The sequence below is a fragment of the Eublepharis macularius genome, chromosome 2 (assembly GCF_028583425.1).
Source record: "Eublepharis macularius isolate TG4126 chromosome 2, MPM_Emac_v1.0, whole genome shotgun sequence".
Taxonomy (NCBI): domain Eukaryota; kingdom Metazoa; phylum Chordata; class Lepidosauria; order Squamata; family Eublepharidae; genus Eublepharis; species Eublepharis macularius.
This window is the reverse complement of record NC_072791.1, coordinates 198,821,470-198,965,648: the sequence shown is the minus strand read 5'-3', so window position 1 is coordinate 198,965,648 and position 144,179 is coordinate 198,821,470. Positions and strand designations below refer to the sequence as shown.

The 144,179-nt window shown below is 41.7% G+C and overlaps 1 protein-coding gene across 1 annotated transcript; it reads left to right on the top strand.

Annotated features, from left to right (window-relative positions):
• The first annotated feature begins 59,117 nt into the window (after positions 1–59,117).
• TLK1 (tousled like kinase 1) lies at positions 59,118–138,165 on the top strand. The gene is made up of 21 exons (XM_054970836.1): positions 59,118–59,808; positions 100,942–101,060; positions 101,369–101,440; positions 105,269–105,344; positions 109,057–109,103; positions 111,210–111,296; positions 113,678–113,767; positions 115,051–115,143; positions 115,459–115,569; positions 116,432–116,568; positions 117,294–117,482; positions 119,627–119,693; positions 123,979–124,076; positions 128,108–128,189; positions 128,701–128,792; positions 128,877–128,966; positions 129,275–129,444; positions 130,695–130,830; positions 131,455–131,566; positions 131,815–131,922; positions 136,333–138,165. Exons 1-21 carry the CDS (start codon positions 59,631–59,633, stop codon positions 136,507–136,509), a joined length of 2,331 nt encoding a protein of 776 aa, XP_054826811.1. The 5' UTR covers positions 59,118–59,630; the 3' UTR covers positions 136,510–138,165.
• The last annotated feature ends 6,014 nt before the right edge of the window (positions 138,166–144,179 follow it).

The window sequence follows — 144,179 nt, the reverse complement described above, 5'->3', positions numbered from 1 at the left end:
ATTTAAATATGTAATTTAGAAGATAAGAATATGTAATTAATCCTGGTGTATATATTGTGAATAGAAGAGAAGTATGTATAGTCTGTTACCAGTGGGTTTTGAAGATGTCACTAGATCAATAAATAAAGCCTAAGAGCCATTAATTGATCTTAGCAGCTTAGTAACTGTATTGTTAATTTTAATTGCTTTGACACAATAGGAAGTAAAATTTAAAAGTTCATTCAGAGAGGAGTGATACAAATGGTTACTGCTGCTGACACATTGATTTACCCGTGCTGAACGAAAGCAGAATTGAAAGCCAAGAGAATCGTGCACTCTGCATGAAGACAGCTCGCCAGGTTGTTTTGATCTACAAGCAGCTCTCCACACTGAAAGCAGTGAAAGCAGCTTTCTCAGTAATCATGCTTTGCGGTATTATCCAATAAAATTTTTAAAGTTTGTATATGTACACTCACACATTATGCAATGCATTTATATTTTGTATCACTTTCATATTTATCAAAATACTTAATTTCACAGGTCAAGGGATGGCGTCATGGAAATATAAATAATAATAATTGTGCTTATATACCGCTCTTCTACACATATTAGTGCCTCACCCAGAGCAGTGAACAAGTTAGTGTTATTCTTATCCCCACAATGGAGCTGGGGCTGAGAGCAGTGGCTGACCCAAGGCCACCTACTGAGCTCATGTCAGTAGTGGGATTGAAACCAGTAGACTGTTGATTATGGTTTAGAACACATACTTAGTGAAACATATGCATTCTAAATAACGCTGTATGAACTTCACTGTAGTTCTTTTTCTAGTACGGTGTATAACTGGTGCTTCTTTATCTTTGACAGCCAATTAAAAATAGTGAACAGTATCAGATAAATGTTCTGTAATTGTTAGTAGAGACCAAGGATGACCTGGTCATGTAACTTTTCCTGTCATTTTTACTATCCATATCTCTTACCTTGCAGCTGGGCATAGTGGTACTTTTGGCTAGGTAGAATGTCACATGATTGGAAATAGTAAAAAAAGAATTAAATTATGATTGGTTTTATATTTATCTATGTTGTCATATGAAAAGATCTTAGATTTCCGCATAAGATAATATATAAAAATGGTAATCCAAATAGCAGATCAGGGTTTTGGCCAAAAGAAATCTCATGAAGATCTAGGCAGGAAACTTATCCTTGTAATATGTGCTACGGTAACTTGAACGCATTTCATCGTTAATCTGACTGAGTTAGATTTCATTAAAAAATGTTAGGAAACTTAATTCTTGTGTTCATCTGTTCTATTTTTCTATGTTTTATTTAAATAATCATTTGTATTTTGATACCTCACTTAATGAAAAAGAATAGCGTTTGTTAATGAAAGAAGCCATTAAACTCTTAGGAGAAGTCTGTCTCCGGGTTGGGAGAGTGCAAAAAAACATCCATCCTGTTTATTTTGTACTGACAAATAGTTTCTCTAAAACAGAGAAATGTATTTTCAGTAATCACTTGAAGGTTTCAAGCTGCTCAAGATTTAAGATAAAACTACCAAGTATATAATACTCTTTATTTAATGATTAAAAGTTATGCTTAATATTTATGCCTAATATGATCATAGAAGCAATACTGTTTGAATGATATATATACTTATTTGAGTTGGATTGTTAGTAAAATTACAATTTTATGAAATTTTTACCTTTTTATAATGGCGGGTGGCGGGCGGTGGGCTGACGAAGACCAAGACCAAGACCAAGACCAAGACCAAGACAGCCAGGCCCCCGGGGGTCGCGGCTGCGCCGCTCCCCCCGAGGCCCCCCGCCCCGCCCCCAATTCCTACTCCCCACCTTCACCCAGCTGGGATTAGGATGGGCAATGCCCATCCCCCACCTTCACTCAGCTGGGGTCAGGGAGCAGGTGGCAATGCCCATCCCCTACCTTCACTCAGCTGGAATCATGAGTAGAGCAGGTGGCAATTCCAGCCCCCCTTCACTGGGCCAGGATCAGTTGCAGAGGAAATGGTTATGCCCTCTCCCCACCTTCATCTGGCCAGAATCAGTGACAGAGAAGGGAATGCCCTCCCGCCCTCCCGCCCTCCCCTTTCTAGAGCCCATTGTATTTTTCTCCACAACAGGCTTTCTTGCTAGTAATATAATGAAAAGTAAATGGCCTGATTCAGGGGTTGTGGCACTAAGCATAATACTGAGGAGGGCAAGAAACTGTTTCCCACATTGAAACCTAATGCTACTGACACTCTGCTGCACTGGTTTTCATATGCAGTGCTGCTGAGACAGAAAGATAATATGATCATAAACTCCAGCTCTTTCAGAAACAAGTTTCATAATTTGTGTTCAGATTGTATATGCAAGATAATTTTGATTCAAAATTTGCAATCTTCAGTGTTCAGTTTTGGCAGCTTTGTCTTAGCCTGACTCGTTCCATGAGAGGTTTATGACTGCAGAGATAATGTTGTGAAGCAACAACAACAAAAACAAAGGGTAATGTGCAATATGGGCAATCTGTGGATGATCATACCTGACGTTACGGCAGGAAATGTGGTAGATGCAGAGACATGACATGGCACGTCCTGTGGTGGATATGGTTTTTCTATACGCTTTCATTTAAGTGTCAACAGATGAAATCCTAACAAGACTTACCAGCCTTTCCTTTCTCTGAAACTTGTAACTTGTGCTGGTGGGTGGACATGTTATGTTCTACTGAAATGAGACTCCAACAAATGTTTAGAGTAATATACAAACTTGGGAAGTGAGCACAGTTTCACTCCCCAAAGCCAGTGTGGTATATTGCTTAGACCAGGGCTTTTTTTCTGGGAAAAGAGGTGGTGGAATTCAGTGGGTTGCCCTCAGAGAAAACGGAGGGGAAGGCTGAAGCCCCCTCTCCTCCTCCCACCACATAATGCTCCCAATCTCAATAGGGGCCTCACATCCTGGAGAAACAAGTTCCCACTTACCTCACATGCAGGGCTGGCGCGCCCATAGAGGCCAGGTAGGCATTGGCCCCAGGCGCGAGGGCACTTCAGAGGCGCCGGAGGGGGTGTCAGGGGTGGAGGCATGCACCGCAGAGCTGGCATGGCTGGCCCGCAGCTGCTGCAGCCAGCCAGCCCTGTGCCACTGCCGCTGCCACTGCCACACGCCCCCAGCCAGGCGCAGGGGGGCGCCTGCCCTCCTGACTCAGCCCCGTCGGTTGCTCGGTTCAACTGGCACTTCTTTGCAGAACTGTCTCATCCTCGAGGGAATCGGAGCGTCCTGCCACTGCCCACAATTCAATGGAGCTGTACGGAAATGTAAGGGCCTTTTGGCTTCCTTTTGTGCGGCTTCTTGGTGCCTGTCTGCAAGCAGGCGATAATGCCCAAAGCGCCTCATCAGCTCCCGATCTGCCTTTGACAAGCCAGCCTGGAAATTGAACTGAAAGCCATCTGTGAAGCCAGCAAAAACGACCATCCCTTCCCGGCAGCAAAAGGAGGAAGTTAAACCTTGCAAGTGCTGCCAGGGCGGCATGCGGAGCGTGGAGCAGCCTTTGCCCGCCACCCCAGCCATCCGCCAGCGAATGCCCCTGGCTTGCACTGCACGATGACGTCATTGTGCGATGATGTCATTGCACAGTCCGTGGCACGCGCGCGAGGAGGGGTTGCCACAGGCGCTAGAAATCCTGGCGCCGGCAGTGCTCACATGTGACTGTCTTAGTCAGTGTGGGACTGGAGAAACTTAAGGCACTACTCGTTCAACATTGTAACGTTTGGCCGTCAGATATGAATCTCACTAGGTGACCTTGGGTTGCTCACACACTCTGCCTAAGAAGGTAACCTGGACGGAGCAGAAAACGATGTTTTCTGCCCTGAGTTCCTTGAACGTGGAGCTCCTAGGGCAGGGGTCCACAACATAGTGCCTGTGGACACAATTGTGCCTGCTGACACCTTTCCTTGTGCCTGTCAAGTGTTTTTAGAAAGTGAATGGGGCCGGGTGGGGCTTTTGCCCAGTAGGGCTTCTGATTGGCCATTGGAGATTTTGATCAACTGTGCAGATTTTTTAAAATATTACTTTTGCAGAAGCTGCTTCCACAGCACATTGTCTGACTGAAGGTAAGCTATAGCAGCCATTTTATGGCTGGCTCCATCGCCTGCAGCAGCCATTTTGTGACAGCCATTTTGTTGCTGCACCCTCCACACTGTATCAGAATTCCAAATGTGCCTGCAGGCTCAAAAAGGTTGGGGACCCATGTTCTAGGAGATGGGCAATGGCTCTGTAGAAAAGCCTCTGCTTTGCATGTAGAAAGTCCCAGGTTTAATCTCTGGCATCTCCAGTTAAAAAAGACCAGGCAGTAGGTGAACTAAAACCTTTCTGTGACCTTGGATGACTTATGCTCTGCAGGCTGGCCTGGACTCCTCTGGAATAGGGCCACTGGCTTGGTTGGCTAGGCTCAGGAATGGAGAGTGGCGACAGGACTATGCTTGCAACTGGGAACTGAGAGCTTGGCTAGCACCTAGTGGGCAGACTGAGCCAGTAAGGCAGCCTACTTAAGCCTCAGTCTAAATAGGCTGGGTGTTGATCAGGCTCAGTTGCCCTTTCTGGCAGGTATTGAAGCTCTTGAGGCTGCTCTGTACTTTGACCAGGATCCTGTGAGGAAATAACACTCTCGGCACTCAGCTCTGCAGGGAACTTGCACGCAACTATCTGGCACTTCACCTCCTTTGTGCCACCCCAGTCTGGGCCTTTCGCCACTGCTGTTCCTGCAGAGTGAGAGATGGTCCGAGGGCTATGGGCCTGGGTTCGTGTCCTGTCCCTGAGTTCTCTAAGTCAGAGTAGCTGGGCTGGTCAGAGGGTTGGTTAGAGAGGGTCATGACACTGGACAGCCACTGCCAGTTTGATTAGGCAGTACTGTCCTTGATGGGCCAATGGTCTGATTCAGTATAAGGCAGCTTCATATATGTTCATGTATAAGATGAATGTAATTAATGTAGCTCATATGCTTCAGCTTTCAGGCAAACAAATTGCCTTATTGTTCTTAACTAGAGGTGGACATGGACTGGAAAACCCCCACGGACCACTAGCCCATGGTCCGTCAATTTTCATGGAGCATGAACTTTCTATGGACCAGCCCTGTTCACAGACCAGTTCGTCGGTCCATGGTCCATCACTTTTGGCAGCCCTGGCTCTGCCCCCTTCACACCCAGAGAGCCCAAACTTTTTTTTTTTATTTTTTATTTTATTAACTACATTAACTAACAATACAAAGGAAAAGAAGGGAAACAAGGGAAGGAAAGAGAAAAAAATCCAAACAACATATAACATCTACACTACACAGAATGCTTTCCCTTCATACTGCCATTATTAAAAACTAAAGCTTTGTATAATATTGATGGAGTGGTCGACCTTACAAAATGCAAATTACAATTCAAATTCAAATTAAGTTTTCCTCCCCCTCCTGGGTCCCGGACGCAGTTCTCTCTGAGCAATTGCAGCCGCAATGCTCATTTCCTCCCCCCGCCCCTCAGACTTCTCGTTTTCTTCTTGCTTGGTGTCTCGCTGAAATTCCGGATTTTTATCCTCAAAATCCCTTAGTTGATCTTCTGATAATATCTTGTAAGCTTGATCTTTGTAACTAAACCAGATGCCTTCAGGAAATAACCATTTGTACTTTATTCCACGTTCCCTCAGAAGAGCTGCAAGCTTTTTATACTTAAAACGTCTTTTCCGGACTAAAAATGGGACGTCTTTCAATATCTTGACCTTGTTACCCAAAAAGTCCAGATCCGCATTGTATGAGTTGTATAGGATGATGTCTCGGATCCTTTTAGATGAGAAATCGATGATGATCTCGCGAAGCAGCTGACGCTTCATTGCATATTTTGAAGAAGCCCTACGGACCTCCAAAATGGCGCTTTTAACCTCTTCTTTAGTTGCCTTCGCGGGTGTCGCCAATAGTTCCGAGACCAAACCCCATAAATCCTCATTTTCCTCCTCTTTCACATTCTGGAGGCGCAAAATTGTTTGTGTTCGTTCCACTTGTAGCCCGATCAGCTGGTTCTCCACCAGCTTTAACTCTTTATTCGTAGCCTTCACGAGTGACGCACTTTCCTGAGCAGACTTCTCTGCCCCCCCGCTGCTTCCTTAATGGTTTTCACTTCGCTCTCAATTAAGCCCACCCTTTGATCTGTTTCGTTCAGCTTGTCAACAAAGGGTTTTATGGTTCAGTAACCGACCTCCGCACCAGTTCTTCGAGCGACTCTCCCTTCCCCTGCAGGGCAGCCGTAATTGACTTGCCCAGGGCGGGACTCTGTTTTTCACTGCCATTTTAGGGGGGGGGACCGTCAGCCAAATTCTGAGACTCAGCGAGGGGGAAGAACTAGCCTTCTTAGCTTCAGATCCCACCACTCCTTCGCGTGCGCTTGTAATAACAGAAGGGATTCGCTTACTTGCAGGCTTCCGCCTAGTTCTGCTCTTTGCCATTTTCCATGGCCTGGCAGCACACGAGACGCCGCGCACGTCTGCCGGCCTCCATAGGGACAAACGGGCAATTTACCCCCCCGCATAGGTTTCGGGGGGCTCTTCCCGCAGCGTCCCGGACCCTGCCTCCCTCCCTGGGAGTCCTGGGGGCTAATCTTTGCAGATCAGCCACCCGGTCAGGGTGCTCGGGCGCTTCCTCTCGGACCTGCCAAGAGGAGCATCCGACATGGCCAGGAAAACGAAACCGAAATCCCAGAGAGCCCAAACTCGCAGAGAACCTTCAGCAACCTCTCCTCCAGCCACCCTCCATATTTGGTCAAGATTACATTTCGCACATCCAAGTAACAGACCCCCAAAGTGGCTGTCTCCGGGAAACTTCCAGTCGATACTGCAGTCGCAAATGCCAACTGACTTGCATTGGCTAGCAGCACCAAAAAGTTGCAATGAGGCAAAATTAAACAGAAAGGGGTGGGGGAAGAGCCCCCTCACTCACTACACAGACACCTTCCCAGCCGTTGCCTAGGGAATTCATTCTTGCTCCTTGCTCACATAGAGAAGAATGGGACCTCTCTGGTTGTCAAGCAGAGCTGCCTATCTACATTTTGAGGACTAAGATTGGCGTTGCTATAGCTGCAGAATGTCCACCCCTCTGTTGCCTAGGGAATTCATTCTTGCTCCTTGCTCCATAAAGCAGAATGGGAGCTGTCTGTTTGGCAGGCAGAGTTGCCTATCAAGGTTTCGAGGGCTAAGATTGGCTGCAGAACATCCACCCTTCCCTTGCAGAATGAGAGTTCTCTGGTTGGCAGGCAGAGCTGCCTATCAAGGTTTTGAGGGCTGCAAAAAGTCCTTTCCATTGCCTAGGGAATTGATAGATTGGCGCCAGGATGTCTGGACTCATGAACCAACGTGAAAAAGGTGAGTCCCACAAACTGTGTGTTTGCGGACCATGAACTGGGCCAGACCGTGCAAAATTTTGATCCGTTTTCCAGACTGTGCCCACCTCTATTCTTAACCAAATATTTAGGCAGAGTTAGGGCCCCGCATTCAATTAAAAGATTGGATTTTTCACATAAGTACATTGTGTGAGCAGTCCATCTAGCCTCCACTGTTTTAATACCTACTTATGATATAAAATCATAAGCTACTGAATCTAATGTGCCTCATATCGCATTAGCAAGCCACCCAGCTGAGTAAAGTGTTGCTGGCTCCCGCCCGGGAAAGTAAAACATGAATGGAATGCAAGTACATGCCGAGTGACTGGGCGTGATTAGTTCATGCCCTGCCAAGCATGAACAATAAAGGTGCTTGTGAGTCATCTGCCAGAGAACATTCCAATCTCCCTTCTTCCCATTGATTAGATCCTACCTGGCAATCGAGGGTCATCAATCAGCTCTGATAAGTTTAGGACTCTTCCTGAATACATTCAATCAAAACTCTAAATTCATCAGCCAGCTCCGAGAACATTTAATTAACTACAGTTTCTTTGTAAGACACCAGGAGCAACCAATCTAATTTTTTGTCATACCCCAGCAGCACCAGTCAAAGTGCTCAAGCTTTTTGTCAGTCCCAGGAGACAACCGTTAAGGTTTTTGTCTTACTGGCTGAAATCACTCTCCATCCTCAGGGCCCATTCTGCCTTATAAGAATCCTGGCTCTGCCCCAATCAGATCGAACAGTGTGGTGGGTACCTACTTGAATCTTAGCACTGCTCCTTCAGAGTCTCTCTCTCTGAACCTTCCTCCCTGGATGAAAATGCTGGACATTCAAAGCCCTCTTCCTCTGCAGACTACTCTACTCCTCTGAAGGTAACTATCTTCCAAATCCCATATTCTATTCCAACCTCTGGCTAATTTCCTAGGACTCTGGTATGCTTGTACAAACTGTTTATTTGTCTCTTCTGTGTGAGTTTTCCCCTTTAAATAAAAACTGCTCTTTATTTGGAAAATACCTGTCTCATCAGTTTCCTTGGGGAGGGGACCCTGTAAAAATTGGTATAGGATCTTGCTTATTACCCCTCTTACATAGCTTTCTCCTTGCTGCTAATTCCCCCAACTTGCAAGGAGATCAATTCTGGTAACAATTGGGGAGGATCTTACTTGAATGCATAATATTTTTCTCAACACTGAGTCTCTTGTAGTTTCAAATAATAAAGACAAGAGAACCGAAAATATTTGATACTGTGTAAAGTCTAATTTTTCCAAATGTCTTAGGAAATATCTGAAATAGTCACATAATTAGAAGTCCCACTAAAAGGGTGTGGTCTTCAGGTAGCATTTCCAGAGCATTGGGATGCTAAGGGAGCAAGCCTAAGCAGGTCTACTTGGAAGTAAGTCTAATTATTCAGTAGGGTTACTCCCAGGAAAGTGTTCATAGGCTTGTAACTTTAACATGCATAACAAGGGAAATTGAGATTTCTATTTTGTAATAGAAAAAAATTCCATTATTATACAAAAAACATAGTTGTGCCTTGTATAATCATAGGTAAGTTTAGTTCACAGCACTGGAAAATTAATCCATTTACATCATGGTTGTTGTTGGCTTAAAGTGGAGAACAATTGAAAGATTTCTTCTTTCTTTGTTTATTTAACTTTCCTTTTCTGTATCTCGTGACCTTTAAGAAGCCAAGGGGACCAAGTCCACTGAAAATGAAGAATTGAAACAAATGACTGATCATAAAGTGTATCACTGTGACTCAGTTCTGTATGAAAATGCAAGGATACCATTGATTCCTGGTAAATAAACAATACTTGTGACTGTGAACAAATAAATTGGTGGACACTAAGCTACAGCCTTCCAAGTATAAAATGGTGTTTATTTTTAAAGTGGAGTGTTCTCTTTCTCGTCTCAGGATGGTAACACAATCACATTGGCAATAAAGTCTGAACTTGGTTTTATAAGAGTTCATTAGAAATCAATATACATTTTCAACAGGAAGCCATTTCTTAAATTTTGCTTTTTTAATTGCCTCAGCTGGTTTTAAAAGGAGATGAGAAAAGAAAAATGAGATGTCCCAATGAAGAAAAGAATTAAAATGCTACACCTTTCAAAATGTTCAACAAACCTAGCTCATTTGCCTCTTGCTAGTCACCTTCCTTCAGAGGAATAGAGTCTTCGATGCTGTAGGTATTTGCTTTGCTTTGGAACAACTAAGACCCCCTAAATTTAAATGACCGTCAAGCTCATGCAAAACTTGGCACAATGGAATAGGACTTGAGAGATCTGAGTTCAAAACCCCAGTTAGCTAAAAGGCTCACTGGATTCTTTAAACCAATCACTCTTGTCTCAGCCTAACCTACCCCAGCAGCCCTATTATGAGGAAAAAATGGGGAGGAGATGGAGATTTGGGGATGGAGCCTGGGAAGGGTGGGGTTTGGAGAGGGGCAGGGCCAACGCGCCCATTGAGGCCAGGTAGGCGGTGGCCTCAGGGTGCGAGGGCTTCGGAGGGGCACTGGAGGGGGTGTCGGGGGCGAAGGCACGCGCCGTGGAGCTGGCGTGGCTAGGCCGCAGCTGCTGCAGCCAGCCAGCCCCATGCTGCCACCGCTACATGCCCCCAGCAAGGCACAGCACCCACAAGCTGCTGCTGGGGTGGCGTGTGGAGTGTGGAGCAGCCTCCGCCCACCACCCCAGCCATCCGCCAGCCAATGCCCATGGCTTGTGCTGTGTGATGACATCATCGTGTGATGATGTCATCACACAGTCCGTGGTGTGTGTGCATGTGGGGGGGTGGCCGCAGGCACCAGAAACCCTGGCGCCGACAGTAGAGAGGGGAGGGATCTCAGCAGAGTATAATGCCTCCAAAGCCGCCATTTTCTCTAGAGGAGTTGATTTCTATTTTCTAGAGATCCATTGTAATTCCAGGAGAGCTCCAGTTCCCACCTGGAGGTTAGTAACCCTCTATTTGGACATAGTTCAAGTCAAGGACACACCCTGCAGCTTGAAATGAGGCCACCAGAGTGAGGGAAAGCTGCAACCAGGAAACCTTCCTTCATCCCTAACCTCCATTAACGAAGAGTGCTCTTTTGTAGTGTTTTGGTTTGCCTTCTTAATGTAAACTGCTCTGAGAAAATCTTGTGTTGAACCAACAGTATATAAAAATCACCTCACTTGTAGAATACCCTCCCACTTGAGGCTTGCTTGGCGCTTACCTTACTTTCTTTTAGGGGCCAAGCCAAAACATTTCTCTTCAGTCCAGCCTTTAACTAAGGCACGTGGTGTTTTAAAAAGCTGTTTTGATGCATGTTTCTAGCCTGAGGGCTGTTTTATGAATATCATTTATGTATGATGAGTGGGTTTTGTGGCCTGTTTTTGATATGGTTTATTTTATTTTGTTGTCTTGTTTTTATTTCACCTTGAGACAATCTCTGGAGAGATGGCAAATATATAAACGAACAGTATATCAATAAATAAAAAGTATGGGATTCAGAATCAACTCTTTCCTGCCTTCCTCTTCCAAAAAATTATGTACAAAATGCCAAGCAGTGCAGAGTGTTTTGATAAGGAAAGGCAAAGTGGCATAATTGTCTCTACCTACTTCTTCTATCAGTGGAGAAAGCTCAGGGAAGACAGCTTCCTGCTAGTCCAAGAGGGTTGAGGGTTGCTCCCAGTACAGGGAGGGTTGATTTTGTACCTTCCTAACTGCAGCTGCCCACCCCATGCTGCATAACATTTATTTATTTTAGATGTTTTAGCCTGCCTTTATTAAAAAATAACTATTGGAAGGAGAGCCAGTTTTGTGTAGTGGTTAAGAGCGCGGGATTCTAATCTGGAGAGCCGGGTTTGATTCCCCACTCCTTCACTTGAAGCCAGCTGGGTGACCTTGGGCTAGTCACAGCTCTCTGGAGCTCTCTCAGCCCCACCCACCTCACAGGGTGTTTTGTTGTGGGGATAATAATGACATACTTTGTAAACCGCTCTGAGTGGGCATTAAGTTGTCCTGAAGGGCGGTATATAAATCGAATGTTGTTGTTGTTATTAACAGGGCTCATTTCGAGGGGGAATGCACAGGAACACAGTTCCGGCAGTTCCCCAAAGAGGTCACATGTCAGGTGGCCCCGCCCACCTGACTCTTGGCCATTTTGGGCCCCTTTCGTCCTGGACTGGGGCCAAAACTGCCTGGATCGGGCCTGTGACGGGTGGTGGATCACTCTCCTGCTCAGCAGCAGCCTGATCCTGGCCATTTTCGCCCCCTTTTTGGCCATTTTCAGCCCCTTTTTGCCATTTTGGGCCCAATTTTGGCCCTGAAAGACCAGGATTGGGTCCAAAACAGCCAGGATAGGTGATGTCAGGGGGTGTGGCATATGCAAATTTGTTGTGCTAATGACACATTTCTGGTGATGTCAAGGGGTGCGGCATATGCTAATAAGATATACTAATGAGATATGCTACTGAGTTCCTCCAGCTCGTTTTCTGCGAAATGACCCCTGGTTATTAATGATTTTTTAAATCTGCAGCAACAAAATAGGCCATTGCAACCTGTGTATGACACAGTTTAAAACAACTTTGGATCACCAGAAAACCTTTATTAATCAGAAAAGTCTGTCTAAATAATTTGGCCTTGCACTGCTGTTGAAATGCTAATTGGCTATTCCACAACATAGGAGATGTTATGGATGGATTCCTATGATTTTATGACAAAGCAGGTTTGTCCTGTTTCAAGTTGGCAATAAAACACCAAGTTGCATTTCCTGGGAGGAAGATGACATTTACATTATCTGCTTGCAGGGGAGGAGAATGAAATCAACCTATCACTACTTCTGATCCTCATTGTGGGATGGAAGGGGACACCTCAGATGCATTTCTAGTCTAACACCTCTCTTGTCCATCATTGTGCACACACACTGCTAGTTTGCACACATATCTAATGTTGGTGTTGGATGCAGCAAGCCTTTCAGCTTTATTTTGGCACTGATTGCTCAAAAGTCCTCTTAGAGGGATTTTTGAATTTGTATCCCAAGTTCCGATTGGCCCAAGAAGGAAACTTTCCAACTAGAGGGAAACATGTAAATTGGGATAGGTGGAGGGGCACGACTTTACCTCATCTTTGTCCTGCATTTACCTTGCCTAGATGCTGGGTGGTGGAAGGAAAAGCCTAGATTCATCTCTCAAAGGGTTTAGATGCTTATATACTATAAATATATCTAGTGAACATCTGTGTTTCCTTTTATTTGTTTACTATTTCTGTGTCATTCCAGCTGTCTATAGAACCTTTTCAAATATCTATGTTTTTAGTATGTAAATAAAACTTATAAAATCTGATATCTTGTCTGAGAGGCAATGCCTGGAGAATCTTTACTCACACAACCACTGCTCAGTCATTCTCCTGAAGCAAAGAGGAAATAAGACAGACAGACATGGCCAAAATTGTGGATTGAGGCCACATAGAGATTACATACATATTCCTACCAACTTGGGGAACTATTCACATTTTCAGAAAAAATCAGAAACCCTGGGGGGAAATAGAGAAGGGTGGTGAAATCATGCAAAACAGAGAAGCATTTGCATGTATGCAAACAAAACATCTCTGTTGGAGCCACTAACACGGTTGCCTCTCTCTCTCTCCTCTTTTCTCTCAGAAGTGGAAAAAAGATGCTAACTTGCAAGACCAAGAGCTAACCATTGGCTGGGTCATGAACAGAAGAGGAAATGTTGCTGCTTCTGAAATTTAATATTGAATGTTGCTGCTTCTGAATATTAATATTGAAATTAATATTCTCCAACAAGTGGTGGCAAAAATGTCTACCAAAGTTCATAGGCTTTAGGATTGCATTCCTAACACAAGCATGCAACACTGGATTCCTGGATGTCTGAGCCCAGTGCTGGGACATTCATTATGGGGGCCACTGCTGAGAAATCTCTGAAGCGCTCAGGTGGTACTGGCATTTGTCTATAGTGATGGCAATCTGAGGAGGCCTTGTTCTGATGCGCAAAGCTGTCACCAGAAGTATATTGGGAGAGGACATCCTGAAGTTATGTAAAAGTTAGACCATGAAGGACTTTATACGTTATATAACCAGTGTCTTGAATTGGTCCTGTATACAAGCAGGAAGCCAGTGCAAGAACTAACAGTAATGTAACATGTGAATTGCAGCTAGCTCCAGATACCAAATAAACTGCAATATATTTGCACTAATTAAAGTTTCTGGATCTTCCTCAATGGCAGCCCCATGAAGCGCACATTAGTCCAGTCTTGAGGTTACTGTAGCACGGATCAGTATGATCCATGCTGATTGGTCAAGTCTAGATAGGTGGACAATTTCCAAGACAACTACAGATAGTAAAATGAAATTTTAGCCACCCTATTAATCCATCACTCCATCAGAAGAATAGGATCTAACAACACACCAGAATTCCTAACACAGTCAGCCAAAGACAACTGAACCCCATCAAATGTAGGGAGAAGTGTAACATCCAGAACATCTGCCTCACCGACCAGCATCACCTCTGTCTTGTCTGGATCTGGCTTTAGCTTGTTCTCTCTCATCCACATGGTTGATAGGCACTGGACTAGAACATAGGCAGTGGACTTTGGTGCCTTAGACAAAGAGAAGTATAGCTGGGTGTCATCACTCCAAAGTATGGATGATATTCTGCACTGGGAGCAATTTATTTAGTTCTTTGAAAAGAACATAAGGGTGTGACGAATACGAATAATTCCAACTCTCCGAGAATCAGGCAATGAGAGCTGGCAGAATACTGGGCCAGTGACAGTTGAGAATCCATTAGAAGTTCGGTTAAGGCAGTTACTGCGGGGCGCAGGAGGAAGGCTTGGAAGCTGCTGAGGAGAAGCAGCAGAGATATAGCTAGCTGTTAACACCTGTTCTGATTCATGGAAACATTCCCTGTTTAGCCACAATATACATGTGTTTTGAAATTATTCACTCCAATGTTCTATTGTAAATAAAAGTTATTCTTGTTTCTGTTTTAACCCTGGCATGGAAACTCCAAAATATCTAGGTTGCCAGCATTGCCTCTGCATGTGCCATAGAAACATGGAGGCTATTTCCCAGCATTTTTTTCTTCCATTCTTGTTTCTTGGGGACAGGGGGTTGAGGCCGAGAGCAGACATTTACCCACTGCAGGTGGGCAACTGGTAAGCTAATTAATTGTATTTAGCTTCTAATAGTTTTATTAGCTATTGTATGTTTTATGGTAAGATATATATTACCGTTATCCATAATGAAGGAGTTTCTCCTCCAAATGCATTAGATATTTGAGAAAGGAAGAAGCATTATCCTAGAGTTCACTATTCATAATAAATTGGCTTTCACACGCCTTTCTATATGTTTCAGACTTTCATGGCAGTTGCATCCAAGGAACAGCTTTACCATGTGCACAAGATCTGGAGCAGTGATGCTCAACATGGCTTCCATGGATGCTGTGGTGCCCGTTGATGGGTTTTCTGGTGCCCGTTTGGTTCTTCTCTGAAACATTTTTTTCTCAAAGCAAATAACCACTCCTTGCTTTCCTCCATCTTGATGAAGTCTGAGGTATGTCCAAGGAAGACCAGGGTTACTTTGCAGAAGCAGCCAATGGCAAACCACCTCTGTTAATCTCTTGCCTTGAAAACCCCAGCAGGGATCATTATAAGTCAGCTATGACTTAATAGCACTTTCTACCACCACCACCAACTCCTCCGCCACCAGATTCTGTCATAAACTGAGTATGTGTATGGTGGAACTCTCTGTCTAAGAACTTGGGCCCAGTGGGATTTACCATCATTCCATCAGGCCTGTAAGACGGAGATGTTCCACTAGGCTTTTGGTGGTTAAGACAAGCCTCTTTTTCAGCCTCCTACTCGAGGGAGGGAGTTCCCCCTTCCGGCCTCTGATCTAATTGCTGTTTGCCATCGGCCATTGTGGGCCCAACGATTATGCAGGATTGTGGAATGCACTGCTGGGGGTGGGTTGCTACCAGTTTTTAACTGCTTTAACTATTTTAATTTTACATTATTTAATTGTTATAGTGTATACCATATGGTATTTTAATCTAGTTATGATCTGCTCTGAGCCTGTGTGCAAGTAGAGCGGACAATAAGTTGTAGTAGTAGTAGTAGTAGTAGTAGTAGTATAGTGTCTTCTGTTTTTGTTTCTTTTCACATTGTAAGTTTTTGCAATTTTTTGTAATTTTTATTTTTTTGTCAGTAAACAGAAGCATCTATTGTTCTGGTGTACCCACAATGCAATTTTTGTGGGGCTAAGAGATGGCTTGCTACTGAAGCACTTCTGGAATTGTAAGAACAATTTTCTGTGACTGGACTCTTGGTTTTTCACTGAAAGGAATCCCCCCCTTTCCTGTTATGTGTCTAAAATGGGTTTATTGGGTTGCATAGAGAAATATGATGTGAGTCAGCCAGCATCTTGGGATTCTTGTGCTGACAGGCTGCTATATTACAACAAAGTAGAAAGTTCACAGAGGACAGGTGCTGTCTCCACTTTGTCACCCACTATTCTGTGCTCATTTGTACCACAGAATCCAGTATTTGCCAAAAGTTAATAGAATTGAAACAGCAAACATGCAATGGTATGAGTCATATGCTTAGTGGGAATGAAATAGTCTCATACATAGTCCAGACTATTGATAGACATGTCTGGAACCATCATATTGACCAGCTGAGGGAACATTCACCCGCAAGTAACCCTTTGATCGAAAAGTCTCCATATGACTGTTCTCCAATACTAGATATTCTGTCTGAGGAGTGCCAACTATTTCCTGCCAGTTCAAGGCATGACTTCTCCATCTCCAGAGAAGTTTGCACCAATGATTTATTAGATAGACACCATAGGGTTGCTGCTTGAAGATCCCCCAAAATATGGAACATGTTTATTTTATTTTACATTATTTATAGTCCACCTTTCTCACTGAGACTCAAGGTGTAAGTCAATGCAGTCAATTGGATGGGACATCCTATAATGACATGCAACACTAAACAGGTCTAATCAGAAGTAAGCCCATTTTTATTCCATAGATGCCAAAGGAAGTCTTCTTAGGACTGTAGCCGTGTACACAATGCTGTTCCATCCTAATCATTTATACTTGAACGATTCAAGAGAGATTCACACCTATGTCTCTGTCTCATCCACTTCCCCCTACATCTTGTAATCTTCCCTTTAAATAGAATCGTTACCAATTTCCCTCCACATTGTGCAATTGTAGTAAAATGGCATATTGCAAGTGTCAGAACAGCAACAGTACTTAATTAAAATATGTCAGCTTTGTAATGCGGTGTTGTAAGCTTGGATTTCGATCACCTTAGATCAGCCTATAGAATGGGCATGGCCTAAACTGGTGTGCTATGGAGTGGGGGTGGGGGCTGGAGTTCATGACTAAAGAAAAGGTAATGTTTCTTAAAAATTGTAAGTATTACCTCAACAGGGTTTTGCTGTTGGGAAATAGTTCTGTTCAGCCATCAGGCCTTGATAGAAGTGAACAGCAGAGACAAGCCCCAAATCCTAACTAAAAGCCCCAAATAAAAGTCTAACTCAGCTCATACTGTTATCTGCAGCTACAGAATGCCCTGTCTGAGAGAAAGTGTATCATTTCTCCCCATTTTAAACTGCGGTAGCTCCACCCGCTATTCCAGCAAAGTTCCAGGGCTCTGATTGGCTGGCCAGTCTTCAGGCTTGCTTGAGGGCAGATTCCCCAGGACTGGTTCTCAGCCCTAGAGACAAGTGGAACATTGGGGATAATTACCACAGTGGACCCTATGGCATTATATCCTACTGAGGTCGCTTTCCTCCCCAAACCCTGCCTTCTCCAGGTTCCATCCTCAAATCTCTAGGAGTTTCCCAACCCAGAGCTGGCAACCCTAATTCTGCCAGACCCATGTTCAAATTTCCACCACCGTGAAGCTCAGTGAACGACCTTGAGTTAGTCACTCTCTCTCAGCCTAACCCACTTCACAGCGTTTTCGTGACGATAAAATTAGGGAAAGGAGACCCATGTTTGCTGCCCTATTTAGTCCCTCTGTATGAGACGCCTTGGTGTGTGTATGTCATGTGCAGGGAAACATAATGTTAGCGGAAAGGCAGAGATTGCTCCTCAGAGGGTTTGTTAATTTCGTCTTTGCCTCTGGGAAGTCTCTGTCAATTTCACCTCTCCAGTCTAAAACTCTGTGGGATTGCAATCAGAGGGTGGCAAGGAATGGAAATGGGCTGAAACTGCCTTTCAGAGCCGGGCTTGGACCTGGAGAGGTTATAATGGGCTGAAGTATCCCTTCTGGCATTTCACAGCCCCTTCACACAGCTCCAGTGTATAGTAAAATTGTTGCCCTGCCACTGGCATGGTCTACCCTTCCCGGCTACCATTGCATCTCCTGACATGTGTTCTTCATGTGTCAGATGTCTCGTGTAGAGAGACTCTTACTTGGAGGAAAAATGGGGTCAAAATCTTTCATGACCGTATGAAATTAAAGGGGTTTTGCAGTTATGCGTCTCTTCTTTCCTATGAGTATTTCTATTAATGTTGAATAAGGAACAGTTCCTAGAAGTAAGAAACAGGTGATAAGCCTAAGACAACTGGAGTCATCGGCACCTGAAACACTTATTGAGACCACAGTGGAAGCTAAGACAACCAACAAGATGGCAGATTATTCCATTTATGAAAAAGAAATGTTGTTGACTCTTGCCACAATTCTAGTCCTTGCTCTGTGGGTAGTTTTGCAGCAATTGCAAAAACTCTGACTCATTGCTTTGGTTTCAGCAGGTTTGCCTCAAGGATCTGAAGGAACTCTGAAGTAAGCTAGGTGCCAAATCAAGCGGGGCATGTAGATCAGTGCTTGTTTTCTTTACACCTTCTAAGTCCTTGCCAAGATCTTGGAGATTGTCAGGAAACAGTTGAAGTACTGAAAAGTCTCGTGTTGCACTGACCCATAACACAGTACTATGTGCCGGGCCTGTAGATGCTAAGGAACAGGCCATAGCTTGTATGGCTCAGGCATCTCTACTTCTTCAAGTGTGATGTGTGCATGGTAGGGTCAATCTCCAGGTGGTGGCTGGAGCTCTCCTGGAATCACAACTGATATCAAGGCCTCAGAGAACAACCCCCCTGGAAAAAATGGCTGTCTTGGAAGGTAGACTCTATGGAATTATACCTTAATGAAGTCCCTCCCCTCCCCAAACCCTGCCCTCTCCAGGCTTCGCCTCCTAAAATATCCAGGAATTTCCCATCCTGGAGCTGGCGACCATAGTGAATGCAGAAGGCGCTGCCTGCTCTCAGCATCACTGGAGACCAAAAATGGTAATTGAAGAATTCACATTTTATTTCAAGCTGCCTTTCTCCACTCCTCCCCTCACCCCTTCACTGATGTCTCATCACAAAGAGAGGGGGGGGAACAGTCACAGCTTGTAAAACTGCAGCTGATGGAAGTCTGGAATAATATAGCAACAGCAGAATGATATAAAAACCCTCCCCAAACAGATCTCTTTCCATGTTCCTCTTGATCAGACAGTGAAAAGAAGCCTAGGAGCCATTTTCAAGGCACTCCAATAGCACCTGAATAATTAGCATATAGAGAGACTGGTTCTTTCTGTTTAATTGGGTTTACTGAATCCATTTCAGATTCCTGTGACTACTGCATGGATTGAGCATCCGCAGCGCTTTCTCCAAATGAAAGAGTAACCCTTGGAAACTGGCTGGCATAGAATACATTTACGTTTAGTATAATAGGGTTGTCGTGCAGGACTTTGAAACCGAATGGTACACATTCCCTTAGTCATTCTCTCATGGCAGTAATAACATCCTGGTTGGGCTGCAATTCTGGGCATGTTCGAAATTGCATAAAGATATTAATATATTCCCATAAAAGATAACACAAGTTCTGGTTTCATTGCCTCAGCATTAAAAACAATACCAATAATTTTTACTTTTGCAGCTAAATGAAAAAGCCCACCCTGTGCATATAAGATATCAGCGGCATGGAGGGCAATCTAAACTCCCCTCTGTCTGGAGATCAGGGGGCGGGGCCACCAGCCATGTGACTATTTTTGCCGAGTGCAATTTAAACTTTAAAAAACTCCCCCTCCTTGTTACAGCTGATCCAAAGTGACGTCATTGTGTGGTCCTGGGAGTGTGTGTGCACTTTGTGCACATGCATGTGGTACCAGGGGCTCTACCTCCTGCCAAGAGTTGCCCCCTGTGCTGGCAACCCACTGAGTTCCACCACCTCTTTTCCCAGGAAAAAAGCCCTGGATGTCATAAAGTCCTCACTAAGGTAAAAAAGCAGGCTTCAAATATCTCAGTAAATAAACCCAAAGGGCCAGCAATATAATAGAATTAAATAGTATAAGAGATGATACAGAATCAAGTAATCAATTAAAATATATCTGTCCCCCTTTTCTTCATTCATTGGGGCTCAGGTTGGCTTATGCCACCAAAATGGACATAATACAATCAAAGCGATTTAAAAAAAATAAATACAAAACAGCTCAAAGCTCAATCCCTCCCCAACATCCATCAAATGATCAGTTTCCTTACAAATGGCTTTGCGGTGCCCACAAAAGGAGGCCCAAGAGTAGGCTTGCCAGTTCCCCAGTGGGGGTGGGGGATTCCCTATCCCCAGCCTTCGCCCCCCCCACCTCTCACGTGGCTAGTGGGAGGGAATAAAGGTATGGGGACGTGGTGGTTGAGGCGAAGCACACTCTCACATGCTCTGGAGTGCCCCCGTGCTTACCCACATTATGCCAGGAATGACATAATTCCTGGCACAATGTGGAAGTAATGGGTCATGCCGGAGGCCAAACACTACATTGGCCCCCAATGTGGTGTTTGGGGCTGATTTTCACTCAATTTGTCCCCAGTGCTACCCATTATTTCCACATTGTGCCAGGAATTATGTCATTCCTGATGTGATGCGAGGTGCTCCACAGTGTGTGTGCAAGAGCAACCCCCCAATTCCCCCTTGCACCCCCAACATTTGGTTTGGCCCCCCCCAGGGACCCTACCAAAGAGGGTGCCCTCCTGATCTCGCCTGGGAAGCCATTCCATTAAGATGGTGCTACTTCTGACTGTGGGACTCGGCCTAGGGTTGCCTACCTTCAGGTGGGGCCTGCAGATCACCTAGAATTATAACTGGCCTCCAGACTACAGAGATCAGTTCCCCTAGGGGAAAAAATGGCTGCTTTGGAGGGTGGACTCTATGGCTCTATACCATGCTGAGGTCCCTCCCCTCCCCAAACCCTGGTCTCTCCAGGCTTCACCCCCAAATCTCAAAGTATTTCTCAACCCAAAGTTGGCAACCCTAATTTAGCCTGAGAAGACTTCTGCTGAGAGGGCCATAAAACTCCACATATGATCTTGGGTCAGTAGTTTCCCTGTCCTACTAGTTTCAGCTCTCTGGGTGTCTCATGAAGATGAGAGGCAGGTGATGACCAGAAACAGGGCTTCTTCAGCGATGGTGCCTACCCCTTGACCATCTGTAATTTATTGTCATCTCTTTTAGTTTCGGGGACAAAATGTTTCTTTTTTTAACCAGGCTTTTAATTAAGGGGTTGCTCTTTTAATCCTCATTTTTATACTCCACTTCTAGCCTGAGAACTGCTTTATGAAATTCATTTTAAACTGTTCAGTAAATTTTATGCTGTTTTTATGCTTTGGGATTTAACGCAGTGTTTAGTTTAGTAATTGGTAACAATTTTATAGCATTTTATGCTTATATTTTTTTCAGGTGGGTAGCTGTGTGGGTCCACAGTAGAACAGCAGGATTCCAATCCAGTGAAATCTTCAAGATCAACTAGATTTTCAGGGTATCAACTTTTGAAACTTAAAGCTCCTGTCTGAAGAACGTATCTGAAGATGGGTGCTTTGTCTGTCAAAAGTTTATACTCTGAAAATCTTGTTGGTCTTTATGGTGTTATTGGACTCAAATCTTGCTGTTCTTATGTTTACATTATGTTTTTACTTTGTAAGCCCTGTCAAGCAGGCTCTCTTTTCTTAACAAATAAAATTGAAAAGAAAATTATCATTGCAACCTGATCTTCTCAGAAAACTGCATATGTATGTGCCGTCAAGTTGCAACTGACTTATGGCCGCCCCAGCAAATGAGAAGTGGAGGTGGTTTCCCAGTGCCTTCCTCTGCGTCCCCCATCCCAGTATTGACCCTGGTTAGTTTCCAAAATCTGACAAGATTGGGCGATACCATACCATTCCACATCCCCCTCAGAGAAATTAGTAAGATACAAATGTGATTAGAAATTTTTTTTAAGTGTCTGTCTTAGTTGTAAAGCCAATTTTTGATCAAGGAGTTGTAAAATGCAAGACTGGGGTAATCACTTGGATGCAATGCTCTGAGAGATCCCTGATCCAGACTTTTTAAAATTGCCAGTATAGGCCATAGGTAGTTCCTAATAAAGATTAAAACTGTGGCACAAGGAGGAGGCTTTTAAAATTTCTTAGATATATATATCCCCTTTTCCAGCCAGATCCTCAGAGCAGTTTACAGCATTTTGAAAACACAGTATTAATGCCTTCCTCCCATGCCATTTTTCCAACCTCAAACATACTCCTCCCCCAGGACCTGCAGTATTCCCCATTGGAGGAAATATACATGCAAGGCTGCAGTTCTATGCACAGATACGTAATAGTGAGTCCCAAAGAATGCAGCTGGCCTTCATTCCAAGTAAATGTGCGTAGAACTGGATTCCGCGATGTCTCTTCCAAATCATGCGAAGTGAAACCTATTCTTTTCTTTTTGATCAAGCTATTCTAATTCTGTATTCGTATCTTGGAAGTGTAGGCCAGCTGCCAAAAATACAAGTCCCAGTTGCCAAACAAAGATGGAACCTACAGATTAAATTTTGCTTTAATGGGAGATTACCAAAGGCAATCTAGTAGGGTTGCCAACTCCAGGTGGGGCCTAGAGTTCTCCCAGAATCTCCTGACAATAGAGACCAGTTCCTCTGAAAGAAAAGAAAAAAGCTGATGTGGAGGGTGGACTTTATGGCCTTATTGTTACCCAAATAATTGGTTGGGGAAATTAGCATTAAGGAGGCAAGCAAGGGGGGGGGTTACAGGGATTATTCCCTTAGAGAACTCTCAAATAAATCAGGCAGACATTCAACTTGAATGTTTTTTTTAAATTAAAGAGAAATAAAAAGGGCAACAAGACAAATACACACAGCACACATAAAAGGCTAATTAAAGAAATCGGGGAGGAAAAAGGGAGAAAGCAGTTTCAGGGAGGGTGATAGTTACTAGTCTCAAAGAGCAGAGGTCCACTGAGGCAGCAAAATGACCAGTGTTTCATAGAATGAAGAAAAGGGAAGGCCCAAATGAATTTGGGGGTGCATGAATGGGTCCCAGAACACCCCCCCCCCACACACAGAACACATGGCTGGGGAGCCCAATTATAGGGCAAAACATTTCTTAGGGCCTCTTTGCCCCAAAACAATGGTTTAATGGCTGTCTCTGAAGGAGAACAAAAAAGTTGGGAGAGGTTTGGTGTTTCCTATCTGTGATAAACTTGATGACTTGGTAAGCACCAGACAGGAAAGCTACCAGGTTTGCTGAATAACTTTGATTAGGGTAAATGTATCAGGAGAGGTATAAGAAGACACTGACAAGCATAGACTGATTTTCTCAGGAAGCCTCATTATCTCTGCATCTCTCCGGGTTCCTAGGGGTGGTCAGTCAGTCAACCACCTCTGACTCATCTTCTGGTAATTTTCTAAGCTCCTGCTCAGTTGGTATTCACTCTGCCTTGGGCCAGACAGTGCCTTGGACTTATGCCACATGAGGAAGGCATTTATGATATTCCATGAATAAACTGCCCTCTCAGCATGAGGAGGGGGTCTGACTGCTGACATTATACCCAGCTGAGGTCTCTCCCATCCCCCAAACCCGGCTTTCCCCAGGCTTCATCCCCAAATTTCCAGGAGTTTCCCAACCCACTGATCATGGGGCCACTAATGAGGAGTTGATTAGGGGGTTACCCATTTGGGGGACATTGTGGTTTGTCATTGAAGGGTAGAGAGTAGAGGCAGGCATGAACTGAAGTTCATCACAAACCAGGCCGGTTCATGGTTCATGAACCAGCAGTTTGAGGACGCTAATTTCTCACGAACCGTGACGAATTTTAGGCCGGTTCATTTGGTTTATATTTCAGTTCATCACTGCAGACAGCCTGGTGCCAGTCAATCAGTTTCCCAGGCAATGGGGGGGGGGATGGGCTCTCTGCAGACCTTCTGCAGACCTGAAAGTGACGTTTTCACAAACTGAATGGACCAGTTCGTGAACCAGAGCAAGTTTATGAAAGTTCGTGGTTTGTGAAATGTGACAAACCACAAACTGCTTGATTCAGAATTTTCCCAGTTCATGCCCATCTCTAGTAGGGAGTATTCATTATATTCATTATATCCAAGCCAGATTTCTCTCTGTATGTGAAAGAGCCAATAGATGGCTTTGCAACATCTGGTAAAGTAACTGCCCAAGAACTGGATCTTATTCATTCTGCCTATAAAATTGAAAGCTAGGACTGTGATTAATGTATGTGTCTCTTTTTCTGTTTATTCTTTCATCTGCTTTCCTTTCTGCTTCCTTTTACTCTCACTCCAGTACTTTTATAGACAGTAGGCTTTTGGTCTGCACTATGCCAAGTAACAAGGAGATGCATTTAATAAGGGATTTCATGTGTGCAACATGATTTTCAATAATGAGTCATTCTTTTTAGGTAATTATAGAATGAAGGTGCACATATATTTTGACCTATTTCAATTAAGAACAAGGTAGGTAAAGGATGGTGTATATTAAAAATGATACCTATTGTTATTTTATCTATTTTGCTATGATAAAGTTGTGCAATTACCCTTTTTCCTCCCTCCTTGCTTCTGAGGAACAATAACTACCTTTGAAATGTGTTGAATCAACATGTATGCGCTTCTTTCAAATAAATGATTTCACAGCACTTTTTTAAAAAGATCCTGGTTCACTTCCTGCCTTTCTGGTGCATACACTGCAGCGAGAGAGTGGCTTGCTTTCAGCCCTCTGCTGAGTTCAGCTGAGGTGAGATGGGAGACTTCCTAGCTTTTCCACGACAGTGATCCCCAATATGGTGCCTGCTAGTGCATTTCTCGATACCTGTGTTTCTTATTACCCAGTCCCCCCTCTTCCCCAAAGCATCTGTTCATCAAAAGAGACAATCCTGCCTTCATCTCAGTGGAATGGGCTATCCATCATAGGAAGATGTGTGGCTTAGAACCTCCCAACATTTTGCAATTGTCCTCTGCTCCCATGGCAGCCATTTTGTGGTTGACAATGCTCCCTGAAGTGGTGCCCACTTCCTGTTCTCTGAATTTTAACTGTGCCTACGGACCCACCAAGTCTCAGAACCTTTGCTCTACATTTGTTTATATGGTGTTCCTTACCTCACTCTTATCTGTATTTTTGCTTGTTTACTAGTCCAGTGGTATGGTTGTATTAGTTTGGTGCATTATTTATAACAACAACAACATTTGATTTATATACCGCCCTTCAGGATGACTTAACACCCACTCAGAGTAGTTTACAAAGTACGTTATTATTATTCCCACAACAACAATCACCCTGTGAGGTGGGTGGGACTGACAGAGCTCCTAGAAACTGTGACTGACCCAAGGTCACCCAGCTGGTTTCAAGTGGAGGAGTGGGGAATCAAACCCAGTTCTCCAGATTAGAGTCCCGCACTCTTAACCACTACACCAAACTGGCTTTCCAGTTTGTAATAATAATAGTGATGAAGAAAGTTTTCACACAGCGAATCCCAGAAGGCACTCTAAAGATTCTGCCTTAAGCTGCTTTTCTTATATATGGTACCCAAGTCATGCTAGGCTTTAAATGTCAGAGTCAGCACTTTAAAATGAACCTGGCAGCAAATAGGTATCCGGTGGCAATGTTCAAGGACAAGTTCTATATGTTCAAAGCAGTTTATTTCATCTGAAATGTTCTGCTTCATTTTTACAAGCTGATGTTTTTGGGTTTTCTTTAATTGCAGTCTTTTGGCATCTTAAAGATTAACAGAGATACTGTAGCATACATATTTGTGAAGCTGATTTCATCAGATGCATGAAGTGAATCCTCAGTATATACATGAACATAGAGATTTTAAAAAATGAGGAAAGGCCATGAAATAGGTATGAAGTCTGTGACATTTCTACGCAAAACTCAAAAACGTGTAAGATAAAGCACATCGGCCATTCTCAGCACCTTGAATTGATGTCTACCTAGTTACGTTAATGGTAGCTTTGAAAGCATTGTCCCTGTTTAAGTCCTAGTTAATACAATTATACCTATTGATAAATTCTAATCCAGCCATTTCACGCTGAAGGTTTCTTTGCAAAACATGTTGACTTTAGAACCAAAACTTGTCAAGTATATACTTCATAAAAAACATACATATTTAAAGGATATATTTTTAACCTTGTGCATACATTTTAAAGTATGCTCCACCCACTGGCCACTGACATTCATACGTTGGGCTTTATGCTTGCAATATGCTTAGAATGGAATCACATGAACTATACACATAACGTTGCAGTGTACAGATTGCACAACTGGTGTATATGCATGTTAAGTTCTGGGCAGGGCTTTTTTTCTGGGAAAAGAGGTGGCAGAACTCAGTGGGTTGGGGGCGGGGCCACCTGCCATGTGATCATTTTCAAGAGGTTCCGGAACTCCGTTCCACTGCGTTCCTGCTGAAAAAAAGCCCTGGTTCTGAGCATATAGGCTTCTGTCATGCGGAGCAACAGGTTCCCCTTTGTCCCATTCCATATTTAAATTAGAATATCTGTGTTGGGCTGTTGCCTGTATAAATTGCCTGGTTCTGTATTATTAAGAGATGTGAAGTATAAAGGATTTCGGCAAATTCATCTTCTGAAATTCTTGTTTTCACACAGCTATAAGAACCCTGTCCTCTGCATATGGACACTCAACCAGGAAGGCTCCAGACTTAGTATCTCTCCCATCAGAAATTAATCACATTTGCAATATAAGCACAGCACATCAAGTTTACTAGGACAAATTCCAGGCTTCATTAGATTACTATGTCGTGAATATTTACAATTGAATTACAATTTATAAAAATACATCTAAGGTGTCAATGTATTCCTGAGAACACTTTCCTGAGAGTGAGTAGACTGAGAGCGAAGCTACAAGTGATGCCTGACACAGGTTGGACACTTGTCAGCTTCCCTCAAGTTTTGATGGGAAATGTAGGCATCCTGGTCTTCCAGCTGTAATGGAGACCCAAGCTGTAAAACCAGGATGCCTACATTTCCCATCAAACCTTGAGGGAAGCTGACAAGTGTCCAACCTGTGTCAGGCGTCACTTGTAGTTTGGCTCTTAAATAGGATTCTAAGGAGGCCTGTTTAGAATTGCCCTGAGACAATATCTTCTGTAGGCAATAAAAGATGTTCCATGGTCAGGAACTGTTTGCTACAAGTTTCATAGGTTTGTCAAGTACTTAGCAACCTACTTCAGAGAAAAGTTAAGAATATTTCCCTGAAGGTGCTCCCCACATTACTACCTCTAATGTTCATGCATGATTTTTAGCATGCCTAATGCTGTGAATGTCACAAACAGATGTTTGGAAATGTGCATATACTATACAGGTATATTTGTCAGGGAGCTGGGATTGACAGTAGTCTCCTATGGAAAATACATAGATGAGAGAATCTTGTGTGTCATGTGTGAGATGTTCAAAACAGCCCTGGAAATAGTTGAAGTCTGGTTTTATTTTTGAAGTCTTTGCAACATTTTTATGTGCAAGGCACTCCCCCTCTGCCTCTTCTTGGGCTTTTGTGACTCTTTCATTGTGGCACTGTTATTATACCTCAGGTGTTATTAATTCTTGACAGGAGTGTTTATGTGAGCAAGGGCCAGAGCACTTATTATCAATCCAGTTATTAGCTATTCCCTTGTGCAAGCATCTTAGCTCTCTCACGCACACAGCAATAGCTGAAGTATTAATCGCTACTCACAGATGCAGAAAATAACTACAATCGTGTATGATCAACAAGAAACAGGGAAAAGGCCAATAGTATTCTTTTGCCTATGGACTATTTGATGCATGCACCATCCACTGATGCAAGGTTAATAATCTGCAATCATTTGCATTGCCTTCCATTTAAAATAAAGTTTCATTATAACTCAGTTTTTGGAATCATTCATCTATAATCATGTTTATCCTCTTTCTTTCTTTTGTACAGCCATTGCTGTGTCTCTGTCACTACCTAGAATTTTAGGCAGTGACAGAGACACAGCAAAAAGTCCTGTAATATGTTAGTGAAATAATTTCTGTGCCAGTGATGGAGCTAGGAGTTAGTGCTTCAGCCTAGCAGCAGGAGGCTACTACTTGTGCCACCACAGGGAACACAGTTCCAAAACGTATTAGCTATTGTTCAAGCTCTGTATGCTGTCAGGTGGTCATTTTAGCTGCACAACGACCCCCTGCCCCAAATTAACAGGCAGACGTGTTATTATATGGTGTTGGTGCAAAAAAATGAGTGCTCCTATTCACCGCCAGTGCCAGGGTTTCTGGTGCCTGCGGCCACCCTTTCATACGTGCACGCCCCCAGACTGCGTGATGACTTCATCACGTGATGACGTCATCACGTAGTAATGCTGGGGCCATTGGCCAGTGGGTGGCTGGGGTGGTGCGAGGAGGCTGCCTGTGCTCCGCATGCTGCCCCGGCTGCCTGCTGTCCCTGGCCCACGGCTGCTGTGCCTGCCCAGGGGCGTGTGGCAGTGGTGGTGGGGGCAGCACGGGGCTGGGCAGCGGCACGGGCCAGGCACGCCAGCTCCGTGACGTGCGCCTCTGCCCCCGGCACCCCCTCCGGCGCCCCCTCCAGCCCCGCGGGGCCGCGGACCCCGCCTCATGGCCTCAATGGTGGCACCGGGCCTGCTCCTATTCCCACAGCATCTTCCTGGGAAACAGAGACCTCGTTGTGTGAGGTTAGCAATAGATAGTGTTCAAGATCAAAACTATAAAACTCTAGGGTGCTCCCACCTTCCCCCTGCTCAGACTCAGTTTCAGAATCTTAGAAATAAACACTGGATTTTCTGGGTGACTGACAGTATGTACCTCAGAATATTTTCCTGTGAGTAAGTCCCATTAAATAGACCCACATAGGGTTCTGAGCAGACCTACTTAGTGTCGGTCTATAAGACTGTAAACACTTGATAGTTCAGAATTCACTGTCTCTTAATTTGCATGTGTGCTAGTAATGATTTTACTAATTCAATTCTACAGATAGATTGATAGTCTTTTTGAGGGTCTCTTGTTCATATTATTAATCTATTAACTAATATTTCATATTTTATTAAATTTGTGCTTAAAAAGAATGTTTCTGCAGTGATAACATTAAATAATTCATTTCTATAGGTGTTGTGTCACTAGAACGTTACTAGTATTGTTTTATCTCTATATATTGTAGGAATTATGAATAACTGCTAGATATTAGTTTCTAGCTTGGATTTAATATAACTTCATAGTTAAGAAAAAGTGGGTTGGGTTCTGTTTTGTATGACATAGTATCTTTATATGATTTCTTGTTTGGAATACTTGTTTAATACTTGTAAGGATTTGTAAAAATGTCATACATTTACATTTAAACTCCCCTTTTCTTCCTCTTTTCCATGATGTTTCCTGCATACTATTTCAGTACACCAGGGCTGAATCCACACACCCACGGAGCATTCTGGCGTTGTGCTAAATGTTCGCTAAACACCCGGAAGTGTAGCGTCTTTCTAGCGTGATTCAGAAATCGCATTAGAAAGACGCTATACTTCTGGATGTTTAGCGAACATTTAGCGCAATGCCAGGACGCTCCGCAGGTGTGTGGATTCAGCCCAGAGGTATACAAAATTCCCTACATCCTATGCTATTGAGTCAGTTGAAGAACCATCCTTAGGAGGTCTACTTGGAAGTAAGTCCCATTTTATTCAAGTGTTTTTAAGGTTGCACTGGTAGGAATTACAATAATATTTAGCAGGCTTATCTTTTCCTTCTGATACCAATCTCTGATGATTTTCCTTCTGATACCAATCTCTGATGATTTTTCCTTCTGATACCAATCTCTCATGATTTTTAAAAAAACCTCTTGTGTTAGTGCAGTACCACTTCGGCTTGCAACCGAAGGCCAAATAAAGCCCCAAAGATTGAGAAAGCTGAAGCTGCTAAGCTAAAACATCTTCATTTTCTGCTGAGCTTGGACTCATGAGGTTGCCTTATATTGAGCCAGACACTTGGGTCATCAAGGTCAGTATTGTTTTGTCTGGAGCTACTAGGGATTGAACCTGAGACCTTCTATATGCCAAGCAGATGCTCTACCTCTGAACCACAGGCCCTTGCCAGATAATTCTAGGGTTGGCCAGGGAGGTGATTCTTCCCTTATGTGAGGGGTTGGGCCCTTTCCTAGGGCTGTATGTCCCCCCAAGTCCATCCCCGAACATCATAGCTCAGTGATCCCTCCTTCCTGCCCAGTGCTTTAATTGTTTTTATGTCTTTGTATTAGAGTTACCAGCCTCCAGGTGATAGCTGGAGATCTACTGGAATTACAACTGATTTCCAGGCCAAAGAGATCGGTTCCCATGGAGAAAATGACTGGAGGGTAGACTCTGTGGCATTATACCCCACTGATGTCCCTTCCTTCCCCAAAACCCACCCCCTCTAGGCTCCCCCCCCCTCAAAGCTCCATGAATTTCCCAACCTAGAGTTGGCAACTCTGCTTTGTATATATTTTAGCTTTGGCTTAAATTGTGTTAATGATGGGGGGGAGCAATTAATGGCTTTCAAAATATTCTTTTATAATGTATGTTTTAATTGGTTACCGTCCTTGGTGGCCCTTGTGAGGGCAGAAAAGCGGGATATAAATTTTGTAAAATAAATAAATATCTTCATCATTCTGAGATAGGCATAATTCAGCAATAACAAGCTTCAGAACACAGCTTGAGCTGCCATAAAGCTTGTGATTTAGTATCCAAAGTCTTGGCGTCATAAGGTAGCTACATACATAGCTTTCAAAACCTTGCTGCTAGAGATAGCAAGCAGTCCTAAGCAAACATCCAGGGTTTTTTTTCTGGGAAAAGAGGTGGTGGAACTCAGTGGGCTGCCCTCAGAGAAATTGGTCACATGGCTGGTGGCCCCGCCCCCTGATCTCCAGACAGAGGGGAGTTTAGATTGCCCTCCGCGCCGCTGAGTGCTGAGCAGCGCGGAGGGCAGTCTAAACTCCCCTCTGTCTGGAGATCAGGGGCGGGGCCACCAGCCATGTGACCATTTTTAAGAGGTTCCGGAACTCCGTTCCACCGCGTTCCTGATGAAAAAAAGCCCTGCATAAGGCCCATTTTATTACACAATGACTTACTCTCAGGAAAATGTTCTTAGGATTGCTGCCAAAAATGGTAGTAGATCTTTTGGAGACCAAGTGCATTTCCTGTAAGGAGGACACCTTCAGCAAGAGCTATTGGGCAAACTTGTTGGCAAGCAGACCAATCACAGAGGAGGATTCTAGCCCCTCTTCTCTCTAAACTTTCTATCTGTTATAATGGTTTGGGGTATGTAGGGAGAACATTCAGTGGTCATTTCCACACCTGTTGAATAATGTACTTTCAATGCACTTTAGTAATCCTTTGGAAGTGGTTCTTTTGTTTCACACACAAAACCCCAGTTCCAAATTATCACTAAAGAGCATTGAAAGTGCATTATCCAGCATGTGTGGAAGCAGCCAGTGCTGTGAGCCAGCAGTACCTGAAAAGATACAGCCCAGAAACAGGCTGACTACTTTCCTTGTTTTGAAACTACACAGGAGTACTACTGGATGCTCATAAACCAGAGATCAGAAAGGTGAAACTTGAACAAGTCTCTCTTAGCACTCAAATGCTGGTAAAATTCAATAATTTCTAATTAATGTAGGTCCTTGTTGACTGGGTGGATTTGCCATTTTGAGTTCTTAACTGATTAATTTTTCTTCTTCTTACTGTTACCTGATAATCATCCCATAGTAGTCCTAATTTCAAATGCTAGCTAGAGTTTTATTGTCTGAGCTCCAAAATGACTCTTTCCAAGTGTGAGGAAGGTGGAATGCTCAGCGCAGGGTATCCCCGCCCTCCGCCGCCCTCACAGGAAAAAGGTATTTTGTAGAAACAATAACCAGAAAAGAATTTTGAAGATGGTAAATGTCACCTTGATTCTGTGGTTTATGGCCCTTTTTGGCACCTGGCTTTATATGTTCTGGACATTAGAAAGCTATCACGTCATAATTTCATGGCTGCTGTCTGTAAACACTTATTTAATGTATTGATCTGCCAGTTTATATCCACTCCTCGACTTTACATGCTTGTCCATCATAGCCTGTTCTTTCCTGCCCTTTTCCTTATCTTTCATTGTATTTGGTAACCTTGCCTTCTCCTTTTTGTAGCTCTCATCCCTTTACTTCCTTATTTCTATCTGTCAGGAAGAGAATCTTGACACATTTGAGTGTTTTTTAGGTTCTACTGTTTATGGAAGATTTCCAATGAGCCTTTGCAAGATGTATACATAAGAACATAGGTAGAGCCCTGCTGGATCAGATGAGTGGTCCATCTAGTCCAGCATCCTTTCTCACATGTTGGCCAACCACCTGCCAACATGCAAGGTACAGAAGCAAAAGCTTTCCCTTGAAGTTTCCTCCCAGAACTGGTATTCAGAACAGAAGTACACGGCCTCTGAATGTGGAGGCTCCCTTAGTCACCATGACTAGTAGCCATCAATGGACCTAACCTCTGAATTTGTCTAAACCTCTTTAAAGCCAAAATACACTAGCCAAGTACGTACCTGCTATGAGCTTGCTTTGCTGCAGTTCAATAAAGTCTCTCGACCGACATGGGGACTGATGTGGCCTTTATTTTCCATTCAAATGGTCCCACAGATTCATAGCCAGGAAAAGGAAACACCCTGTTTCCTTACATTTAGTAGAAAACATTGCTAGATTGTTCTAGAACCTGATTTTGAAAGGGAAATAAGCCTAAGAAATCACGGAATGAACCACATTCAGTTCAAAGTGAGCATAGAGATGTAAGTGACGAAAATAAAAATAGAACTTCCCTTCTTGAATTTCAGGATGTTTTTAGATAAGTCATGTTGGCAAAAAGGAATCAGCTTGGGTGAGAGCCACTGGTAAAATTGTAGTGTGCCAATTTCCAAAGCTGACCAGAATTCTTACTCATATAAGCCTCTATTACACAAATAATTAAAAACAGATTCCCCCCCCCGCCCCCCGCTCTGGAAAACTTTACTGTTTGCGGCCACAAATCTTATGTTTTGAATTAGAATTCCTCTTTTACTGTCGTCTTCTCTCCAGGAATCCCAGAAAGCACAAATCTTGGATTAAAGGCCAGATTGTGTGTGCAGGCCCATGCACAATTACCCCCTTTCATATGCTTCCCATTTTCAGAAGCAGGCAGAATTAGGATTTCATTGTGAGTTGGAATCAAACTTTTTGCACTGCATTATTTTATAGACATTCCAAAGCATGGCTCTTTGGAGTTATAAGAAGGTTCTGAAATATTAGAGGATGGGTTGCATGAAAGAAAACATGGATAAATTAACAGATAAAGTAAGAAATAATAAATCCAAAATTTGAGATCTGGGAAGGAAAGGTTGAAAAATAGATGGAATGCCAAACTTCCTCTGTGTTAGTTTTTCTTTCTTTATGAAAGCGTATTGTTGTGTATGAAAGGGTATGAAAATGTATTATTTGAATGAGTGATTCTGGGCCTGCTACAGCACATAGCATGTCCTGAGAAGTCCTGTTTTTTATGTCAGGTTCTGACTGTGTTCAAACCAAAGAAACTCCATTTTGATCCTGTCTGTATATTAAGTGTTTTCTTTGCAGGTGGCAAGCCTTCCACTGGAAGCTCACAGAGAGAAGAGGAATGTTATGTCTACAGATATCTGCCTTTCTGATGCCCTTGGGAAACTTTTGCTTTCTCACCCTCGGGCCGATTGTTTTGAGAACTAAGGGGGAGGATGGGGCCCACAGGGAACTGCTATTCTGTACCTTTGCTTTTGCCTGTCATTCGTAACAATTTCTAAGCTCAGCCCTGATCCTTGGATCTGGGAATGTGGACTTATATTAGTTGTCTATTTTCAGTAAAAGCCTTTTGGAATCAATGAACTCTTGTCTCATTGCAAGGGGTAGTCTGGATTGCAACTTTTATTCAAGCCTTAGTCTGACATTTTGTTACGAATCACACCTGTTCCAATGCCTAGGCCGGAGGAGACGGATACCAAGGCCATGCCCAACAGGGACCCTTTGTTTGATCCTTATGTTTCTAATACGGAAGGACTGGAACCTACTAATACAAGGCAACCCATTCGGGGGGAAACGGAGTCAAGGCTTGCAACAGTGTATACCCTCGTACCCGACAGAGCTGGCACCCAGGATGTCCGGACGGACTGGGGAGCTCGACCAAAGGGGTGGCGGAACCTCTGATATCCTTGCCTACACCTAGGCAGTGGGGTTCGAGGCCAAGAAAAACTAGGGAGAGGAGAGCAAGCACGGTGTTTACCAGATCGCAGATGGATGGGAAAAGGACTGCTGGTTCTTCAATGGAGCGGACCAGTAGCCAACCGTGGTATTACTGGAATAGAGAATCCGACCAATTGGAGTGGGACCCAAGAGGTACCGCGACGGGTAGTCGCGATCTGATGAGTTGGGACTATGCTGAAGTCACCCCGTGGACGGGGCAACGCGAGTCCAGCGATCATAGTTGGCAGCAATTACAAAGCCGCACGTTAGCTGCGGATGCTGGAATCTCGGCGATAACGGGACTAGCGAAAGGTATCCTGGCTGGCATATCAGAGGAAGAGGAGGGTACCAGGGCCACTGGAATGGGAGAGATTCGGCCTTGGCCCCAAACAACCATCTCCTCTGAAGAATATATAGACAATACACAATTCCCAGTGGACATGCCCCAGGAACCGCCATATGAGGAGGTCGATATTTCCGTACCGCAACATGTACAAAGATTGGAAGATAGACTTGGCAGTATGGAGGAGAGCCTGGCACACGCAGTGCACTTGCTATCCATACTGGTTGTGGAAGGACCGGGAGAAGATCCCCCGCGAGAAGTTGGGGGACGTCCAAGGATCTCAATCGGTCGTGGGGTGGCAGCTCTCCAGAGGGGCCCGCCCAGATCACGGCCAGCACAAGGCCAGGTGCCCCCTCAGGGCGAGCAACTGCAGCCCTTGCCCGGGGATGATCAGCAAGAACTGCTGATACCACCGCCTGACCAACCTCAAGATCCACCGGACGGGATACCAGATGAGCGCCCTCAGGAGCTCCCACTAGATGATGGTCTTGCCCCACCAGTGCTCCCGGGAGACGATGGAGAGGAACGACCGGCAGAGCAACCTCCTCTCCAGCCGCAGGAGCTGCCGCCTCCCCCTGGAGAGCAACCACTCCAGCCCCAGGAACTTCCCCCGGGACTCCCACCGCCGCAAGAGCAACCGCCTCGTCAACTGCTTCCACGGGGCTGAGTACCAAGGCAAGTACCGCAGGGTCCTCCGCCTCCACGATGCCAGGGTCTCCCACCACCTCCGCAGGGTCCTCCGGCTCCAAGACCGCAGGGCCCCCTGCTACCGAGACCACAGGGCCCTCCACCTACAAGACAGCAGGGGTACCCGCAACCACGACCTCAACAACCCCCAATACAACAGGGTCTGAGACCTCCAGATGCAAGGCCTAGGCAGAGGCCAGCGCCTATACAATACTACCAGTTGCCGTCTCCAGTTGCTAGACCCCAAGAATTACCGATGGGATGGGTGAAACTGGAAGCCACGTTTGACGGAGATCCCGTGAAGCTGGGGTTTTTCCTAGTGCAAGCGCTTCAGTTTCTCAGTCGTTGGGGACATTTGTTCGAAGACGAAGCCATTCAAATCAAACATTTAGGATCCTGATTGCAAGGGAAAGCAGCAGAATGGTATGTAACTTTATATGAATTGGGGCCCCCGGAGCTAGACACCTTACAAGGCTTGGTAGCAGCTCTCCATGCCCAATACGAAGACCCGTTAGAAGAAGATAGAGCCCAAACGGAATTACAAACCATTAGGCAAAGCAATCTGTCGGCCAGGGACTATGTAACTAAATTCCGACAACTAGCTGCCAAATGCCCGAGATGTGAGGAGTCTACAAAAATAATTTTGTTCAAACAAGGCATGAATCCTAGATTATTGGATCGGGCTCTTATGCAAGACAACCCCCCAACACTACTGGGTTGGATCCAATTGGCGTGTGAAGTAGAAAACCGGATGCAGAAGGTACAGCTCGTAGAGCAACAACAAACAACAGGACATAGAAGAACTTCAATAATTGTCAGAGGGGGAAGAGGAGCTGGATACGCGGCTAGAGGAGCGCGAGAAGCTAGATGGCGTCAAGGACTATGCTTACATTGTGGCCAAAGCGGTCATTATGCAGCACAATGTCCACTCAGGCCTGTGCAATGAGCTCCGTTCCAGCCAGCATGTCCAACCTCGACCACCCTTCCCCCGCCGTACCACCCAACGCCAGCCCCTCGGACTACTAGAGGGCGCGGAGCCACCCGGAGAAACCCTCCAGAAAAGGGATTAGAGCTGGAGGAAATTATGGAATTTGATTCCACCGCTCTAATTGGAGAAGAAGTACCCGAGAGCCCAAGTTCGGGAAATGAGATGGATCTGTCATAATAGGACCCAAACGACAGATCACCAAACAGTCCGTTCCCATAGTGGAAAGACCACGAGGGTCCATATTATTCATGCCTGTTACACTAGTTAATCCTGAAAGAAAGACTCACATCCGTGTTCAAGCTCTCATCGATTCTGGATGCTCCCGAGATATTATTGCACGCGCTCTAGTTAATGGATTAGTCCTCCCAATGAAAGAACTGGAAACCCCAGTTATTTTTGGACAAATGGACGGCTCCAATATGAACCCAGTCACCACTGAAACCATACCGGTGATCACAGGAATGGGACAGCATTGGGAGATGAGATCCTTTGTGATTAGCTCTACAGCCAAATACCCGTTGATTTTGGGTAGCAGGTGGTTGTGGGATCACAACCCGGACATTAATTGGCCCGCCGGAAGCGTTACTTTTCGGCAAGACGGCTGCAGAGATCACCGTTGGAATCAAAATTGGGGTACCAATCCTACCCTAATGGAACAGGCTCTCTTAACCCAGGAGGAAATCAACCAAATACCTAAAGAATACCGAGCCTATCTACAAGCGTTCACAGAAGAAGAAGCTAACACCTTACCTCCCCATAGGAGGACCAACTGTGCAGTAGAAATTCTTCCAGGAGCCACTTTGCCCAAGGGTAGATTGTACCCGATGAGCCCTATCGAAAGAGAAGAACTATGCAAATTTATTGATACCAATTTGGAAAGAGGATTTATTCGGCCAGCTAATAATCCTCATGCTGCCCCAGTACTATTTGTGAAAAAGAAGGATGGAGGATTAAGATTATGTACTGATTTCAGAGGTCTCAATGCAATTTCCTCCACAAATGCTTATCCAATACCCCTCATCAGAGATCTACTCAACGTCGTGGCTCAAGGTAAGATCTTTACAAAATTGGACTTAAAAGATGCTTACTTCCACGTTCGTATAAGAGAGGGGGATGAATGGAAAACCGCGTTCCATACGCCCTTAGGACAGTATGAATATTTAGTCATGCCATTTGGCCTGGCTGGAGCCCCTTCAGTTTTCATGTCCATGATCAATGAAGTACTACATGAATTTTTATATAAAGGGGTGGTCGTTTATCTGGACGATGTTTTAATTTACTCTGAGACAGAAGAAGAACATATTCAGTTAGTACAACGAGTACTAACCACCCTCATGTGCCATAAATTGCCCATCAAATTATCTAAATGTGGACTTCCGGTTTGGGATTCATGGAGGTCTAACGCAGCTCCATTTGTGGAGCTGACCGGATTGCCGTTTTAACCGGCCGGAGGGGTGAAAATAACCCGCGGCCGACTGCTCTCAGGCGGGGAGCAGGCAAAGAACGCTCAAGACCCTAGGGTGAGTTAGATCTCGGACGAGGGGGGGCTCTACACAAGGAGTCTCCCCCCCGATCCTTGAGGTCCCACCTTGCGACGGGTCGGCTATAATCTCTGCGGCAATTTTGGGGCCAATTCGGCTGGCATAAGACCTACATACCCAAGCTTCGATCGGGGAGGGAAGTCGAGAGGAGAATTTAAGATCGAAACAGCGATTACAACCCGAGAAAGCTGGAGAGAAGGTAAAGATCGCTATCTCTTGAAACGGGACAGATTGATAAAAACAGAGAGGAAAGAAAGTAGACTTTTAAACTGCAACAGACTAGCGAAAAGGAGGTGAAGACTCGGCAGGAGTTGTATTTTAAAAGAGACTAAGTTTAAAGAAGTTATTACAAAAATCGGACTATTGTTTTGAATACCTGTGGTTTTGGAGCTGTGGGAAAAAGACACCATCGCGAGACCTGCTGTGGGAAGACGGGAGACAGGAAGTGCGTAACAACAATAGAGTGGCTGGAGGGAAGCGGCCCTTGCCAAAGGACAGGAAGTGGGGAATCGCCATCTTTGAAAGTGGAAGGGTCGCGGCTTCAGCGGAAGAGGAAGTAGGCCATCTTGGATTATAATAACATAGAGAAACCATAGAGAAAAGACGCCCGACATTTTGGATATAAAAAATTAATTTTGGCAAAGATTGGGACATTTAAAAAAAAAAGGAAAACGTTTAATTATACGCCACGGAGCTGAGGAAGAGAGCAGATTCGTGGGAGCGAGCTAAAGCAAGCCCCACGATGTCGAAAAAAGAGTGGCAATCGGCAATAGAAAACTTGGACAAAAAACTTATAGACATGATGAAAGAACTTAAGGACACGAAATTGGAGCTTATTAAAGAGGTCAAGGAAGTTACACAGACAGTAAAGTCGGAGCTGTCAGAAGTGAAAAAAGGTGTGGAAACGATTAGCAGTGAATTACAAGGAACGCAGCAGAGAGTTAAAACAGTAGAAGACGCGATGGAGAATTTAATAGACACGCAACAAACAGAGATGAGGCTGGTGAAGGGGAGGATGTCAGTTGCAGAAACTAAACACATGGAGAAGCAGCTTCGTTTTCGTGGTCTGCCAGAAGTGGAAGGGAAGTCAGCGCAAGAACAGATGACTGAGGTGTTGGCTGATTACCTGGGGAAGGAGGAGGAGGAAATTGTGGCTATCCTAGATGTGGCGTATCGTGTGAACTCGAGAATTGCAACCCAGAGGAAATTACCAAGGGATGTGATTGTGCAGTTTACAACTAGAAATATGAAAGAGAGGATTGTGACCAAACAATTTCAAGATCCATTGGAGATTGATGGCAAGACGATTATTATAATGAAGGAACTGCCCAGATCAGTGTTATTGGACAGGAAAAAATATAGAGTGCTAATTCAGACTTTGAAGGACATGAATATTAGATACAGATGGGAGTTACCGGAAGGAGTGTCCTTTGAGTTTGGAGGGGCAAAAAAACGCATCAGATCTGAGCGGGAGATGGAGAGATTTATCAAGGACAATGAAAAAGACTTACCAACAAAACCATGAATATGGAGTGTAAAGTATTATCTTGGAATGTAAATGGACTAAACTCACCGAATAAGAGAAAAAATATTTTTCATTGGCTACTAAAACAAAAATGTGATATTGTTTGCTTGCAGGAGACCCACATTAGAAAACAGGATGTAAAATATTTAAAATCTGGAAAATTGGGCAAAGAATTTGTAGCGGCTTCCAACAAGAAAAAAAGAGGAGTGGTGTTGTATATAAAAGAGGAGCTGCAGCCAAAATTTGTTATGAGAGATGTGGAAGCTAGATTTGTAGCAGTGGAATGTAATTGGAACTTAAAGAGAGTGTTGGTAGTCGGACTTTATGCACCTAACGGTGCAAAGGAAAGCTTCTTTGAGGACTTAAGGAAGCACCTAGACGATCTTGTATATGACCAGATAATTCTTGCTGGAGATTTCAATGGAGTGACAGATTTGGAATTAGACAAAAAGACTACAAAAGCACAAAAGAAAAGAGGACTATTGCCAAAGCTTTTTTTTGAGTTGATTCAACAAGAGACTCTCGAAGACGTATGGAGGAGAGAATATCCTAAAACTAAACAGTTTACTTTTTATTCTGCAAGGCATCTTACATTATCAAGAATTGATATGATCTGGGCCTCAAAGGACTTAGCGCTATGGACTAAGGAGGTAGAAATAATGCCGATGGTAGGCTCAGATCACAACCCAATTATGTGGAAATTTGGAAAAAGGAGAAAAAGGAAAGCCTGGAGAATAAATGAGGACCTGTTACAGGAAAGTGAGAATATGGAAACACTGAGAAGAGAGACTAAGTTTTTTATACAATACAACGTGAATAAAGAAGTACCAACCAGTAAAGTTTGGGACGCGTACAAGGCGGTTGTAAGGGGCATACTAATGGACTTAAATGGTAGAGCAAGGAAAAAGAAAGAGGAGAAAAGACAAGAGATTGAGGAGAAAATAAAGGCCAAAGAAGTACAGTTAAAAAAGAGACCAGGGAAAAAGAAAATACATCAGGAAATCAAAATTCTTCAAGAACAGTTAACAGCAATGAGTAACAAAGAATTGGAGTGGAACCTTAAAAGACTGAATCAAAAAGCTTTTGAGGGTGCTAATAAACCTGGGAAATATTTGGCATGGCAATTAAAGAAGAAAAGGGAAAAGAAAATAATAAATAAAATTTGTGAAGAAAACAAAACGTATTTGGAGCAGACTACCATTAGCAGAGCCTTTTATAAATTTTACGCTAAGCTGTATAATAAAAAAGAAGTAAACAAAGAATCAATAGCATCATATTTGGAGAAAACCAAACTTCCAGAGATCTCGGAAGCTTGGAGAAATAAGCTGAACAGTGAAGTAACTGATGAGGAAATAAATATGGCAATACAATCCGCAAATCTAGGAAAGGCGCCAGGGCCAGATGGACTTACGGCTAAATTTTATAAGACAATGGCCAATGAACTGGCACCATTCCTAAAAGAGGTGATGAACGGAGTTTTTAGGGATCAAAGAATTCCAGACACTTGGAGCGAAGCGAATATATCATTGATCCCAAAAGAGGGCCAAGATCTGACTAGCGTGAAAAATTATAGGCCTATATCACTACTCAATAATGACTATAAAATTTTTGCGAAGATATTGGCGGAGAGATTGAAGGGGTGGCTCTCGGAAGTCATAGAGGAGGAACAAGCAGGCTTTTTGCCAGACAGACAAATAAGAGACAACTTAAGGACAGTGATCAATGCTATTGAATACTACGACAAGCGTTGTGACAAAGAGGTTGGTTTCTTCTTTGTAGACGCTGAAAAAGCGTTTGACAATTTAAACTGGGACTTTATGTTTGCCACTATGGAAAAGCTACAACTGGGAGAAAGATTCGTCAGAGCAATCAAGGAAATCTATAGAGACCAGACTGCAGCAATTGTAGTGAATGATGAATTGACCAAAAAATTGACGATTAGTAAAGGAACAAGACAAGGTTGCCCGTTATCTCCATTGTTGTTCATTTTAGTATTGGAGATTCTGATGATACAAATTCGACAAGATGAGGAAATACGAGGAATAAAAATAAAGGACTATTCATATAAGGTCAGAGCATTTGCAGACGACATAATGTTAATTGTAGAAGACCCACTGGAGAACATGCCAAAAGTGATAGACAAGATCAAGGAGTTTGGAGATTTGGCAGGTTTCTTCATTAACAAAAAGAAGTCAAAGATATTATGCAAAAACATGACTAAGCAGAAACAACAATTGTTAATGGAAACAACGGATTGTGAAGTAACTAGTAAGGTGAAATATTTGGGAGTTGAGCTGACTGCAAAAAATATAGATTTGTTCAAGAATAATTATGAAAAATTATGGACTCAGATAGAGAGAGACTTGATCAAATGGAATAGATTGAACCTGTCATGGTTGGGCAGGATTGCAGCAGTTAAGATGAATGTGTTACCAAGAGTAATGTTTTTGTTACAGACAATACCAATCATCAGAGACTCTAAACAATTTGAAAAATGGCAGAGGAAAATATCAGATTTTGTTTGGGCAGGCAAGAAGCCTCGAGTGAAAGTAAAAGTTTTACAAGATGCAAAGGAGAGAGGCGGAATGCAACTGCCCAATCTGAGACTTTACCATGATGCAATCTGCCTAGTTTGGCTAAAAGAGTGGATGACATTAAAGAATAAGAAATTATTAGCCCTAGAGGGATATAAAAAAATTTTTGGATGGCACGCATACCTATGGCATGATAAAGTAAAGGTCAACTCGATGTTCCTGCATCATTTTGTAAGGAGAAGTCTATTTACAATCTGGAAGAAGTATAGAACTTACCTACAAGAAGGAACCCCCTTGTGGGTGGTTCCATATGAGGTGATAGATCCGAGAGCTGTGGATAATGAACAACAATGTTTAACGTACAAAGAAATAACTAAGATTGAAGTATCTAAACTTAGAATAAAGACGCAAGAGGAACTATCACCTAACTATGATTGGTTTCAGTATAGACAGATTAGAGACTTATACAACTCAGACTTTGCAAAAGGGGGCATACGAACAGAGAACTCGGAACTAGAGCAGACCCTTCTTAAAGAAGACAAGAAAAGAATATCCAAGGTATACCAAGTATTGCTGAAATGGTATACTGAGGATGAGATAGTTAAAACACAGATGGTGAAATGGGCTATAAATTTCAATAAAGAAATAACAATGGAGGCATGGGAATACTTGTGGAAAACTACAATGAAAACAACGACATGTATCAATATTAAAGAGAACATTTTCAAAATGATCTATCGTTGGTACATGACACCAAAGAAGATTGCGCTAGGGAATTTGAATACTTCTAATAAATGCTGGAAATGTAAGAAACATGAGGGCTCCCTCTATCATATGTGGTGGTCGTGTGAGGTAGCTAGGCAGTTCTGGGGGGAAATAATAAGAGAAATGAGTGAAATTTTACAGTTTCAAATAAATAAGAACCCAGAACTCCTGCTGCTAAACTTGGGAATGGAGGGAATTCCAGCCCATCATAGGACGTTGACTTTTTATATGACTGCAGCAGCTAGACTTTTGTATGCGCAGAAATGGAAAGTACAAGAAGTACCAACTATTGAAGATTGGATCTACAAATTGCTGTATATGGCTGAAATGGACAAGATGACAAGAAAACTGAGAGATCTGGACTCAGGGCAGTTCAACACAGACTGGGAGAAGCTGAAACAATACCTGGAGAAGAAATGGGAGGTGGGAGGAAAACTGTGGCAGTTTGAGAACTACTGAAATATAATAAAAGTATAAAAGAGAGGGGTGACTTTACCGGGGGAGGAAGAGAAATGTGAATTTATAAGCAGTTAGATTAATTGATTGAGATATATATAGATATAGATATGTATAGGTCAACTGATAGAGAATAATTAATGATAAGGTTTAAACATGAGGATTGACTAACTAACAATATTTTCTTTCTTTGACAAGATTTATATGCACCAAACTGAATGTATAGAAGAGTTAAATTGATTGAGTATCTGAGGAGTTATATAGAATTACCATAAAAAGTTGAAATGAGTAATATATAGAGAACAAATCAAATTGTTTGAGTTAAATGTGGGAAATTTTTATGGTTTATGATATATAGGTTTATATAGAATTATTCAAAACTGGAAAATGGGATAAATTGTTTATCTAAAGACGTATAGTTTGGGTGTATAATAATTAAAGGAGTTAATGATGCACTGCTTAATATAATGGAGAATGTATATCTGTTTTAGACAGAGGAATTTAATAGAAGTAAGGGAAAAGGGACAGAGGGTGGGAAAGCTGTTGGAAGTCAACAAAAGGGGGGGAAAGGGAGGGGGTTAGAAACGAAAAATTAGGGGAAAATTGATTGTAATGTAAAAATAAAAATGTTCTAACCCAATAAAAAAAATTTTCAAAAAAAAAAAATTATCTAAATGTGAATTTCACAAGTCAGAACTCAGTTATTTGGGATACTGCATTTCAAAAAATGGACTAAAAATGGATCCAGGCAAAGTTAAAGCAGTGCAAGAATGGCAAACCCCCACAACTCGTAAAGAACTACAATCCTTCCTGGGGTTTGCCAACTTCTATCGTGAATTCATACAGAATTTTGCCCAAATCACTCTTCCCCTCACTGAACTACTTAAAACAAAAGACAAAGGGGAGCAAGCCAAAAAGCCATCCTCCAAGCTTTTATGGACACCACAATGCCAATTGGCTTTTAATCTTTTAAAACAGCAATTTATATCCGAGCCAGTATTACAACACCCCGATGAAAATCGCCCCTTCATTGTACAGGTAGACGCCAGCGATACGGCGATTGGGGGTGTGCTCCTGCAAAAAGGGGAAGATAATAGCCTTAAACCGTGTGCCTATTTATCTCGCAAGTTCTCGGAATCAGAGAGAAATTGGAATGTCTGGGAAAAGGAAGCGTTTGCAGTAAAGGCAGTGCTCTCCTCTTGGAGGCATTGGCTTGAAGGGGCCCGTCATCCTTTTGAAGTTTGGACGGATCACAAAAACCTGGAGGCCTTACGCAGCCCTAGGAGGTTGAATGCAAAACAGTTACGGTGGGCAGAATACTTTTCCAAATTTAATTTCACTCTCAAATTTTTGCCTGGCAAAACAAATTTCCTAGTGGACGCTCTATCACGCATGCCCCAACTCAAAAGCAAGAGGGAGGAGACAGTAGACACAGTATTTTCGCCTACGCAATTAGGAGGTGTGGTCACAATGCGCAGCCGTGCAGCCCAACATCCTCACCCAGATCAGGGGTGGAGACAAACACTGAAAGACAAAGTGGAAAAGGAGGGGGAAAAGGTGCCCAAAGAGAAATTAACGCAATCTGCACAAGGGGAATGGCTTTGGGGCGATCGTTTTTATGTACCTGCTAGTTTAAGGAAAGAAGTTTTGCACCGTTGTCACGACGCCCCAACTGCTGGCCATTATGGATATTTGAAAACTCTTCACCTTTTACAGAGACAATTCTGGTGGCCAGGCTTATGCAAAGATGTTTCCCAGTATGTGGCCTCCTGCCCAATTTGTCTCAGCGCCAAAACGCGAAAAGGGAAACCTCCAGGACTTTTACAACCCCTTGAAACCCCAAACAGACCTTGGGAGATTATTTCGATGGACTTTATCACTGATCTTCCCCCCTCCAAGAACCACACATGTATACTGGTCGTGGTGGATTTATTTTCAAAACAAGCCCATTTCATTCCTTGTACCACTATACCTTCAGCTAAGAAATTAGCGGATATTTTTATAAAACATATTGTAAAACTACATTCTTTTCCATCAAAGGTAATATCCGACCGCGGCGGACAGTTCGTTGCCAACTTCTGGCGGGAGCTCCTTCAACTTATGGGCGTGGAACAAGGTTTGGGCTCCGCCCACCACCCACAAACCGACGGGCAATCAGAAAAAACTAATCAAATCTTAGAACAATTCCTCAGATGCTATATTAATTTTCAACAAGATAATTGGACTGATCTTTTACCTTTGGCAGAATTTTCCTATAACAACAGTGTACATGCCTCTACTGGGGAAACACCCTTCAAAGTAGTTTATGGCTATGACTTTAAACCCTATCCTTTTGAAGCTCTTCCCCCTCCGACAGCTCCCAAAGATGTTTCAGAATGGTGGGGGGAAGCTGCGCATCAATGGACTCAAATTCAGGCACATCTTGACAAAGCCAAACAGGATTACAAAAAATACGCCGATCGCCATCGTGTGGCCGAATGGGAATTACATCCAGGAGATCTTGTTTACCTTTCAACAAAGAACTTACGAGTAGCTCAAACGAGCCGTAAATTGGCTCTAAAATTTCTAGGACCTTTTCCTGTTCGCAAGGTGATCAATGAAGTTACTGTAGCACTTGGCTTACCAAAGAATTTACGTCAAGTCCATCCTACATTTCACATCAGTTTGCTGAAAAAGGTCCCCCCTGCAAACCAATGGCGTACCACCTCTCCACCAATATCTACTTTAATTGATGATCAAATTCACTATGAAGTACAAGAAATTTTGGACTCTAAAATTAGACACAATAAATTGTTTTACCTCAGTAGCTGGAAGGACTTTGACTCTGGGCATGATGAGTGGGTGGAGTCTATTCATATTCAAGCCCCTAGATTGTTAAAAGCATTTCACACTCTGTACCCTCTTAAACCTGGGGGAGGAACATTTTAGAGGGAGCAGAATGTCAGGTTCTGACTGTGTTCAAACCAAAGAAACTCCATTTTGATCCTGTCTGTATATTGTTTTCTTTGCAGGTGGCAAGCCTTCCACTGGAAGCTCACAGAGAGAAGAGGAATGTTATGTCTACAGATATCTGCCTTTCTGATGCCCTTGGGAAACTTTCGATTTCTCACCCTCGGGCCGATTGTTTTGAGAACTAAGGGGAAGGATGGGGCCCACAGGGAACTGCTATTCTGTACCTTTGCTTTTGCCTGTCATTCGTAACAATTTCTAAGCTCAGCCCTGATCCTTGGATCTGGGAATGTGGACTTATATTAGTTGTCTATTTTCAGTAAAAGCCTTTTGGAATCAATGAACTCTTGTCTCATTGCAAGGGGTAGTCTGGATTGCAACTTTTATTCAAGCCTCAGTCTGACATTTTAAAGGAAATGACAATTAGTGAAACTTGAGCCACAATCTTTCCAGGGCTGCTTTCATGCAGGGATGTTTCCCCTGCAAGGGTTATGATTTACTCTCATTGTTTTGACAAGTATCCACGCAGTGTCATTCCAAGCATAACTCCTGGATAGGGTGGCCAACCCTCAGCAGGCAATCCCTGAGAGCATTGGTGAGTGTATGTAGTCAGTCTGAGACATCGTTTCCTGTCATAACACTCTAGGAATGTCACAAATTACTCTAGAAATTTTCTAATCTCTATGGTAAAAAACAGAGATTTTTGAAATTCCTAGAGTATCCTGACATCACTTTCTGTTCCAAAACAGGAAGTAATGTCCAGGACTCAATTGATGCCATTTCCCCCCATTGCTCCATGGAGTGAGGATGGGGGAACCACTGTTGGGAGGTTTCCCAACAGAATAGGGTAAGGGGCAACCCTATTCCTAGGAATCCTGTCCTAGTACTTTGAGCAGGAGCAAAGAAAACCCATATTTTATCCGGCTTAAAGGAAGTGCTGCAAGTGTACATGTGGATGGCTGCCTGTAGTCAATAGGGATGGGGTGGAGCTGGACTACAACCACCCCTGCCCCCTTTAGTCCTTTAAAGGGCTTATTTTATTTATGGCTGAGCTATAATGCCTCTTTGCATCACTACTCAGCTGCAAATTGAGAAGGAGGTTGTGGTAGGACAGCACAGTTTTCAGGTTGGCACTTCAGCACTGATGTGACAGAGGGAAAACAGGAAGGGAGGGGTGGGGACTGTCTATCAGCAGCAAGCGGCATAGAGATGGGGTGTGTAGATGCTGTCCCCACCCACTCCCATGTTGCACATTGCTGCTTTCACAGTGGGAACACCTTTTCCTGCCTCTGAGTGGAAGCAACTCAGCATTTATTTTATTTATAATTTGCAATATTTAAGTTCCACCTTTCTCCCCAATGAGAACCCAAGGTAGCTTGCAGAATTCTCCTCTCCTCCATTTTATCTCCTGTGAGGTAGTTAGGCGGAGAGGGTGTGATTGGCCCATGGTCACCAGCAAGCTTCTATAGTAAGTGCAGGGATTTGACCAGAACCTAGTCCAACACTCTAATTAGTACACCCTGCTGGCTCAGATTTTGCAGCTTTCCATTTTGCAGACTCATTTAAACACTCAAACAATTCAATATTTGCTCATCTTTTTTATTTTGACCAATTCCATCATATGTGTTTTTAGGTTACTATATTGTTGTGATGATGACCGCTATCCATGTGGGTGCCTGGAGGATCTGTTGTGGCCCGGGTGGCAGCTCCTGGTGGTCAGCGGGTCCCGGGTGGGGGGTCCCTCCAATGCCGTGCCTGTGGCCCGTGTGCAGGTGGGGGCTCCTGGCTTCCCTTGATTGGCCTCAGATGGCCAGAGGATGTTAGGGCGGTTGAAGGAGCCCAGTCTCACAGCACCCTGCCACGGGGAGCTGCTCTTACACCAGGGCCAGCCACCCTGGTCACCTTCCTCCCTGGCCAGGGAGCCTCGAGCCCCTTATATCCCCATCCCCTAAGGGAAGCTCCGCCCCGCTTCCCAGTTGCCAGCCCCTAAGGTGATACCAATCATCTGTACTAATGCCGGGCCCATCACCTGGCCCCACCCTGGTTGAGTCCCATGGGCCTCCCTCCCACTGCTGTCCCCTGTGGCACCCTCCCCCCATCCCCCAATTGGCCCTTTCCGGTGGTCGGCCTGGCCAGCAGGCCCATTGCCCTATCACAGGTCGGCGTCTCTGCCGACCTCCACCCCTCGCACAGCTGGGTGGGGTGCGCTCCGTTGGGCCCTGCGAGGTGGTGGGTCGAGGGCCTGTGGTTACAGCACCGTCTCCATCTCGCTCCGGCGGCCCTGCACATTCGCCACGGTGTGCCCTGCTGCTGCCCTGCCGGGCACCCTGTCCTCTGGGCCCCCCTCTCCTCTCCGCCCCGGCGGGGAAGCTTCGGTCATGGCTTAGCGGCGGTGGCAGTGGTGGCAGCGGCAGCGACCAGGGCTCTGGGCTGAATGTCGCAGGCCACACCCATCTCCCCCTCGCCGCTGCTTTGCCTCCAGCTCTCCCCAGCCTCTTGGTGAGTTGTGGGCCCTTCAGGATGGGGTGGGGTGCTTGCGTTGAGGGAGGGGATGCCCATCCCTGGACAATCGTCTCCTTAAATGTCAATCCTCCTCCTCCTCTTCATTTGTAGCCTACCTTTCTCATGAAGCCTTAATGTGGATTAGAAAGTGTGAAAACCAATTCAAGCAGACAGGAAAGATCTTCAGTTAATGATGCATTAGGACTAGGATGACAGAAACGGGAAAACAATATAAATAAAAGCTGCCTAAGGAAACAACAAAATGTCTAAAGTATGACATACCACAATGACAGGGTTGCCAGTTGCCTGCCAACAGTGGGCAACCTTCTGTCCTTGCCCACACTTGCCTGCTCTTGGGCAATTGTGTGGTGGGGGAAAAACAGCATGGGGGAAATGACATCATGGATTCAGTGACATAACTTCAAGTTGCTGTGTCTGCAATGGTCTAGGAATTTCCTTAATCTCTATGGTCTTTACCACAGAGATTGGGGAAATTTCTAGAGTATCATTAATATGGTCATACCACTTCGGGTTATCACCAGAAGGATTGTTGCCACATCAGCGACATTCCTCCTCCCTGGTCTCCACCAACCAAAATAATCCCAGGAGTTGCTGGCATAGGGCCGGCAACCCTACCTAATGAAGAAACGGGGTTTCAAAGGTAGAAGGCATTGCAGTAAGAGTGCTGACATGCACAGTAAATTTTGCAATAGACTACAATATTATCCCTTATAGAAGCAACTTGATTATTTTTTCTTTGTTGGTGTGACATGAAATTATGTATACCCCCTTCTTACTGAATGTTGTAATTAGAGATGGGCACGAACCGGGGGGAAAACGAACCATGCAGTTTGTCAAATTTCACAAACTTTCACGAACCTACCTCTGGTTTGCAAACCGGCTCGTTTGGTTTGTGAAAACATCACATCCAGGTCAGAAAATCATCACTTCTGGGTCAGCAGAAGGTTTGCAGGAAGTTCATCCCCTGTTGCCTAGGAAACTGATTGATTGGCACCAGGCTGTCTGCAGTGATGAACCAAAAAACGAACCAAACGAACCAAATGAACCAGCCTAAAAGTTCATGGCGCTTCGTCAGAAATGGGATCTGACGAACCGTGGCTTGCGAACCACGAACCAGCCTGGTTCTTGCTTAATTTTGGTTCATATTTCGGTTCATGCCCATCTCTAGTTGTAATAGTATACAGTGGTGTGCTAAATAATAGGTGTAGTGTGACAAAACTCTCCTGCCTTTCTGAACTAGGAAGTGTTGGGAATCAATCTCTTAGCAAGAGCAGTTTCACTTTCCAGTTCCAATTCAGTTTGGCTCTTACTAGCAAGTAACCAGTTCACTTCAAGGTTTCCTTCTGTGGTTAAAATAAAATGCCTATTGGTTATGTGTGGCCTCCTTTTCATGATATTTATCAGAAGCACAAAACTCTGGTATACAACTGGGAATGTGAGAAGTTAATGCCTGGATGCATTTATTAAATTTAGAAAGTTGAAAAAATATACTAATTTTAACAGGTTTAGATAGTAAACTTTAGAACTATTTGACAGTTTGCAGAGAGTCAGCCAACTTAGTCCTGTGCATAATCACTTAGAAATACGTCTTTCAGAGTACACTGGGACATGCTCTCAAGTAAGTTTGCATGGAATTACTGCCTTTGTCATATAAAATGATCAAACATCTAGTACCCCATCCTGAGAGTGCAAAGGTACTTGTGCATTAGTTTGTTTCTATGCTACACTTGAACAACACTATTCACATCATGGTAAAGAATATAGAAATGAAAAAAATTACAGAAGGGGGGCAAATGGAATTTTTCAGGAGGGCATTCTTATAAAGGAAACAGAGCTGTAGTAAAATTGTACATAAGAGTGCTTTTATAATAGGGTTGCTGGCCTCCAGGTGGTAGCTGGAGATCTCCCGGAACTACAACTGATCTCCAGGCAACAGAGACCAGTTCCCTGGAGAAAACAGCTGCTCTGAAGGGTGAACTCTATGGCAACATACCCCATTAAGACCCCTCCCAAACCCCACCCTCTCTAGGCTCCACCCCCAAAATCTCCAGGAATTTCCCAACCTGGACCTGGCAACCCTATTTTATAAAGAGAACAGGTCTGCAGTTTATGACACCGTTTATTGTATGCATTCTCTTCTTGCTACATTGTTTTCTTATTTCTGTAATCTGGTTTTTGCATTGTTTATGATATGTCATGTCTTACACTGTTTTTTATTATTGTTTTATACTTTTGTAATTCAATTATTGCCTTCGTTGTCTTATACTGTTTGTAGTTTATTATTTTAAAATGTTTTAATCTGCTCTGAGTCTCAACAAGCAAAGCAGACTACAAATAAAACAAATAAATTTATTGTGGAAATCTTGTTGGTCTTTAAGGTGCTACTAGATTCGAATCTTGCTCATTTGCAGAACAAGATGGCTACTTCCCTAAAATTTAACATAGTTGGCTTAATAGCTGATGTAATATAGTGGGTGAAGCTGTTTCTTCAGTTATATGCAATATGTCTTATACTGTTTGTATTGTATTATTTTAAAGTTTTATAATCTGCTTTGAGCCTCAGCAAGAAAAGTGGGCCGTCAATAAATTTAATATGGAAATCTTGTTGGTCTTTCAGGTACTACTAGACTTGAATCTGCAGGCCAACATGGCTACCCACACCTGAAATTTAACACAGTTTGCTTAGTAGCTGATGTAGTGAGCACATAACAAGTGAAACTGTTTCTTTAGTTATATGCAGTTTGAGAGATGGGCACAATAACACTAATGTATGAAGTAAGCTTTTTGCAGCAATTAAAGATCTATAGTCATGCTGTTAAAAGTCAGCTCAAGGGGTTCTATAAGTAACATGGCTGCTTAAATGTTGAGTAAATGTATATTTTTATTATCCTTTTAGCATGGTTCACTCGTCTTTTGGCATAACAGTATGTGGCCAAATCCACACTTCCCTACCTTCCGCTTTTCATACGCAATAATTGCGCTGGATACTATCCCGCAATGTACCAGTCTGTGTTCACATCCCCTCTCTTACTGTGGCAGCGTCGTGCTATACGTCCACATCCCTGGGAGAATCGCGCAATACAGGGCGGGTTTAGATCCGCCGTAGCCGATGACAACATCGCGTACTTTTAAAAAAAAATTAATACCAGATTTCCATTATAGCGATTTTTCGCTCAATTGCTATGGTGAGGCCACACCCCCTTTGATGCCTGCAATTGGTCAATGTTGTTCTTTGCCATTTTTCTAGATATCCATTGGACCATCTTTCTGGCAGGCAAATTTGAAATGATATTTAAGGTGGGGGCGATCCAAATTCTCTTGGTTGGGTGTTAGAGGCGGAAGTTGGTCACCATCATGGCTCCGAGGGAGATGATTTTGTTTCTCATTTCGGGACGTTGGTGGGACAGAGGTGTTCGCATGGCCAATTACCACAGACTACTGTGTTACCGCTCAACTATGATTATAGGATAGCGATTTTTCACTATACCGATAATTTCAATATTTATTTTTTTTTAAAAAAACTGGAAGGAGTCAACCTTTGCAGCCACAGAAATTACCTAGGCTCTCCTTCGGCAGTAAAACATAATTCACTGAAATAAAAATGACACCCCACCTCCCTTGATGCCTTCACGGACATTTTTCAACGCCCTAAACCACTTGTGGGTGATCTTCATGAACGGGATTTCGCAATAACACTAGGAATTCCCTCTTTTAAAATAAATAAATAAACAGGACGGGTGTGCAGGCATGCCTCGGACAGAGTTGGAACCATAAGAATTGCTTTGCAAAGAGGGACGGTGTTCCTGAACGGCAAGAAACAAGGAAGTGGGGGTGGTTAAGAGGGGGTGGTCTCTTTGTGAACTGCTTCTATTTGTTCACATCCATAGTGAGAACTGCGCAAGAGAAGCATTTGAAAGCGTGACAAACTCGACTGAGGCGCAGCACAACAGATGCGAAGGAATGGCGGGATTGAGGTAAGAATATGTGAACAGCCCTCTGAGAAGTGCATAAATGGCAGGAAAATTGTGGCAAACTTGAGGCGTGTGGATTCGGACTGTGTTTGTGAGTACTTCAAATCTTTCAAGGCTTCTACTATTCAAATCAGATGCCCTGAAAGCTTTATCAACTGCTTCCAAAGTTTCCAAATAAGCAATCAGTTAGAATATGATACATGAAGTGGCCTTGGGGTGCATCAGGCCATTGATCTACCAAGGTCAGGATTGCCTACTTTGATTGGTAGCAGCTCTCCAGGATCTCAGCTGGAGGGCTTTCACATCACCTGCTTCCTGATCCTTTGAAATGGAGATGTTGGGGATTGAATTTAGGACCTACTTCATGCAAAACAGATGCTCAACTCTATCATTCATTCGTTCGTTCCTTCGTTCGTTCATTGTCCACCTTTCTCACAGAAACTCGAGGCAGATTACACAGTGCAATTCAATACAATCAACAGCTGGGACATTCAATAAACCATACAATAGGGTATAGATTGCAGAAATGTGAAACAATGTTGAAACAAGACATAAGCAGTTGGACATGACCATAACAAACAACAGTAACAGCCTTTATCGAAGCATCTCATTAAACCATTTTCTTACAGTACAACCCTATTACCTGTGTATGAAAGCCCTCCTGAATAATTCAGGAAAGTGAGAACTTTCCTGACCTCTTCAGGGAAGCTGTTCCATAGGATGGGGCCATTACAGAGAATGCATATGTATGAGAAGCTGCAGATTTCGCCCAGTTGCAGAGTGGAACCTACAGAAGACTTTGTTCAGATGAGCAAAGCTGCCATGACGGTGCATAGGAAGAGAGGCACTCCTGTAGATAAGAGGGACCAAGGCCGTGAAGGACTTTGTGGTACCAAAACCTTGAATTTAGCCCAGTGACTGATCGATAGCCAATGGAGTGACTGCAAAATGGGAGTAATGTGCATGCTCCACCTAGCTCCTGAAAATAACCGAGCTACTGCATTCTACACTAACTGGGGACTCCAAGTTGAATTTGAGGGGAGACCTATACAGAGTGCATAACAGTGTCTAGTCTCGATGTTACCATGGCATGGATCCAGGTGGCCAGATCAGCTGTGTCGAGGTACTGCGCCATCTTTCAAAATAGACTGAGTTTGTGGAAGGCATTTTTGGCAACTGCATTAACTTGCTTCTCTAGCGGCAGTGCTGGATACAGTATAACCACCAGGCACTTAGCTGAGCTTGCAAGGGTCAGCTAAATGCCATTGAAAATGGGGAGCACAATGTCCATCAAGATCTCTGCCTTCCCAATGAGCATCACTTCCATCTTGTCTGGGTTCAGTTTCAATTTGTTAGCTTCCAGCCAATTGATCACAGCTTTCAGGCAGCAACCGAGGGCCTCTACTGCATCATGAGGGGATTTGGATAACGAGATACATAAACATTCAATTCCATAACTACAAATTATTTCTTTTAAAGGTTTTACATAAAGGTTGAATAACATGGGGGCTAAGATTGTGGAACCCTGTAAGATAACTCCCACCCTAAAGATAGCTGGTCTCCAACAGCGATCTTTTGAGTCCATTCCATGAGGAATGATTTAAACCAGTCCCAGGCACTGGTACCCAGTTCTGCCACCAAACACCTCAACAGCATGTGCTGTTGAGCCTCAACATCAGCTGAGATGAAGCTTCTGCTAAGAAGTGCTTCATAGTCATTGAAGCTTGGTTTATGTTACAGCATTTACTAGAGACTTGTATAAGAGAGAGTGGAAATAGTTGTTGGGGAGAAGAGAAAGTGGGGAAGTTCCATGATCTCTGAATAAACAAATAACTGGATCCAAGCCAATGATTCAGCTATCAATAATTTGTGGGGAAATTTCGGTAACCTTCCTTTGGGCCACATAGTCTATAAATATTGATAAGCAAATCAGCAGTTTATAAAGCAATATCCACACCCATACTGTGGCACAGAGTGGTAAGATGCAGTACTGCAGTCCAAGCTCTGCTCATGACCTGAGTTCGATCCTGGCAGAAGCAGTGTTCAAATAGCCGGCTCAGGGTTGACAGCCTTCCAGCCTTCCGAAGTCGGTAAAATGAGTGCCCAGTTTCCTGGGGATAAAGTGTAGATGACTGGGGAAGGCAATGGCAAACCACCCTATAAAAAGTCTGCCAGGAAAATGTTGTGATTCGACATCCCCCTATGGGTCATTAATGACTCAGTGCTTGCACCTTTACCACACCCACACATTGCATTAATATCACTGGGGCTTAAGTGCTGGTAAATGAGCATAGGATGCCAATCATGTCAATGCCAAGTTTCACAAAAACCTGCAATATATTGAGTTGTACCATTAGTCAATGAAGCTCAGTATTGTCTACTCTGATTGTCAACAGGTCTCCAGGGTCTCAAGAAGAGGTTTTCCACATCACTTGATTCTTAATCCTTTTAAAACAGGAGATGCCAGGGATCAAACCTGTGACCTTCTGCATGTAAAACAAATGTTCTGCCACTGAGCCATGGCACAGCCACAGGTATATAAAAACAGTTCTAAGCAGTGACTCCTGTGCTTGTTTCAACATCAGGAACAGTTCTATATGTCATGCATTCACAGAACAGCCCCATACACTGGAATAAATGGTGGTACTCCATCCAAAACCCTTGCAAGCATACTATAATTGCGGGATTAGAGCATTAGAGCATCTGACGGAGGTGGGCTCCCAGGTCAAAAAGCTGAGGCAGGATGCTCCAGGAGGTGGGCTGGAACCAATGACTGGGCAAAGTGGCAGGAACTGCAATGTTCATGCTCCCACATCTCTCTGTTCAATCACAACTTGCACAGAAGTGAAACAGAGACACATGCAGCGATGGCAAACAGCGCAGATGCCATGCCAGCCATAGCCATGTATGTGGTGCCCAGTAGGGTCTCCCTCCCCCATGGAGGGCTTTTGCCAGGGCCCCCCCTGATATGCATGATGTTGCCATCCAAATGACACTCATCAAACCCATGAGGAAGTGCTCTGCTACCACAACTGATCAATCCAGTAGTGCTAGTGTTAGTGCTGCTACTGCTGCTGCATAGGACTCCAATCCTGCAAGGCCAATGGTGGAAGCTTCCCCACCACTCTCTTGGGGGCCTGGCAAAACATTCCTCACTATGGGACAGGTTGTGGTTGTGACAGGGCTGAGCATGAGCCTAGTCCACCTGTGGCAATGGCATCACTAATAAGTCCATCTGCTCATTGTTGAGGCTATTACTGTGGGTGGAACAAAGCCAGTTCCTCCCAAGACAGCCCAACCCTGCCTTATCTGTGCTGGGATAAAAAAGCTAAGATGGTGAGTGGTAACAGGAGTCGGAGGATATAGCCGATGAAGTAGGGGCCAGGAGGCTGGTAGAAGGGCTAGACCCTTCTTCTGGAATACAGACACTCTGTGAAATTTAACCACCCATCAAGTAGTATGAACGATGTTGTCATGCTCACTGTGCATGCTGTATAAATGCAGAAGCTATGTGATGGGGAATGTCTTCTTGCTTGTGTGAGAGAGAGGCTGAAACAAGACATGATATGGAAAGGGTGGGTGGCTTCTCTCAAGGCTGTCTCTAGTATTTTGAAATTAATCAGAGCTTCTAGCATGGCATTATGGTATAGGGTTACCCCATGTCATTACTGGTTGAGATCAATGTAGCACAAAACACTGTTTTGAAGACTGGCTGAGGCCTGTTGGTCCACCAGGCAATTGGTGATAATTTGGAAATGGGGACATCAGTTGAGCAAGAATCCTTAGAATGGGTGGCTGGGATTGTACAGGAAAGTGTGTGTAGGTCTAGTGACTCATACAGTGATAATTTTGAAGAATGTATGTGAGATGGGGCTGTATGTTCAGTGTGTGGAAAGGACTAATGAGATGAAGCTAGGGAAGGTATAATTGGAGAGGGCTGGGTTGATGTGTGATGGGATCGGAGGGGAGGTTGTGGAGGATCATGCACAGGCATGTCTATATGTAGATACTCAAGATAATTCCCACAGATTTGTTTGTCCACAACTCATCTTAGCCCATACAATCACAGTGTCATTCATTAATTGTAAAATATTATTTTCCTTCCTTTGAGTGTACATTTGAATTGGGTGCAATTGCTGGAGGGGTATTAGTTATTCCAGATGACTTACTTCAAAGTAAGAGTGAAATAGATGGCTTACATAGTACAAAACTGTGTATTAAGCAGTTATTCATGGCTAGCAGACAAGGTTCCCGTGAAGAAGACAGAGTGTGCATACATCTTAGGGACTGCAATGATTTGTTTAATTTATGAGGTAGCCTGCTGTGTTGATAGAGCAAGGGGCAGGATCAGGCATGTGCTTGATAAGATTGTAGTGACTGTACAAGTTGCTTTGCTGGATCACCAAGGGGACCCTGAAGATGACAAGGCCTTCCGGTGTTTTGTCCTGTGGTACCCTGACAAATACTGCCTCTGGATATAGAGGTTCCATGTAGCTATCATGGCTGATATCTTATAGACACATCTTGATCTTTGCATAATTCTTTTTCACTCAGATGTTTGTTCAGTAGAATCCATCTTGTTCAAAGAAACTTTCTCCCTGGTATATGTATGATTGCTTGCTACCTCAAAATTGAGCGTATTGTAGTCATAACCACATCTTGTGGTAAGTGAATTGCATAAACTAAGGCTATTTTGGGTGAGTAGCTGTGTTGGTCTGCTGCGGAAAAGCAAGATTTCCAGGGTTTGAGATTTTAAAAGTCAAAACTCCCTTCCACTCCACGTATCTGACAAAGGGAGCTTTGACGCTTGAAAGCTCATTCCTTGGAAATCTAGTCGGTCTTTAAGATGCTACTGGACCCAGAACATAAAGTAAGAGAGTAATCCTATCAATCAAAGGTTCCCACAGGTGCAAATTTCCTTGTTGTGCTAACTCTTTTTTAAAAACAGAGCATGCACAAATCAATAAAATGGCAACTGTGTTACCAGACCTGCTATTTTAGGGGGAAATTAGCACGCAATCTGGCTTAAATTAGTGCGGATCTTTACCAATGTATACCAGAGTCCGTACTTCCGGATTACTCACACAATAAAGAGGCAAGGACTAATCAGCACAAAACGTGTTTACTAAGGTGTTGCATAAGCCTACAATAACACATACAAACAAGGAACATACGAGAGCTAGGAAATAAAGAGCAGATAAATAGAGCCGTTTGCATTAGCAGGAAGCCCACTTGAGATTGAAGGCGGGGGGAATACGTTACCTGATCACGGCAAGAAGCAGAGCAGCAGCAGCAAAGCGGGGCAATATCTAATGCCTGCACTAGATACGCAGAGTGACGGTCGGGGGTCGGGAGAGGAATGGCGAGCGCCTCATGGCAGGGAGAGCCTGCTTAAGTACCCCAAAACGTACCCTGAGGCGAGGGCCTTCCATGTGGTTCTCAGGAGCTTGATGGCTCTATAACTATAGCTAATGGGCCGCTTTAGGATCTGAATGTATGATTGTGACACCTTGGGAAGAGGGGACAAAGGAGGGGAGTGCTGGGTGGGTTGATTGAATCTGTCAGGAAGCTGGAGTTGTCTTGATGGCATCTGCTCTGGAATGCGGTGGTTGTATTGACATGTGTCCATTAGGTGTTCTGGACAGCCAGCAAGTAGCTTCTATCTCAGGGTGGCTTCCAGTGATATGCATATCAGGATGAGGCTGGGCTCTGTGAACATGACAGGAGCTTGGTCTCAAAATGGCAGCCTCAGAGCAAACTGTCCACGGTGGTTCTTTGCTGCCTAGGAACATGGCTTCTTCCTTGGCATGTCTCGTGGGCTGGCTAGCAGGCTGCCTAATAGCGAGGGCAGACCCAGTGACTGTCCTACAAGGAACTCCCCGTAGGAACCGACCAGGGGGTGCCTGGCCAGGCTCACGGAGGGTCCCTCCGGCTGGCACTGTGCTGCTAGCAGCATGGCTCTGGGCCCAGGTGAGGTAGGCGTCCAAGGAGGCAGGAAACAGGCATAGGTAACACAGTCCATAACAGCAGAGGCAGAAGGCAGGCATGGGCACTGCTGCCCTTAAGAGAGTCTTTGGTAGAGCCTCGGCAAAGCAGGAAACTGGCAGTTTGGAGTGGGCTCCATAACCGGGGTGGGGTGGTGGTCCCCCGGCCACAATTGCAAAGTCTTGAGCTCACTTTTGGGTCAGGATTCACAGGTTGGGAAATACTGTTCTAGGTCACTTGCCACAGTAAGGCTTACTTCTGAGTAAACACGCATAGGGCTTGCAGTGTAAGAGAGTATACCTTAATATTTATGAGTGATGGACAGAAATTGGGTGAGAGGGTTTTTTTGGAAGCCAATTTGGGTCCCGAGGGAGGGGGGAAGCAGGATGGAAACACATAATATAAACAAATTATTCAGGCATTTATGGCAGGAGGGAGACTTAGGTGTTGCAGGTGGTGTGTCAAACTAGTCGAGGCACTCCTGAATGGAACTCCCTGGCATATATTTATTTTTGAATAGCAGCCACGGCTTGGAGAGAGACAATTCGGATCCGGGCTAAGGGAGAAAGGAGAGCGTTCAACCCTTCAGCCCCACGCCATGCTCTTTTCGCGATCCTTCCCTCCCTCATCACGGCTGCCATTTGACCTGCTAAGCAAACGTAAAGACGCCGCTATACAGTTCCACACAAGCGGGGCAACTGGAAGGCGGGAAAGAATTCCCCACCCGGCCTCGACCCGAATCCATTTCGAGAGGCGGGGGAGAGAGAGGAAGCTCGCCTTCCCCAATCTCCCAGCGTCTCGTCTCGTTTGACGGGCGAAGAGACCAAAGAGGGCGCGTCGCTGCGGCCTGCTGTGAAGCGAAGAGGCGGGAGGGGAAGGAGGAGGAGCAGGTGCCCATGCCGGCTGCGTGCGCCTTCCCCTTCTCCCAGGCGGGCTGTGGGCGCCGGCGCTGCCGCCGAGATGCGCAGCAGAAGCGGCCGCCGCGTCGTCGTCAGCGCTCTCTCTCCATTCGCCAGCGCGGCCGTGTCTCTTTCTCCCTGTGTGCACGCCGCGGCTCCTCCTCCTCCTCCTCGTCCCCGCCGCCCTCTTCCCTCACGGGGGGGAAGGTTAGGCGGGCGAGAGGCTCCCCTCGGTCTTTAGCTGGCTCTGAGGCGACGCAGTGCAGAGGCGCGGGCAGGTTGCTCCGGCCTGAGCCGCCGCGGCTTGTCCCCCCGCACTGAAGGAGGGCCGGAGGGAGCCGCCTCCCGCTCGCCTTCCCGCGCGTGTGGGGGGTCGCCGCTCCCGCCTCCCCTCCCGCGCCCCACCCCCGGCCATGAGCACGGCGGCGGCGGCGGCGGCAGCGGCAGCGGCGGTGTTGCTGGTTGTCCCTCCGCCGCCGCGCCGCCTCTTCCTCTCCCCCCAGCGCTGCTGCCCCCGGCGGCTGCCGCCGGGCTCCAGGAAAGTAGCTTGATGAGTGTCCAAAGTAGCAGTGGAAGTTTGGAGGGGCCGCCATCTTGGTCCCGGCTCTCCACGTCCCCACCGAGCCTGCAGGGCTGCTGCTTCGCGGCGGCGGCGGTGGCCGTGGCGGCCTCAGCGGCGGCCTCCCTACTCCAGAACAGCGCGCCGCCCGGGAAGCCGCTCAAGGAAGGTAAATGGCAGGGAGGCCGACATGGAGGGGGGAGAGGAGAGCCGCTCTCCTTCCCCTCTTCCTCGGGGAGGTGAGGGAAGCGGAGGGCTGGCTGGTGGAGGGGGGAACGGGCCCTGGGGAGGAAGGGAGGGAGGGGCACGGCGGTGTCAAGAGCCGCAGCAGCTGCAGCCGCCGCCGCCGCCGCCTGAGGCCAGTCCCAGGCTTGCGGGGCCGAGGGCAAAGGAGAGGAGGCGAAACATGTCTTCCCTTCTTCAGTGCATCCGACGGAGGAAGGTCTAGACGCCCCCCCCCCCGCCCAACACACGGGCATTAAAAAAAATCTCAAGCAGCCTCCCCAGCCACTGCCCCCTATTTATTTGACTCCCCACTAAAATGTCCTTGCAGTCCTATCCCAATATTGGGGGGGGGGGTGTATTGATAAGTGTTTCCTTACCTCCCTCACAAATCTCTCGTTTTAAAAAATATTTTTTTAAAAACTGTTTCCAGTCGATATTTTTGCTTTTACAAGGAGTTTTTTTGGAGGGGAGGTATTAATTTTTTTTTGCACTCTTGTCTGTCCTCCCCCCGTATTGATTAATCCTTCCTTTCATATTATAAAGTGTGTTGGGTGGGGGGGGGAAGTGGGGTGCTTTTTCTTTTTTGGGGTGGTTAGGATGATAATGATGAACGTGGCTGTTGCTTAAATGGGGGGAAAAGGGTCTAGTCGTTTTGGCATCATGGAGGTGTAGGATGGTGGAAAAAGAGACAAAGATCGAGGCACTTATTGCTACAAGAAAGACACTTTCTTCAGCCATTGGTTTAAGACAAAAGTGACGGAGACACGTTAAAAGCCATCATAGAATGACTGCAACTTTCTCCTTTTCCTCCATCGCGTCTTGGATGATATTTTTTCTCTTCCCTCCCCCTTCTCCTTCCCCCCACCCCTCCTGTCTTAAAACGACAGTGAGAGAGCAGGGTGTTGTGGGTGTTTGCAGGGAATATCTGTATGAAGGTTATGTGCAAACAACTCCCTTATATTGTCCATTTTCCCTCTTGTTCCTTGCATTAAACTATGTTGCCACAAGATGTAGCAATTATACAGGCTATGAAATGATTAGGTTTTTTTTAAAAAAAAATCTTAAAATTACGGTTTGTGAAGGGGATCGAGAGGAACTTTCATACACCAACATATGGTATTCTGGTGGAATGAATGTTGCATATTCATGATTTTTGGAACGTGATGGCTCATGGTAGTGCTTATTTCAGTGCATTGAACAGCTCTCTTCTTTTGTTTGCCTTGTGACTTTTTTTAAAAAAGTGCTATTGCTAGGCTCCATATAAACTTTCAAACTTATACATGGCATTTTTAATATTTTTTATTCAGAGCATTTGAAGTGTGGAATATAGCCTTTCAACAAACATGCTTAACGTTTTGGTGAAGGGATTTAAACCCTGGAAATGCATAATGAAAGTGGTGTGCCCTCTTCCTTCATTCCAGTAGTTGTCAGACTTGCATCACTCCTTGTCACTTTTGCGCACGTTCCTAGATAGGAAGCTGACAATAGGAAGCTCAGAGATTGGCATGAAGGCGCTTTAGAAAAATACCTGTAATGGTTGGATTTATGGCATATGTTAAAGGCACTGAAGTGGCAGGCATTTTGTTCCTGGCTGTTTCTTTGGAAGCTTAAACTCTAGGGAGAAGATACAGCAGTTGTACCAGTTTGGATTAAGTTTATTAAGCTCTAGTGCATAGTGTTTAACATCAGTATTGTGTATTATAGTACATAATGTTTTAACAGTTATAACAGTATCTTTATATTTAGGTGGTTTTACAATGTCACTTTAATTTAAAAACTTTTTCAGTGTTGTTTTGGATGTGTAAATTGGAAAATGCTCTGTTTCTATTTGCATTTTTTAGCATACAGAGTTTATTTAGCAGCTAAATCCTTTCTTTTAGATGATGGTTTGCTCCATTTAATATTTATCCACTGTGCTGAGATACTAGTCTGTGGTTTTATGAACTCTCTTTGCAAGGCCATCCTGGAATGCAACGACATTGATATTCTTCCAGAAGAAAACATGTCGAGATTTAATTGTGTTTCTGGTCTGGGAGCTAGAAATATTATCCTAGTAATATGGAAAGAATTTGCATGTCACATGAAATGCTTGTTCACCTCGTGCAATCTTCAGTGCTCTTTATGAAGCGATGTTTCTCCCTACATGTTTGCTTTTGACTATCCGATTTAAACTGTAATTTCCAAAAGGAGAGGTGCTTTCATTTATTAGTTGTTCAGAACATAATTGTAAATCAGCATGCTTTTTGTCTTAAGTAAGTACTTGTATTTTGCAAATGGGCCATGAGCATCACCAACATTCTGCTTTGACTTTTTAAACAGCTGGAAAAATTAAGTTGTGGCAAAGAACATGATAGCAGTGGGCAAACACTGGGGTCCTCATATGCGTGCTAAGTACTGGTTTACTAAATCAGTGTTGTCATCTGAAAGGGCTGTCTGCTCAATCTAGACATTTGTCATTTTCCTGGAGAGCGCTTGTGTTCAGTCTAGTTGTTTGGAAGATGCAACTGTGTGATAAGGGGCTCCATGTATTGCCTAAAGGAAGAATAGCTTCTTGAAAATGAAAGGCCTAGACTATAGCTAGAGTTTAAGGCTACTTTGTAATTGAAGCTGAATTTGAAGCCTTCCGAATTGAAAGGAACAGACACACTGTTCATCACACCATTGTTCAGTGTGAGAATATGTAGAACCACAGCTCAAAGCAAAGTCAAGAACTATGTGCTGAAGGCAAAACAAAATGTCAAGTGCTAGAATAAACTTTTGGGGCAAAATAAACAAATGTTGTGCATTTCCTTTTACATGCCGCTAGTGCATTTTCTTTTACATGCAGCTAGTACCCCTAACATCAATGATCAACAGTTAAGTACTTTTAAAAAAAAATGAACTGTCAGTTGTTAATCATAGAATAACAGCCATGTGTCCATGAGCGATGGTATCTTTTTTGTGATGTAATTTGTGCTTTAAATGTGGGCAAGTGTGCAAATTAACGAAAGTTTGCTTGCTCAGTGATGTGAAGTATGTCCCTTATTTCCAGAAAGTATGTCTAGATCTGTTTTGTACTTGGTATAAGCAAGTGGCATCAACTGACATGTTTTACTCTTTATTTTCTGAATGATACACTTGTTTCCTGCTCTGTGATAAAATTGACTTACTTGCTGATTTGCTACATATCGTCGTTGTTTTGCCTTGTATATATAAAAATTTTCATTTATTCATTATATTCATATTCAGATAACTGCAGGACTGTTGCAGAGCAAGCCATCACATTAACAGCTCTGTCCCAAGCAGAGTTATGCCCTTCTAAGTCCTTTGAAGTCAGTGGGTTTGTAAAAGTGTAACTCTGCCAAGGATTGCCTTGTTGATGTCATGAAATGACTATGTGCCATGGGTAGTATCTGAGTAGTCCAGTCTTCACATGTAGCTATTAAAGTTAATCATAGTACTTTAATTTTTTTTAAAAAAAACTTTTTTTGTTTTCGCTTCTCAGAGTGTTTGCTTTGACTGTGTGGAAGGCGAGGTATAAATATTTTAATAAACAAGCAAACAAATTTTCTGCTACAGTACAAAATTTATTAAACGTGTGCCTGACAGCTGATACCAGGTCTCAAAACTGATACCTTCAGCTTCATCTTTCCAGTTTTTGCAGTCAAGACTTGGAAGATGCAGAGCTGGGGGACCACAGCAGTATGTTGCCAAGGGAAGAGAAACAGACCTCTTGGAAATATTGAAGAAGCGAGAAAAAACTATTTTGTTTGTGTGTGCTTTTTTGTGGATTTTTTTTGGGGGGGGAATGAAAATATGTGCAGTACTTTCTTATATCTAAACTTTATTATTTTAACAACAAATGCATCATGAGTATGAAATACAAGAGTATTAAAGCCTTGGTTATTATTCAAACAGTAATTATGAACGTACTTATTGTTAGATAAGAAGCAACCAGCTGCTGAATCCTAAGTGTCCTACCCATATCTTAGTTTGCCAGTTGAGGAAATAAAAAAGAGAGTCAGAAGTAGAAACCATTAATAAAAACCAGGTTTTAAAAAAACATTTAAAGTTAGAAACGGTGTTTTCTGTATAACAGTGTTCTCTGTCATTATCCTTCATAAAAAGAGAAATAATACAAAATCCTGCTACACCTGTTTACAAAGGCAACTGCGGTAGGAATAACCTTTCAGACTGCTTTCAACTGTGGAGGGGTAGGGAGTGGAGTGCCTGCCCCATTTGAACAAGATCACAGAATTAAGGAGTATCATTCAGTCCTGATAGTGAGTTAAACTTTATAACAACATCAAACTGCTAAGTAGCATATTGTTACCACACATAGTAAGTGTTGTATTAACTGTGGACAAAACTAGCAACACGAAGGCCATATCATGTCATTTAAACTATAAATAATGTACACTTGATAGCAGTACGTTATCAAGTTTCTTTCTCTAATTGAAATTGATTTCTGAAAGATCAATAGATCAGAATTTTAAATTTTGCTTCCACAGACTTAAACTTTGCACAGATTGAAACAATTGTGGCTGTACTTTGTTGATCTGGTATATATATAACCCGACATATTCCAGCTTCATTTGCATGTAACAGCAGATGGAGGGGATTTGATGTACATACATCTATGTAGAGTTATGTATATCTAAATACAAATAGTCTAACATTGTAAATTCTTACATAATTGTTATGCTTATTAGAAACTCAAAAGTAATAAAGGGCAGCTAAAACAATACTTTAAAATGTTGACTTTAGAATATCAAATCATGAGTCTAAAGTATATTTTCGCTGTGTTTTCTCTTAGCTTTCCGCAGCATTGCCAGTTTTTCTTTTGGGGAAAAAAACCTTGGGATGGGGAAAAAAACTGTACTCTCTCTTTCTTCTCCCAGGTTTGTGTGTGTGTTTGGTTCTGAGACTTCACAGTTCTAGGCAGGTGAAACCATTTTTCTAGGAGGCATTGCTTCTTGCCCCTCAGTTGCATAGGTGTACAGTTCTTGGGATGTGCTAGAAGAAGACAGGCCGTTGGTTGTCTGGTCCTGTTTGGAATAAGAATAAAATGTTTTGATTCTTGCTGATACAAAATATATAAATATAGCAATTTTTTAAAATGCAGAGGTGCCAGCTATGAAAAACATTTTTCAAACCCAATTTAAATAGGTTAAATTGGATAAACTCAAGTTGATGGAAGTGCTCAGATACTGGCCTGGGATAATCTTGTATAGCTGTGCCCAAATACTTAAATGATTAAATGGACATCTGAACAAATGTGTAATTAAAACCAAGGACATTAATACGCTGATTTAATTGAGGTAGTTGGTGTGGAGAAGTAAGAAAATGTTTTGGAAACTATTTTAGAAGGACAAATTATTCAGTGGTTAGGTTTTGTCTAAAGCCTAACCCCTTATTTTGTTTTTAATAAGTTAATTAAAGTTTTTAATAAGTGAACTACCTCTGGCAACGGCTCAGAAGTTTGCACAGAAGGTTCATCAGTTTAATTCAGACAGAACTGAAAGCACCAGGTTTTCCTATAAAACTTGAGATAGAACTCAGCCTTTACACTTTAGGTGAGGGTTAAAAACTATCCTAATTTATACAAATGAATCCCGCTGTATCCTGGTGTTGAAAACTCTGCTGCCTTAAGTAACTGGGGAGGGAGGGGATACATGTATTACTCCTTAGCTTAAACTTTTGCCTGGTAGTGTCAGAAAATAGATCATCTCAACTTTTCTGTAACTATGTTGTACAGTATTATTTTGTTGTAGAATATAGTTTGGTCTATGTAAGCAAGATTAGTTACAGTTAGAGGGAAAAAGTAATAAGATGCACTCTAGAGTGTTGAATGACTATTACATAATTGGAGAAACATTAATTATTATTTCACTGTGTGTGTGTGTGTGTACACTCAATATAGATAGATTTTCTCTCGAAGCAGGGTCTGATGGATAATGTCAGACTGTCTTTGAGGAGGCCTGGGTAGTTAGAGGAAGGCTGAGATATAAATATGACAAAAAATGAATACATGCATAGCTCTGCTTGTTTCTGACTGAAATGCTGCCCATGCTGCTTGCTTGATGAATGCATTAATGTTGGCTGGTATTACCTGTAACCTACATTTTTGGCTCATGGTCAGTTTCACCTTTTTCTCCATGGCACTTCCTTTCTCCCCATGGTATAAAGAGAAACTTACCAACCTCATGCATTTTGTGTCTGTTTTAAAGACTCTATCTGTTAGCACTACGCAAGATCTTTGTACGTTATATCATAGGAAAAATATCCATATATACTAACCATAAATTATCGAAAAACTGAACCATGTCAGTATAATGTGTCTTGGAAGTATAGGATCTTCTTACTCATTAGAGAATATAAATGGCAGATCTATGTCATGAGAAGTGATGAATTTGAACCTAGCACTGCCATGTTATAGATACTACGTTGAAGTGATCAGAAAGAAATGCATTATAGTTTTGTGTATGAAATAAGTTGAAATGTGTTTGAACTGCTAAAAGCCATTTTCCTGCTATTGTGATTTGAGTAGCACACAGCTCTTCAGTTGTGCACTGGTTATAAATACATCTCTTGTTTCTTGATGTCTGTTGGAAAAAGTGCTTAGGATATGGTTATATGCAAGTCATCCCTTCATTAGATGAGGGATCTTTTCCCATACAGTGCTTGTAATGTGTATGTATTCTGATTTAGCCTTACTGTTGGTTATTTGTAGACATTTTTGTGATACTCTTCCAATATAGTATTGAACAGTTTGAAATTTGAACACAGAAAACGGTTCAGCTGCAATATGTCATTTACAAGTTTCTGTGTAATGGGGTTTGAAATGATGACGCCACATAAATTAATGGTTTTGTCTCTGAAACTTTCTACCAACTCATCCAGAATTCAGATATAATGTTTTTTTAAATAGTATTTGTGTTGTAACTAGTTTAACTTCTAGATCTAGAGGAAGTTATAGCTCCATTTTAAACTGTTCCTCTATTCTTTCTCTAAATCTTTTAGTGTCTGTAGTAATACAAAATGGGACAAGGCAGGATCCCATCAATTCACTTGTCTGCCTTCAAGCAGCAAGTACTTTCCCCCGTGAGCAAGTATTTCCAGCAAAATTCCTGTTTCTGGAATAAACTACCCCTTCTTCATTGATTTTCCTTCTACAATACATTTTCCTTGCAAAGACACACACCCAAGGTGTGCTACAATAGTCTACACAAAAGCCCAATAAGAAGAAAGAAAAACTATATCTTTACCAATTGCAATGTTATATATTTCTGGGCTTTCTATTAGACTCAAGGACTAGTAAATCAACACAAGTGTTGGGATCCAGGATCTCACCAGAACTACAAATGCATTATCATGTGATCCCACTTTATCATTGATTATCTGAGCTGTGCCATATATTCAGTTCTCAAAGTGGCCAAGTCAGAAATATTCCTTATCACAGCGGTCGTTTAAATTCCATCTCATTGTGAAAGAATTTTTCCTAGTAACTGCCATCACTCCCAGTGCTTGTTACAACTTAGTCCTGTACTTGTTTACCTTAATTAATGTAAGTTGTTCTGTGGGACTTGCTTCCAAATAAATGTGCATGAGATTTCACTCTTTAGTAGTCAGTTAAGTGATCTTACGGTTTTCACAAGCATGCAGAGAGAGCCAAATAGAAAACAGGCTTGTAGCTGTCATGACAAAAGTGCTAAGCTTAGGCTCCTGGTTGTATACAGGTTCTGTTGGTTGCAAACATGTTGTAATGAATTATAGTCACTATGAATACATGTTCAGAAAATATATGAATTTCAAAATGAGGAATTTGATTTAAATCTCTCTTTTCGGTCTTGTTAGTTTAAATCATTTTAATTTAAATTAATCCATCCTAGTTAATTTTATGTTATTAAGTCTAATTAAAGTTGTTGACTGCTATGATCTTGCAATGCCTACATAGGAAAGTTTCCCTTTTTTTCTCTCTGTTTTGAGGCTTTTACATCTCTCTTGAAAAATAGTAATTTCTTTAAGGATGTGTTACATTTGTGGAAGGATGCTGAATTTTCTTTGGCTGAAAGTTCAGCCTCCAAGTAACACTTGATTTTTTCCTAGTTATTAATTGATAATGCCAAGATCAGGATTCCATTGTCATTTCAAGAATATCACATTCCTGTGGCACTTCTAAAACTATCAAATATATATATTGGGCCGTAGTTCCCTTTGTCAAAATTATGCCACAATTTATATGTTAGTTTTCAAGATGACACAGGATCCAGGGGCTGCATTCAAACATAAAAAAATCATAGTCCTCTCTTTCCCCCTATGCTATGATTACTGGTTTAAGAAGTCTTAAATCTTACTGCAACTTCTTGTGATGTTGGCATTGAGCATTTTAACAGTTTGTGGTTTGCTTTTTGCCTGTAAACTTAAATTCTAATCTAAACCATGGTTTGTGTGTAAGGCTGAGAAATTCTGGCTGCTACTTGTTAGGAAATAAAAGTAATGATTTGTGACATCTGTATACAGTAGTTGTCTTGATTCAGGTTACTTACCAAACCATGTTAAAGTTGTTTAACCTATGTTTGTTATGATGTTTGAATTGTCAAATCATGGCTTGTGATCAGAAGCTGTGTTTTTATGCAATGGTTTAGCATGATGTCTAAATTAATAATTGCTGTTGTATTGTGGAGATAGGAATACGTCTGTGACTAAGTGGATCAAAAGCAAATGCAGGTGAGCTGCTCTAAGCCACTGTTTATTTGCCTGTTGTGTGCTTGAAAGCTCAAATCAGGACCAGTGATCTAAACCGTGCTTCTTTCAACCAACAGTTTGGTGGTATCTGAACTCTTGTTCTTGTTGCAAAAGATTTAACAGTGCTACTCTTTTGGCGTTCATTTCAAGAATCCCAAGTAGATAGTTATTGGAAATAAATTTATAGAAATTTTAAAGCCATGGGAAAATATTTTCCCCTTCAAAAAAAAACAGCAACACAAACTTAGGAAATATTTGAGTGCGTAAAACTTATTTTACTGCTTTAACAACATAAAACATATCATTTATAAGTTTGTATACAAAATAGGGCTATTTGTCATATTTATTGAATTTAAACATATAAATGTTGCAGTTTTCTATCAGCAAAATTGCAAATATACTCTATACTATAGAAAAACAGATGAACCTTCTACATCAGTGATACCTTAGCACATGTATCTTAACGTTTGTGGTCTGAGAGGTAGGAAAAAAATAGAAGTTGAAATTAGAAAACAAGCTTTGTGGTAAACAAAATTGTATTATTTGGACAGTTTCATAGTCCTGATAGTACTGAAAAATTTTGGCTACCAGATTAAACACTATAACTATGAAAACCTGAACTCTGTAAAATACTATCAAATACATTACAGCATATTAATTTTTACTCAAATTATTCATGTTTCAACAGTAAAATATATGCTTTATGTGTCTACAACGGGGGCTCCTTACCTTGCTGAACTTGTGGGCACTTTTGGAATTTTGAGAACAGGTAGTGCATGCCACAGCAAAACTGGCTGGACCCAAATGCAAAGTGCTAGTAGATACCAAGGCATATTCTCCTTTTTTGGAAGCAGCTATTTCCAGATGCTCTCTACAGAAACAAAGTTGGTGCCTTCTGGACTCTTTTGAAGTGCCTCACTCTCCAGTGAGATGGAGAACAGCTAAGGTTTACTCTTTACTTTGGGGAAGGGATACTTTGTCGAAGTAGCAGGTCGGCAGTGGGAAACACATTGGCAGATGCCATGGTGCCCATTGGCACTATGTTGTGGACAAGTAGTCTCTGGTGTACATAGAAATAATCAAACCTCTAATAATAGATTTCTTACATTTAAAAAATGATGCTACATATTTTGAGTGGGTAAAACCTTGTCTTAAGGTATTCTACCTGTAAGAGACTATTTCCTTCCTCTTGCTCTTGCTTTTTTTGGTCACAACTCTCCAAAATCTCCCTTTTTTTCACTCCAGAAATTGTGTATGTGTGGGGAAATCCTGGAGTTTTGTACATGGGCCTTCGTATCTAAGAAGAAAACAGGGGCACTTTGGAGAAGAGCACATGGTAAACTGCCTCACAGCTGGGCCCAAGTCCCAGTTTGACATGCATTACAAAACAGCAAATATTCCAAACCAGATAACGTTTCCAACATAACAGTGTCAGCATTTTGTGATTTCCAGGCCAATAAATTAGCACCCATGATTCATGTTACAACTGTGTGGAACTTCATCACATTGAGGTGAAGTGGAAGCATGTCCTTTACCTGGAAGTTATAAGCAAACAGTCTGGAAACAAGCCAATATGGCTTTATCTTCTTAAATATGGACCATGTATCCTACAACTTCTGATGCATGTGTTGTATCCTAATATACACAAGCAAACTTTGCTTAGGGAATGGATTATTCCTAGCTCCTTTTTACTTGCAGCCCTCTGTGTCCCTTAGAAAGCCACTCCTGAAAGCCAGTGGACTCGGGCATAGAGTGGAAGTCTGCAGTGGGAAGAAGAAATTTAGTGGGAATTGTTTTTTCTTGTGTAGACAGAAGTGCTCTTCCCACAGAGGAGACTGGGTCCAACTCATTGCAACCACACATGTGATCCGTAGAAGAATTGGTAGAAGAATAATAGACTAGTGCAGGGCTCTGCAGACTTAGGCGTCAGAGCCAAAAGTGGCTCAAAATTGTACCATATATGGCTCTTTAAAAAAAGAAATATTTAAGGTCTTTTGTAGGAGGCTGTTGGATGCTATACTAACCAGTATGTAAAGGGCATGGTTGGCAAAGATTTTTATGGGACTCAAGGGCTTCTTAGAGATACTTTACAGAAAGAAATGGTAGAGATGAGCAGTTGCCAGTAATCCAAATGTAAACCATGCACCCATTTATGTCAATACTCTAAAACCACTTCTTAATAAAAGAATGTTTATGCCTAATCTTATTTCTCTCAGATCATAAGTGGACTGTTTCCATAAATATAAAAATGTTTGAAGATTTAAACATCAATACTCTAAAGATCTTGCTGCCTGTGTACCTTGTTGCTGTAGCTTGAGTTTTTAGTATGCTGTAGAGGAAGAATCTTGCAAGGACACAAATACATCTTAATATTTACTAGGCATATGTGACTGTCTTCCCATGAGCTAAAACTCGGCACAGCTGTAGCAACACTGCTCTTTGGGGTCCCATGGTAGAACTGTGATGGTGAAGGATTATTCTAATCTGAACTAACAGTGATGGCAAGGAGTGTTTAGGTAAGAAGTGAGTCAGAATTCCTCAAGGACAACATCATATGTGTTATAAAGTGAACCTTTCCTTTAAAAGCCAGAAATAAGTGTAGGCTTCTGTGCTAAAATATAGTCATTCTCCCCCCCCCCCAGTAGTACATGAATGTGACCCAGGCTTGCAGAGTAAAGGGCAACTTTTGTGTTGAAAAAATTGTCGTATTTGTAGCTGTAAAAGGTTTGGGAGGAAGAGGACTTCTGTTCTGTGGTCATCTTGTACATTCATAAAAATCTGACAGAATTTGATCCCAAAAGTTCTCCAAGTACATTTTTCAGAGTGGCAGATCTCTAAATGTTATGATCTGTCCTAACTTTAACATAAAATCTCTGTCTGTGCTTGATGTTTGAATGTAGGTTACTGTTGGCCTGATGGCGTGTTTTACAAACAATAAAAACACTAGGTGTAATGTCAAGATTCATGTATTTTATTTAATCCAGTTCTTTGAAAATATGGTCTGTAAATAAACATCTTGGACATGCATGTTTACCAGTGGAGAGCTGCTATCTCATTGTAGCCTGGGGTACTAGGAATAAATCCCAAGCAATGGTGATTTTATAACCCCCATAATAAGAAGACTTCCTTTAGTACTGCTGAGTCATATAGATTGGTCTGTCACTTGTTACTTGGATTGCATAGCCTCAAGCATTTATCACTACCTCAACTGAACTTTGCCATTTATTACCTTTGATTTTGAGCACTGTAAGTTCTGAATTAGAAATTCTTAGCACTTTGCTCATGCTTCTGTTTGACTTTTCCATAATATGTGTGCCGTTAGATCTTTTCAGAAATTTTGTGTTAACTAGGTACATATATTGAGAATGAGCTTGTAGTATATGGTGAGTATCTTGGCATAACTACTCCCACTTTGACATGTTGCTTCCATCTCCTAGAATGAATTATGCCTAACACAGAAGTTTGCTTATTTTTATGCAGCAGCTGAAGATATCACTCTGCCTATTTTTTAAAAAAATATATGGGGTAAGGTTGTTGTAAGGATATCTTTTGGATTCAACCTGGGGCTAAAATGGCAATAACCATTCTCTTAGTATTCACTTGCACTTTGTGATGCTCTGAGTGCTACTTTGGGAGAAAAACAAACTCACATACTTAAGAGATCACTTCATGCACCTGTAATTGGAATCGAACCCATTGAAGTCTATGACAAATTTACTCAGAGCGTCACACAATTATTTATTGCTCATGCCTTTTTGCTTTTGAAGTCCCAATGAAGATAACAATATAGGAATAATTCCAGTTCTAACAACTACTATTACATGATTTGTAAATGATGCATTAAAAGTGTGTGTGTGTGTGTGTGTGTGTGTGTGTGTGTGAGAGAGAGAGAGAGAGAGAGAGAGAGAGATAAAATACTACTGTGAAAAACAGTCTTCTGACACCATAAAACTAAATGAGTGTATATTGTGGGATAAGCGTTTATGAGCCAGAGCCCACTTCATCTAATGCTTGAAGCATTAACATTCAGTTGATATAGAGAGTATTATGCAAAGCTACAAATAGCAGAAGGAAAGAGGGAATTATTATAACTAGCAGTCAGAGAGACCTGGTTCCCCAGGTCATATCAGTTACATTAAAGAGCGCAGTTGAAAATAAGTTGAAAATAAGATAATCAATGTGTGTGTGAGAACCAGTCCAATGGCTAATAAATTAGCAAAGTAGGATGAATCTGAATTGTGTGTGTTAATCTGAGAGGAGATGCAGTTATGTTTTGCAGTGAGGTAACCACCCCAGGTTCCTATTGAATCCAGGTCTGATAGTATCAGATCTGCATATGAAAGCCAACTCAGCCGCCCACTTCTCATTGCAGTCCACCTCTTCTGCTGAAGTACTACAATCTTAAGTCTACCACTGAAAGTCCAGGGAGGTTGAAATACTCCCCACTGCTTTCATGCTAGCATGTGACAGGAAATACCACATTGGACAATGCTCAGGGGAATGATGTTGTGGCTGACGTTGCGTCTTCGATAGTGCCATTTGAGTGGAAATCAGGACAGAATTGGCACCAAGGATCATTGCATCCCTGCATTGATGTTTCTGTTTGCTGGTCTGTTGTTGCTGGCAATATTTCTGGTTGGGGCACCAGTTTATCTCTTCAGTAATGTTTGTGAGAAGGAAGAATTGCCTTCCAGGAGAGCGTGTAGATCATGATTATATGCTGGAGAGGTCTGAGCTGTGGGTGGCAAGAAAGGGTGTTCTGTTGCTTACTGTTTTGGACCTGTCCTGTGAAGGTGATTCCTGGGGTGCCTGTCTAGTCTTGTCAGCCTGTCTCTTGGCTTCTCCAGGTGGGTTCTGTAGTCTTGGGAATGCTTGGCATACCTCCTGTAGATGTTTGTCCCTGCCACAAGAACTAGGAAAGAGTGCTTGTATCTCAGTGCTCGCCAGTGGACCACGTGTTAAAAGGCATTATACTGTCAGCTTATCAAACTCCATTGCTCAGTGTTTATTTCAGTGAAGGGAATTCATCATCTTCTTAATACTTGGCTGTATATTTTATTTTATGAAATACTGGGATTTTTTTTGCTTTTTAAACATAATACTGTATGATGTGAATTACATCATATAGAGATGAGAGCCAGTTTGGTGTAGTGGTTAAGAGCGTGGGACTCTAATCTGGGGGGCCGGGTTTGATTCCCCACTCCTCCACTTGAAGCCAGCTGAGTGACCCTGGGTCAGTCACAACTTCTAGGAGCGCTCTCAGCCCCACCCATCTCACAAGGTGTTTGTTGTTGTGGGGATAATAACGTACTTTGTAAACCGATCTGAGTGGGTTTTAAGTTATCCTGAAGGGTGGTATATAAATCAAATGTTGTTGTTATTGTTATCATCAAATAACGAAATTAATGTTCAGTGTTTCTGAAGCTTTCCTAAGCTCTGAAAAGTGCAATTTGTATTTTTCTGAACTATGTAATGTTTCACCACTGAAGGTGTAGTGTCAGTAATGAGCATGGATCTTCTCAGTGTAACAAACAAAACATTATAGTTGCACTGAGCTTCATTCTCACTCATGTGTGGGTATGTATAAAGAGTGCAGAGGAATAAATATGCATATATAAAGAGTGCAGAATAATAATTATTTTTAAGTATGACCAGTCGTCGTGCAAGAAGGTATTTAGTAATAGTTTGGGTTACAGTATTGGTTTAACGTGCTTGTTGCACTGCTGTTAAGACTTTGGCTGCTTCATTCTGCACTAGCTGAAGTTTCAAAGGAGACTTCAGAACCACCCTTAAAGAGGTAGGATGTTCATAGATCAATCTGAATGTTACCAGGGATGTGAGGAAGTGGTCAGGCTTTTCTCCCAAGAAAGGCTGTGATCCTTCAGATATCCTAGTCCTAAACCATGTGTGGTGATAACTAGAATTTTGAATTGTTATGTGCAGAAGCAGATTGAATAATGGGAATCTCTCTGTTCAAATGTATATTTAATATTTAACTTGGTTGAGCTTGTTTATGTATAAATATACATAGGATTGGGCCGTAATGTACACAGATCAGAGGGCAGTTTATTCAACTGATGATGCCATAATAATCCATTCTCCTTCTGAGGCGGAGCACATCTTGATGGGTGATTCCCACCGTCTAGTCAGGGAGTCAGGAACAAGTTTTCTACTTCCTGTCTTCCTAGTGGGAGTCACCCTTTCTTTCAGTTTCATTCCTGCCTCAACAGGGAGAGCAGTTTCATCCGTGCGCTGCCTTGCCTTTCAACTGTTTTTCTTCCTTCGTTTCTACTTTTCAGAACCTGATTCTTGCCTTGTTTACTCCTTTCTGCTCTACCCCCTAGAAGGCTTGCAGGGGAAGCTTTCTCCTTCCTTTGACTGTGGCGGCCATTTCATGGCAAGACAGAATCATGGACCAGCAGACCATGCTCTTCCATCACAATAGGATTCCTCTCCGAAGGAGAGTTGGAAGCCCCCCTCACCGCTGCTTCCTGGCAACAACCCCAGAGACAGTGGAGCAAACCGTGAGGAAGCTGCGGCTGCGGCCACTCATGTCGCGAAGAGACCAGAAGCGCAAAAGGCGCTATCCCTCCCTGGGCAAAGGAAACATGGCAGTCATTTCTTGCCTTGTAAATGAGCGCAGCATTGCCAACCAGCTGGGAGGCGGCTATGGAATGGATTTCTCCACATCCTTAAGCCTGTCTAATGGCGTAAGACCCAGTGCGGGGCAGCCAAGCCAGTCTGAGATTCAACAATCATTCATGCCTCCAGATCCCATGGCAAACAAAGGAGGGCTACTTGTGAGTAATGCGATGGGATCGGTACTAGAGTTTGAGTCTGTCCAGACACCTCACGTATGTAGCTCTGAAGGATCCGCCACAGGTTCATTAATTTCTGACTTGGAAAATGCATACAGTTCTGTATGCTGTTATCGGACACCCCTTTGAGAGCCTGTCAAGGATATCCCTCTTATGTGCTTGAGAACTTTGTTCCTCTCCGCAATTACATCTGCAAGAAGGGTATTGGAACCGGGTACCCTGTTAATTAGCTTGAGCTACGTGTCTTACACAAGGACAGAGTGGTCCTGAGAACAGATCCTACCTTCATACCAAAAGTGATCTCTCCCACAGATCACTGGAATTATGTCTACTATCAGTTGACCAAATGCTTTTCATCCCAAAGAAGAAATGTGGCATACTCTGGACATAAGACTTATTCTAAAGGCATTTCTTTTATAGAACAGAGCAAATCTGGAAAACAGCTTCCTTATTTATCTCTCTATTCTCACCAAATAAAGGGATGAGGCTGTCTAAATCTGCCATTAGCAGTAACTTCAAGGCATGCATCATCGAAGCACACAACATTAAAAAACTAGACATACCAGCTAGGATTACTACTCAATATGAAGTTCTGCACCAGTTCAGCATTTGCCAGACGTGCTACAGTTAAGACATTTGCAAGGCAGCTACTTGGTTGTCTGAATCTACCTTTGTTAGACATTATAAGCTGAACACTTACGACTCAGCTGATGCAGTTTTTGGCAGAAGAGTATTACAACATATTTTATGACCAGATGACAATGACCCACTCAGAAAATAGGGATACTGCTCTGGGACGTCCCATCAAGATGTCCTCTTCCTCAGAGGGAGAACGGTCCATTAGATACTCACCATGAAGGGTCCTTCTCCTCAGAGGAAAGGAGGAAATCTTGCCACTCCCGAAGTCATTGTCTTTTCACTCTCTTCTGCCTGACAAATTTACTTCGCGTCCTGATGTTTCCCCTTAGCATGTTTGTTTTCACCTTTCTGTTATTCTAGAGTGTTGTATTCATAATTATGATGCTATAACTGCTTTCGGAGTTGACAAAACTGAAAGAAAGGGTGACTCCCACTAGGAAGACAGGAAGTAGAAAACTTGTTCCTGCCTCCCTGACTTGAGGGGGGGGGAAATCACCCATCAAGGTGTCCTCCTTTCCTCAGAGGAGAAGGACCCTTCACGGTGAGTATCCAGTGGTCCGTTCTATGGGCTATTCTTGGTCTTTCATGAGGTATAAAGCTGAGTCTGAAATACGTTTTGAAAGCAAGAAAAGGATCCAGTCTCAATCTCTTAGAAATGGTAGTGAGCATAATGAATGTTGTTGACAGATGTTCTAACCATAGTTATGATGGGTAGAAGAAGTGTGTGCCAAGTGAACAGGAGCTGGGTGAGAAAGCATGTGCTCTCTGGTTAAAAGACCAAGAGCTCTGGATCTCTGCATGCCCCCTGTTAATAGTACCATGGTTTGTACTTTGCTTAAGCACAGGCAAGATAGAATGAGAATTTAGGGTTAAAATTAGTTGAGATTTTTCATCTGAGTCAATGGTGTACAACTCTATGTATGCATAAACGTTTCAGTTTCATTTCGTTTACAGTCCACAACCAGATTTAAACTTATAAAACAAAACATTTCAATATTAGGTATACATATACAAGTTAAAAGAATTTTCAATTAAAAGGATACAAATACAGATGTTAAAATATCTGGTTAAAATTACATTATATAATCAAAACTGAGTATAAAATATCAAACAGCATCCTACCTAAACATTTTAAAATTTGGAGATAGAGACCTAAAAACAGCAACAATATGGTAGCCTCCTAATATGATCTGAATCAGAGCTCAGGGGCATCAGACTGGAATTTATTGTGCAATTTAATTGCCTGTGCACAAAATTTGGCTGTTACCTTAGTAATAGCTGGAGTTTCATCTTAGTAGTTTATCTGAGCATACACTGTCCGTCACTATAGCAGATCTATCCATAAGAGGAAGAATTGTCTTGACTCGAATTTCTTTATAGAGGGGACAGCATAAAAGGATATGTCCCATAGTTTCCACCTCAGCTAGAGGGCAAGGGCAGATCCTCTCAGAATATATGCATAAACGTGTTGATCTGAGGTAACTTCTGCCAAACCTGATTTGTGCACACATGGCACTCATTAGTCTTAAAACCATAGTTAGCTCTGGATTGGTAGAGAGTGGTCTTCATAGGAGATGAGACGGGAACAAGAAGTGTAGATGGAAATAAGGGGAGCATTCACCTGTTGGATTCAGCAGTATTACATTTACAGTCAACTATCATGAGAACAGCTTATACCTCTCATTTATCATTTCTGGAACTGAAACGTAACCGAAAAGATTTTTTAAAAATTTTTATTGGTGAGTACATCCTTAATACATACATTCCCCCTCCTACTAAATTTATTTCAACCCCCACCCTTTCCCTCCCCCCTCCTTATAGACTTACAACAGCTTTCCGACCCTTAACCTATCTTATTGCTTAAACTATTTTCTACTATATTCTTCTAAAACATACATATATTGTATCTCTTAATCTAAGCCTATTCAAATTCTTTTATATATACTATATTGGCTCCACTAATGTATCCATTGTCTACATCATTAACTGAACTAAGTATTTTTAATAAAGTCAAACTAATAATATTACTAGCTTAGGTTGACTAATAGCCAAGTTTTCCCATTAATGGTAAAGTTACTTCTCTCTTCTATTTCTCAAATCACACTTTAATAGTTCTCAAACTGCCACAGTCCTCCCTTCACATCCCATTTTTTTTCTAAATATTGTTTCAATTTCCCCCAATCAGCAATATATTCTCCTGGATCAAGATCTTTCAGTTTTCTTGTCATTTTGTCCATTTCTGCCATGTACAGCAATTTGTAAATCCAATCTTCTGTAGTTGGTATTTCTTGCACTTTCCATTTCTGCGCATATAAGAGTCTTGCTGCTGTAATCATATAAAATAACAGTGTTCTGTACTGCATTGGAACATCTTCCATTCCCAAGTTCAGTAGCAACAATTCTGGGTTCTTATTTATTTGGGTTTGCAAAACCTCATTAATTACTTCAATTATATCTCCCCAGTATTGCTTAACTACCTCACAAGTCCACCACATGTGATATAATGATCCTTCATGCTTTTTACATTTCCAGCATCTGTCTGACATATTAGCAACCTAAAAGATTTCTTATAAGAGAGTGAGTGCCATATTTTCTTACCTATGTGTCATGAGCGTCTAGTTCAGTGTTTCTCAACCTTTTTCCCTGGAGGAACTCCTGAATTAATTTTTTGAAATGCTGAGGAACCCCACAGACCAAAAAAAGTTTGTCGGGGAGTGCAATTGAATTACTACTATGTTATTATCATTTGTATTGTCAATGCTCTGTAATGAAATGAACAAGGTATAACTAAGTATAATTTTAATAACCATGATATTTTAAGGGATGCTTGGAAATTTTGTTTCATTTTTCATATTCAAAATGTTCATTTATTCCATGAGTTCTTGCAGAACCCTAGGGTTCCACAGAACACTGGTTTGAAAACATCAATCTAGTTGTTTGATCCAAATGGTCATATAATTACATTACTATCAAAGTAATTATACATGATTTCTTTTTTAGGGAACTAGATCTGAATAAAAATCCAGGCCTCAAAGATTTTTTCCCCTAATTTTTTGAGATGAATTGCCTTTACCTTTTCAGGCTGTTTGACATGGTGGAGAATTCTGTTTTGTGGGCTCATTGACAAAAATTTGGTTGAATTTTTTTTGGACAGATGTTACAATAAGGAAATAGTTTCCTTTAATTATATATAAGCTTCAGGCTTGCTTTTGTGCACCCTGCTTATTTTTGCAAGTAATTTGAATAGTTGGACAGTGAGTTGATTTCTCCACAATAAATGTTATGGATGCTAGTCACCCTTTCTCCCAGGAATGCTGTATAGCAATTTGTTATACAGTTTGTTACACAGTTTTGTCAGTGGCATTCTCCTTTAACTTCTTTTAGCACAGCATTATAGTGGCATTAATTTGACTTTTCTCAGCTGTGTTCTAAGATGTTACATATGAATGTTAAAAAAATGCAAGGCTTGAATTTTTAGTAATTCACAAAATTACAAAAGTAATTGCTTTTTTTGGCAGTAGCTCCACTAGCATGAGAATTGTGTTTAGCATGGGGTTCTCCCCATCTTCCCTCCCTCCAAATTTTTCCAGTTGCCACTTTGGCTTATTTCCTTACAGATGGGCCTTTAGAAAAATCAGGCTTTTTGAGCAAGGGTGCTGTCATCACCCTTCTTCTTGTTGTTGTTACACATGCACTATATCAATATACTGCTAGAAGAGGGGCTAAGCATGTGCACATATGAGACTCACCGTATTGCCCCTGTAGAAAAATGTCCACGAATCAGAGATTGACCCCAGTATTTGGACTTTTGAGTTTGCAGACTGTTTTTTAAAAGTTTTCCTGTTGAATAAGGGCAGGCAAGCAAAGAGTCTCTTGCTAACCCAACTAGTCATTTGCTTTCAAGTGGCTACTTCTTGATGTTTCATCGTGTAAAACTCTCTACCAGACCACCAGTGGGGTCACTCTACAGTAGTCCCCAATCAAATTCACACAAAAAATAAATACAGTAAGGGAGGGGGCTGGATAGTAAGGCACAGGCACTACTAATAGCAATATATTGCTATCGGAGACAAAAATGTGTGACAAAAACTAATGTCTCCAGAGAACATACAGGAGTGAGGGGTAAAGCGAAGCAGTGGTGGGGGGCCAGAACTGGCACAATAAAGTCATGTGGAAAATCCCAAAAATATTTTAAGTACCAGAAAATGAAACATGCAATCCATGCAGAAAATGAAACATGCAATTCATATGCAAGATGAGACAAAAAGCAGTTTAAGAACTTTTAAGAACTCATAGCAATACTTGTGAAAAAAGATCTAGATAAGACTAACTTTAATAGGCATGCAAATTGGAGAGAGAATTTTTATTGGGCCCTGAAAATCAAGTATCTCACAATAATTAAATACTGTTGCATGCCAAGAAAGATTCATTAACTCAACATCTTGTCCGTGATGCACCTAATTCAGGCACTAAAGGATTGATTTTGGGGTGGGGTTTTTTTTTGCTGGAACTATACTCTTTACTTCATTCGTTTACAGAATGGTATACTAAAGACTTACTTGGGTATGTAGAATAAAATTAGAATTACACATCACAAAGTTAAATAAACTGATAGATATGCAGAGAAATCTAGGTGGCAAGAATGTGAATCTGCAAAGTAGGTATCTACAAATTTAGTATGTGTCAGCCCACAGGTTTGTATTTTCTGGTGTTGCAACTTCCATATTTTGACTGTTTCAAGCATATTAAAGTAGAGGAAGAATTAAATACATGTGCTTTAAAAGGTGCAGTGGATTGGTTTGAATTTGGAAGTCTTTACACTGGCCCTTCCAGTATTTCTCCTGTTCAGGCTTTCCAAATATTCCCTGCAACAATTTAAGATGAAATTAGATAATATTACAGCATTTCAAAATTAGGAAATAAATATACACTTAAGAGGCATAGGAATTATATCTGTTCCAGGCCAAAAAGTATATTGCTCTCTTAACAAGAGAAAAGAGATATTTTTCTGGCTTGCTGTATGTCACCAAGCTTTAAACAAGCGTTACAAATAAATCCACAAAACTTGGAGTGAACTATATTTTGTGTTTAACATATGTGCCAGCATTTTCATACTTGTTGAAACCACAAGTTGCTGACTAGTTTCTGACTTTGGCTTCAAACTGTGGTTCGGTGATAAGTGTGGTTGATGCAGATGTAGAGATAACTGTTGCTCAAATTGATAAGGAGTGATGGCAGACACTCGCAAATTTAAAAAAAAATGTTTGGTGGTGTTGCTTTTATATTGTGGAGAGAGATTGCAAAAGACTCCTTGCAGAACTTCAGATTTACAAGAAACTGAACCCAGTTTGAACTTCACTCCATCCAAGCTGTTTACCTAACGTGTAATATTTCTGAAATTCTTGAAGCCCTAGTGAAAGTTCTCTTTTCTGGGAAAAAAATGGAAATTTGGTGGGCTAATTGAAATGTATGAATTACTTGTGTTTCTATCAGACCCAAATTTACTTACTCCTTTAGCAACATTAAGTGCTTTAGTTTTAACAAAGCGTATACGAATGTACTGTTTGGAATGCTTATGGAATTAAAAGTACACTGAATATGCTCTGTGCTTCAGAGAGAGATTTGTGCTTAATGCTTGAGAGAGGGCTGCATACAGCACAGATATTTTGCCATCTGAGTGGCAGGGAAAAACAGAAGTAGTAGTAAACAAAAGAATGTGTATTATCAGTATGTAAACATACAGTAGTTACAGTAAGATTACTGGCATATTTGCGTAGCAAGTTAAATTTTATAACTTTGAAAAGGATAACCTTTGCAGTGCAATTCTTTACTGAGTTACATTCTTCTAAGTGCTTTGAAGTCAATGGGAGTTGAAGGGTGTAGTTTGTCTTAGAATGTTAGTGTTAATATTGCATTATAATAATATACATTATAATAATGAGAATCTTGTGTAGTGGTTAGAGTGTCAGATTAGGATCCAGGAGATTCTGGTTCGAATCCACACTCTACCATGAACACTTACTTGGTGACCAGTCACTCACTCTCTTAAGGTGGTTATTAGGATAAAAGTGGAAGGAGGGAGAATCATGTTGTAAGCCACTTAAGGCCCCCATTGGGGAGAAAAGTAAGATATAAATATCTAAACAAATAAAAGTTGCAACACTCATTTGAATTATTGAAAATACGTTGTATACTATCTAATGTTGTAGATTGAAAATTAATATGTAAGGCATACTACACAATTTAAATGAGGAAACATTTATCTTTAAAAAGTTCTATTCCAGAAGAGAGAATATGTCATCTGAGTTTTTTCCCAGTCTATAGAAAATTCAGCATGATTAAATCATTCGTAGTGGTTTTAAAAAACCTCTTAATTCTTTAACTAGCTATGAGGAAAAGAACCTTTGGTTTTTGTTTTTATGGCAAAGTTAATTATAGTTATCGTAACCCATGATAAAAAAGGCACTTAGCTTGGGATACGTGTGTGAAAAGCAGAGTAAAAACAATAACATTTCATCCATAGATCTATTGAAGAAGATCAGACTTGCTGCATATGATCTGAAGCTGAAGTGTCAAGCCACCATAGAAGTCAGAATTCCAGAATCCAAGTTGAAATTAAAGTGGCAGTGTTCGAGGTCCAAGCAGCAGAACCACACAGAGAGAACTGGGGATCAGACAAAAATGAATACCTTGGCTGATTGTAGGAGAAAGTCAGACATGAGAGCTGACAAGAAGTCATGGGGCCTAGTAGACAGCGATAACTGATAGCTGTCAAAAAATAGTGCTTCGTAGCTGGAAATAATTAGCATTGAGACTTAGCCACAGCAGCTTGATAACTCTTTTGGAGGTGATTTCCCTTAATATTACTCATGTGAGCTCACTTGGCATGTTTTAATAGATAATCCAGCTATATTGACTTGGGATGCTCTCATAGCTTGTATGAGTAGTTAGTTACTATTGATTGTTTGATGCTCACATTTCAAGATTGATCTGTCATATGAAAATGTGGTTAAGCCTATCTGAAGACTTGCATACATGATGGCACGAGTTGACAAAATCTGCCTTTCCTGTTTAGTTAGCACTGTGCTTCACAAAAGAATATGTTGCTTGTGATTCCAATGGAGTGGAACGGCAGTTCTTCTAAAAACGTACTGTTGAGCAATCGTAGTGATTTAGAATCTTTACTATTATAAATTTCATCTTCACCATGCGTTTCATCTCCAGCTGTGGAGAAGACAAAGATCGTTGATGAACTACACTCTCAAACACAGAAGCATTTAACAAGGCTCATGAACTAAACTTCTTTCGGTGTTTGGCTTTCAAGGGGGCTGTAGTGGTTAGCTTTCCTTGCCTGCAGTCAATATTTCCACTTCCTAATAGCAGTTGTTACTTCGGTTGCCTTAGGAGGTTGGTTGTCTTGGCTACATTACAGGTACTTCATGATACATGCTAGCCTCATACAGTTCCTCCTGTTAGGGAAATTATTGTTATGAGCAATGAATTGTAAGTATCACAATCAACATGAAGGAGTTTTCCACTATATGCAGGTGCCTCAGCTATCATGTCATCACTTGATACCTTCATGACTTGATAGTAAACAAATCTCTGCCAAGATTTTATTCCAAGTTGCATATCCCTTGACAGAAACTGTTGTATAACTTTAGATAAAAAGGTGGAATACAGTAGAAATGACACCAAATGTTACAAGTTTGCCAAGTCATTTTCATTGTCTGTATTCTAGTTTTGCATCTTCTTTGTGAGACCCCATTTTTCAGTATATGTGTATATAAATTACATGTAAGAAATAAAAGAATCGTAAATGATGGTAGCTAAAAATGGAGTTAAAAAGAAACTAAAATGGAGATGAGATCCAAACAATGTAATGGAAGTATTAATAAAAAGAGAAATAATATTTGCTGAATATAAGAATTAGGGAAAACTACTAGAAACTGTTCTTATGGCCTTGTTAATAGATAGATTAGCAAAGATGTTATGAGAATTGAGTCTTTGGAAATGTGGTAAAGAGAGAGAGACATTATTTCACATGTGGTGGGAAGGTGAAATGGATGAAGGGGAAGTTTTGGAGTATGGTAATAGAGACATTAAAGAAATGATAAATCAGAGATCTGGAATGTTCTACAATTTATTTCAGATGATTTTTAAAGAAATAATAAAAAAAATATAAAATCTTGATAATGAATTCAATCATTGCTGCAGCAAGAATGACAATAGCGCAAATATGTAAACCAGTTATACCAGGGAGAAAGGAATTGACAAATGATATGTCAAGCAATGTTAATTGATAAACTCACAACTTACATATACATGTGGGAAAGGAAAAAATTATTGGAAATTCATTTTAGCAAGATTTAGACTCCCCCCAAACAGAAAAAAACCACTCTCAAACCAGTCTCCATTGTTCCCTATGGGGAAAACTAGAGGGGCTTTCTAGGTGGCTGGGGGTGGCATTTTGCAAGCAAAATGGACCTTAACTTGACTGGACCTGATGACTGCACCTGGAGGAGACTGGTTTGAGAGTGATTTGTTTCTCTTTAGGGGGACGGGGAATTTTTCTTAGTCTGGTGATTCTCTGGTGTGAAATTGTTCCCTTTACATCGGTTTGGTTATATGGGGGAGGGGGCTTCATTTTACTTATAGTTGCAAGGGAGTCCCTTCCTTCATATGGTTTTGTGTATTTTAAATTAATTTTTTTAGTGTGGTTCTTTGATGTGAAAGCTGGTCCTCATAGGGAACAATGGAGATCGGCGGTGGATAGGGGCGCACCTTCTTTGGGTAGAAATCTCCCTGAAACTTGCAAGGTCTTGAGAGGGTTAGGAGAGGATCCCCGAAAGCCCCACTAGCAGCGGAAGCAGTTTCCTCTTGGCATTCCTTAGGAACGGCAAGGGAAAGACTGCTTCTGCACTACCTGAAGCTTAACGAAGCATTTCGAAACGTTTCAGTAAGCTTTGCTTCAGCATTCTCAAAACGCTTCAGCAGTGCTGAGGCTGATTTGGGAATGCCAAAACATCCTGAATTGGGCCCGATCCGGGTTAAAAACCCGGATCCATAACCTGAAGTGCACATCCCTAGTCATTATTTCAGCCTAACCAATCTTGAAGAGTTGTGAGGATAAAATCAGAGAGGGGACTTGTGAGAAAGGCAGGATAAAAATACAACAGGCAATCAAAATAATGGCAGCAGTCAGACACATGTTAGAATATGGATTCCTGTAGATATTCATTCATCAAGGGGAGGAGGAAGATGTGAATGACAATGAATATTACAGTTTGGCAGGAAAGCAGGAAAATTGGTTTTTCATTGAGATGCCTGTCAGTTGAATTGTATGAATGCTCAAGTCTTACTTTTAGCTCAAAAAGGGAAAATATTTTGGAATTTATCACAACCTATCCTACCAAATGTTCAAACGTCTTGACTTTTTTTTAAAAAAATGCCACTTTGTTTATGATCTCAGGAGTATTACATTCAGATCACTGAGTTTGAGTTCTGTATTTAGAATATATCTTTTATTATGGCATCTATGGAAGATTATGTAAACTGCTGGCATGAAAAATGGTCTTTGCTACCTACTGGACAGTGGCCAGGATTCAAAGTACTGCACAATTAGTACCGCATGCCCAGGGAAGTGTTGTGTTTATTTTCTTCAGGTAGGGCAGCCCACCATGCCATTGTCAAATCACCTTTGGATCTGAGGGGCCTTCCGCAACCATATTGTGGTAAGTGATAGAAGTCAGCTAGGCAAAGGAAAAATGCTACAAATCTAGCTGAACACAGTTAGGGATATTAGAAGTCAGTCTTCCCCAAGCTGCAGGCAAAAATTCTCATCCCTACTGTAGCAGTAGTGTCAGTGTTCCAGAACATACAGCTCCAGTGGTTTAGTAACTGTTCTGTCCAATACATAAAATAGTTACCCTGTAGGCCATAGCAGAAGTCCTTCAAGTCAGCCACTGCTTGGCATCAGTAGTACTGGCAGAAGCTTACCTGCATGTGCTGATTCTTCCCACTCATGATGTCCCTATTTTGCAATCTGGTCAGCATTTCTGATTCAGAGCAATGCCTTTCGTTCTTCCTCAGCACCTACAAAATGTCTCACTCAAGGACCATAATGCTGTACACCAGCAAGTGACAGGCCATGCACTAGTTGTTCCAGTGGTAGACAATGTTCCTGTCCTCAGGCACCCACACATTAAATGGTTTCCATGCTGGTTGCTGCGTGTTTGGTCTTTTGTCTGAGTCCAGCGTTCATCTTTAAATCTACTTTTCGCAGAAAGCGGGAGATAAGCTACCTCATGTCCCAAGCCTCTCCATCAAATTAGAACAGTGGACAAATCGACACATTTTGGATCCCTTCAGGGTGAAATTCTAGACAAGGCTTTGCCCACTCAAAATGTATAGCATGGAAGTCTTAGGATTTTAAAATTGATTTTCAGATAGAAGCACTGAAAAAGTTTCTATGAAGCCCCTTCCTTTTGAAATGATTTTTTTTTTAAAAAAAAATTTATTGGTGAGTATACTTTTATTTATTTATTTATTTAATTACATTTTTAGACCACTCTCCCTGTCAGACGGGCTCAGGGCAGTTTGACAACAAATTAAAAACAGCAAAAACATTATAAAAACATTAAAACATCATAAAAAACCATTAACATTGGTGGGTGTCGAATATTAAATATTAAAATTTTCAAATTCAATACATACATTCCCTGAATATCTAATTAACCCTATCCCCCACCCTTTTCCTCCCCCGTATCGACTTCCAACAGCTTTCCAACCCTTAACCCCTCTTATTACTTAATAAATCCCTTACTCTAAGCACCTTCTAATTTTTTTTCCAGGTATTCTATCATATATATCAAATATCCTATCAATATAATATACTTCTATCAATTATGCTATCAAATATTCTATCACTATAATATACATCTATCAGTTATACTATCAATATAGTATAGATCTTATACTCTTCAATATAGCAGACCAGTATAATATAGTATAATATAATATATAACCCTTCCTTTTGAAATGAATGAAATACTTGAATTCAAGGTTTTACTCAGTTTTTAAAAAGGCAAAAGTTTACTTAGTTTACAGCATTAAATTTTACCAGTGGGAAAAATAGGGACATTTTGAGTATATTTTTCATTTGGAATGAATGAAATGGGCTAAGAGCGTAGGGTGCAGCAGTTTGCAGCTTTATCTCTCTCAGTATTTGTTCTTTTGCTTGTAGACAGCTACAGTATTTATACTTTCAAATTCCAAAAATATGCAAATTAATACAATATTATATACTAATTAAATTACAAATGATCCATTTCAATGTTGTTAAAGGAGCAAAACAAGTTTAGGTTTGATAGGGGAATAAGCATTGCATATATTTCAATTTTTCCTTTAATTTTTTTTTCTGAGGAAAAAACCCTGGGGAAAGTAGTGTCTCCCCCCCCCCCTCACAGCTTCAAAATTTCTGGAAATTTTACATCTCTATACAAAATATTGGATGCTCACTGTGAGGGTTCATTCTATCCGGCATTGTCTTGTCCTACCTTGCTTTGTATTTGCCTGAAGGATCCAGAGCTCCTGCTGCCAATCGTATTTATTAACTGTTTACTCTCTGTGAATAGTTGTTCCCTGTGGTTATTTCAATTGGTTATTATTGCTATCTTTGTTGGCATGTGGTCTTTTCGGGTGTGGTGTTTTTCTCCATATATGACTGTAGAAGTCTCCAAACTGAAAAGCATGAGGAAAGGAGATGAGAGATTGCAGCTAACTTCCTGCCTCCAAGTGGATTGATGGGCATTCAAAATAATGCCCTCAGGTTCCAGATACAAGGACCCCTCCTGGTGAGTCTCCAGTCCTTTATTCTGGATCCTGGTTGGATGTTTTCATACACCTGATCTAACCTCTTTGTCTTCTGGAGTTGTTTAACATCAGCAAAAATAGAAAAAAAACCCCAGTGTAACCGCAGACACAGATGTTGGTAAAATTAGTTTAGCCAAGTAACCTTGGGTTGAAACTGAGCATTGACCTTTATGTTGGGCCAGATCTCAATAGAATAACTTACTGATTAAACAGGAGATAAAAGGGCCATTTATGTCTTTTGTTTAGACATAAGAGTGATGGGAAAAGAATGCTGAAAGCCAAATGGTTAGCCTGCTGTACTGTATGTGCACATGCATGTAGAAAAATGAAAGAGCTGTTAGACCTTGCTTCTTTCATGAAGATGGAGTTAATAGTGCAGACAATATTGATCAGTTTGATGCAGCCTTATGTTCTTACTGACAGTAGATAGTAATTAGCTGCTAATGTTTTTGAGACATTCTTTGTTATCGGAAACAAGACGATCAGTCTGTACTAGTAAATTCTTGCTAGAATATGGGAAAGACCAAAAAAAGTTGATGAAGAGAAATGATAGAGGGAAAACCCCTCCATATATGCATTTGTGATAAAAATGTAATTTTATTTGGAATACTAAACTTGGATTGTTCTGGGAACAATCTAACTTTTTATTCTGGGAAGACAGTAAGCTCAGCATTGGAAGAATATGTCTGTATGGTGACACAAGGATCCACACACCCATGATAACTTCTTGATCTGTAAAACTCTGGAAATAGCATTCTTGATGCCGTCCCTTTATTACTGCAAATGCTTTTTTTTCTAGACAGAAATTGGAGGAGGCGGGGAATTGAAGCAGCTCTGAATGACTATAAATGGGCAAGTTGGCCTAAGGAGAGGACAGTATTTTCAGAAATGGGCAGTTTGCACCCTGAGTTGCGAATATGGTAGTTTTGAGTCCTCGTAACCAGTTTTACTCACTAGTACAGTAACAGGCTTAAATCTGATTTACACATGCTAAAAACCACAGTGGAAATAAGGTGGTAGAATGCTGAGATGGTAGAGTGGACTATACCACCTCAGAATGCATCTGGGAGTTGCATTCTCTGGAAACAAAAAAAAAGTACAGCAAGCCAAAGAGTGAGGAATAGAGGCTTTTCCTCTTGCTGTTACTGGCTTTTTGTTTGCATGGAGATTTGTATGTGAGGGAACATCAGACCTGGAATCCATTACCTGCAATCTGAAGTGGTACCTTCCATTCTACCACCTCAGTATTCTGCCATCTTATTCTTCTGTAAATCAGGTTTAAGTTATGTTCTGTGGCATTTTTGAGATACTTGCAGTACCGACCTAAACAGAATTATACCCTTCTAAGTCCAGATTTCAGTCAACTTCAAAGGGTGTTCCCCTGTTTAGGATTACACTGTTGAGTCTCCTTAAAGCGTTTGGTGTCTGATTGATTTGGGTTTTTAAGTTTTTGACACTGTGTGCAGTTTTGCAGAAAGTAAGGTTGAATTTTTTAAAAATCTCTTTATTCTAGGTCCCTTTGAGTCTTTTCCACATGGGTCTTTTTCATTGGTTCTGCCTCCGTACTGCATCCATTTTTATCCAGAGTTCTGCATGCAATGTCGAAATACTCTTGATTCAGTTTCCAAACTGCTTCCTAGACATTTTTGCATTATGCACGGAAAGAGGCTTCATCTGCCATAGGATCCATCTTTCCCTGGCTTTTCTGTGACTTTTCTCCCTGCAAGCGTTCCCTGATTTTTTTTCCAGTTAAATCAAACGGTGGCTTTTTTCAAGTGCAGAATGCCTTCTTCCATGTGAGGCCTGGCCTGGCCCTTCCTTTCACCCACCCCTTTATCTCCTTGAATTTGATTGGTTAAAGAACAACCAATCCAGATTTTTTTTCCTAGGTTTTTTTTTAAAACACCAAGGTTGCAACTTTGGCTCCTTAAAAAAAAATGTTGCAACTGATGGGGGGGAAAGGCCGCAGTATGGCTAACACAAATAGTCTGCAAAGATCCACTTGATATTTTAAAGGTTCCCTCTGTAATTTCTATATGTTTTTAGTCCATTGTAAAAAAATTTAAACAGCAGCATTGCAACCTTGGTAGCTTAAACAAAAACAAACAAAAACCCTTAGCAGATCCCCTGATGAAACTGACGTTCCCCAGCACAAAAAGGAGTGTTTTTCCATCGCAGAAAAAAATAGACACTACTTTAGTTTGACCCCCCACAAGTGTGGAACTACAAAGGCCCAAAGCAGATCCGATCCTCAGGGATCAAATAACCAGAAAATCTGGTGTAAGTGTGCATGCTCAAAACACTTTGGTCAGGCAGCTTATCCATACGTTCCATGTTTGCTTTGTGAACTGACTCTGAAAGTCTTTTGCTGAGAATTTTTGTGGCACGCAAAATTTTAAAATAGTTTCAAAAACCTCTTGTGGCAGGGGTGTGGTTACATGTCCATGCAACTGCACTAATACTAAGGTTGGAGTTCTCTTTAGTACAGAGTCTTTTTGTTTGTACTTTGCTCTCTAGCCTCATATGTATTACGTCACTCACCCAGCCACCATCTGATCCATTACCTTGGCATGCAGATTTCATAATCTGATAGGTTGCATACTAAGTGCCTGACTTCCTCTTCCTCTTCCTCTCCCTGTGGCTTTACTATGGAGGCTAAAAGATGGTGAATTTTTCATCAGTGAAGCCTGGCACTACTTTTCTGTAGTCACACATGTTGTGCTTAATTCTTGTGCAAAAACTCTTCATATCCTTTGCTGCTGTGTCTTGACAATGTTGATTAATTCTCGAACAAAATAGTTCACATTTACAAATCACTTTGCTTGCAAAATACTGTTGATGGTAATCAAACATCACACCCTGGTATTTGGATTTAAGTAGATTCAGCCCTTGATCCGAGTGGTTTCATTAGCTGGTTATAGGGTTTGAATTTATATCAAACTAAAAAAATGAAAGCACCTGATGTCAAGAAAATGGCTAGTTCTATTAACAATTAAAGCAGTCTGTCATGTGTTAGCTCACTGAATAATGTTCTCTGACGTATATGCTGAAAGGTCATTAGTAGACTTAAGTGTTAGAACTATCAGTGTCCTACAAAAGCATTTCTCAGGTTGCCAGTGGTGAGGAAGTGTTTTTCCCCAGCATTTGCCGCTTAAGGCAAGACATTTGCTGCTCTGTGCCTTTTTAAGATCGTTGTAGCTCTAGGCCTGTAGCTGATTTTATTTCATTTTCAGCAGGAAGCTGTTCTGTGCCTCAAAGCAACTCCAGCTATCTTTGGAGTCCCTTTCTACTTCCCTCTTGTCCTGATTCCTTCTCAGCCAAAAAGAAGGGTGGAAAGAGAGAGAAAGTACTGTACCGCTAGAAAAAGCATCCGTCCTTGCCCCTGCTTTTGTGCTATGTAGCAGTTCTGCTTTAAAACTGAAAGATTGCTGCTGATTTCTTTTCAGACTCAGCGACCAGAGCATTTCAGTGATACTCAGTCTGATCAAATGCATATTTATTGATTTGTTTCATTTATATTCCACTTTTCTCCCCAGCGGGGGTGCAAAGGAGCGTACATCATTTACCTCTCCTCCATTTTATGTTCATCATAAATTTAGGGATCTGGGCAAGAAATGAGGACCATGTGATTTTTAATTTACTTCACCATGCATGTGAAGATGGTGAAGTAAATTAAAATTATGTTCATTATGAGATGAACATAAGGACATGCATCTCTCTCAAACCCTCACATGTACCTACTTGTGCTGGGGTTGGCCAGATCTCCTCGTGATAGTGTCTGAAGAAAGTCTTGCATCTCAAAGAAAGTCAATTTGACGAAAAGCTTGCAATGTACAAGATTATTCCATATGAGGCAGAGAGAAGGCCCAAGATAAATAGACAATTGGTATCCAGCTGGAGCAGGAGACCAGGAAAGTAATTGGTGCACCAGTTATGTCAGCTAGACCAGGGGTCCCCAACCCCCGGGCCGCAGACCAGTACTGGTCCATGGCCTGTTAGCCACTGGGCCGTACAGGAGGTGAGTGGCGGGCGAGTGCAGAGCCAGCTCCAGGGAACAGGCGAAGTAGGAGGTCGCCGACTTGGGAGGGGTGGCTGCGCTTTGCCTGGCTGGCCCTGCACTTTTCATTAGAAATATCACCTTGCCTGGCTGGCTGACTCCTATCATGCCTCTGGGTCTCTCCTCCACCCCGGTTGGTGGAGAAATTGCCTTCCAAGAAACCGGTCCCTGGTGCCAAAAAGGTTGGGGGCCGCTAAGCTAGACCACTTAGAATCCTCCAACTGGCTTCATATTTCATGGACCTTATGTAGGGTTTCAAGATGTTTGTCTGCCTTAGAGAGAACTTCTCCTTTTCAGTTGGATTCAACCAGCTTAACTTGGCAGGCTCACCAACTCATGTTGGCCTTTACCTCCACTCCTGCTTTTACCTTCTGGTCTGCTTCATATTCCATCATAACTTGATAAACATTTCTGCTTTTAGCCACCTGCGCATAGTCTTCCATCTCATTAACTGACACATTATTTTTTGCTGTTTATTCTTACCCAACCCAGGATCTTCCAGGGATTTTAGTCTTCTGATTACTACCTCATTTGAAATCTCTTCTTTGACCTTATCTTGCTTTCATACTTCCCACAATCTTCCTTCTGTCCCAACGTCTCTTTTAATGATGTTCCATGCACGCCTTGAATATATTTTAATCTGTATATCAATATATTGATTAGATAATAAGAACAAGTGATTATCAGTTGCATGCTCACAACAACACTACCAGGTAGGTTAGGTTGAGAATGTGTGACTGGCCCAAGGTCACACAGCAAACATCCAAGGCAGAGTGGGGATTTGAACCTGGGTCTCTCGGACTTTAGTCTGTCACTCTAACCACTGCTTCTCAGTGGTTCCCAGTGTTAACTCAGAAGTAAGCCTTGAATATACGAAGCTTCCTTATACTGTGTCAGACCATGGGTGCAGCCAGTCCACCACTGTCTGCTCTGAGCAGTGGGCCTGAGGCTCTTAGCCACAGATCATTCTCTTCCCTGCGACTAAAGATCCTTGTACCTGGAAATACCAGTGTATGAACTTGGAAACTGTCTGCATGCAAAGCACATGCTCAACCACTAAGCTATCTCTTTTCTCTCCGTTAATTTGGAAGAACTGACTCTTGCCACCAAAGCCTTGAAGGTGCCACAGACCTTCTTGTTCTTAGAAAACTTGTCAATCATCTCCACTTTCATAATAAATTATATCATACTGGAAAGTAAACTAAATGTTGTGCTGGTCCTTTTAATGGCAAATGTATCCAAAATTTGGTTTCTGTTAATAAACTTTTCTGCCTCAACTGCAGCCCATTGAGCTCCCCAATATGGTTCCATGTCCCCCAGGAGCAGTATTTTGATGGGATCAGTGGGCTGCAGTGAGATTGGGGAGGCAGAAAACTTGTATTCACTTATGGAAATGCTTTCATTTGCAAAAAAATATTTTGGATCCAGCCTGTAGCCTTTATAATAAGTTCAAACACTATGCAGCATGTCTATTTTGAGGTCTTCACATTCTCCGTCTGAGGCAGGAGGACATCTGTGGGTGTTTCCCACCGTCCTATCAGGGAGGCAGGAAGTTGAAACTTCTTCCTCTTGTAGGTGGGACCACCCCCTGGTCTTCAGTTCTTTTCCTGCCTCAGGGGAGAGCAGTTCTAGTTTAGGTTAGCTCTGCTACCTATACTTTCACTTTCTTTTTCTATCCTTTACCTTACTTCTGTCCATATCTTGGAGAGAGAAAGCTTCTATGGAGACAAGGGAGTCATCGGACTCCGAAGATTCCTTCATGGAGAGGGCTGAGGGCTGCCTCCCTGGAGCCGTCCTGCCGGCGGCGGGAGCAGACCCGACCGACTCCGACTTGCCGCGCAGGCATGATCGGACCCCCGGTGGAGGAGTGTCACCTACAGATCAGCCCGCCAGAAAATGGCCCCGAACAACTGACCGGGAGCCGGAGAAAGCCGCGGGACGCAGGAGGAAGAGAGAGGACAGCGGCGCAGCGGCGCAGGACTCAGAATCGGCGGGAAAAGCCGCAGACAGTGCTTTCCCGCCAAAAGGCAAAGACGTGCTTGCCAACCTCCCGGCGGGAGATAGGCAACACGGAACAGCAACTCCTGCACAGAGTCTCAGCGCTGACACTCCTGAAGACCAAGTAAGTGCTGCTGCCTCTTCCTCTCCCTTATCCCCAGAGATGCTGGTGGCTATTAGGGACTCCGTCAGAGCTGCAATATTGGACCTCTGCAATTCAGACCAGCCTGGTCCATCCTCCTCCAGAGCCACTGTGGTGCCCCAGGCTCCTAGTAGAACTCCCCAGGGGGGCTCGTGGCCCACCAAGGCGGCCAGAAAACAGCCCCAGAGTAAAGTGCCAGACCCATCCCCCAGGTGGAGGGAGGAAGAGCAGTCCCTCAGTGAGGAATCTGAGGGTGGGGAATTTTTATCAGAAGATGATCAGGAGGCTGATAGTGATATTCCTGACCAGCCCAATAGACTTTTCCAGATGGAAGATTTCCAATATCTGCTATCAAAAACCCTCTCAGCTCTGGACTTAAATGAAGCCGAGAAGGGGGAGGAGGCGGAGGAGGCAAAGACTAAGGGACACAAGGCTAGACACAAAGGGAACAGGGAATTCTTCCCCAGGTCAGAAAGCAAAGCTAGAGTGTTCCCATTCCCTGAATTTTTTGAACGTCAGCTAAAGGCTGAATGGTCCATGCCGGCAGCATGTAAGCAGGTCCCGCATGCCTTAAAAAAGATCTACGTGGTTTCTAACTTTGCTGATGAGCTGTTACAGGTACCCATCATAGACGCCCCAGTGGCAGCGTTGCAGTCTCAAGGTCTGCTTTCCGAAGATGGACATGGCAACATTAAGGATGGACTGGACAAGAAAGGTGAAGCCATACTCAAGAGAGCTCATGAGGCCTTAGCCACCTCCATCAAAGCGTCAGCCATCGCCTCCACGGTGTCACGGGCTGCAGTGGTATGGACAAGGAGACTCATCCAATTGCTCCCCAACAACAATAGACGACTGCTGGAGGGTGCCAACAGGATTCTCAAGGCCTGTACCTTCACGGCGGACGCCACTCTGGACTCTCTGTCCCTTACCTCCAGGGCCATGGCCTCTACCACCGCAGTCAGACGTCTCCTCTGGATTAGAACCTGGCCTGCAGATCTACAAGCAAAGTTGATTCTCTTAGCCTACCCATTTCAAGGGGGAAAACTCTTTGGGGAGCCCCTCGAGAAGGTCCTGGTGGAGACCAAGGACAAGAAGAAGTCCCTCCCACGTTCACTGAAATACACTCCGAGACGTTCGTATTCTTACCAGCCATTCAGAACCCAACACACTTTACCTAGGAACAGACAAGAACACAAGCGCGGTTGGGGCTCATCCAGAGGACAACCGAGACGAGGAAACTTCCACGCAAAATTTGGGAAATCTCAGGGTCTTCGCGGCAACAGACAGGATGCTGATGACAAGGGACCCCGGCCCTGACTCCTTGAACGTTCCGGTGGGGGGACGTCTGCTTCTATTCCAGCAGGCGTGGATGGACTCCAAGGCGGACGCCTGGGTTTCAGAAATTGTCTCAAGCGGTTACTTAATAGAGTTCTTCTCCCTCCCACCGGAACGGTTCCTCCGCTCACCTCTCAAGAAAGACCCTCTCAGGCGCGCTATAACTTCCCAGGCTATACAACACCTGATAGACATAAGAGCCGTCGAGCCGGTTCCCTCAGACGAGAAGGGGCGGGGCGTCTACTCGATCTTCTTTACTGTTCCCAAGAAGAATGGGGATTGGCGCTCCATCCTGGACCTGAAGTATGTAAACGGGTTCATCAAGTTGAGAAACTTCAGGATGGAAACTCTCCGGTCCATCGCGGAAGCCCTACAGCAGGGAGAGTTCTTGACTTCAATAGACTTAACAGAAGCCTATTTGCATGTACCCATTGCTCCCACCCATCGCAGGTTCCTCAGATTCTGCGTGGGGGACACTCACCTGCAGTTCAGGGCAATGCCCTTTGGCCTCGCGACAGCTCCGAGAGTCTTTACCAAGCTGCTAGTTGTTCCGGTAATGAAGCTCAGAGAGAGGGGCATCCATGTACACCCGTATCTGGATGACATTCTCCTGAGATCGACTTCGGCAGAAGCCTCGCGGGAAGAGACAGCATTCACCATCCAGTTCCTGGAAAGGCACGGGTTCCTTGTCAACCGGGCAAAATGCTCTCTGACGCCCTCGCAACAGCTAGAACACTTAGGTCTGACGATAGACACGAGGAAGGGCTGTCTCTTTCTTCCAGAGAAAAAGAGAACCAAGACCAAGGCACTAGTAATGGATGTAGTCAAATCTCCTTCTTCCCCGATAATGGAATTATCCAAACTGCTGGGTCTCCTAGTGGCAAACTCGGAGGCTATGTACTGGGGATGGTTCCACACCAGACCTCTGCAATCCCTGCTACGACCGTTTCAATTCCACATTGCACAGAAAGCAAATACCAAACTCCAGGTTCCACGGACGGTAAAAGAAAGTCTTCTCTGGTGGACCAAGGACTCAAACCTCGGCCAGGGCAAGAGTTTTCTATTGCATCATCCGACGCAGATTTTCACGGACGCCAGCCTGTTGGGATGGGGCGCGATCCTAGACGGGATCCCAGTCCAAGGACGCTGGTCAGAGAAGGAGAGGAAACTCCCTATAAATGTCCTAGAGATGAAGGCTGTCCTGAGGGCATTGCATCACTTCAGCGGACGGATCTTTCGCTGCCACGTCTTGATCCGCACGGACAATATAGCTACCAAAGCATACATCAACAAACAGGGAGGGACCAGGTCGTCAGGTCTCCAAAGAGAAGCCAACCAGATCCTGATATGGGCGGAGAGAAACCTCTCTTCCATTCGAGCAGAGCACATCCGGGGAACTCTCAACACCCGGGCAGACTGGCTGAGCAGGGAGACCCTGCACCCGGGAGAGTGGACCCTCAAGAGGGACGTCTTTCTCCTACTGACGGACTACTTCGGAACTCCGAAGGTAGACTTGTTCTCCTCTCATCAGAACGCTCAGTTACCGAGATTTTACTCAAGGTTCTTCCATCCCAGAGCAGAGGGAGTAGACGCTCTCACATGCCCATGGCCAAGGACCCTTCTATACGCCTTCCCGCCGTTACCGACGATACCCAAGCTACTTCAACGGATCCGGGAGCAAGGGGCAACTGTGATTCTAGTGGCACCGTGGTGGCCCAGGCGTCCCTGGTTTTCCGATCTACGATTGATGTCAGTGGCATCCCCGGTACATCTGCCAATATCCGCGGATCTGTTGCACCAGGGCCCTATCTGTCATCTCCACCCAGAATGGTGGTCACTGACAGGGTGGAAATTGAGAGGCGACGTCTCCAGCGACAGGGCTACGTGCCAAAGATCATAGATACCATCCTGGCTTCCAGAAAAGGCTCCACAATCAGGGTCTACAATTGTGCATGGAAAGCTTTCCACAGATGGTGCCGACGTAAGGGGGTGGATTCCCTAGGTCCCTCTCTAAATTCCGTCCTGGGTTTTCTGCAGGAGGGGCTAGACAGGGGACTACGACCAGCGACACTGAGAAAACAAATAGCGGCAATTGGTACTGTCGTTCAGGAGATTGACGGCATTCCCCTCGCGTCTCATCAACACATCAAGAGATTTCTCAGAGGGGCCACCCTGCTCAACCCTCCAGTGGTGCATCGTTTCCCGACCTGGCGTCTGAACGTCTTGTTATCAGCACTCACCAAGCCGCCATTTGAGCCTATCAAGGACATTGCTCTGAAATGGCTGAGTCTTAAAACCATTTTCCTGGTGGCAATAACTTCGGCGCGCAGGATATCGGAGCTTGGCGCTCTGTCTATTAGGCCAGATCTGTGCATCTTCCACAAGGAGAAGGTGGTGTTACGGACTGATCCGTCCTTCTTACCAAAGGCTTACTCCACCTTCCATCGGGCACAGGAGATCAACCTGCCGTCCTTTTGCCCCAACCCTAGTCATCCCAGGGAAAGAGAGTGGCACAATTTGGATGTCCGTCGGGCCATTAAGTCTTACATAATACAGACTGAAAAGATTCGCCAGACGGATTCCTTGTTCATAAATGTGTCACCGCCAAAACTAGGTCAGCGCATGTCGTCCTCGGCCATCGCCTATAACATCAAGTTGTGCATTCGGGAAGCCTACAAAGCCCTCAAGCTGGACATCCCTCCGGGAATTACAGCACATTCAGCGAGGAGTGCAGCCACCAACGCAGCGCTCAGACGTAACGCATCGATTGACGACATCTGCAAAGCTGCCACCTGGACAACTATATCCACGTTCATTAAACACTATCAACTGCACACGTACGCGTCGGCAGACGCGGCCTTCGGTCGGAGAGTTCTACAACATGTGGTCGAAGACGAAGATACAATCCCGCCCGGTCGATGAAGGACTGCTTTGGGGGCACCCACAGATGTCCTCCTGCCTCAGAGGGAGAATGGGCCTTTGGACACTTACCGTGAAGGGTCCTTCTCCTCTGAGGACAGGAGGACATCTGGCCCTCCCAGGATCTTCGTCTACTATCAAGACCACCGACCTCATACCAGTATTTTCTGATTCCACTGTGATTCTCTGTATGTGTGATTTTTCATCTGTTCCTAGTTGCCACTCTTTGGCACGTTGTGTTTTATCTTCTCTGTTTTCAGTTATTAACAAGTTGATATAGTTATAGATTACAGTTTATATGAAGGAGTCAACACTGCTGAGGGGAGTCACCCGAACTGAAGACCAGGGGGTGGTCCCACCTACAAGAGGAAGAAGTTTCAACTTCCTGCCTCCCTGATAGGACGGTGGGAAACACCCACAGATGTCCTCCTGTCCTCAGAGGAGAAGGACCCTTCACGGTATGTGTCCAAAGGCCCATTTTGTACAAGAAATTTATTTCGGAAGGGAATGTACATGTTATATAGTGATTGAGTTTGTATGAAAATTATGTGTTTTCTGATGAATTGAGGAAAGGGCTAAACAGGCAAAGCTAAACAAAATTAATCACAGCTTAAAACAAATAAAAGTCATGTCACGTGCTCATTAATGTAGATGAGGTTCAAGATAGTGCTTTCCTTTTATTAATATGATTAGTCCAAGAGTTGTTACCACCAGGGGAAATGTGGTTGGATTGGACTGGCTAGCAGAAAAGAAAGTTGACTACCAAGCCCAGTCACAACTTGTGAAGGTCTGTAATTATTGAATAGCATTAGTTCAGATGTGCTGTTTAAGGACGCTTTAAAAACTCTTAGGAGTCAGTTGCTGAAATTGGTTATTTTGGTGAGTGCTTTTAAGCAGCAAACTTGACAGTTAATTGCAGCTGATTTCATGCTGTTGAGTTATTTATTATATTGTGGTTTTTAAGCTGTTCATGATTCAGTAGTGGTTTCTAATATGATTATGGCTTTAAGCTAACATGAACTAATCTTGAAAGGCAAGGCTGGTAGGTATCTTAAATAAAAGGGTTTGGAATAAACATCTTCTGTAGACTCTGCATATGTGGTGCTCGTTCCTTTGTGCAAGTTACTTAGTGGCATTTGTGATCTCCTTCCTGTTTGACTATTGAGGTAGCATAATACTATATTTCAAAATAGCTGAGAAAATACACAATGAGAAATGAATATTGCCTCTGTGTCTTTAAACATGGATATACATTACATTTTTTTACCAATATTCCTTCAAGCACAACTACTTTTAATATGAGTGGTTCTAGTTTTGTAAGTGTTGCTTTTATAAGCATGGCATGCTTTATAAGTGTGGAATAAAGTATTGTATTTAGTGAGTAGAATGTAACTTTGCTTCTCTCTCACTACGAATATATACAGTTTTGATCATATGGGGTCTGTAAAGTAAGCGGTTCTATCTTTTAGGTCTGCTGAAATACAGGGAACAGAAATATATTTTAATAACTTTATGCAAATCATGATTAGTTCTTCTGTTCTTTGGGAAGGTAGGGACTATTCTGCATTATTCATGCTAGTTATTTTCTGCAAATTAATAACCGAGTCCTCAGCACGTCAGAGCAAACTTTTGTCTTCTGAACTGTATGATTTATATACTAACAATGAAAATTCTGCATGTCACTTCAGATTATGTCAAGAAAAACTGAATTCTGTTTTTTAAAAAATCATACTAATTGTGCGACATTTGCGTAATTTTCTGTGCCTAATTTGGTTGTTGAAAGGGGAGCATTGCAGGGTGCTGAGCCCTACCTCCAACGCTGGGTATCTTGTACAGCTGTTCATGCTGCGTTTAGATTTCACTACACGCTTTCTAGCATATTTTCTCAATCACAAAAACTTGATGTTTTTTGAGATGGAAGCAGAGATTCTCATGAACTTGATTTGGGTGTTCCTGTAGAATTGTGATTAGACATAACCCAGCACTGATCTACTGTCTTGTGTTGAATTTGTTCTTTGTCGGATGAGGTGCTGTAATATTTGCATATTTCCCTGTTCTTCTGCATTAGTTTTCATAAAATCTTTCAGTAGAGATTCTTGTAAACAGTTGAGCTATTATATATAGCCTTTTGTATTATAGCACATTTTTTGTTAAAAAATTGTAATTTACATTTCACTCTGTTGAAATCTATTCAGTGGTGCAGTACACAAAATGATCTCTTCAGCTTTTTTTGAGATTTGACTTGGGTTTGTCTGAAAAGTTGACATTTTTATGAATGCAGTTCTGAGTGGCACAATATATAAGGTGAAATAGAGTGAAATAAATGGGAGGAAATTGTTTGGTGTGGATGTCTTGGAATGTTTCAGAGATGCCATCAATGGCATCGATTTAGTACTAATGTAACAGATCAGTTTGGGGAGGAAGGTGCGTCTTTTGATCTGTGTAGAATATGCCTCAGTATTGTCGGACTTCATTGTTTTAAAATGAAAGGAAAACAAAAAAACCCTGATGGTTGTGATGTTAGTGACCTAGTTATAGTGTATATAATCAAGGGCATATGTTTTCTAGGTGCAATGGATGAGCTTCATAGCCTGGATCCAAGAAGGCAAGAACTGCTAGAGGCCAGATTCACAGGAGTAGTGAGTGGCAGCACTGGGAGTACAGGAAGTTGTAGTGTTGGAGCAAAGGTAAGTAGGCATTTAGATCATCTAGTATAAATATCTTGCTTTTCAAAGAGTGAACACAATCTACTTCAGAATAAGGTGTGTTAAACACAATGTCGCAATGATCAAGAGAAAGTGCTGAAATTCATTGGCTACCTGACATTGCCTACACAACACCCAGTTCTTGGAAACAACCAAGCAGCAATAGCAGAACTTCTAGTTCTGCTTATTTGCAGATCAGAATATGTATGATTTTTTTTTCTTGAAGTATAAGCTCTGTTGTATCTATTAGTTGTGTTCAAAGCATTTTATGTGTCTTTTCTTTTAAACAGGCCTCAACAAATAATGAAAGTTCTAATCACAGTTTTGGAAGTTTAGGATCTCTAAGTGACAAAGAATCAGAGGTATGAAATAATTAAAAATCAGTAGCAATTTTTATGTAACCTTATATATGAATTGTGGAGTTTGATCTCAAGGTGTCTTTCTTTTCATGGACCCAGTAACATCAGCCGTACCATCTCAGGTTCATACTCCTGCTCATCCTCTAATGTGATTTATGCCATCATGTGTGAGCGATGCCCTTCTACCCGCTACATTGGACAAACTGGCCAGTCCCTTTGACAATGAATTAATGGATATAAGCCACATCAGAAACCACAACATTCCAAACCCAGTGGGAGAACATTTTAGCCTTCCAAGTCATTCAGTTGCTCACCTAAAAGTAGCACTTATTCTGCAGAGAAATTTCAGAGGGATATTAGAAAGAGAGACTGCTGAATTGCAGCTGATAACGAAGCTCAAGACAACGCTTCCACCTGGATTGAATCGAAACCTAATACCGATGCTGATTTCTCCATACCCACTACCCCTCTGCATACCCTACCCTATCCAATCACGCCTACTATTGTCATTCACCAGCTATTGTCATTCGATATCTGAAATCACTCCACTCTCCAAGATACATTTTAGCTGTATATGAAGAATTGAGCTGTGACTCTTGAAAGATCATCCCGTACCACAAATTTTGTTAGTCTCATAGATGCTGCTGGACTCCTGCTCTTTTGTACTGCTCATGGAAGGGCACCTTTGGATCCATTGCAGTGTCATAGCATCACTTGGCAAAGTAACATTCAGTATAGGTTTACAGCTATTTTGGCCCAAGTTTGAAAAGGTATCTTAGGCTTTTTAAACTGTTTGTAGTTATTGTGCCAAATACAGTATTAAAGGAGTCTTTTACTCCTTTGAAGCAACATCTGTCATACTTCCATTCCAAGTTTGGTTATATTGTTTTGTTATATATTCGTTATATATGTGTTGATGCTACATGTAAAGATTTTAGAAATTATGTGAAACCAGGACTAAGCAGCTCCTCCTAAAGACTCAAGTAGGAATGTGACTAAAAAAAGGAAAAGTACCTTCTAGTGACTTGTAAATTTTGTACTATACTTCAGGCCTTGATAAATTTTCTTTGGCTCTAGGAGCAAGCCCCAAAATTTAGAAGCCAGACTTATTTTTTCAGCCTTCGCGTTTTTCTGTTTTATTGGTCATATTTTCTATTTATTGCTACAGCAAAACCTAATCATAAACTCTTCACAGTTTCTCATTATTTTCTTAAAGCAATGACAAAAGTGTTGTAGTGTATAAATAAATATGGAGTAATTCGGGTTGTTATTACCACAACAAAAAGTTAACAACTAAGTGCTACCTAACATCTCCCTAATTTCTCCTAACTTCATTATCACATTAAAAAGCTCTCTTTGATAGAATATTGGAGCTAGTCTAAAAAGCAACAGGTTAAGAAATAAATTCACCTACCATGACTAATTGATGTAAAGGTAACATGAAACAAGCAATATCAAGGACTTCATGCACATGCATTTTATGGTATACAGTAAAACATAATTCTGATGTGAAATAAGTTTGTACTTCTGAAGATCATTGAGAGACACTATGATAAAATAATTGCTGAAAATATTAGACCTCACAGTTAAATTTCTAGGTGCCTGGAATTTATCTAGCCCTGATGTACTTGAATATAAAGTGTAGATTATAACAGAATAGAGCTTTCCAGCCTCCTTCATCTTCTGCAACTCTGGCACCACCTGGAAAATGGCTTTGGAAACAAAATAGCAGGGAAGCTGGGAGGGGATGAAGCAGCAGCTTCCCTGCCACTTTCTTTTCAAAGGACTGTGCAAAATGCTTGGGTTCCCCCCCCCTCTTTTTCAAAGCCTGAAACATGCCTGGGAGGGAGGGAAAAGGAGCCATTTAACCCTTTCCTGGCTTTTAAAGCCAGCAGGAAATAAGCATGTTCCTGCAAACATGGGAAGCAGAATAAACAAGTTCCAGTGCAGAAAGGATCTCAGCTGATAGGAGGGGCATCCCCTTCCTATCAGCTTAAAAAAGCGGCAGGCCCTTTGAAAACAGCAGCACTTTTCTTGCAGACAAGAAAAGTGTTGCTGCTTTCAAACGCCTCCTATCGGCTGAAAAGCGCCCGGTGAACACCTCTGCTGCAGAAAGCCCATCTCCAATTGCCTAGGAAATTGATTGATGGTGCCAGACTGTCTGCAGTGACAAAACAAAAAAACGAACCAGCCTAAAGTTCATTGTGGTTTGTCAGAAATGGGCTCTGACAAACCACCAGTTCGCGGACTGCGAACCACCTGGTTTGTGATGAACTTTGGTTCGTATTTCCGTTCGTGCCCATTCCTATTTGTAACTTGTTCTCAAAAACGAGGCATGCTTCATTTTTTCCTTTATACATTTCAACTCTTGTTGTAGGATTTACACAGTCATCTAATATGCACATTTTAAATTTGGTGTTCAACAGGCTCTCTTCATCATGAGTAGGATTCTGCTGCCTTTTATCATTCCAAATTAATAAAAGGCATTGTCTTTAGTTAGTACTGCTGGATAGTGCCATATATGCAAAAAATGTAGGAATGCTGTTTTCAAGATTACTCCATGATAAAATCTCTTGGATTTGCCTTATTTCTGAAGTGCAAGTAATGGTTTGTGTTTCCATTTTCACCTTTTTGATTTAACCTGATTCCAGTAATCTTACTAAATTTTTCTGGCTTTTAGTTAACGTTTTTATTACAATATATCTATGGAGTGAGCACTGCATGAAAATGTTATGGAATGATTTATATATAACAAGTTTGCTTCATTCAGGCATTGTAGTAATTTACTGTGTATTTTCTAGTAACAGGATAATCCTGCGCAGAGTTCCTGCTTTCCAAGTCCATATGGGCTTAGAAATGTGTAACTTCGTCAAGGATTACACTGTGAACCCCTTAAGCGTAAAAGCTGTGTAAATGGGCAAGGACACTTGATAAAGTGACTAGCACAAAGAGTTATGAAAAATAATGACTTGCATCCACTCCTTTCCATGCCAGATCCCTCCCCTAGGCATACAGAAGGCAGACGCATTCAAGTAGGTGGAGGTCAAAAATTTTTTAGGTTAAAGGTAAATGATGACTGTTGGGTGGAGTAATATGTAGAAGGGAGTGACAGAAGGCAGTGACAGAATACCAAGGTTATTAACAAGAAAATTACATATTTTTAATTTTTAACAAAATGTAAACTATTTTTATGAAAAGGTGAAACTTGTAATTTAAGTGTAAGGTGTTTTTCCCATGTGGGGACAGGTTTGTGTCATTCCCCCGTTGCAATTGCCAGTATAGTGCAGCAACAACAGGCCTTCAAGGTGGCAGGTTTCCCTTCCCCAGTTCCCTGGCAATGGCCGTTCCCTCCCATGCCACAAGGGCTTCTTCATTTTTAAAAAATCAGCAGTTGGACATAGTTACAACAATCTTGTATCAAGTTCTGTGAATTCTCCACTTTTATTTTTTAAAAAGTCTCTAGCTCCTTTTGTTCCAGAGGTATACCTTTCAATTAGAGACTGAATGGGAAAGATTGGGGAAAATCTGGGGAAGCTGCCACGGGAGGTGCATAGAAGTAGCACAGTGCTGTGGAGAAGCAGGGAAAAAACCTACTTCCCAATAGCATTGAACCCAGGACATATAAGACATGTGGAGATGGCCTAATGTAACTGAAGGTACCACACTTTTCATGTCAGTATCTTGTTCTTACATATATACAGTTTGGGGTTGTCTAGGGGAAAAAGTAAATCTGCGTATTACTTGGATGTTATCTTTTTAATATGCACATGTGTTGAACTGTTGCTGGCTCCTTGTTCCTTTTCATTGAGAAGAATGATTTGGTTTTTGCAGACTCCTGAGAAGAAACAGTTGGAACCTTCAAGGGGAAGAAAAAGGAAAGCAGAAAACCAGAGTGAAAGCAGTCAAGGTAAAATTTAAGAGTTTGCATGATAGCTGATCAGTTAGGCATTATGTATGGTCGGTTCATCTGACACTTTAATTGAACACATGTCATTAAGAAAGCTTTCAACCGTCATAATCTGTAGTTTTGTAAATTAATGGAAGTCATGCCACCCCCTTTCCATTGTCCTCATTAATTTAAGGTTGTGGTGGGTGAGCATCTAAACAATCTCTTGGAAACATATGATTTTGTTCATATGTATTATGTGTTTGCTTGATAGCAGTGAGTACTGGCAGTTCTTTGTACAAATATAGCCCTTGTGGTATTCTCTCCCCCTGCTCCCCCAGGAAACATGGGAGAGAATTGATTTTACAGCTGTGACTTTCATGTGAACAATCAAAACTATCCTCATCTTAAATGCAATCTTCGTCCTTCCAAATTAATATTAAACTGTGATCAAGTGACCAGCAACAGGGAACGTTTCACGTGTGAAAACTGAAACTCTCCAAGCTCTTCATGCTGTCTTGGAAAGAGGCATGTGTGCTTATTTTGGGCATGCTTCTTTAACAGGCGCTACACACTAGAATTACTGACATCCATAAGGAATTAATTGGCGATGTATTGATGGCCCCATTGCTGCTGTCATCTCTTGTTTCTTTATGTTTATATTCCTTTTAATAGATAGATGCAGCCCTTTCTACCTGATGACATTTAGTATAATCGAAACATTTTATTAGGATGTTTTTATACTGGAATTAATAAATAATATTCCATGAAGATGTTCACCTCAGAACTAGAGGTTTTTAAACTGATTTCTAAATACATCTCTGTTCTGGCCCCTAAATGGAAAGATATCAAGGATAGGTGTGTGCCAGATCCCTATGAAAATGTTTTTTCAAAGTACATTTTTCTTATCTTTGTGCAGTGTCTTCCAAAGTGCAAAGTCTCTGTATTATGGACAGATACATGCATATGCAGAGCAAACATGTTTTCTATATCATTTAACTTGGGATATATGATACTGTGTTTATGAAAAAGCTGCATATATTGCAGAACTTCAGAAAGATAACTTGCATTATTTCACTACAGCACAAGCTCTGGACATGTATGAGTGGCCGCTATAGTGCTGCTCCATAATTAAACTATAGGTTTGTGCCTGCCTCTCTGTCTTTACCCTCCGAATAATAAAAGAAGTCATAATAAATCTAGTTTGTTGAAATTCAAAAGGAATCTATAATCCATTTATCAATGTATTGTCGAAGGCTTTCACGGCCGGAGAACGATGGTTGTTGTGGGTTTTCCGGGCTGTATTGCCGTGGTCTTGGCATTGTAGTTCCTGACGTTTCGCCAGCAGCTGTGGCTGGCATCTTCAGAGGTGTAGCACCAAAAGACAGTTAAGTCAGTTTTGGTTTTTGAAATACTGGTGCTACAAGGCCTAATTTATTCAAGTTTCATCAAACTGGACTGGTGAATTTTGTAGAACTCTTATTATAGTTGAAGAAATTGTATTACTTGGTTCAGTAGGACTGGAGGACCTCCTGGATTTTCCCCCTCAAATATACATGGTCTTCACATACACTGCCCGTTATGCGGAATACAGTGTGTGCTGTGTAAAATAAACAATGGTTCAGAGTTCAGACTATGGATCATGACTCAAAATTAAGTTACAATTTCTCTCACAGGAGTTCCAACTCCTGAATTGGGGAAAGAGGTTCTAAGCTCTCTCTTGCCCTGCGGCCTCATTCATTTCCAGGGACTCTCATGGCATGTCTTTCTTTCCTTTAAAGAGCCACCACTCAACAGAGACACAAAAGAACTTTGAAGGGAGAATCATTGTGAAAATGCTGAATCAGGGTTCATCAGAAGATTAATCACTCTTTCTGACATAGATTAAGGACTTGAATTTTTCTCATTTACTAAAGGTGTTAATATCTCAGCATGACCCACCCTCTACTTACATTAGTTACTTATGCTTATGTTTCATGCTTATGTTTCATGTTTCACCTTTGTCGATTAGATCTACTTTTGTTAATCCTACCCTGCCCATTTATCATGATTGGGGCGTGGCCTTCACTGGCTTTGATTGGATTAAATTCAATTTGGCTATTGTTTTAGACTGCCTTCTCTTTGTAACATCCTACTACCTTTGCCTTTCTGTTGCTTACAACTTCTAGTATAAATATGTTACAGATGTATACTTTATACATCTGATGAAGTGAACTCTGACTCATGTAAACTTAACATTAGAATAAATTTTGTTAGTCTTAAAGGATAGAGTTCAGCTTCTTGATGTTACAACTGTTGATAAATATGATTGTAAAAATCGTAATATGTAGTGTTTGCAGGGAGGGGAGCTATTCACAGTAAAAGGAAGGAAGACGGAGAATATTCCTTAATTTCTTAGAACACTTTTGCATAGTTCTTGTTTAATTTCATAAAAAGTAGTGTAACTGCCCTTCTCTGAGTCGGTATAAATGTGGTTGCTTGTATGCTAGTAGGGAAGTGTTCCAACAGGTTTATTTTCTGCCTTTTCAGTGGTGGAGTTTGACTAATGAAGCTGCAGACAGGCCCAAGCCTTATATATTATGTAGACCACCCAGTATACTGTTGTGAACAGGAAGACTTGCGTGTGTGTCTTTACCAAGCGGAGAGCCATGTTTTCTACATACAGTATGAGCCAATTTGGTGTAGTGGTTAAGAGCGGTGGGACTCTAATGTGGAGAACTGGGTTTGATTCCCCAGTCCTCCACTGGTAGCCAGCTAGGTGACCTTGGGTCAGTCACAGCTCTCCAGAGGTCTCTCAGTCTCACTCACCTCACAGGGTGATTGTTAGAGGGATAATAATAACATACTTTGTAAACCACTCTGAGTGGGCTTTAAGTTGTCCTGAAGGGCAGTATATAAATCAAATGTTGTTATGTTATGTTTAGAGAGGTGAATCTGTGTCACCAAAATGATATAGTTCTGTTTCTTGGGCATTTTTCCAGAGTCTTTATGTTGCCTGAAAGTAAGACACATTACTTTGGGTTTGCTTATGGTGATTGTTGTTCATGGGTTTTAGTTTCGAATTTTAATTTTGCAGCAGTTTGGTATGATTTGATCTTCTAGGTTGTTCAGCTTATGTTAACTCTTGTCCTGAGGCTTCAGGATCAAGCAGCTCAGAACAATGAACAGATGCAACAAATATGTCTATGGAAAGTCTGCCCAATAAGTAACCAATCCATTCAGTTTTCATACTGTTTTCAAAGTCAGTTATATTCAGAGTCTGATGTGAGTAGTCAGCCTTGTGAGCTGTGGGGATGAACTACAGTTCTTAGTTCAAGAGCTCAGCCACACAGCTTGTGAAGTAGATTGTTGCCTATGAAACCTAATGCCACAGTAGTCTTTAAGTTACCATAAGACAGTTACCATAAGTTACCATAAGACAGTTTGCAACACAACTGCTCTTCTAAAATGAGTCCTGCTAGAGTTAGTCATGCCTCAATATATTGTGTTCAGAAGGATTTAGTCACAGCTAACTTCAGTTGGATTGGATCTTTGGTATAAATGTAGAGTAATTAAGTTTGGGATTTTTTGAAAATATACTTGAATTCATATAAATACATTTAGGGACACCGTAATTGAATGTATTGCAAAGAAGAGATCTTTTAAATGACATGTCAGTATGCATAACTTTGCCATGTATCGTTTACTTTTGTGTCTCCTTTTTTAAAAAACCATGTTTTTGTGTTTGCTTCAGGGAAAAGCATTGGGGGACGTGGTCACAAAATTAGTGACTATTTTGAAGTAAGTGCCTGATACAGTCTAAACAATTACAGCATTTCTCTGTTCACATGTTAATGGTCTATTTGATAGGTCTAAACTAATGCTCTCAGTCATCTGCTTTAACTTCATATTACCAACCCAGCTGCAGTATTTTCTGGGAGCTGTTATGCAACAATGAAATAATTCGTGTGTGTGTTGGTGACAAAAGAGAGTAAGGGGCTTAATGCAATCCTGTGCACAGTTACTGTAGTCTAAGCCTATTTGGTTTAAACTGGATTGAGTCTGTGTAGGTTTGTGTTGTAAAGCAATCACAGTTAAGACAAATATTAAACACTAGTAGGTTTCTCCTCTCCACCTGTCCAGCCTCCATCTCGATGTGCAGAAAATGTCCAGCGCTACTTAATTGAGGAAATTACATGAGTGTTCCATAGAATTGTATGTGTATAGCTTAAATTAGAGATGCTCAATCTGTGTCCTGAGTTGGATGTCACTCTGGGGCCATGGGTTACTGATTTGTATCAGACTGTGAGGAGTCGCATGCTTTCTCATAGGACTAGCCCCTTGACTGTATCATCTAGAAAGCACGACTTGCTAACCCTGATTACAGTTGGGTTCTCAAAATTAGCTTTTGAGTCTACTTCCATCCACACAGAAGAAGTAATATGTTCTTATTCTTTTTATTTTAACACTTTACCAGGTCCTTGGGATGTCTTAAATCATTTTTCCCATGTTTGAGAATCCAACATGGGCCCAGGGAGAATATAGCTCATTGGTAGAGCATCTGCACTGTACACTAAAGGTCCCAGCTTCAAACTCTGGCATCTCTGGTTAAAAGGATAAGGTAGTAGGTGATGGGATAGGCCTCTACCGGAGAGTTTGGAGAGCTGCTACCAGTCACTGTAGACAATATTGACCTTGAGAGAGTAGTGGTATAAGGCACTCGGTGGTATAAATAGTGGTATAAGGCAGTCTGACTATAAGGCAGGCTTCCTGTGTTCATGTAGGCTGAATGAGATTATAGCATTTGATGCATTGACCCAAACATCCCCAGTAGTTCTGCACTTGACCAGTGGAGAGGAAAGGACAGCACCCACATAGTTGCATTCATTTTAGTGAATAGAAGCCATACCCATTATTCTGGCTTCACCAGGAGCTGTTGGGGAGGGATAGGGAGCTTGAGCTCTTCCTGTTGATTTCCTGTATCCAGATGTCTCAAACCTAGTAGGCCTAGGGGCACTGTACCAGCACTTTTCCTTGCTCTGTGATGTCCATCAAGCAACTGGTTCATGTCTCATTGGTCCCTAATGGGTCTGCATAGTTGCTGGGGACATGTGTGGAACCAGTGCAGGATGTGTAATACACACAGGTAGCTTTGATAGATCTGCTCTGGGGTGGGGGACTTTCTGTCTTTCTCTGGAAAACTTCCCATGCTCCCAGTTCAGTCATTTCTTAAGGAAAACAGTTTTCTTTAGAGCCTTTCCAAAATGGTGAGCTCAAACATTTTCTGGCTTTCACTGGGAAGTATAGAGGGGGAGAGTTTGAAGCAATGTGTAGTAAAAGATTAGTACATACATATGTTAGTACGTACATTTCAACCTAGTTGTTTCAGTAGCCCTAAATATACTGTTATAACCAGATAATATCCATATGGTAGTTAGAATGTAGGAAAATGTCTTGGGTTTTTTTCAAACTATGTATTTGTTTTAGCCAAACTAAATGAGAGATTGAGAGGTTTAAGAAAGGATGTGTGCATAACTAACAGCAGCTGGGAGGGGTCCCCCAATTAGGGTTAGAATTGTTGACATCTGGATCTGAGGTTTTATGTGCATAAATGGCAGGCAGCTTCCTCAGTTGAATTACATACATGAAAATATCAGAACAGTACAGTTCAGTTCTGGCAGTGGCTCTTAAAGGGATAGCAGCTGGTATATTTTCATATCACATAAAAATGCTGAGAAATGGACGCAGAACCTTACTGCAGTTGGGTTTCCTTACCAGCCATTAGAAGTTTAATGTCCTCATGCAGATTGTTTCATTTACATAATTTAAATTACTTACTATGTGTACTCAAGCATATTTTTGTTTAATAAAAGATTAATAATTTTGGGTTACTCTTTTTCTTTCTAGTACCAAGGTGGAAATGGGTCAAGCCCAGTAAGAGGAATGCCTCCTGCAATCCGTTCTCCTCAAAACTCACATTCCGCCCCTTCTTCCGTAAGTTTAATCTGCAACAGTCTGCATTGTTTCCATTCAGTAGAAAATTCCCCTACTTTTTAAAGCTAACTCTCCAGAAGTCATGAGTTGTTTGGTGGTTGTGTGTCTCACAGCAAAGAGGCTTCTGTCGTTCATCTGTTTCTTTGCTTTTTCTGTCTATAACTGGGATTATGCTTGTATAGAAAGCAGCAGTTCACAGTAGGAGTATGCACGAAATTTTGTTAGTTTTTTTTAGTAGGCCTCCCACCTAAAGGGAGGCCTACACCACCTAGCTTACATTAACCACCTTATGAAAAATTTACCTGCAAGTACTCAGAAAGAACAACTCAATAGGAGAGCACCCCAAAAGTCCACTGGTGACAACAACTGCAGTGGAGAACAGCACACCTTTTACAGGTAAAAAGCAACTCCCCCTCCCCCTAAGAAGCAACAAGTAAATTAGCAAGCAACTGCTTAAAGTAATTGCCTCCTCCCCACAAAAAGCAACCAATAAACTACACCAAACAACTGCTTAAGCAACCTTCTCAAAAGAAGCAGTAAGTCCATTATAACAGCAAGCAACTGCTTAAACAACCCTCCCACAAAGATCAACTCTAAAAAACACTAGCTAGCAGCAAAACAAGTATCTCTTGTCTTTAACAAACAGGAAAAAAGCTATCCCTCCACAAAAACAGCAAACAACTCCTAACAGTAAAATTAAAAGCAGCCCCAAAATAACAAAAGCAGTTTATTAAACCTTACATAAGAAAATCTTGCTCCTTCCCCCCTTACTTTACCACCTCCCCACCCAACACAAGACCAACTACCCTCAGCCCCACCAAAACAGGGAAAATATCAATGAGTCCTAGGATTCTCAAACCAGCTGAAGTCAGATCAGGTGGCCTTGGTCTTTCTCTAGGCAGGCAAGTAACTCCAGTGATAGTATTCCAAAGGCAAGAGAGTGGGCCAGAGCAAGCAAGAGCAGGACTCTCACAGCACAGCAATTTCTCCACATTCTCCAGAAATTCACAGGAAATTGAGTTGCTGTCTTGAAGATTTTGAAAAAAGGTCTGCTGAGAATTCCCTGATTAGCAAGAGAAGCAGAGCTGCTGCACCGATTGACCATGGCCACTCTCTCACTTCCACTTCTGCCTCACTCCCCATCCTCTCTTGGAAAGAAGCCCAGGAGAAAAAGAAGGGAGGGAAACTTGGAGAAGCAGCCAGCCAACAGCTGCAGCTGAATTTGCAAGATAAAACTGAATAAACTTGGTTTTATCCGGCCAATCAGAATCCAACCTCCCAATCTGATTTGGGATTCTCTAGCTTTAATCAGTATGGTGGGATTGTGTCAGTTATATGAATACTGAATAACACACCTCTAGTTCAAGGTACTGCTTCAAGAGGGTTCCATTTCACCTTTGGGCAGGTTCATTGTTAGAAATCTTGTTCTGGGAGCTATTGTAAGGTAATACAAACAAGAGAAACATGAAAATGGCATAAATTATTGCCAGATTTTTTTTTAAGTTGGCTGCATGGTCAGTTCCATGAATCTTACTGAAACGATTTTACCAAATTAGCATACAGAGGCGCTTTAAAAAAATGCTCCAGAATTGGAACGCAGTTCTTAATTTCTCATAGCAGTAAAATACAGTGATAATTTTTGCAAGAGTGCCTGCCTTGTGCAAAAAATATTTTGAGGCTGAAATGAACACCTAATTTCCAACAAAGGCTTCCATAATATTTTATGTGTAGCAAGTCTCTGTGGTAGTAGAAACTCATAGTAGCAGTTGGCCACTGGCATGGATACCAGTATAGAAGGAAGTCACTTGAGCAAGAGCTGCCATCTCATACAAACAAAATTCTCAGTTTACTGAAATGGATAAGGAGGATACCAAAGTAATTGTATTCAGTGCAGTATCTTTAATAGAGATGGGCATGAACTGAAATACGAACCAAAATTAAGCACGAACCAGGCTGGTTCATGGTTCATGAACCGTGGTGCGTCAGATTCCATTTCTGACGAACCACCACGAACTTTAGGCTGGTTTGTTTGGTTTGTTTTTTGGTTCATGACTGCAGACAGCCTGGTGTCAATCAATCAGTTTTCTAGGCAACAGGGAATGGTCTTCCTGGAGACCTTCTGCTGGCCCGGAAGTGATGATTTTCTGACCTGGATGTGACATTTTCATGAAACAAACAAACTGGTTTGCGAACCAGGGGCAGGTTCGTGAAAGTTTGTGGTTCGTTAAATTTGACGAATCACGAACCGCTTGGTTCGGTTTTTTTTACAGTTCATGCCCATCTCTAATCTTTAACACATAACCTTAATGCTGTAGAATGAAAAACGATTTGGAAAGTTGTCCAGTGAAATACAAATACTATTTTGTGTGTGCCTATTTTAGGTTCGGCAGAATAGTCCTTCTCCTACTGCGTTATCTTTTGGGGACCACCCTGTTACCCAGCCAAAGCTGTTGTCATTTAAAATTACTCAGGTAAACACTTTGCGTTATAATTCTTTATTCAGTGCTAAAAATACATGGAATTCATTATTCTCCCCTCCCCCCTTTTCTCTTTGCGGTTTGGAATTAGTGCTTAGAAGAGGTTGCAAGTGCTTAAAGCTAATGTTTCTGTTGCATTGAAGAATTGCTAAAAAAGAGAGAAAATGGCTTGTATCTTGTTCTGCGTAACCACTGACATAGCTTGACCATGTGTTTTCTGAAGAGATGTTTTTTTAAAATAAATGTTGACAGAAACATCAACCCAAATGCTTTGTGATTTTAAGTTTTGATCTTGAAAGGTGAAGTTGAAAGTGAAAAGTTCAGCCCAAGTAATGGAAGAAATGGGAGAATACAGAAAATTTATAATTTGACCTGTATATAGTCTGCACTAAAATAAAATTGAATAAAATTGAAACTACATGCCTAGAAAAGCTGAGTTGTGTGATCAGTATAAAGTAGGCAAATGTAGCAGATTTGCATATTCTTATTTTGCACACTTCTGCAGTTTTCTCATAATTTGTTTTTGCTCTCTTTTTTTAGAGGAGGCAAGAATACTGAAGTCCCTCTTCCAATAACTTAAACATATTTAGCTACTTTTCTAGGCATTATCTAAATTATTTCAAGCATATTGTCTAAATGTATGGATAGAAATTTGCCCTTTTTTAAAAAAAATGAAAACTCAAATTCTTAGCTGAATTCTGTGCCCACTAACATACTCTGTGCTTTTTAAATGTACACCCACATATACACACAACCCTGATTGTAGTAAAGTAACAATGCCTGTTTCAGGACCGTGCAGATGTTTGGGTTAGTGAAAAGGTTACCTTGGGGCTTCTGATCAGGACAGTCCTTTTACTTCTCCATTTTTGATGGTTATTTTTCAAGCCAGACATTGGATTGACTTTGTTGCTGCCCAATAACTGGAAGTTCACATTTGATTCCAAGCAGGCTGGTGACTAAAATTATTAAAACAGTCTTAAACCATATTACAATATGGTTGTACAATATGGACCAATATTACCATTATTGGTCCATCTCCTGCTTCTACTTCCCTTTGAACTTAAGAGGCTCTCGAATCCAAGGAAAGTGGTGGGTGGAAAGTAATCTTATGTACACTTCCTCCATCCGATGAAGGGAAGAGTTTGGAGCTGTCTCTTGTGTACTTTACCTAGGGGACATTTGCTCTTTGAATCATGCAAACAGGCCGCTTGACAAATGTTTTGTGATGGAATTTGAGATGTTGCATTTGCTTAATTTGTTTGCATTCCTTTGTGTAGACTGATCTCACAATGCTGAAATTAACTGCACTTGAAAGTAATAAAAATCAAGACTTGGAAAAGAAGGAAGGTCGTATAGATGATTTGCTCAGGGTAAGTGTGATGATGGTAAAATTAAAATACTGAGTATCAAGTTTATGAAGATACGGAATAAAATAGAATGGCAGTTTTTTGTTACTCCATTTGACTGAAGATGCCAAGATTATGAATGGCATACAGTATGCCTTTGTTTTTTTCCTCTTGTATCCTCCAAATTATTTTTTTCACCTTGTATGCTGAAGGCTTTTTTTTCTTCTTCTTGTCTTATTCTTCCTTCCTTTGTGGACAGATGTAACATCTTTAGAATCATGTTTGTTTGTGGAGGGAATTTGTTTGACGTGTACACTGATGGCTTTCCTTAATTCTTAGGCTAACTGTGATCTACGACGACAAATAGATGAACAACAAAAGCTGCTTGAAAAATACAAAGAAAGATTAAATAAGTGCATTTCAATGAGCAAGAAACTTTTGATTGAAAAGGCAAGTTGAAAGTTACAGTGAAAGAATGGTCACTTGAGCTTGTAGATTAAGTTTAGCTGCAAAATCAGAAGCTGAAGCTTACCCATTGGACCACACTGAAGTGGGAAAAGAGCCCTCTAGGGCTGCTTTGCATGTTACTGCTGAAATCACCATCTGTGGATTCTTTCCACTACAGTAGCGCTAAAGTAACATGCAGGCTTCCGTCATATGGGCAGGGCCAGTTGTGTGGATCTGTCCTATGCCACACTGTCCTTCCTGGAACACAGCCACAGGCAAGGGGCTCCTGAGCTGTTGTGATAACATGTGAATTGGGCCCTAGAACACCTCTCTCTGTGTGCAGTATTTAAATACATGGCCCTGCAGTTACGTTCCAGTGCCGGCATAAGGCAGCCAGTCCTAGTTTCTTGATCTTCCTTTGAAGTGTATTTCAGTATTATAATACATTGCAGAATGTGCTTAATTGGAAAGTGTATTTTAAAAAGCTGTGAGAGTTTCCAGTGTAAACATGTAATTGCAGCCTCTTTTCCTCCTGTTTAGAGCCACAAAACTGCACATAGCACAAAGTGTCTCAGGAGCAGGCGGCTTTCATAAAGAATTTAAGGACTTGCAGCTTTAAGCTGTGTCGCTTGTCACTGTTGATATTGTAAGGCACTCACAAATGGGTGGCCATAATACTTGGGTAGAGCTTGCCATCTCAGCTGATGTGCTACACAGTGCGGTGGGGTGGAGGAGTACTGATTCCAGTGACGAGAGAGCTTAAAGAAAGAGCTTTGGGTCCTGCACAACCCACAAGAAACTGTGTAGCATTCAACACAGTTTTAAAAGGCTCTTCATCTAATTAATAATATTTTGGGTTTTTTAGAGCACGCAAGAAAAACTGGCAAGCAGAGAGAAGAGTATGCAAGACAGATTACGCCTCGGGCATTTTACAACCGTTCGACATGGTGCTTCATTTACTGAACAGTGGACAGATGGCTTTGCATTTCAGAATCTTGTGAAGTTAGTCAATGTTATGCTTTTAAAATTGTTAGTAATTACCAGTCCCTGCAGTGGGATTTTTAAATTAGTTAAAATGGCTAGTGTTGGGATTCGTTTTTCATACCTATGCTTTTTGAAGCTTCAGAATACAGCACAAAACTTTTTAAAAAAATCTTCAGAGAATGATGAATTTCTCAAGTTTGGTAATTTTGAAAGTGAGCAGATGAATGACTCCTGGAAAATTTGGGGGGGGGGAATGTAGGAGACATACAAAATGAATGTTGTGTAGATGGGGGGGACATTAAATATGGATTACTGGTTCTCAAACTCTAGCCTCTCCGTTGTTCTGTAAAGAGCTTGCATGCTCCATATCTGCAGTGTAGTGGCTTCTGCAGGCTTCCATATTCATCACTGCAATGAAGGAGCAGCAAGGAAGAACTTACCTAGGTGACTGCTCGGGTTCTGCTGGCATAAGGTAGAAGGGAGAGTAGTCGCCAGAGGAAAACGCCTGTCAATGCAAGGTTTCTCTGCAAAGACTGGGCAGAGGGAGATTGCTAATTAAGGGAGCAGGGTGAGAGAATGTGTGTATTTGAATGCATGATTCAAATACGTTGCGTTGATCAAATGAGAGAAGAATTTTTTACGCCTCTTTATATCCTTCTGTTTACAATTCTACATGTAAGAGTTAAAAACGTTATTTCCAAAAAAAAAAGTAAAAGTTCTGAGATAACATTTTGGATTTGCAGACAACAGGAATGGGTGAATCAACAAAGGGAAGATATTGAAAGGCAAAGAAAACTTTTGGCGAAGCGAAAACCTCCATCAACAAATAATTCACAGGCCCCCTCTGCCAATTCAGAGCCTAAACAGAGGAAAAACAAAGCTGTCAATGGAGCAGAAAATGATCCATTTGTTAGACCCAATTTACCACAATTGTAAGTTTGAATAGGTTTTCCTGTCTTTATAGGTTATAATGATCAAAATACCTGCCGTGACAAGTGTTAGAATAATCACTATGCAGCTATGCATTTACATGAGAGAAACAAGAACCGTACACAGGGAGATGAATGGGGCTAAATCTTTTTCTCACCTTGGATAGGAGATAGGTTTGCCCGTGTTCCAACCATCATCTTAAATTAAAGTCTAACTCATTCTAGAGGCTTCAGTGGGGCCATTGGAGGAGCGTGCATGACTGGCTCTTATATATTATGTTTTGGTTGTAGAGTGATTGAAGTTTGTAAAACATACAGATGTTTTATAAAACCCAAAAATTAGATACTAAAATAGTATTTAATAAAACTGGAACTTGAATTAAACAATTCTGTGCCCTAAACCAAGTAAGGATGCCTCTACATGTTCCATTGGGGGGGGGGTCCCTGTCCCAAAGCTGTGTCTTCCAGATCTGCTTCGAGAACTCACCTTTCACATGCATCATCCTTATGAGTGTTTTGAGGGTGTTTGTCACAGAAAAAAAAGGTCCCAAAACAGAAAACGCGTTCTTTATCTGTGCCTCGTCACAAATGATGTTGGTGCATTCCCACCCAACATTCCTTTTTTTTGTTGAGCGCATGCGGGATTGCACTATACCATTGTCCTATCTTTCCGCTTCTGTAGAAACTGGGCATGTGTAGTACTCTATTCTCTACCATTGATTTCCCACCCAAAATTTTAAATACAAAGGTGTTTCATAAATATGCGAACAGTAGAGTAGTGCGAGCGCACGATTCCATATTCTACTATATAAAAGGCAAACCGTGTTCCCAGCCACTCGCTCCATATCCCCATGCAGGTATAGTACGCCACGATAAGAAGCGAGTCGGGGGCAAAATGGCTTGCCTCCTCGCTGCCTGCTTGGGGCTTCCAGAGGCCTGGAAAGGCTCAGCGTGGTGGCAAGCACCTCCCAAGTTCCCACAGCAGCTGGGGGATGGGGCTTCCTGCCACCTCCACAGGGCCTTGGGAGGGCTGTGCACAAGCTAAGTGGCAGCCAAGGGGCTGGAGGAGGAGGGAGCCGATCCCCCCTTTGACTGATGCGAGGGGGGGGAGGCACTGCTAGGGCCCATTGTGTTTTCCCAAACAGTGGGCCTTATTGCTAGTTTAAAATAAATTCAGAAATGGCGTTCCATTCTCAATGTTATTCCTAGACTGATAGTCCGATTGCTGAGTGATCCATTGTAGCAAGCACTGCAGTATGATTCCCTTCATATACGTAGATATTGTAATAGCACAAGGACCTTTAAGAAATGTAAAAAAATGGGAGGGGGGGAATGTATACTATTATGCATGTGAGCCAGATGCATGTGTGAGGGGGAATGGTGAGAGGAGGGGTTGAAGGTTTGTGGAAGGGCTCTTCTGAAGCGCAAAAAAGCCTCCACATGTATTGATATGGTGTTGAATCATGCAGAAAACCTGCATCAAAAATAAACACGGACCAAAACAGGTCTCACAAAAAACGCTTAAAAACCAGGCTCATCACGACCCACTCGCACATGGGAAATGATATGTGTAATGAGTGAGATAACCGGCCAGAGTTCTGTTGGCAGGTCATCCCATTAAGGACGTGTGGAAACAGCCTAAGTGTTGTGTTTAAATTGTCGAATTCAAGAATTGTTAGGTCTAATAGTACAGCTGTATAACTGCATACTTTTTCGTTGGAGATTCGCAGGAGGTTTTGAGTTAGCATTGAAATCATGACTGTAGTCTCTACAGGTTGATTTTTTTAAAATGTCATTTTCTAATATCACTTCTTACTATAATAAAATGTGTCTGGAACTTTGCTCTATACTGTATGCATATTTCCCATAAAAATACCAAAATCCAGGTTTTCTCTTGTGAACACTGCAAATTCTAAATGTTAAAACCTTCTTTTATATGAGACATTAGCTAATATATCAAGGTAATCCAACATTGGAATCTTGTGCTCCAAATTCTGGATTCAGAATTTTCACTGTCTAGATTGCAACTGTTTCTACAAAACAGAACTGGCATTCTCATGATAAATAAACATGTGCTTTATAAATATTATATAATATATTTTTGTAATTGATTTGAAATAGTTTATTATTTATACTAACTCTTACAGGCTAACGTTAGCAGAGTATCATGAACAAGAAGAAATTTTCAAGCTTAGATTAGGACATCTCAAAAAGGTACGTTTTTGTTCTGAATCGTATTTCTACTTACTCAGTCACATTAAAGTTTTAAGAAGGAATAGTTACAAGAGAGAGCTGCCTTACAAAATTAAGTGCTGTACAGAATGGTAATGTCTTAATGAGTTGGCCAGTAGCATTCTGAGGAAGAATTGGAGATGTAAAATTTCAGGAAATTTTGAAGCCGCAGGAAAAGTTGAAATACGCACAATACTTACTTTCCTAACAAGCTTAAACCTATTTTTTCAGCTTTAATAACATAAAGTTAATCATTTATAACTTAATTAGCATACAGAATTATGATAGGCATATTTACGAAATTTAAAAGTATAAATTGCCTCTGTTTTCTACAAGAATTACAAATATACCCAATACTAATAAGAGAGAGCTGCAAACTGCTGCAGCCTGTTATCTTAGCATATATCACATTCCAAAACGGAAAATATGTTTAATCGTTTTTTTCCAGTGCTGCCTATAATTTTACAATTTTTTCATCAGAGAAATTGAATGCTATACATTTTGAATAAAACCTTGTCTTAAAAAGCATTTCACTCTATCCAAAATAAACATTTCATAACATTTTTTCAGTGGGCTTCAAAAATTTTCATTGCAAAGATTGGGGGGAAAGTCCTCAGACTTTTATGCTGTACATTTGTGTAAGTAAAGCCATATCTTAAAAAGCATTTCACGTTTCAATGAAAAAATATTTCAAAGGAGGCTTCTACAGTTCTCCCTAAAATTTCCTCATTTTTCATTTAAAAGATTGAGGAAAAGTCCTGGGGCGGGGGGCAGTAGGACTATTTTCCCCTGAATTTTTGTGTACATGTCATTTATTTACTATAGCCTATGTTTTTTGCTGAGAGTCAATGTGGGTCACGCAGTGTGAAATAATGCTTTCAAATAGCACGAACCATGCAGAAAACAGTGCAAGAGGACTAGAAGTGCAGAAATTACAAACAATGCAAAAAAGTATCAAAAATATGGAATTTAAAAAGTAAAAAACAGTAAGAACGAGATAATACATACCGTTGGAGGTGTGCACGGGATCTGGACTTGGAGGAGGTGGATTTTTACCATGGTTGCTTATTTCTGGATAAAACATTACTGATTCAGATTAAGATCTGTATATTTTTTCCAGTTCTACATTTCCAGGACCATTGTTTTCAATGGGGAATGTATATGAAGATCTGTGGCGCTTGAGGAGGAGGAGGCAAGCTCACTTCTAGGGCCCTCTGTTCCGCATCCTGCTGAACCACACACACACACACATAATAGGCTGCAGAGCCTTTTTTTTTACCCTCTTTTCACAAGGAGAGTTCCCTTAAAACCAGCCTTTCCCCAACTCTGTGGCTAGCTAGCCCCTTGTCACATTGGCCACATCTCTGATGCTGCTGGTTTTATGATGGCACCCAAAGGCTAGAACAACATTCCTTTGTCTAGCCCATGATGTCAGTTTATAACAAACATCCCAAGGAGTTGTTGGTTAGAGCAAATGTTTTTCTGCCCTGTTTAAATGAGGTGCTTTTCCAGGCTGCCTTTGAAAAGGTGGATCACAGGCAAGCTTAATGTCTAAAAGGCCTGCTGACATATGCCTTCATCCTGATAGTGGATATCTAGAATATTCACGTAGTGCTTCCAGCAACTCCTATGGAAAGCTTATCTGAATGATTTTGCAGTGAAGAGTACTCAAACTTTTATGTGCTGTTTTGAATCATAATGCCATATAAACTTGCAGGGTTTTTTTTTTTTACATTCATGAGAGAGGCAGTTACACCATGCAGTAGTGTTAACACTGTATTCTACAGCGTTTCGATTGCATTGTAAAATTTGAGTACTCCATAAACGAGAAACACCTAACTAAATTATGTACATAATACTTGTAGCATGGCTCTGACTTTTTTTTAATTAGCAAAGGTAATTTTTGTTGCATGAATAAGACAAGCTCAATTTACCAGTTATTTCATAGTATTGCTCCCTTGAGCACAGAAAGCTTGTAATTGTAAAGGATTGCATTATGTTCCTGTAGTGGAACATTCTTCAGGAAGAAGATTGCCAGCAGTTTCTCATTTTATGTTCATTCAGCTTTCTTAGAAACATTGACTGAATATGACACATAGGATCAAAAGAGACACTGGATTAGATCTCTAAAACCATGATCAGAAGCAAAGGAAAATAGCTAAAAGGTTGTGCTAACCTCACATTTGCCATTCACCAACTAAAGAACTTCAAAGGGAGACTGCAATGTGAAATTACTGGATTAAAGTGTCTAAGCAAGATAAGTAAAATCAAACTTGCTTATAAATCCTAGTTCAGAAGTTTGACATTGGAGTCTGCCTTTAGACTTCACTTGGGATGGACAGTAGTTTCCTTTCATAGAACAGGTGTTAAATTAGCCTAGAAGTCTAGGAAGATTGTTTTTGCCTTCTACTGCTGTTGTGAATGGTCACTCTGTTCATCTTGTATATGTTTTGAACTTTGCATAGCAACATCAGACTGTACCTCTAATCATTTTTTCCTCTCATATCCAATAAAGTGAACTCCAGCCCATGAAAGCTTGAGCTTGTGTTCTGTAATAGACTAACAATGCTATCCCTGTAGAATTCCTGATGAAAAGACTTGCAGGTCCATATTTAATGCAGAGTGAAAATCTGTTATAGATCTACTGCATATATTATGTATCTTGCAATTGAAGCATTGAAAGCATTAAACGATGGTTTCTGTTAGCTTACCATGTAGAATACATGTACAACACACAAGCTAATGCAGGGCTGTGTTGTTATTCATCTGGTTATTTGTAAGGCAGAATTTATTCTAGGTGAATATGCCAGAAGCAACTTGTGTGTGCAGATAGTTACTGAAGGTGTTGGGGGGGGGGCTAGTAACCTTCCTGTGCTCTTAAAACACAAGAAGAGCCTTGCTGGATCAAACCAGTGGTCCATCTTGTCTACTATCTTGTTTTGACAGTGGTCAGCCAGCTGTTCCGGACCACTAACAGACAGGATATCCTCTTTGAATCTGCTTAATCCCCTTTTAAAGTTACCAATATATGTAGCTATGTGGTCCATTCCTCAGTTTAATTACTTGCTGAGTAAATTTACTAAGTATACATTAACTGAAGAACTACTGCCTTTTGTCTGCCCTGAATTTGTTGCTCTTTACCTTCAATGGGTTCCTGTGAGTTCTAGTAGCACGGGCAAGAAGAAAAAACTTCTCTCCCCGTTTTGTGCACCCAACCCATAATTTTATAAACCTTTGTCATTTCCTTCCTCAGTTGTCTTTTTTTCTAACCTGAAAAGTCCCAGACTCTTTAGTTTTTCCTCATAGGAAATACGCTGCAACTCCTTAATCATCTTGGTTGCCCTCTTCTGCACTGTTTTTTCATGCACTGCAGCATCTTTTTTGAGATACGGTGATCAGAACGTACAGTATTCTAAATGAGACTGCTATACACACACATATACATGTACATTTTGGAATACTGTACAGTTGGAGTGTGTATGGGCATGCAAGTTTGTGCATGCATAGAGGCATTACTGCGTGCTGATGTAGACACGCTCCTACTAGGGAGTTTTCCATGTTGCTAAACATGCCATGTAAATTTGTTATGCTTTGTTTCAGAAAGATTTCATCTCTCTGCTTATTTTTCAAATTTTGTGCTACCATAACCTATTGTATCTCTTTCGCTGAATGTCCTAACTGTTGTTCTTTATTGTACTTTGCTCAGTGAATGTTCTAGCTGTTAATTGTATTGTATTTTCACTTGCACTGTGTAATCCGCCTTGGATCTCAGTGAGAAAGGTGGACTATAAATTAATAATATTAGTAATAATATAATGCCCATGGCTGAGCTAATAGGTGAATAGTAATAAAATATTTTTATTAAATGCTATAAGAAATATACTTCAGTCTTTATTGTACTTTAAGTAATTTAGGTTATCATAAATAATTGTGTTTTGCTGTGATTTTATCTCTGAAGCTCGTACAAACAATAACTGCCTAGAACTATGACTTGTACCTCAGTATCAAAGCAATTCCTAAAGAACATTTTACTTAGTTTAGATATGAAATCAGCGGCCTTTAAGTTTGAGTAGAATTCTTGCTGTATATAGAAGTAAAAAAAAAATGGAAGGAAATACTTGAATTAGATGCGTATGTCTCACCAATAGTTCAGTTTCTCAGGTGTTTCCGTTGCCACCGCTAGTAAAACAAAGTTCTTTGCAAAAACTGAGCATAGACAGAACTTAAAAACTGAGCTTTCAGGGTTGATCTTTTTTCTTACCTGCAGGAAGAAGCTGAAATACAAGCAGAACTTGAACGTTTGGAAAGAGTTCGAAACCTTCACATACGAGAGCTCAAAAGAATAAACAATGAAGATAATTCACAGTAAGACATGAGATTCTAAACTTGCACATACATGATCTTTCATACCTCTTTACTACCTTCAGAATAGATGAGACATGGAAAATAACCACAGCATACTCTAGCTTTCATCATTTCTTTTGTTTTATATATACTTAGCTTAAAGTAGCTGAGGAGCTACGAGGGATGAAGCAGGCACTAAGACGGCTTGAACGAGTGAGGCGACGATCTCGCAATGAAGAAGCAAGAACATCTTATAGGACGTTTATGAAAGCCTATGAGATGGTGGTGAAAGCTACGAAGGATTTCTACGTAGCTTCCATTGCATCAGCTAGCTCACGCCCCTCAAAATTATTTAATGTGGTTCGGTCTTTGGTCTCCCTGTTGGGGGGGAGACTCAAATTTTAAATTTGAATATTAGCTGTGAGGCTTTTGCGAGCTTTTTTGTGGACAAAATCTTGTCTCTCTGCCACAACTTGCCAGCCACAATTGATACAGTATGGGAAATAGAGGCCCCTTGGCCATCTACTGGGTCGATATTAGATCAGTTCAACCCACTCTCTGGAGATGAGATTGACAGGACCTTGTGAGTAGTGAGACCTACCACCTGCTCCTTGGACCCATGCCCATTCATGGCTGGTGAAGGCCAGTGTGGATGGGCTACAGACTGCCTTGGAGGCCATTGTCAACATGTCCTTGAACTCTGGGGTCTTTCTTGGAGCATTGAAGAAAGCTGTGGTTAGGTCTCTACTGAAGAAACCATCTTTGGACCCCATTGACTCGGTCAGCTACTGCCCAGTTTCGAATCTTCTGTTTCTGGGAAAGGTGATTGAGGGGGCAGTGGTGGAGCAGCCACAGGGTTTCCTGAATTATTCCTAGATCCCTCCCAGTCCGGCTTCCGCCCAGGTCACAGGACAGAGACGTTGCTGGTCACCCTCACTTACGATCTCCGCAGGCAACTGGATTGTGGCGGATCGGCGCTGCTGATATTGTTGGATTTGTCAGCAGCGTTCAACACAGTCGATCATGATCTATTGACCCACAGCCTCGCTGATGTGGGGATACGAGGGACTGCCTTACAATGGCTCGTCTCTTTTCTCCATGGTTGGGGACAGAGGGTGGCGCTTGGGGAGAAATTGTCATCTCACCACCCATTGGTGTGTGGTGTCCCTCAGGGGGTGATACTCTTCCCACTATTTTTCAATGTTTATATGTGCCCCTCGCCCAGTTGGTGCAGTTTCAGACTTGGGTGTCATCAATATGCCGATGACACCCAATTATATCTGATGATGGACAGATGGCCCGACTCTGCCCTGGATGTCTTGGAGCGTGCCTTTAAAACTGTGACTGGGTGGTTGAAAGAGTCAGTTGAAACTAAATCTCACAAAGACAGAGGTCCTGCATGTGGATCTGGGGTCCATGGATACGGGACTCCGGCTCTCCTTGCTTCATGGAGCACTGCTTGCGCCACTTGTGAGAGTGAGGAGCCTGAGGTGATCTTGGATGCCTCCTTGACTATGGAGGCACAGATCGCAGCAGTTGTCCAGTCTTCATTTTTCTATCTGAGACAAGCCCGGCAGCTTGTCCCCTACCTGTCGACCCACAACCTAACAGCAGTGATCCAAGCAACAGTTACCTCTAGATTAGACTACTGCAACTCACTCTACTCAGGGCTTCCCTTGGGCTTGATCCGGAGATTGCAGCTGGTTCAAAATGCAGCTGCGCGGGTGATTGCAAGAGTCCCAATAGGGGAACATATAACTCATATATTACACCAGCTGCATTGGCTACCAGTTGAGTACCGGATCTGGTTCAAGGTTTTGGTGTTGAAGCCCTATGTGGACTGGGTCCAGCATATCTGCTGGACTGCCCTTCCCTATATATACCCCAGAGGACACTTCATTCTACACACAAAAAACATTTTGGGGTTCCCAGTCCTAGGGAGGTTCGCCTGGCCTCGACCAGAGCCAGGGCCTTTTCGGTCCTGGCACCAGCCTGGTGGAACTCTCTGTCTGATGAAACTTGGGCCCGGCAGATTTATTATCCTTCCACCGGGCCTGTAAGACAGGGATGTTCCGCCAGGCATATGGCGGAGGCTAGGCTGGGCCCCCGCCGGCCATACTTGACTTGAAAAGATATCTATATCTTTATCCATATCTATAGATATGGATATATGGGCCATGAAGTAACTCTTCCATTGCCATCTGAGGAGAAGTTTTTATTGTATGTAGTGATTTAAATTTTATTGTAATGTTTTTATCTGCATTTATGTGTTTTTATGTAAATTAAAATGTTGTGCTTCGCCCTGTGCCTGCTCAGCGGGGAGGGCGGACTAAAAATCTAATAAATAAATAAAACAATAAAAGTAGGCTAATATAATTGTATATTACATAAGTACTGCTGTGATTCCAGAATAATTAAAATACATTATAGTGCAGTTATCTTAAGAAAATACAGGAGGGATTGGGATGCTAATATGAAGAAGGCACTTCAACATTAAGTAATTAAGTAATTATTGTAGTGGAATATCTGGAATAATAAATAAAACTACAGCTGCTTTATTTTTAATAAATCCCATATTTCACATGAAATTAAGCATGCATATATGTGTAAGGATCTGTCAGTTGAATCTCAATAACTTTACTGCAGGAGTCCAAGATTGCATGAGTTAAAGCTTTATTGATAATTCCCAGTTCAGCATTGAACACATTATTTGTTAGGAATAAAGTCTGGTTCTCAGTACCCAGCATATATAGACATTTAAGCACAGCCCCGTTCCCCGCTTCTGTCTACAGCTAATCTATCTACAGCAAATGGGAAGGAAACTAGCTACAGTAGATATCTACAGGAATGTGAGCTAAGAGAATGTTTTTATGCACTTCAGAACGTCAAGGTTATGTATCTATGGCAACAGCTCTTTTCTTGCTAAAAGTTCAACATAGTCAGATAAGCCTCTCTGCCGTGTCAGCTAACAGGATCTTGTACACACAAGTTTTTACACAGCATGTCAACAAATATCAAGCCCCAGCATAATAGTTAACATTAAGTCCCTAAAGTATGACAGGGGCTACTAGACCATGAAGCTTGTAAAGTGTAGCTTATGGCAGGGGCCATGACCCTGACAATATGTGCCTATATACCTCAGTGGTGTGACATGGAGATTGCTTCCAGTTTCATTTATTATTATGGTTGTACTTTGGTTTACTGTATAACGTATGTATGCTTACACATATACAAGACTTTACAATTTGACAGTCCAGTGGGGTTGCATGCATGTAGCCAAATATATATATTTTCAAAAGCTTAATATGATCAGATGGGGAACTGAGTGTAACCCCCTTTTGTTGGATCAATTGCATCTTCCAGTTGAAGGGCTGTCTGTGCACATGTATACTATCAGGTGGTGGTAATAGAGAGCATTCGGGGAAAGGTGAATGTGGAATAACAAATAGGGGCTTATTTCAATAGCATTTACATGTGTCTGATTTTATCTAAATGTCATCTTGTGTATAATACTACATTAGATGCAGGATTCCCAGCTTCTAGATAGGGGCTGGAGTTCTCCTGGAATTACGACTGATCTCCAGACTACAGAGATCAGTTCCTCTGGAGGAAATGGAAGATGGAATTTTGGGGATCATATCTCCACAAAAATCCCTTCTGTCCCCAATCTCTACCCCCAAATATCCAGAAATTTCCAATCCAGAGATGGCAACTCTAGCTAGAAGCGTTCAGATGTAACACCAAACCATGGTTTGGCACAACATGAATGGGCTTCGCAGCAGCCTTTAGCTCCCTCCTCTCTTTGGGTGTGAGTGATTCCTTCTGTCCTGCCATATGCCATGAGAAGAAAGGAATAACCACAGGAAAGGGGGAGGAGAGAGCACGCTGGCCTAAGAATGCTTCCACATTCGTTCATGTACTTCCAAATCAAAGTTTGGGTTTGCACATGAAAACTGCCATTGCTACCCAAGTATTTTTCATCACATCTTTTTTAAAAAATGGCAGTTAACTGGTATTTCTCAGTGAACTAAATTTCTGCTTTCTTTTTTAAGGTTCAAAGATCACCCTACGTTAAATGAACGGTATTTGTTACTTCATTTACTTGGTCGAGGTGGCTTTAGTGAAGTATATAAGGTAATGTTTCTTGTTTGCATTAAGTTTAAAATCTCATTCACAATTAAACTTTACAGCCTGCCAGTATGACTCCACAGAACTCTCAGTGGTTAATATCTATTTAAAATACAAAAATAAAAATTCCTTAAACACAAATTAACTGCAGTAAAACTAAAACATGAAACTGGGAGATGTCTTTTTAAATTTAGTTTATATGATTATGTCCAGATAATATAGTGCATGTATATCCTACTATTCAAGTAGTGTACGATGGATACCAAAAAGCATCTGAAAAGCTGCATAAGTTTTTTGTTTAATTACTGGATTGTAAAGTTGTTGCATATTGTGTTATGTCTTGCATCTTATCTCAAGCTAAAGTACTTTTTAAGTTGCTCTGCTCATAAGAATATGAAGTAAGTCTCCATATAAAACGGTTGCTATAACGAATTATGTGTTGTATGAAGCATCTTTTGAACTGTTTAAAAACAAATAACAATTCCTAATTACTACTCTTACCCAATGGGTATTCTAGGCTTTTGATCTCTATGAACAAAGATATGCTGCTGTGAAGATACACCAGCTCAATAAAAGCTGGAGGGATGAGAAGAAGGAAAACTACCATAAGTACGTTTCTAAACACTTTTTTGTTATTGTAGCAAGTGAAAACAGTGCTTTTGTGGGGTTCATGGTTAGTTCTCTTTCTTTCAGGCATGCTTGCAGAGAGTATAGAATACACAAAGAGCTGGACCATCCAAGGATAGTAAAACTCTATGACTACTTCTCCTTGGATACAGATACGTAAGTATCCAAAACAACATATTTTTGTTCAAGAGGACTCCAAATAACTTGAGGAATGAATAGTGTTTATACTGGTGGTGTTTGGCCTCAATGTTTAATGTGTTCTGTATTTCTTTTTTTAATGCAGTGAGTTCTATATTATTTAGTTTTTCACTAGATTTTTGTTTTTGTAACAGTGAATACCGACAAAGAAAAGAATATTGTGTAAAGATGAATTTTCAATTTCCCTTGCTTAACTAGATGGTCTGTGTTTTCTTGCCTAACTTCTGGGTTTTTCTTCCCCTCCCCACTCTTTCTCTTTCTTTTAGGTTTTGTACAGTATTAGAATATTGTGAAGGCAATGACCTGGATTTCTATCTCAAGCAACATAAATTAATGTCAGAGAAAGAAGCAAGGTCCATTGTAATGCAAATAGTAAATGCACTGCGATATCTCAATGAGATTAAGCCACCTATAATACACTATGATCTTAAACCAGGTAAATTAGAACTACTGGAAAAATTGTAACATTAGGTGTTTGTATAGCATCTCTCTAAAAGAAGCTCTTTCATTCTCACCAATTAAGCAACACTCTGTGCTTCCCCTCTTCTTTGTCGGACTCATTCCAGTTCACATTGTTTTGGTGTTCCTTTATACTGTGGGTTGTTGGAAAACAGGAAGGGTTGTTTAGTATCCATGGGGGGGGGTCTCCTTTCCTACTCATCTCTTCCCCATGTGCAAAGGAAATGTTTTGGGATTACTTTGTTTAAGCAGACTTTCCACTTTCGACTCTCCCCTTTTATGTTCTCATCCATCAGTTCACTCTTTTCACTTTGAAGATTCATTTGTACTCCTCTTTCTATGTATTTCTTAAGTACTCAGTTTTATTTAAGGTGGGGTTGTTTGTTTGTTTTTTTGGTTTCTAAATTTATTTACAGCTTTAATGTCTTCCATGTCTCTTCTTGACACATTTGACTGCAGTAGATTTTCTTGTGTGTCAAGGCAATGATACAATAGATATAACATCTTTTTTTTTCAAGTGTTTAAAGTAGCAGTAAAAAGTGTAGCCATCTTTGACCACGGGCTCAAGTTTACCACCCAAATATGCCCTGAATCGTTTGGTGCCCTTGATGTGTATACACATTTTTACTAATCAAATGATTAGTCCTTTATGCTGCTTGCTGGACAGTGAGCTGCAAAATACCGAGCACGCAATTCTTCTAGTTTACACAAAAAACGGTTCATGGACCAGTTTTACTATTTAATACACAGAAATGCTGCAGGCCTGCCACCCTCTGCATGATTTTTGAGGCTTTTGTTCTTGTATAGGCCACTTCATTTTGGTCTGGAATGAAAGAGATACCAAAACTATTTCAGCAACTGGTGTTTAGTTAAGGCAAATAGAATAATGTTGAAATATTTAAATCAGCAATGATTTGAAATATCTGAAGAGTGTACATTATCAAGGTGATTGATTATACGGAAGCTTGGGGAGGTGTCACTATAGACAATTTATGGAATTTGCAATCTTGAACAAGACTATATCTCATCGTTCCCTTCACTCACTGGGTGACTTCTGAAGCAATTCCATGAGTATGCAGATAATGAACTTAATCTGTGATGTTTCATGTCCCTGTGTTTACAGTAATACCTTTTGTAAAAAATGTCCTCTTCTGAATGAACTGCAAAGATTGTTGACCACTCTTGGGCTGGATATACCTTTTTGATGAGCTCTCTTCTTCTGGGTAGGAAACATTCTTTTGGTAGATGGAACAGCATGTGGAGAAATAAAAATCACAGACTTTGGTCTGTCCAAAATAATGGATGATGATAGCTATGGCGTGGACGGCATGGACTTAACTTCTCAAGGGGCTGGCACTTACTGGTAATCTTTACAACACTGCATTTGACAGATTGATTCATGTGTGAAAACTATTTGCATGCTCTTACCAAACACTTGTAATAGATGATAAACTTTTGTTGTCCTTATTTTTTAGCAGGAAGGGGAATTAACAGAAATCTTCCCCTCCCTCCACTCATGCACTTTTTGTGAGCTTTTACTTTGTTTATGGAAGAGCCTATGCAAGAGCAGACAGAGTCTGTTTCAGTCGAGTTCCCCTGCCACGATTCTCAAGCTGTTCTTGAGAATTCTCAGGCCCTCGTGAGCAACTTTTTACGGGCTGTAGTGAAAAGGCAGCAAAGATTCCTTCTATATACACAGTTATTAGAATCCAAGCTACAATATGTAAATCCATAACAATAGTTAGAACATCTCAGTAATCTAATAGTTTGTTTCTTGGTGATTTCTACCGATTCTGCTAGCTGTACTGATTTGTATGTTGTTAGCAACAGTAATTTATATTACAATAGAAACGAACTTTAGACTTCTATGCAGTTTCCCTGTAGACAACTTACCTGATTTGCACTTCCAAAAATTATCATCTGCTACTGGAGAAGGAATTCTGTTAATGTGCTGCTTTGTAGTGACTTTTTTTTTGTCTTTTTGTAGGTATTTGCCTCCAGAGTGTTTTGTTGTAGGGAAAGAGCCGCCAAAGATTTCTAACAAGGTGGATGTGTGGTCAGTTGGTGTAATCTTTTTCCAGTGTCTCTATGGCCGGAAGGTAAAAACAAACTCTTGAGTGTAGAGCTTCCTGGTATTTGCTACTTTTGGGTCTAAAGTCTGGTCCTTGGAGAAGAAAATTCCTTAGTTGAGTAAATATAGTAGGTCAACTTTTGCTTATAAGTTATGTTGCTTAGCATTTGAGAATATTTTTTAAGAATAGTGTAACTTTTGCATAAGGAAGTGGTTTAGGGTGTTGGAACACTTTATGTCATGAAATCCAAATGATTTGTTTTGTTCTTCTTCCAGCCATTTGGCCATAACCAATCCCAACAAGATATCCTTCAGGAAAATACAATACTAAAAGCCACTGAAGTACAATTCCCAGTGAAGCCTGTTGTAAGCAATGAAGCCAAGGTAATGTTTGCTGGTCTGTGACCATAATAAACTTCTATTCTGAGGTAATGTTTATGAACTCAAGCTGGTGAAATATGATGCAACAATACTTCTTGATGAATTTCTTTTAAGGGTAAAACATTTTTAAAAATTGGGGCAGTCTTGATCACAAAATATTTATAAGTTATAACAAAATTAGAAGGTAGTTATTGACAAATATCTCTTATGTACAGCATATATTTAAAATAAATATTAACACAGATGTTAAAAGTAATGTTTCCTGTCTTCTGTAGTTCAGAGTTCATGGGGATATTTTCAGTTGCTGTCATTCCTGTTTTGAAATACTGTTTTTGTGAGAAGCTACTCAGGGTTAATTGTGGGGTTGCTATTTACCTGTGGAAAATACTTGAGACACAGATGTTCCATATTGTAGCATCTCAGTTACCAGTTTGGTAAAGATGTGAGGGCCCAGAAAACAAATTTAAAAATTGGGGGTGGAAGGGTGGTTCTGAGTTGGTTTTTTATTTTCAATTTTCTGTCAGAAAAATGAAAATTTGGGGGAGCATTGAAAAGAAACTCCTTTTTTTTCTTTTACAATGGGAACAATGCTGCTTAAGCAAGGTTTTTCATACTCAAAATATATAACAGGAAACGCCTAGTGGAAAAATTGGGAAATTTGAATGAGCACTGAAGAAACCTTTATATGAAATTTTTCTTTTTCATTGAGAAAAACTTTGACTTCTTATAAAAGTTTCTCTCTTTCCAAATATGTAGCATGAAAAAAATCTGAGGACTTTCTTAATTTTTCCATTGGAAAAACAGAAATTTGGGGGAGCACTGAAAAAACATATTGTAGCCATATATAATATTTTCAAGCATAAAGAATAAATAATTTTGGCAACAGTTAACATTCTATAATATATTTAATGATAATACAGTATTAAAGCGATTAGTGTTCACAGTATTAGTTTAGTGTTTTCAGTTTAGCTTAATATCCAAAACATGCTGGCAATCCTTACCTTACCTACAACGCCAAGACCACGGCTATACAGCCCGGAAAATCCACAACAACCATCTTACCTTATTGTGATTCTGTGTGAGAGCTTCTGTCAAAACAATACGCTTTTAATTTACTACAGAATTTTTCTGTCTTCAGCTTGTTTTTTTTAATAACTCTCAGGTGGCAAAAATTAAAAGACATGTATCCTATGGTGGAATATGGTACAGCAGTTTGCAAATCTTTCTCAAGTATACCTGCAGTTTTTTCTAGAGAAAAGTACAAATAAGTAGTGGTGTGCACCCCCCCCCCCCAAAAAAATCAGAGAAATCCAGATCTGAGATTCAGGGATCCTCCAAAAATCCAGGATTCCTGAAATCTGGGAAAGATTCTCTGGTCCATTTAAGACATATCAGAGAATCTGATATTTATTTGGCCTATGGGGTAAACTTACATGGGAACTGTCCAGAGGCCAGGGGAAGGGGTCATTTTTCAAGAAAACTCCTCCAAATTTGCAGGGAACCTTCTCCTGACTGTCCTCTAAAGACCCCCCCCCCCGAGGTCTTTCAAGAAGATTGGGCCCCAGGGTCCAATTCTGCAGGCCCCTGAAGATGACCCCAGCCATTCTCTATTGGTTCCTATGGGCGAAACATTTCCAAGCAGGCTCTCAGGCAGAAACACATAGGGGCAAGCCTGCCAGTGACCAAAGGCACACTCCCAAATGCAATCTCAACCCAGAGAAAGCCCAACAGAATCAAACTGAAGTCCCGCCAAAACCCAAGTGCCCCCTGGACAAGCTGCCCAGCCACTCTCCATTATTTCCTTTGGGGGAATCATTTCCAAGCAGGCTCTCAGGCAGAAACACACACAGGCAAGGCTGCCAGTAGCAAAAGACACACTCCCAAATGAAAGAGGAAGCCCTATGGAACCAAACTGAAGCAAGGGAATGGATGGAATCTCCCCAGAACCAAAGTGAATCAAGGGGACCAACATCAAATCAAAACAGAGAATTCTATCCAAACCAAACTGAAGCAAAAACCACTAAAGTGAATCAAGGGGACCATCATCAAACCAGAGAATCTGGTCAAAACAGAGCATTTCACCCAAACCAAACTGAATTAAGGGGCACTGTTGCAACTTCGTGCAGCTGAACCCATGCCACTCATAAAAGCTCAGAAGACAAGGAGAGTTCCTGCACAGATTGGCCACTCGCTTCCCCCCTCCATGCCTCACTCCCTCCTCCCCCCTCCCCTCTTGGGGAAAAAAAGCAGGAGACGTCCAGGAAAGAGCCAGCCGGAGACTAAAGCCACGTTTCCTGGATTTACCTGGGGGTCTGGATCTGGGATCCTGAATCAGATCCCAGATTCTCCAGTTTGAGTTTGGAAAACTGGATTTAGACAGATCAGCAAAAATCTGGCTTTTCCCCCGAATCCTTGATCTGGATTGCACACCCCTATGAGTATGTTATAAATCATGCATTTTATGTTGTTAAACCAGTAAAATAATTTTGGTAGGAAAGTAGGTATAACAGTATTTTAATTTCCCCCAGAATTTCCATTCCACCCCCCCCCAGGTTTTTTTTCACCTATGACTTCAAAATTTCTGGAAATTGTACATTTCTATATTCCAGTAAGGCTAAACATAGATACATCATTTTGATGCTTTTCCCTCTACAGCATCCTAAAAGTGATTTATATCTATTTTGAATGTACTATTATGCTTTTCCAATGCATACTCCTTAGAAGGGATGGTTGCCGCTCTGGACTGGTACTGACATAATGAAGGAGCTTTTTTTGCAACTACATTTAATAGTTGGGAAATGAGGTTGTAAACTCTTGTCATCCTGGGACTAAATCTCTCCTTCCCTTACCCCTGTGAACCTTAATATCAGTTACTGCAAACAAGGATTCTCACTTATCTTGGGTTTAAATCAAGCTTTGTATCCTTGTTTAGAGGCATGCTATGGTCAACGTTAACTTTGCTTAATCTGAATGCATATGTAACGCTTATTTTGCAAAAGGACGTATCTCCGGAGGTGAGAATGGTTGGGGGGCTCACTCCCAGTCTTCACCGCAATTAAAAGAGCGATTGGTTAAAGCTGCACTGACTTTTTATGTGTCTAATAACTTCTTCTGATGAAAACTTTGTGTTGAATTCTGTGCTTCGTTCAGTTCATGCAAAATTGCCCCGTTTTCAAACACTGCAGGTGGAGGGTCCACCACCCCCGCCCCCCAAGCAGGATTTTGGGGATGATAGCAGGCTACAGCAGGAACAGCAGGGGTAGAATAGTAACATACTTTGTAATAATAGTAACATACTTTGTAAACTGCTCTGAGTGGGCATTAAGTTGTCCTGAAAGGTGGTATATAAATTGAATGTTGTTGTTGTTAGAAAAATTACATTCCATACATAGGATCCAACCCTATAGTTAGTTCATTGTGAGCTGCTCCTGAAAATAGCTTATGCAGGGACTTCAGACCATTGTGCAGTCCCTCACTTGTTTGAGTTTGAGATCTTTTTTTAAATTTGGAAGAGAACTGAAAGGAAGACAGAACTTGCCCCACTTCTTTCTAATCATTGAGAGAAGTTACATTTTCATCTTGTATACTGTTGAAGCCCTTGTTAATTAAGTATTAGCTGTTAATGCTCACAGTATGCAAATTTAGAAGTAGCAGTGGAGATTTTCTGTTCATTCTCCATCCAAAGCAAGCAAGTTCTGTGAGCTCAGCAAGGGTGGGCTGCTGGGTGTTTAGATTAAAAATTTGTGCTGCTCAAGATTTTCATTCCATTCCCTCTGGTTTATTATTCCCCCTTGCCCATTTGGTAATTGGTAGCATTCCAGATACTGAAACCTGCATTGATCCTAATTTAAGTTCATATAATTGATTCTAAATGCAAAAAATTCAGGAATTTGCTAGTCCAGAATGTAATAAATATATTGGATACAAGTCCTTCTCAGATGTAATGTAAATGATAAGCACTCTATAAATGCTACATTATATATATTCATAGTACTAAGAATCTGGATTTGAGTACTAAGCAAGATGGATTGGAGGAAGAGCTGTAGCTGAGAGTAGCCTGTCTAACAACATCCAGTTAGTTTAGTTCAGCAACAAGTTGAAACTTGAACCAGAGATTTCCAGGTCTTAAAGTGCAATCCTAAGCAGCATTACTCCAGTCTAAGCCCATTGATTTCAGTGGACTTAGACTGTTTAGGATTGCACTGTTAATCTCTGTGTTGTACCATCCAGGGCATCAGAGTGCCCAGCACTTGAGTGCACCTCCTTAGTAGGGGCAAGATCCCACTAAAGCACTCAAATATTTATTTTTGGAAATCTTAAGAGTACCATTCTTTGTATATCAGAGAGATGACTCCTAAGCAGAACTCATTCACTGTTGAAAGAGTATACTGAATTCCGTTTCTTTCCTCGCAGGCCTTTATCAGACGTTGCTTGGCATACCGTAAAGAGGACCGGTTTGATGTCCATCAACTGGCTAATGACGCTTACCTTCTTCCACACATGAGAAGATCGAACTCTTCAGGAAACTTGCATATGACTGGACTCTCAGCCTCTCCTACGCCACCTATATCGAGCATTATTCCCTACTGAAACTAGTTTGTCCATAGAAGGCCAGCCATGTGATATCTTTGTAGTTTGTCACAGTGGACTTCCGTTTGAAAACACCCAAGTACTGTTTTTACACATCAGGACAAGCTTAAGGATGGTGTTTTCAGACTGTGGCTGTTCTACATGAAGTCATTTCACGTGATGGGACTGGATCAGGGTCCGTGGAATAACTGTACCCTTCTGACTTTCACGGAAGGCCCCACTTTAGCTGCTGCCTCCAAGCAGATGTATTGCATTTTAAGACTGAAGATAAAGGTGTGTGTTGGACTTGGCAGGAGGTGAACACTGTAAATAATATTTTTTAATACTTTAAAACACATTTGGTTGATACTGGAGAGTTCTAATAAGGAGGGTAGTTTTCATTATTTAAATAAAGAAGAAAAAGGAGCATGGAAGAACAACTTGGTGCCTCGAGAAAACAGCTAGACAAAAGAATTATTCTTCCCAAGAAGTCCATGTTTAAAAAAAAAAAAAACCAAAGTTAAAGATGAGTGCCACAGCTGTGTATGTTAATTTCTTTGGATAGAGGTGATTTAGTATTTTAATTTCATTTGTTTGAGGAGGGTGGGAAAGGAATGCTTTAAAATTCTTGGCTGGATGACTGTATTTCCAAAAGGGGTGGGAAAAAATAGCTGTTTCAGTGAGGTAGCAGAAACTAACTTGGAAACTAGTTGAATTATTTAAATGGCATTGTGATACTTAGCAGTGTTGTCAACTGCTAACTGCTACCCAGGCTTTTGAGGAGGGATATACAAAGGCGATGTGTGTAACCAAAAGCAAACAGGTCGTGTTCAATGTTTCTATGCAGGATAATGACAAATTCCCTTCTAACTCTATTGTAAATTGTTGTACAGATGTCATATTTTCAGTTCATAAATTTCAGCAAACCTTATTCCTGTACAAATGTTTAAAGTATGGCTTTTTCTAATTGGATATTGTATTTTTTTTAAAGTCTCCTTGAAGGCGCTTTTAATTGCTGCTAAATGATGTTGCTTTTGCTTTTGCAAAAAAGAAAATCCAGTGACCTCCTTAAGGTGCAAGTCAACTGTACGTCCTAGAGAGACTGAAAGTAGATAATTCATTAACAATCAAGGCATGTAAATCCGATCTGTGTGGAACTATACAGTACAGTTCAAGTCAGTTTCCTGAGCTCTTGAGTGCTGGAGCACGTTGATTCTAGATGTAGAAGTTGTTTATGGTTATTCTCGGTTTCTGGAAGTTCTGTCTACAAGGTGGGAAGATGTTCCTTTAAAGAGGTGTTTCTTGTGGCTTGTACAGATATTTTAAAAAAAATGTGAAACATTTTCAAACTGCCTTGTATGGTAGAAATCTTTTTCAGAATGCAGTATCTCTCTCTCTTCCTCTCTCTCTCCCCTCCCCCCATACAAGATTCCTTTTACTGTCACATTCATAATGCTGAATTCCTGTATGTAATTCTGTCCATGTTGCAGAAAGGGAGGCTGTATTACCACAGGTTTTTTTCATTTAATATTGTACAGTTAAACTGTGGCTCTTGTTTCTGATGTTGCAAGCCATTTTGTTTTTGTTGTACATAAGGATACATTAACTGTCTCTTTAAGATGCTGCTGAAATTGTAGAGAATGTAGCCAAAACAGTAATAAAATAATGACAGTTGGAGTTTGAGTCATTTTCTTGTCATTATTCTGGAGTATGAAGGAAGGCATTCCTGAACGTTCACCTGTTTAAAGCCATTTACTATCATCCTGTCTCAGTTTATCAGAAAATGTAATTCCAACGTTAGACTTTAATAATGTAGAAGTAGTAAAAGAAGCATGGACACATGAATCTGCCTTGTACTGAATCAGTCCGCTGGTCCATCGAGGACATTACTGACCAGTCCGACTAGCAGTGGCCCCCCAGGGTCACAGGCAGAGGTCTTTCACATCACTGACTGCCTGGACCTTTTAACTGGAGATGCCAGCGATTGAATCTGCGACCTTCTAGATGCAAAGCAGGTGCTCTGTTACCACTGAGCCAGGGCCCTTTCCCCACCTCAGGTCAGTAAAGTTCCTGTTTCCAGAACTGCAGTGTTTATATAAAGTTGGAACTGCACTAGTTGGAGGGGGAACTTTCCTACTGCAGCCTTCTATTTTAGCCTGCTATATCCTCCAAAATAGGGGTTTCTCTTCAGTATCACTGGACCTCCAGAGAACAGCAATGGAAGGTAAAGTAGGTGTCTGGGAGTGGGAGGGATAATTGCCAAAAATCATTCCCTTTCTCCACTTCTGCAAGAAGAAAAGGCTAGGATCTGAGCCCTATATCACACACTATTGCAGAAGAGGGTAAATCAAATATAGTGATTACTCATGTATCTTTCCTGTAATTAATGTGTAAGCATACTTTAAGTCTACAAACATGCTTTTAAGTCATTTTAAACTTGCCTTTTTAAAATCCATAATAGTATATTCTATTTAGCATTTTTGTTACTGACTTGAGTAATACACCTGTTTGCTATACTTTTTTTCATTTGCCCCGATGTTTCTTCATCTTGTGGTGAGGAAAAATGAGGAACTTGAATTCGGCAAGTGAACTGAGAGAGAGAAATTTCAGAGAGTATAAAGTGGCTATGTAAAATAAGGTAGTTTTTTTCCTATCATATTGTTTAAATCAGTCCCCTTCTTCCAAACATTTTCCTGTCATTTATAGAGCCAATGTTTAGTCATAAATAAGGTCTTGTTTCTCATAAAAGCTCTCTTTCTATCAGCATCCTTGGAATCATGAACATGACTTTAAACAAAACTTTAAGGGGAATTTTGACTGAAGTGGCTATCTAGTTTTGCTTAGGTGTAGTCACTTGCTTCTCATTAGTCAGATGGATGAAATCTGATCTAGAGATCTAAAGCAATTCAGCCAGTCCCCATTTATATGTCTTTACAGGTGACCCATTTCTTAGTATGTGTTTGCAAATGCAGTGTTGTCTTGAGCTTCAGTATCTTCATATTTTCAAAAATCAGTGGGACTTTAAATGATCCAACTGTTGATTGCCTGGGCTTATACTGTAATCCGTCTTGAGTCTCACTGAGAAAGGCAGACTATAAATAAATAAATATTCTCAATGGCTAATTTCTGCTTGAATGAACGTTATAGCACAATACCAAAGAGGTAAAGTCCTAATCCTGCTTAAACTGACTTCTAGTTTAACTCAGTAAGATTTTCAAATACATGCAGTTATCACTACAGTCCTAGTAACTCCTAATAAGAGAGAAGACCACACCTCTGAGATTTTGAACCCTCTTTCCATTTCATGGGGAGGGTTCCACCAAGTCCAGAGTAGAACAGTGTCTCAGATTCAGCAATGCCGGTTCCCAACAGGCCTGTGCCATGTTCTTTACCTAGTGCCAAACCTTCCTACACTCCACGTCATGAACTATATTAACATAGAGTGTGAATGCTCTCCCACAAGCAACTGGAGAAGAGTACAGTGGTGAAATACTGTCAACAACTGTAGTGAAACAGCAATCTCAAAAATGCTAGCAAACAGCAATGGGGAAACTTTCTTTTGAGACCAGTGTTAAACCAGTTATGATGGGACAGCCCTCCCTCACTCTCCCACTGTGAGGCAGATTTTGCCACCAAAATTCAGTTTGCCTGCTTTGACTGCCCCATGTAGTGTTGTTAATCTTTGTGGTTTGAACATCTGTTTGTCCCAGCCTGACAGATACAATTTTGGCTTTTTAGCCCAGCCCAGGAATTTGATGAGGAAAAGCAGGAGCCCTCTTCCTTTTTCTGAGAAATGGCACTGGAGACTCTATAACGTTCAAAAAGAAAATAACTTTATTTAACAGGCATGGATTAAATAAGTGTAGTCGGAATGAAAGTGCTGAGGAAAAATTTGCTGGTTGTACAGAATACACTTTGAGTAACAGGCAAAATAGTTTCTTAGAAGCTTAGTTTCTTATATTCTTGGTTGTTAGCAGTGAGAAGTGTTCTACTTAATATTTTAGTTACCGCAACAATGTTTATTCACAGAGTTTCCTTTGACAACTCAGGTTTCCTGGAGTTAGTTTAAAACTTTTCCCTTCACAACAGACTCAGGGTCCTCCTCAGAGCCAAACCCCTTTAGAAACTGGGCAGGAATTAATCTCAGAAGATATAACCCTTCTTTTAGCTTGGAAGGGAGTCTAGCCTACTACCCAATCACACTTGCCAAAACACACTCCCAGTTCTATGGTGTCTGTCAAGCAGGCTTCAGCTTCTGCTGACATTTATACTAAGAATTCTCAAATAGAATTCTTCAGGACAGTGATATTACAGTTAAGGAAAAAAATTCTTCCACTCCAAAAGGAATGAGTCTGACCTTCCCTGTCAAACTTACTCTCAAAACTCTCTCTGAACAATCCTGTCAGAAGCCACCTGTCAGCCCTTTATCTGGGTTCTAGCTGACCAATCAGAGAGGAGGAAGCAGCCTATCAAGTTCTAACCTCTATGGAAGAGTTAACTCTTTCCTTCCCAGCTCTCTGATCAATGCACTTAGGAAACCTGCTTTCAAGTGCACCAGTCATACCAGTCTTTCAGGCAGAGTGTGGTTTTGTGTGCTTCTCTCAAGTTCTGCCTTCCTTCAGTGGATGCAATTCTCAATATAGTTATACTTTCTCTTTTCCAAAGGTAGAAAGGAGTTCATGAGGCTATGCCAGAACTCTAGCTCTGATTCCAAGGAAAACTCTCTTTTCCAGTTAGTATTTTCATTAGGTCATGTTTCTTGGTAAAAATAATTTGGAATTGAAGTGGCTAGTAATCTGTGCTGCCCATGATATTTACTCCTATCTATGGACCTCTTGTGGGACACAGACTAAAGGAACAGGAGGGGAGAAAGAAGGATTTTCTTCATCTAATGCCAGCAGCATTGATCAGAACTGATTGTTGGCTCCCCTAGATGCAAACTGCACATATTATAACTATTAGTGAACTGCATAATGAGTTATAGCAAGTTCAACTGCAGGGCCTTCTGGATTAAGTATGCAAATCATTTATTATGCTAATTGGGAAATGCCCAATAGAGGAGCAAGATTTCCAGCCTCCCCTCTAGTGAAAGGGAATGCAAGTGACAAGGCCAAAGTTCTGACAAGTTTCAATACATCCTTACTATGGCTACTTAGGGTGTGTAGTTAGGGCAGGCTAACTGCTCAGGGCAGGAGAGCATTGAGTGCTGAGGCACAGGGAAGGAAGGATAGATATATATGAGTGGCTATGCAGATGGATAATGCCCCAGTTTTGTTTTTTATCAGTTTTTTTATATTTGTCCTCCCCCAGAGAGCTATTGGCTGATGTCTCTTGAAATTGTGAACAAGTGATCTAACTCCTGGCCTATAATTATGCCGCTTTGTGATCTTTTAATTTTCTCTGTGCAACTTTAGACGAAGCATGCCGCTACAGCATCAACTACTCAGATGTTCATGTAGCCCCCTGAGAAGGCACGCAAATACAAAAGTTGTGGATCCAAATACCCTTCTCCCTATAGCCATACCTTGCCATTTTATGAGGGGTTAAAGGCAGGGAGGGTTAAAGGCAAAATCTAACTGAAAAAGAAAGGGAGTCGTAACACCATTGATCATGTTATTCTTCTGGACTGGGACTGGTATGCTCTGTTTTGCAGTGGTTCCAGTCCTACTTAGAGGGTAGCTTTCAGAAGATGCTCAGCCCCTTGGTCTTTGGCCTGTGTGGTACCACAAGGTTACATCTTCTCCCTTATGCTCTTTAACATCTACATTAAACTGCTAGGTGAGGTCATCAGGAGATTTGGGCTGGGTATGCAATGACACTCGAGCTCTATCTCGCATTTCCAGTTGATACTAGGAAGGCTGTAGAAATTCTGAACTGGTGCCTGGAGGCAGTTTTAGAGTGAATGCAGGCTAATAAACTGACGCTTAATCCTGACAAGAGGGAAATGCTACTGGTGAATGGAAGGTCTGACCTCATTCTGGATGGCGTTGCACTCCCTTGAGGGAGCAGGTCCATAGTTTGAGAGTGCTCTTGGACCCAGGCCCACTGCTGGATATGCAGGTGGCAACTGTGGCCCAGAGTGCCTTTTAGCAGCTTTGTTTAGTTAGCCAGCTTTTCTGAGCAGAAAAGATCTGGCCATTGTAGTGTATACCCTGGTTACATCTAGATTAGATTACTGTAGTGTGTTCTACGTGGGGCTGCCCATGAAAAGGGTTCGGAAACTTCAGATGGCACAGAATGTTGCAGCCAGGGTGTTGACTGGAGTGGGTGGTAGGGACCATGTTACTCCAAACTTGGCCCATCCACACTGGCTCTCCCCTGTTCATTTCCAGGCATAATTCAAAGTGCTTGTGTTGACATTTAAAGCTTTGTATGGTTTGGGATCAACATATCTGAAGGATCACCTATTCCCTTATGAACCTACCTGACCATTATGATCATCTTCAGAGGCCCTGCTTTGGGTGCCCTGCTTTCTGAGATTAGATAGCTGGCAACCGGGAGAAGGCCTTCTTGGTTGTGGCACTAAAACCGTGGAACTCTCCCAAGGGAGATGAATCTGTTCCCTTCTGCTGCTATCTCCTGCTAGCAGGTGATGACCTTTTTGTTTCATTTGGCATATCCTCACAAATATTTTTGTGTTTTGTTGTTCTTGTGGCTTTGTATGTTTTTAAGTCTCTGGTTTTAACTGTTTTAATAGTTTTGTAAGATTTTAGTAATTTTTTAGCACCTTGGTGGCCCTTATGAGGGCAGAAAGGCAGGATATAAATTTTGTTAAACAAAATAAATAAAACAAATAAAAGCAGCAAAAATTGGAACCAGCCCAACAGACACAATTATGAAAAAAGACTTTTACGATGTCCTCCCCATGTGTAACTAAAGGGAAGCAGACAGGTTAAGGGAGAGAAAGGAAAAGTGAACTGCTAGAGCTAAAGCTCTTTAAAGAGCACGGAAGAGGAGAAAATATAAAAGTATGATTGGAAGAGATACTGTCATACAGCAGACTCACAGTAATACAATAACCTGTCAGGTAATTGTGGAGTGGCTTATTTGCTGAATCTGTTGAAAGATTCAACACAGATCTTTATAAACTTTCTCTCTCAGGTGCGCACACAGTTTGTCTGCTTCAGATAGATCAATCTCTCACTCAACTATATATAGACTTTCTCTCTCAGGTGCACACACAGTCTGCCTGCTTTAGACAGATTAATCTCTCACTCAAATATACATTCTCTCTCCAGCGCGCACACAGTTTGCCAACTTCAGATAGAATGAATGTTCTCTCACAGACACACGCAGTTCAGGCTTCCACACAGGTTGCCTAACTGAACTAGAATCAATAGCGTCATGCTCCTTCTGTCCATCTCCTGGCACAGGTCATCCACCAACCAACACTATTCCTGTCTAAACTCAGATTGGCTAAAACCAGACGGAAAGGATCTAAGCAATTTGCTTCACCCAGGAAAGCTTGGATATGTCGAGCCACCACCCATTCAATTACCTTGCTCAAGAGACTGGATCATATAAGCAGGTGGCAGGCCTCAACTCTCCAAGGATCCTGTCCACATCCTCAAACTGAAAAGACCAAAAATTATCCCAATCAACTGGATAAGTTGGCACCCTGGCACCATCTGACACCATCACTGCTGATGTAGAGTTCAAATTGGAACGGATGCAAAAGATTTTATCTGCAC

What these genes read in the sequence shown, in the direction of transcription:
- TLK1 (XM_054970836.1), top strand. Translation starts at nt 59,631, where the DNA reads ATGAGTGTCCAAAGTAGCAGTGGAAGTTTGGAGGGGCCGCCATCTTGG. An exon ending in GCATTTCAGAATCTTGTGAA is followed by an intron (nt 116,569 to 117,293) that starts GTTAGTCAATGT and finishes TTGGATTTGCAG; the next exon opens with ACAACAGGAATGGGTGAATC. An exon ending in AAGAAGGAAAACTACCATAA is followed by an intron (nt 128,793 to 128,876) that starts GTACGTTTCTAA and finishes TCTTTCTTTCAG; the next exon opens with GCATGCTTGCAGAGAGTATA.